Source organism: Lutjanus erythropterus, chromosome 21 (assembly GCF_056507025.1).
Source record: "Lutjanus erythropterus isolate fLutEry1 chromosome 21, fLutEry1.hap2, whole genome shotgun sequence".
NCBI classification, from domain to species: domain Eukaryota; kingdom Metazoa; phylum Chordata; class Actinopteri; order Lutjaniformes; family Lutjanidae; genus Lutjanus; species Lutjanus erythropterus.
The window spans coordinates 25,049,614-25,171,509 of NC_139337.1; the positions used below are offsets into that span (position 1 = coordinate 25,049,614).

The 121,896-nt window shown below is 38.6% G+C and overlaps 5 protein-coding genes and 1 long non-coding RNA gene across 9 annotated transcripts; 4 read left to right on the forward strand and 2 right to left on the reverse strand.

Annotated features, from left to right (window-relative positions):
- Nucleotides 1–66,489: 66,489 nt before the first annotated feature.
- On the reverse strand, nucleotides 66,490–73,077 carry LOC146307725 (inositol monophosphatase 1-like). The gene is made up of 9 exons (XM_084746767.1): nucleotides 72,933–73,077; nucleotides 70,903–71,007; nucleotides 70,604–70,743; nucleotides 70,388–70,492; nucleotides 69,324–69,369; nucleotides 69,136–69,244; nucleotides 68,625–68,733; nucleotides 66,860–67,011; nucleotides 66,490–66,687 (listed from the first exon to the last, which is right to left on the reverse strand). Exons 2-9 carry the CDS (start codon nucleotides 70,975–70,977, stop codon nucleotides 66,554–66,556), a joined length of 870 nt encoding a protein of 289 aa, XP_084602893.1. The 5' UTR covers nucleotides 70,978–71,007; nucleotides 72,933–73,077; the 3' UTR covers nucleotides 66,490–66,553.
- Nucleotides 73,078–80,415: 7,338 nt separating this feature from the next.
- On the reverse strand, nucleotides 80,416–89,873 carry impa2 (inositol monophosphatase 2). The gene is made up of 8 exons (XM_084746768.1): nucleotides 89,530–89,873; nucleotides 87,821–87,954; nucleotides 85,896–86,000; nucleotides 85,597–85,642; nucleotides 85,279–85,387; nucleotides 85,000–85,108; nucleotides 83,375–83,526; nucleotides 80,416–81,229 (listed from the first exon to the last, which is right to left on the reverse strand). Exons 1-8 carry the CDS (start codon nucleotides 89,590–89,592, stop codon nucleotides 81,111–81,113), a joined length of 837 nt encoding a protein of 278 aa, XP_084602894.1. The 5' UTR covers nucleotides 89,593–89,873; the 3' UTR covers nucleotides 80,416–81,110.
- A 573-nt stretch (nucleotides 89,874–90,446) lies between these two features.
- On the forward strand, nucleotides 90,447–92,271 carry LOC146307727 (tripartite motif-containing protein 16-like protein). Its single transcript, XM_084710402.1, has 2 exons — nucleotides 90,447–90,465; nucleotides 91,442–92,271. Exons 1-2 carry the CDS (start codon nucleotides 90,447–90,449, stop codon nucleotides 91,978–91,980), a joined length of 558 nt encoding a protein of 185 aa, XP_084566528.1. The 3' UTR covers nucleotides 91,981–92,271.
- A 5,197-nt stretch (nucleotides 92,272–97,468) lies between these two features.
- Nucleotides 97,469–114,910, forward strand: LOC146307728 (ADP-ribosyl cyclase/cyclic ADP-ribose hydrolase 1). Of its 4 annotated transcripts, XM_084747059.1 has the most exons (10): nucleotides 97,469–97,808; nucleotides 97,905–98,028; nucleotides 99,586–99,712; nucleotides 99,804–99,939; nucleotides 100,617–100,670; nucleotides 102,188–102,270; nucleotides 102,370–102,443; nucleotides 102,535–102,627; nucleotides 103,784–103,870; nucleotides 104,033–104,225. In XM_084747059.1, the coding sequence occupies exons 1-10, from the start codon at nucleotides 97,700–97,702 to the stop codon at nucleotides 104,130–104,132; spliced, it is 987 nt and encodes a 328-aa protein (XP_084603185.1). In that variant the 5' UTR covers nucleotides 97,469–97,699; the 3' UTR covers nucleotides 104,133–104,225. The 4 variants fall into 4 exon arrangements, with proteins under 4 accessions (XP_084603185.1, XP_084603186.1, XP_084603187.1 ...); XM_084747060.1 differs by lacking the exon at nucleotides 100,617–100,670 and having other exon boundaries at nucleotides 97,470–97,808; XM_084747061.1 differs by lacking the exons at nucleotides 99,586–99,712; nucleotides 99,804–99,939; nucleotides 100,617–100,670; ... (3 more) ...; nucleotides 103,784–103,870; nucleotides 104,033–104,225 and adding exons at nucleotides 109,336–109,462; nucleotides 109,576–109,711; nucleotides 110,808–110,890; ... (2 more) ...; nucleotides 114,417–114,500; nucleotides 114,579–114,910 and having other exon boundaries at nucleotides 97,525–97,808.
- Nucleotides 114,911–115,340: 430 nt separating this feature from the next.
- Nucleotides 115,341–117,016, forward strand: LOC146307729 (ADP-ribosyl cyclase/cyclic ADP-ribose hydrolase 1-like). Its single transcript, XM_084747063.1, has 5 exons — nucleotides 115,341–115,582; nucleotides 115,772–115,898; nucleotides 115,991–116,126; nucleotides 116,408–116,490; nucleotides 116,879–117,016. Exons 1-5 carry the CDS (start codon nucleotides 115,440–115,442, stop codon nucleotides 116,999–117,001), a joined length of 612 nt encoding a protein of 203 aa, XP_084603189.1. The 5' UTR covers nucleotides 115,341–115,439; the 3' UTR covers nucleotides 117,002–117,016.
- A 307-nt stretch (nucleotides 117,017–117,323) lies between these two features.
- LOC146307730 (uncharacterized) lies at nucleotides 117,324–118,703 on the forward strand. The gene is made up of 3 exons (XR_014772696.1): nucleotides 117,324–117,982; nucleotides 118,141–118,224; nucleotides 118,566–118,703. It is a non-coding gene; the product is annotated as an uncharacterized LOC146307730 (long non-coding RNA).
- Nucleotides 118,704–121,896: the final 3,193 nt, after the last annotated feature.

A 121,896-nucleotide genomic window follows, 5' to 3' on the forward strand; every position in this document is an offset into this window, starting at 1 on the left:
CAAGTAAAGTGATTCATAATACTGTGTAGTTACTAAACAGTCCATCAGGACTTTATCACTATCTTATGATTACTTACCATTTTTGTGTCCCTTCAAGTGAAGTTGGGTAAAATGCTGAGTAATTACTAAGCAGTCCCTCAGTACTTCTTCATCATTTTATGACAACCTACTAATCTTGTATCCTTTCAAGTAAAGCGATACATAACACTGAGTAGTTACTAAGTTTTCCCTCGATACTTCATCATTATCTTATGATAACTTTTCTTTTTTGGGTCTCTTCAAGTGATGTTGTGCATAATACTGAGTAGTTACTAAGCAGTCCCTCAGTATTTCATCATTATTTTATGATTACCTACTCATTTTGTGTCCCTTCAAGTAAAGTGATAAGTAATGCTGAGTAGTTACTAAGTTGTCCCTCGACACTTCATCATTATATTGTGATCACTTCCTCTTTTTGTGTCCCCTCAAGCAGAATTGTGCATAATACTGAGTCGTGACTGAATAATGCAGAGTTGTGACTGAGTCACTGCTTTATCAATGATACTAATAAAATACCCAATACCTAATAATTCATTAATATGGGGTCTCTTAGCCTGTTCTCTAGTAACTCATCTTTATCTACTATGTAGTTCTCCATTAGGGGTTATTAGGGAAGTACTTATTAACGATTCATCAATTATCAAGTCTTTCCTGAGTCATTTCTCAGTAATTTCTTCATTATTATTATACAATTTGATTAGGATTTACTTAACACTGTAACAAATGGTTCACTAGCAGTTAGTTTATCATATGTTCCTCATTTGTTTCCTGTCAGTTATACTCTTTCTACCTTATTGTGTTACCTTTTTATTATTAATTTATTATTATTATTATACATGTGACTTTTCGAGATGTCAAATGGTGGTGTATTAATAAATGTTCATTGGTGCATTATCTATTGTGCAGACTCTATTTTTTACTTTTTCCACATGTATTCAGTCCAGCATCTAGTATTTATTGCATCTGGATGAGCGTGCTTTTGTAAGCTCGCCGCCACTTCAAATTACTCACTCGCAGGTTTTTGCTCTGGAGGACAGAGATCCGATCTCAATGAGGATAACAAGAGTGCATTAACAATACCAGGTATAAATTCAAAGGTAAGATTGGATCATTTATTATCCAGATAACATATCCAGGTATAGAGCCCATTTTAATACCAGATCTGAATTAGGTGAATTTGAGCTGATTCTGTTGGTGCTATTGGTAGGCTAAAATGTCATACTGAAATACCTATAGCAGAGGAATATCAATATCAATACTGACTTGCCATGTAATCTCCAGTCTTTGAATTTCATTTTTATAAGTCATTGTGTGAGAAAATTGGGCCGTCTGCATAGATCTAGGCTACTGTACGTGATTTAATTAAGTTTTTTTTTTTTCCCCAGGAAACCAAAACAATCTTCCACTTGCAGATTTTGGTCTTCCAAAAGGAGGGACCTTCTTCATTAGCGACACACTCTTTAAACTGTTCCTGCTTTTGTCCCCCCCCCCCCTCTTCTCTTCTGCCCAGAGAATAAATAAGATAAGGGAGAGCAATGAACGCATCCATCATTCAAAGTGGAAAAGGGTAATTTAGCTTGGCCCTCCTGACAGCTTTACAACTTTGCACGCTATTCTATTTTAATTGGCAATCATGAATTAACTGAATGAAAGCCCTGTTCACTGCCGATGTCTTTCTCATTGCAGCTTTTAATTGGGTTGACTTGATGAGTTCCTGAGATAAAACCAGACAATATATTCTCATGATTGGCAACTCGTTTGTTGCCATATAATTAGGCTGCAGACAAATCAAGCACATGACTGTTTCCTCCTCAGCCAGGCCCCATCCTTTCATCAGATGGAGACATTCAGTACAGTGAAGTTTTATGAATGGATTTAGTGATGGATGTTTGGGGCAGAATTCGGACAGGTGTGTTTCTTGGGACTTTAAAGCGATAGTTCCAGTTTTTTGAAGTGGGTGTGTATGAAGTAGGGGAGACTAGGAACGGTTGCAATGTTTTCTTTTGTATGTAGCCTTCTATTTATTTTTGTAAGGTTAATTTACTTAATTGATCATAAAAGATTTTCACAATGAAGAAAACAACTCTAACATGATCCCACACAACTTAAGATATTGTCAAACTTTGTTTTTTGTAATTATTTTAACATGAGAGCCCCCTAGTGGCAGAACTTACATGTTGTGCATTTAATTGTACACTATATTGAGAATATTTTCACCTTTCGATGGGATAACCTTTCGATGGGAAACTGCCATTATATGAGCCAAATATCACTCCCTCCAAAGCCACCAGACTCCTTTATCAAAAATACAAATTTTACTTCGCAGAAACACACAAGTTGCTCGTCTACCGCTGCCCTGATTGGTTAGTTAGTTTGTTCTATTGCATGACTTTGGTGAGTCCAAACTAACCCTTTAAAAGAGGTCACAAAATAACACAAATAAACAAGAGCTGATGAGGAACTCCTGTGTTCTGTGAGGTAAAATTACTGGTTTTGTCAAAGGAGTCAAATGCATTTGCATGTCTGCATGATTCTCAGATGTAGACTGCTGCTACCGTGCCTCTACCCAGCCCTGTAAATTGAACAATGCCAAGCAGCGCAAGCTTGTGTGTTGTATTTTAACAGTTTATTTTGATGATTAGAGAGGCTGCTTTCAGTTTTGTTTACATACTTGCAATGATGTCACTGCAGTAAAAACTGTGGGACATTTAAGCAGCAAAAGTAAAAAACTGTAAAAAAAAACTTGAGGACAGAGGAAACTCTCAGGGGAAACAGAATTGATCGATCAAATAAGTTGCGCTGCGGTGCCTCATGTGTAAATGTCTCTCTTCCAGGGGAGATGCACCCTATTTCCCACCCTCACCTCTTCTCATCCCTGTGTCTATACTGCCTTTTAAAAGATTTCCCAGTAATTTCTTTTTCGTGAGTTTCACTGATGTATCATTTTTTTTTTTTTCTGCTTTCAGTTTCGTTTTCAAGAGCACAGTGATGTCACTGCAGCAAATATTGTTAATGTTTCAGCAGCAAAGCTAAAAACGATAGTTATAACCTTGACAGGGCAGAGGAAACCCTTCAGAGGAAACACAATTAAATAATCAATGAAGTTGCACTTCTGTGCCTTGTGCATAACACTCAACCCTGTTTCCCACCCCTGACCTATCTGCTATTAATTAGAATGTTCATTTTTATCATCTGGCCCCCGTGACCCGCAGATGAACAGCAGCACCCACAGCTGTAAATGCAATCCACATCACTACCTTGCAGAGAGTGATATTTGGCTTATGTAACGGCGGTTCGCTGTTGGAAAAGACTGTCTGATGGCGAGGTAAGGCTGTGAAAATATTCTAAACATAGCACACACTTAAAGTGATATTTATTTTCTTTCAGGTGGCTAAAATACATGTTGCTGCTGACCGTGTTCACAGCAGTACATTGCTTAGTTTCATACACTGGTGCGGCTGCTGCTTCTTCAAACTGGGGGCGTAAAACGCCACTTCAAAAAATCTGAACTGTCCCTCTAACCTGTCAAAGGTGTGTCAAACAATTATTGAACTTCCAGAAAGAGGTCACCTGCTCCAACTGTCACCTGTTTTCTCACCAGAATATCCCACAATTCATAATTTTTACAGAAAACAAAAAATGGAAAAAACCCAATGCTGCAATAATCTGATTTGAATAATATGTAAGTCTGCTCCAATAGAGCATTGAGCAAGTTCTTTTTTTCTCTTGCTGCTGGTTCTTAATGATTAAAACAATCCCTGAGGCTCCTCAGACTCACCCTACACTTTTACATATAAGGTCAAATGTTCAAAGCTTTCCTCCATTCTCCCTCCATTTTAAAAATAGGAAAAAAAAAAAGGAATTAAACTTTAATGGGCTGATGAATAAATATTTTGTGTCTCCAGGACTCAGCACTTTCTCCCATTCCTGCAGCTGGCTTAATTAACTCTTCCTCAAGCCTTTTGTAAATTAACACATCTCTTTCAGTGTCCTTCGACATTGTTTTTCCTTTTCTTCTTCTTCTTTTTTCTTTTTTTTTCCCGGTCAAAATTTGTTAGACAGCTTTTTTTGTGTGCAGCAATATGCCACACGGTGGGATGCATAATTATTCGACCTTAGAGTCACTATTTTAACTTACAGTGCAGATTTTTCCCTTCAGATGCAAGTCAGACCGTTTGCTTGAGGCAAAGCGCACTTGGGATGTTTTTGTGCTCGCCAAATAGTGTGTGAATCACTTCAGAATATGAGACTTTTTCCATTTTTGATATTCAGAGTACTGCAGGACGGGAACTTGGGCAGATTTTGGACAGTTCAGTATCTCGATCTGGGAGACAGACTCAGCATTCTTGTACAGAGACACAGATATCTTCCAAAAAAGAGCTCCACATATCTATTATTGAATATTCTCTCTTTTACTTTCCCCACAGACATGCAGTTAGGTGAGAGGCCAGGCCTGTTAGTGCTTTCATCCTCAGTTCTGAACCGTCAAAACAGAGATGAAAACTGTGTTATTTTAAAATGGTCTCATTTCAAATGCATTTAACCATTTGCTATGCCCCGCCCCCCTCAGTTACTGTTGCTACGCCTGTCAAGCTTCCCATTAAAGCATGACACGTAATGCAGTTTACAATAACGATGGCAGATCTACAGTACCACTTAAGATTCGTAGTAAATTGTGAAAGTGGGTCCTTGATTTCAGCAACAGGCAAATGCTGCTACCATTTTCTCTTCTTCAACCATTGATTTCGCCGGCTGAAATGACAACCGTCACTGGCGGATTTTATCAGCTGTCACTTTCCAGCTAAGTAAGGTAATGTTAGCCCCATCATTTGGTTCAAATTTCAGACTAAAGCTTTTTAATGCTTCTTAGTAAATTATGAAATGTGTCCTTGATTGCAGACTGTGGCAGCAGCTTCTCATCTCTCTTCTTCGACCGTTGATTTTGCCGACTGAAATGACAACTGTCACTGGCAGATTTTATTCTAGCTAAATAAGTTTACATAAATTTCTAAGTCTCCAGTTTACTTTTTACTGCATACTACATAAACGATTAAATATGCCATTACAAGGAAACGGTTCACACTGCAGTACACTCAAGCAATATGTCCTCATATGCATATAATATATATATAATTATTTATTACATTTCTTGCAAACACAAAATCCACTACGTGCATCTATGATGAATAATATGTTAGTATGAGATTTGGAACACAGCCCGAGGTTAAAGCTGCATGCCCTAGGCCAGTGGTGCGCCGTGAGGCAAGTCCAGGTGTGCCTTGAGATTTTGTTACACCCATACATTATTAGTGCAGCATACAACTATACAAAAAGCTATGAATTAATTTTTAATTTACTGTATTTGATATTCCTGTCTGGTTTAAATCAGTGTGTTGCTGCTTTGGTGTAACTTCCCAAAGTTTCAAATTAATTCTCGAATTATTTTGTGAAAATTTCACTAGTTTTTTTTTTTTTTTTTGTCAAATTTTATTTTGGCATGATTGAATAAAAATTCACGTTAACAGAGTCGTGACAGTGATGACATGCATTATAGAGGCTATTTTACACAGATATGAATACAAGTGTGCCTTAGCACAGAACAGAAAGGCTTTTAAGATGAAGACGATCAAAACATTAGCCGAACGTAATCCCATCCCAAAACATTGTGTTCGCTTGGATGTAAACTTCTCCAAATCCAAACAGTAGCAGAAGGGAGCCACTGAAACTGAAACTTCAAAAACTGTTGAATGAACTAGCCATGAATAGCGCTTTTTTTTTTGTTTTGTTCCATGCCTAGTTACTGTTGCTAGGCTATGATTGGACAGCTGCTGCTCGTGAGAGGACTTTAACACTTGGTCAACTGGTCAGTTATTGCTGTATCAGTAGGACAGAAAGAATTTTTTTAAAGCAGAATATAAACCAAGTCTGCACTACCTAGGTTTGACTTTTTCCCTTCAAAATGCAATTTCTCACTGTCCAGGCTAAATCTGTCTTATTTGGGGTTCCTGCAGAGGACATTTCGACACAGTCATTTTGGGGACTTTATCCTAAATTACTCCCACTGTCAGTCAGAGTGCAGCTCCCCTTTCTGGCTCATAGTGTTTGTTTTTTGCTTTGGCCTATGCGCTGGCCTCTCAGATTCTGCTCCGTCACATCTGCCGGCAAGTGATAAATGTGACGTTACTCCATCAGAGGATCATTAAATGTCAGGTCCTGCCGTGACAGCGGAACGTCATGGCAGAAAGTCAATGGCGTGGGGGGAAGGGGCTGTGCGAGCAGAGGAATCGCCTGGTGGAAGAGCCTGCTGGGAAGGATCAATGGCTCATCTAACACCCGCATGCCCACTCCTGAACCAGGCAAGCCCACTCACACCGCTCACACATTTCCCGCCTGGCAATGAGGTAGTCCAGCTGCTCAAAATGAGTGTGCACAGTCAGATGCAACCACTTGTGGTGATTTGTTGATGTATTACAAGGAAGGGTGGCGACAAAATGAGGAGAGTTGACTTTTCACTCTATACACATCGCATTCTGTGCTCTCAGATTAAAAATAGCTGCCTGGAAATGTCTTTAGCAAGTCAAAGCAGCAGATAAAAGTCAATATAACCCTTTTAGATCACATTCTTAGACATACTGTGCACCTATTTATTAATACATGCTAAAAAAAATCAATTCTGGGTCCAGACCTTCGAATCCACCCACTCCACCGTGCCACTGAGTTGTCTGTTTCTCTGAATGGAAATGAAGTTCTGATTCAGTCTGATAATAGGGTAATGTCATTTTATTTTTATATCAAAATCATGGAAGATCTATTCATTTTTTTTCCTGTAAAACAAAATATCATGACATTCACCTGTCAATCAATCTTCAACTTTTAGCGGTGCAAAAATAAGGCTAATTTATTAGTTCTCTTGTTACCTTGCATTTGCTAATGTTAGCTACATGGAGCATACGATGAGTTGGGGTCCAGGCCTCTCTAATTTATGTTTCTGTACAAAAACACAACTTAATAACTCTATTCACTGATTTGGGTGAAACTGGATCATATTTTATGGAGGAGCTTCAACTCTGGGTCAGAATTTTTGCTAACTAAATGGCAACAGAACCAGGATCAGCATCACAGTGAACACGTCTGGACCGGGAACAACAGGAAATACATCACTGAGGTTATCTCCTGACCTCCTGAGCATCCTGATAGCTTTACTTGTTGCAAAAAGTAGCTAACTGCTAACTGCCACTAGCTTGGGGCTGTGATTCTCAAATCTTGCCCGCGACCAGGTGCTGTTTGGCCCGCTGACCACTTTCTAATTCACAATGAAAATAAAGTAATTCACAGTAGGAATTTTAGTAAATGTTCAACAGAGTCCCTTGGCTGTTGGCTGAGACGTTGCATATCAGTCCACACACACTGAAAGAGCTTAAATGTGCTGAAATATTCATTCAGTCCCTGGCAGGAGCGGTTTATGTTTATGAATCATTCCAACATTTCAGTGATGCAGCACATGATGGAAGAGGCTATGGAGAGCCATGTTTAATGTTGTATAAATATAGCATTTATAACCAGAATACAGCTATTAAACGCAGCAAAGCATCTGATTTATCTGTAATATAGGCCTAGTGTCAATCCTTAGAACAACTTAATTTAGTTCATAAAGTTGAAAATAAAGAATTTACTTCTGGGACTTTGAATGTTTACTCATGTTATCTGATAAATATGATTGATCTGTGTTTGTTAACTGGTCCCTGGCCACCTGTCATGCCCTGAGGCAAAGCAGGTTGAGAAAACCACCTCTGTATTCCCTGTTGTCAAACCTCTAGCTGCATGGCTGTGAAGGCGTAGCGTTAATGCTCATTCACTGCTGTTGGCTACTGTGACAAGTTCTTCCTTGGCTGCCTGTTTTTACTGGAAACACATAAATATGTGGAAGCAAACTCAGATTTCAGTCTCATGTCGACTTTAAAGTGAAAAAATCAAGAGGAAATCACTCAACCAGAGAAAACCGGACGTATCGGCTTTATATCTTTTATTTCTCTCATCCCCCTGCCATCTTTTCATATGCTGTGTGAAGTTTAGCGCCATCATGTTGACTGTAGGTATTGAATTTATAAGTTTTTGAACACCTCTGGCTACCACATGGAGCCTCTAACACAGAGTCAGCCTTTATATGTGTGTGTGGCAGAAAGTCTCGCTCCAACACTTTATTTAAAGCGCTATTTATAACTATTTAGTTACGGAATACAAGGGTGCCAATCATGCTGTCACCATGTGAGCTGAAATGCTGTATTTATCTCAGTGAACTTGGCTCAGTTCAGCCACCAGTGGGGAAATGAACCACCTTTGTTTAGTTGAAGATGCGGCGTTATTCAAGGAAGAAAATACAGAAAGGGTGTATTCGGGCAAAGGGAAGCTACTGTAAAACAAGATGCAATCTTACTTTCCAAGCAGAATTCAAATATTAAAACTTGCGTTTGACCCTTCAACATGGATATTAAATCATTTTTATCGGTTAATGTCCTCTGCCATAAGAATCATCATCTGCTGGTTGTTTTTCTTCTCCTCCTGTCATGGTCTTGTACTCCCTACACATACAGCCTCACTACAGTAAGGTTATGGAGATAGTAAAGAAGACAACAGATAAAGAGATCCCTTAAATGAATAGTTTGAAAAAGACAAAAAGTAGGCTTATTCGGTTTCTTGCTGAGATACAGATGAGAAGATTGATACCACTCTCATGTTTGTGAAGTAAATATAAAGCTCAGGGTGCAAATTGTCGAATTCTCCATCTGTGCTTTTGATATTTCCCCCCTGTGGTCATTCATTTTTATCCTCAGTGGGGATTTGTATTATCCCTGATTCTGGTCAGACTGAATAAATTAAAGGCATTTTCATATGTCTACAAATAGATGTTGGAAGTTGATCAATAATATATTTAAAAAGAAGTTATGTAAAGCATAATAAATAAGTAGTTCCTATTCTTGTATGTCAGCCTACATGCAAATCATGCATTAGCAAAAGTTAATACTCATTTTCTGAGCTGAAAAAGCTGTTATGCTAAGACTCAGTAACCCCATCTTTAACCCTTACTGTTGGATGATATGATATCAGCCTAATTACTGTGGTAGAGACGGTTTGTTCAAGAAAAAGGTATGGGAAGTTGTTCAAGCTTACCAGAATCTAAACTAAATATCTAAATATCGAGTTTGTGGAAGAGTTCTGAAGAAAAGAGTTGTAGAAGAGTTGTCCCCCCTTGAAACGCTAACAAAAACAGAAAATACAAAGGAAGAGAGTGCACTGGAAAAATAATGACCTTCACCTGATTTTTTAATCCCGCGACATATTCTACAGATATTAAGGCATTAAATTTGTAATGAAATGTGTCCGGTTGCTGGTCTGATGTCGATATGGCAGATCATTAACACTGTCTGCCAAGAGCAGCTGGGTGTCCGCTCTAACCGTTAATACGGGCGCCAAAATAAAAGCCAACAGATTCCACAATGCACATGTCCTGCTCACACAGCCTGTGAGTTAATGTTTTGTATCCCCCAGGCTCCTATGTTCCCCAGTTCTACATACATGTTCTCACAGGGTAAGATCCTAGGTTCCTGTGTTCCACAGCTCTATATGGCACATAATGTATTAGGGTTTAGCAGGAACATGGATACACTCCTAGAGAGCAAGACTGCTGGTCCCTCTTATTATAGCTTTTTAGTTTTCATTTGTTTTTATTTTTTTATTTTGTTTTCAACTTTTGTTTCTTTTAATTGGGTTTAGTTAGTTTCCAGAACGGGTTTGTTCATTTCAGTTTAGTTTTATTGTTTAAACATTTTTAGTTTATTAATGTAGGCATTCGGTTTTTTGTGTGTGTTTGTGTCTGTTTGTTTCTTTCTAATATGGGGGGCATTTGTCAGGGGCACGATTTTATAAATTCTTAATAGCTACTGTAATACAAACAAACCCAAACACTTTCTGAAGCAGCTGACTCACAGTAATGTAGACATCTCATTGACAGTAAACATGTATGCACCAGTGCCTCTTCATACTGGTTGTGTTGACAAATTTGACCAAATTGACAAAAATTAAAGACATTTCCAATTTTTTTTTTTTCTTTTATTTTAGTTGGTTTTGCAAGCACACAATACTGTTTCAGTTTTCTTTTTCTTCTTGGTTTCATAAAGTCTATTTTTTTTATTTCAGTTTCACTAAATTCTTTATACACCATTAGATTTAAGTTTTGGTTTAATTTTAGTTAACTATAATATGTAGTTCCCAAGACTCCAGGAACAGATATAACATGTAATTTAGAGCACTTTGGAGGTGCTACTTTCAGCCGGAGCTGTTTTCTGCTGTTTCTATGCTTTATGCTCAGGTAAGCTGACAATCATCAGGCTGTATTTTTATATTTAGCATACAGACATGAGAGTGGCATCAATCTTGTCATCTCACTTTTGGCAAGAAGCCACTGAGTGTTTTTTTTCCCAAATATTAAACTATTTTTCTATAATAATGAAGGCAAACATGCCACAGAGCTCATTTCACTAGACATCTTATTTGGTTGTTGAGACCTGAAATACGGCAGCGTGTTAAATTTATAGCAATATGGTGAAAAAAAAAAAAAGATTTTAGGTTTCTGTGATTGATCTACTTATGGCACATGTAGACACAACACCTCTAAACTAATTTAACAGGCCTAAGCAGTGAAGCACTCAAGCAATCCACGTCTCATTTATCCAGCAGTGCATACTATCATTGTTACCATGGAACCGCACATAGGACAGAGAGGACAATGCTCACTGAAAATAGTGCAGTTTTTTCATGTGGTAATCGTCTAAAGGCTATTGAAACAGTAATGTTGCTCGCCTCAAGGAGTGCAAACAGGCAGACAGGCAAGGAACAATAGGGATTCATCAAGCGGCAGCCTCTAAAGCCCCGGATCGTGACAGAGTTAAATGAATTGGTCTATCAGTGCGACACCTGAGAGACAGTCTTTGGGAGTCTGTCAAGATAAACTCTTAAGGATCTTGCGGAGGGTGCATTGCAGCAAGGTCATCGTCACATTGCATCAAACAGGGCGCTGGGAGGAGAGCTTTTGTTCTCTTATGCGAAGTCCCATTTGCCAGAGGTAACAATTAAGACTCATCTGTCAGCACAGGCTAATGTGTTCATTCCTGATTCCACACTGGAAGTCTTCACTTGCTCATTTGTGGTTTCATAGCCGTCATTAAAGTCCAAGGTGTTCCGGCAAATGTTGCTCCCAGATTGCAGTGAAGACTGTCATTTAGAGCTAATTTTTAATAGCTGTAATATTGTGCAAAGCTGCTGCAAACTCAAATCCACAATGGCCTTCTAGTTTTCTCATGTACACAACAGGAAGCGTTTAAAAAGTAGGAGAAAGTAGGTTTTAGTTTTTGCACAGTTTCCTGATATTGATGTTGAAAATTATGCAATTAATTCTGCAAACCAGTCCTAAAAAAATCCACGTAACTTTTCTGTTTCAGCTTAATTTACCTCTTTGAATCTGATCCGACTAAAGTACGGGGAACTGGAGCTATGATATCGCTCCAGACTCCTTTGACAAAAAGAATAATTTTATTTTGCAGGATACATGACACACTTGATTCACAGCAGGTAATGTTAGTTTGGATACAAAATAACCTGTTAAAATACAAAAGACACCAAATAACACAAACACCAATCAGTTGAGGCAGCGGTAGACCAGCAACTCCTCTGTTCTCCGAGGTAAAATTAATCAAAGAATTCTGGTGGCTTTGAAGAGATCAGAGTTAATTTTGTCAACAAAAATTTAGTGAATAGATATTTGTTGACATCCTTTTATTTCACAACTAAATTTTTACATTGACAACAAAAATTATAACAGAATGTTCAAGTTCGTAATTCCCTAAAGCTGAGACAAAATAGTTTGCTCTGTTTGTGCGAACAACACAAGTTTTATCACAGTAATGAGCCGTCTCAAAGCACCAATAAATCTAGCAAAGAGTGTGCCTCATCTTCGCCGGCGGCGTGTCAGGTGGAAAGAAAAGTAAAGAAAGGGGAGAGACGACCTGTCTGGGAACACTTCTTATTTTCAAACCCGAAGACACACTGAGTGTGTCCCAATTAAGATGGAGCACCTTGTGGATAAAGATGTGTGGAGAAGACACAAGCGATTTGAAAAGACACCTAAAGACACAGTTCTGCAGTGTCTGCCAAGGTAAATATCAGTTATGTAAGTTGACTGATTCAATAACATCTTCGTTAATTCCTTTTAGGGTTAAATGTAATGTAATGTCATGAATGAAGCCAAACTAACAGTAAACATCAACTGCTTCTAAAAGATATTTATGAAGTCTTACCACTCATTAATAAACACTAATTCATTCATCAAACATTCAGTAAAATTTGGTATTAGTTTTATTAATTTTCTTCATGTCAAGTGAATAAATGTAATGTTTCCCTGATAATGTCGTCTGCCATTCATTCATTAATATTTATTTATTATTATTCTAAGAAAAAATGTGTCAGACATACATTCTCAGCCTACATGACTAAACACAGTTCAAAGTTGGCTTATTTCTCATTGGATTTTTTACAGCCAGCAGAAATATCCTTCAGCAAAATCCATTAACAGTATTGTTGAAACTGACCGTGAAAATTATGACTAAAACACAGACTGAAATTATGAGTAAAATGAAGTTCAACAGACTAAATCTAAAATTAATGAATTTATTAAAACTAACTTTTTGTCAAAATTAACACTTGAAAATGGCATAGATGGCATCTGATGGCAACAAAGAAGTGAAAATATTCTAAATACAGTGTGTGTGATTCTTTTCCTTTTAGGTGCTCCTTTTTTTAAACGGCTAAAATCCATTTTTCTGCTGACCCTCTCCACTGCACTACATCGCTTAGCTTCCATGCCTGAGGAGATGTCAATCAAAAGCTTTTCTCACTATTATGAGCTTTTATTTTTCCTAAGATTTTTGTGGATGCTTAATTAGAAACTCAACTATGATATCGTAAAACTTCCAAACCAAATTTTCAGAGGCTTTGAGGTAGGGGTCTGCTGCCTTTGAGGCTGTGACTCCTTTTTTTCCCCCCTCCCCATGTTGAAATGATCACCTGGCTAGAGCGGAGCGAAAGCCGCATTTCAGTATCTCAAGAGTTTGGCACCTACCAATCTCCCGGTCACCCCTCCCTGCTGTCCCTGGGTCGCCCATTCGGTTACAGTGAGCTTTATCAGATGTGACAGCTTCGGTCCAATAAAGTGGAGGTCTTTAACAAGTGTTCTTTTAGTTGAATTTGTACAGAGGACGAATGGAAGATTGTATCTCCCCATCTTGAAGCAATTTCTTTCTCGGATTCCTGTGTTGTTTGATGGTTTATCATAGCTGAAGGTCAAAGTTGGACTGTCCAGGGTTATGACAAAGTTAACTTTACAGGTGTTTTTTACTGCTACAGAAAGAAATATCATTGTGATTCAACTTGTGCAAGTGTCACACAAGCCAAGGAATGTAATAGCAATGTATGCTTGAATCCAACCATATTTCATGCAGTAATGAAGCTGCACTTGAATGAGAGGGAGCCATTTGTGACTAAGGCCTTTCCCACCAACCATCCGATGTCATTTCGCTGGTGTCTTTTGGGCTAAATGTGGCCATTATTTATCCCAAAATAAAATGTTGAAATTTGGGTTGTGTTCAGTCCATTGAATTTGGGCCAAATGTAGCCCAAAAATAGACAATGAAAATTTGGTCATGTTTGGTCCAGCTGATTTGGTCCAAATTTAGCCCAAAATTAAACGTTGAAATTTGGGTCATGTTTAGTCTGATTTGGTCCAAATTAAGCCTTAACATAGACGTTGAAATTTGTACTGTGTTTGGACCCTCCTGTTTGGCCCAAATGCAGACTAAAAATAGATGTTTTATGATTGGGCTGTGTTTAGTCCATAAAATTTGGCCCAAATGTAGCCCAAAAACAAAGAGAGTCATGTTTGGTCCAGTCGATTTGGTCCAGATTCAGCCCAAAATTAAAATTTGAAATTCTCGACTGTGTTTGGGCCATCTGATTTGGTAGCCAAAAAGAAGATGGTGAAAATTAGGTCATGTTTAGTCTGTCTGATTTGGTCCGAATTTAGCCCAAAAATAGACATTGAAAACTGGGATGTGTTCGGTCCGTCCAGTTTGGTCCAAATGCAGCCCAAAAGTAGATGTTGAAAATTTGGCTGTGCTTAGTCCGTACGATTTTGTCCAACTGTACCTTAAAAATAGACTCTGAAAATTTGGCCATGTTTAGTCTCTCTGATTAGGCCCAAATTTAGCTCAAAAATAGATGCTGAAAATTTGGCCCTGTGTGATCTGATGTAGTCCAAAAATAATAAATTGAAATTTGGGCCATGTTCGGTCCATCTGATTTCATTGAAACATGGCCCAAAAGCAGATGTTTAAATCTGGGCTGTGTTTAGTCTGTTCAAATTTAACTCTGGACATCTGTTTCAGACCATATTTATCCCTAATAGAGAGAGGCACTTTACAGCCATTTCATTGCTACAGAAAGAAATCACCTCCGTGATTCAATGGCAGCTCCGTGTAAACCAAATTATAATGCAAGTGTCACACAAGCCAAGGAGTATGATAGCAATGTATACTTGAATCCGAGCATATTTCAAGCAGTAATGAAGTTGCACTTGAATGAGAGGGAGCTGTTTGTGATTCAGGCTTTTGGGAATAACAGACTGCGAGTCAATTCCAGCAGGTCCGTTGGAGAGTGTGGCGGCGAGATAAAGGCAAGGCGACATTGTTTAAGTCTTGATCCTGATGCAGCACTCCTCTGCTGGGGGATTGCACATTTACAATGTAGAAATCAGCCTCATCCATTGTCCTCTTACCCCCACCGAGAGAATCCAAACATTTTCCCTCCATCTCAAGATTACACTTTGCTTGTTTTCTTGCCCTGCCTCTCTACCCCTCCCCCTGGCCTCTTCTCTTTGAAACTCTTTCATTTCACAAACATCTGTTGGCAAAGGGGAATCCCTAATCTCTCAAGGGCTTTCTTTCAAATTTCATTATTGAGACTGAATGCAGATTTGAGTTACTGCAGATGCTGCCGTGTTTTATAATATATTTTTTTTCATTCTTCACTCTATTTTAATGGATTCATGAAAAAAAAGAACCCAATGCCCACCATACACTAAATTACTAAGGTTTCGATTCTGCAGTCACAAACAAATTCTGATGGCTTCTTCGATAATTTCACTTGATTGTTGAGTGCTCAGGCCGCCTGTCACCCGTCATCGTTTTTTTGTGAAGAGAATGCATTTGGAGCTGGTGTGGAATAAGAACGTACAATAAGGCTTAAAGGAATAATTTGACATTTGGGAAACTATTTGCTTTCTTGGTGAGAAATGGAAGAAAAAGATCGATACCACTCTCATGTTTGTACACTAATGAAAAGCAAGAGTCAGAAGCCAATTAGCTAAGCTTAGCATTAAGACAGCCCAGCCCAGCCTGTAACCGTGATTCAAGGACTAAACAGATAATGATAAACTGTGTTTGGGTTCACAAGCTGCAGAGTAACTGGTTCGAGTACTCATACGTTTGCAATTCAAATACTCAGGTTTTCAATACTATCTTTATATATTAGGACACATCTGAATATAAATACATTATTCAGGAAAGCACAAATAATGCAATGGAAACAGATACAAAGTTGCTCATGATTATTTGTAAAAAGTTAGCTCCATTATTACCTCAGTATTGTTTTAAAAAAGGTTGCATCTACCTTATTCAATCACCAATTTAATGCACCAAGATTATTACCTTCAACTCAAGGATATTTGTATACCTTTACTGTAGAGTTTCTATTCCCAATGTAACACAAAATCTCTGATTTCTCATTTTTCAATATCATCTAGTTAAAAGGGAAGCGGTGGCGGGCTACGTACAGCTCATAAAACTTAGTTTAGCTAAAATATATAGAGAGATGATAAGTACAGTATGAGGATGTGGAAATATATTTATTACTGAACTACATGCTTATATCAAACCATTTTAATATTCCTTGAGTGCACTGTTAAGTTAGAAAATAAAACATTTACCTGATTCAACATGACTTCTAAAACAATAATTTTGTTGGATGAACAGATACAAATAATGATGCCTCTAATCTGTATCATCTTATAAAGTTGAAATGCTGAACTGAGCAAACTGTTTCCTGTTTACACCATCAGCATTTGAACTCATGTTTTTGTCCCCCTGACAAATGTAAGTCCCCGTCTTTTGGCTGTTTTTGGTCTCCACCACCTCTGCCTCTTTGGATGCTCCACTACATTCACCACCCAGTTGTTCTGAGTTATGAGCTTGTGGCTGAATCACCGAGGTTCAGGCCAATTAGAGTCTTATAAGGAACTACTTGCAGCTACGGGCCTGGTTTAGTGAGAAGCAACTGCTTGATCTAAAAACATCTTTGGCGGCTTCTAAAAAGGTTAGCATAGATGTTGCTATAGCATCAGTTTTATCAGAACTGGAAAGTAGAAAGAAGTGCAAAGAATGACACTGAAGGCTTTTCTTGTTGGTCTTCTCCCAACCGGTGTCACATGGTTCATTGATCTGACTGATTTTTTAAAGTCCCTGCCCTTTTCCAAACATGTTCCAAGGACGACTTCTCGCAGCCCAGTCTCCTAGAAATGACGTTTGTCTCCATAAACTGTCTTCATAGATATATTGTGGTGACAATGTAATTCCAGTCGCAAAGAGGTGGTTTGATTAAAAATCGTATAATTGGATAGTGCATTGCAAGACTGCCTATTTTGGTGCAAAACAAATGAAATATGTTGCACGTGAACATTTTACTGATATGTTCAGTTTCAACATTTTTGCCAGGTGCATTGATGAACAACATTTCCTCATTATGTTGATAGAAAACGTGTTTCGGTTGGTATTACTTTTCCCTCAAAATGTATTGGCTGTTGCACATCAGTTGTATAAACGTCATTTTTAGACAAGGCTGCTTTTCTGACGGTTCTGAGAAACAAACCATCTGCCATGTCAGGTTAATGCAGGCATATCTTTCATTGGGTTTTTATTGGATCTCTTAATATTAAAGGTAGAAAACTGCACAGATCAAGGACAGTTTCAGTTCCAATGAACCTTTTTAACACTGATCCCTTTAACAAGACACTCACAGTTAGTGTGGGAAGAATGAAGCCTCTGAATCGACAGTCAGTGCAAAAAAAGAAATAAAATGTATTCCAAGTTTGATTAAATGAAAACAGCTCTACTGTATTCTACACTTGTATTATTAGTTTTGAACCAAAGCAAAGCCCTTTATAATTAGATTACTGTAGTGTTTCTATTCATTTTTAGGTATCAGCAAAAGGCTTTACATCTTGATGAAAGCACTGCTTTGAGTATTTGAGTGGTTTTACAGATATATCTCTGGGAAAGGCAGCTGTGATTCGTGTTATCACACAGGACTGTCCTAGACAATGTGAAAGACATTTTAAAATAGACTTATATTCCACTAGAGTCCAAACTATCAGACTTTTTTATTAAAAAATCTGCTTTCACTGGCCGCCCTCATTGACTGTAACAAGAAAACTTGTGAAAAGAGAAAGGCAGCTTCAGCCTGTGCAGACCTCACACTCTCCCATTGGGACTGAACAAAGCTATGGCCGCCCTCCCATATCAACCGCCTCGCCTGGACCGGGAACATAATCGGGAAGCAGAATAGAGAGACTGGAAGGACTGGAAGGCAGCTATAATGGAGTCTCATGACATTTTGAGAGGAGTGACTTGATGAATTAGTACATTAAAAGAATATTTTAGCTTGTTCTTCCACTTATGCAGAACAAAATTATAGTGGATTCTCTCTTAAAGCATTTTTTATGTAAAGCATAAAAAAACCAAACCTTCATGTGCCAGGATTTATTTGCTTGAACATGCAAAATCATCTCAAACTATATCCACACACCAGAGGAAACAATTTACTGCCAGGGAACATATAAAAATATCTGAAAAATTTGCCATTTTGACATCGCACATTTTATTTCTCAAAGCTTTGATAAACATGTTGATGCTATTTATGCACTGTGGAATGATTGGAAAAAACAAGTTTCCTGTTCATTTTGTGTTGATTTGTTCATTTTCCAGCTCTGGCCGCATTTCCAATGCAATAAGCAGATTCTAAGAACACGGCCCGCTCATGCCAAGATGGTAACACTTCAAATTCTAATATCGGTCTTGAATTAATTTGCTTCTTTCATCTGTCAGGACCCATTGTGCCTTCTGTTAATGACTGACAGTGACAGCAGAAGCTCTCGCCCACACAAAAAATAATAAAAAAAAGACTAACAATAGCAGCAGCAGCAGAAAAATAGCACAACACCTTATTAGGTAAAGTCAAACATGAGGAGTTCTATTTCCAAGGTGCTTTTCAATATATTATACAGCAGCCGGTGTGTTTTTATTTAAGCACTTAAAGAGGAGGATGCCTGCAAGAAATTACAGTCAGTATGTTGCTCCCAGTGTCCCAGGACTCAGTCAGTGTCTGTGAACTTGAACCAATCTTTCTGAATTCAAAACGAAAACCCCGAGTTTGTGCAGCCACTAGAACGTAAAATCAGCTGCTTCACAGACAATGAATGGGTCGCTGACTTTGTGGAGCCATAAAATGCCAGCTTGAGGTATGAAAAGAGAAAAGCTCAACTTTCTCTCACAGAGAAAACCTTTATCACCCCTCATTTTCACCTTCTTTGCCAAGTGTGATGTGATGACCCTGTTCTGGGGTTTCCGGATTTTGCCAGTTTCGGCAAGAAAATGCCACAAGCAGAAGAATTTCCCATGTACAGTGACCAGAAATTCACTTTAAAAATCTGCAGAAAAATAAAATATTACCAAAAGTATCTATTAAAATTTTTAATTAAGACAACATCTTCTCACTTCCAACTCATCAAATACGAGGGACGGAGCTAGAGGGGTGGCGTGGGGTCACAGTTCTCACCCCTAAAAGATGCCCTACCCGCCCAGCTCCCACCCCAGTTGTGGACAGTCTAAGTTATTGGTAAATATGCGGCAATTTCCTATATCCTTTATCCTTTTCCAATGACTCGTATAAACATAATCCCTTCAAATCATCACATATCTGCAGAGAGGTTTTATGTTTGTTGTTAGCTGTAGTAGTTTATCCATCTGTTCCTTCCCTTGCTGTGCACAATTTATTGATTGATTGATTGACTAATTTAAATTATTATTTTTTTCTGTAACTGTAATGGAAGACAGTTACCTTTTTCTGTATCCAGATTATATAATCACATTATATGTAATCCATTACTCCCCAAGCCTGTACATTAGATGGGGTGGGACTCGTCAAGCCTGGCAACCAAGAAAATGGAGGATAAGCTTGTTCTGGCCGTGTCTGTCTATACTGAGATTTATGACGCCTGACAGAAACAGAGACAGAAAAGCCCATTTATAGGAGCAGATCAGCCGGAGGACTGTTGTGCTTTTATCACGTTACGTGTTTTAAGCTCGTTGCTGAAGTAGTGTAAAGTTAGCCTCCTAGCTGATATCAATCTGCTTCCTTTTACATACATGACACTTCTCTGATTGAACGCTGCCAATCAAAACGGAAATACTTGCGGCAATTTGAAGAGAGAACGGCTGAGGAGAACATGCGGGGGCAGAAGGTGGAGCAGAAAAAAAAAGTGATGGACGTTTATGAACAGCCTATTATTATTATTTTTTTTAACTGCAATGGAAACAAAACCAAAGTCACAAGCGGTTCAACCCGGCGCTCCACAGCGCACAGCCAGCACTTTTCTGCCAGAGGAAAAAAAAAAAAACACTATATGGACACAAGCCTGTAGGTAGTACTTTGTAAAATAGATTTTCCAACAGTCAAACATGTTGCTCTTGCCCAGTTAATGGCTGTAAATCACTAGTTTTACAAATTTGTAGATTATATCACTGGTACAGCATCAGTTTACAGAGTAGTGGAAATGTAAACACCTTAACATCTCAGTGTGTTTAGAGGATGTAATTAAATCATGAATATTCACTTGTTATTAGTTCAGTTGGATGTATGAGATCAATAATCAGCAGGTGTTTTCCACAGAACATGACCACACTGAAAATTGCTTTAAGATGAAACCTTGAAGCCACGAGTGGATCGCAAGTCTAAAATTCCACATTACATTTTTTAAAAAGAGTGATTATATTTGTGCTTGACCTGAAAGTCCATCTGGAGCTGGAGGCCAGCGGCAACAGCCGAAGAAGCTTCCTCAACACCAGCCTCGTTTTGGTCTCCGGTTTTCTTTGTAAGTTGCAGAGTGCAGCAGAGTTGAACAGTCAATAACTGTGTAATGTCCCATCTGTGAGTCTGGAGTAAAGAGCGGACTGACAATAAAGTTGTTGTTTCGAATATTTGTGGTGACATGCAGGTACAACCATACTGCAAAAATCCTTTATTAAAATTCTGATATACTGAGCTGTGTGTGTGCTGTGTGCTTTTGTTGTCATGTGAGTCACCAGACATGTTTTTACTGTCAGAGTAATTTCCCACAGATTATAAACAAGATAGTTCAAAGATGTTTATTCTCTTCCACTTTTTGAGGTTATATCACCTTCATTAAATATCACATGCTGTTGTTATTTTAATGATGTTTGATTTGACACATTTCTACCTCACAAGCACAATTACTTTAATATGCTGTATTTGTACATCTTTATAAGTTACAAACATGCCAATACATTGTGATAAATCCTCTTCCGCTCCAGTCCTCACTACCATAGACCATTTTTTGTCATTTTTTGGGGGGAGACAGGGGATCTTTAGTGGGAGACAGCAGGTAGAAGTGGTTAACATCATCTGAAAACTGGGAACCTCAAGATTAATTTGAGATGCAGCCAAGCACTTAAGTACCCATAATAAATTGTAATAAATTTTGTGTTTTGTTTAGGCACCTATTCAAATTACTTTATAGTGTATAAAGGTTTATAGCATTATGATTAAACTATATGATGGCTATTTCCATGCTCATAAGTCCTGACCACTCGGGAATCGCTAAAACGGTCAAAAAATCCCTCCAAAATACGAACGCCCTGGTATCAAAAACTTTTTGACATTTGGAGATCTCTGGAAAAAAATTGATTGTGGTTGTTTCATGAGGTTGTGACTATGACAGAAAAAAAGTGTCTCACATGCATGAATACAGTAAGACTCACTGAATCCACAAGAATCTCAGCTTGTCAGTCAGGCCCGGTTCATGCAATTCCAACACTGCTTGGGGACTGTGCATTACTACACTATGCAGGACTCTTCAAATTGTATGGGGGAAAAAACTCTATACCACATGAAAAAAAAAACTGTATGGGTTTTGCCCAGAACTGCACTGGAGTAACATAAGGGCCCCCACTGACACCGACTCCCACCTTCTACACGTTACATGAACATAAAGTTAAGTCACCTGACTCCATCTTGCATGTTGCAATATCCTCTTAATACTGTGAACTTGCACGTCTTGTCAATTATTATGCACTCCTGCATAAAACTCCTTCATCTATTTAAAAAACAGCCACACTTGTACATATAGTTTCTGTTTCTATAGTGTTGATTTTTCATAAGTTCCTGTCTATTTTTCGTTTTATCTGACAGTACTTGACTTAATCTTTTTTATTTTTAGTACTATGTTTGTTATGCACATGCATACCACAGCAATTTAATTGTACATGAAAATTTAGTTGTGAATAAATCTAATTCAGACTCTGATGAAGTGGACATGTCTGTAAAGGGGGGGCGGAGTTTTTCACACACACACCCCTTTTCCAACAAGCATCACATGGTTGGTTCCAACAGATGCCTTCTTAAATCTATTTAAATCTAGTTTCACGTGACTAAACTGAGCCTGCTACAGCCTCTGAACGACAGTAAAGTCGGTCGTGGATGTAGGCGTCTGTGCAGAGTTGAAGAGGTTAATTGAAAATGTCATTCTTGAGCACATGTTTGGTAAGAAGAAGGAACATGTTCATAAAAACATTTCATTGCCACAGAGTCATTCCAGTACATGATTCTTACATTTTTCATTTGCTAACAAATAACTGGTTACTTTCTACTTTCTACACATTTTTACAATGCCATATGTCTTAATTAGTGGTTAATTACTGTGGTCAGTGATCCTGTGAATCTCCTTTTATATTAGTTTATTAAAAATCGTTATTTTTGGGGATCGTATGATGCCTTCCATGTGTGCGTATGTGAGTGTGTGTGTGTGAGCTATTCTTTAAACACTAGACCCAGACTGATCAGCATAATTTTTTTTTGTGCAAATTCATGACTGTATGCTGAAGGGCGTCTATGATTCACAATTTCTGAAGAACCTCGAAAAAACTTTTTTTCAGGCTTCACGCCAGTGACAGCCATGGCCAGAGGCATTATGTTTTCAGGTCATCCCATTCTTATGAACGCCATGTCTCAAGAATCTCTCGAGGAAATGTCTTCAAACTTGGCACAGCCGTCTGTACTCCTCTGCAAAAACAGTCTCTAAGTGAAGACAGCATGTTTCTCACTGGAAATTATTTGCTAGAAATTCCTTCAAACTCTTCACTACATGCATTTTATGATTCTGGACAGACATGGAAGTAAACTAACTTGACTGGTTGGTGGACTCACGCAACAGTGAGGTGATAATTCTATTTTCTGCCTGCTCCGTTTTGAACTTCTCACTCATCTTTACTGGCTGCTAGGGGTCGCATGTGATTAACAACGGCTTCAGTCTGAAATCTTGTTTCGGCTTGGGACGCATATGTTGCAAATCTTTCCTGGTTGCACCCGACAGTTACCGGTTGATTCCACCAAGCACGGCACGTCTGCGCCACGGTTCTGATCCGTCCTCCACACGGCTTCAGCGTTTCAGAGGCATTTCAGCAGCGGAGCATTTTGCTCATCTGATTATGTTTACTTCCTCTGATTTTGTTGATTATGTTGCTCTTTGTGATTCTACCATGTATAGGCGGGCTACATAATTAAATACTTCCTTCTGTGTCTGTCTTTATGATTGTGAGTCTGCACTGGGTCTTTTATTTTGAAAATTAACCAGATTCTCCCTGCCTTTTCTGTGTCTGACTTCCTGCCAGTTCGATCTGCTCTGTGCTAATTGACACAATATCCGTTAAAAACAGACTCAGCGCATATTTGAAGTGGAGTGGAGGGGAGAAATGCCGAAGAGCTGCTGGTGGACTCACAAGCACCGTCTAGAGCCGTAACACGACACAACCGCGCCTGGTGGAATTCACCCGTTTATGGTGGCATTGCAGTGGGCGCTTCACCATTTGTTTCCTGGCGGAGATCTGCACTCTACTGAATTCACTCATCTAGCTAAAGGCATTGTTGCAATTAAAATATATCACTTGTTCATCAAGGCAATTCAGCACAAATGCCATTTTCTGCATGCAGGGTGCAAAGCAACAAACAGTGGCTCCCTAAACCAATGCACTGTTGCTGCACATGTATATTTTGATTTCAAAAAGCAAATAACAAAATTTGGTTTGATTTTCCCATTAAATATATAACTGCTGACTCGTAATTAGCCATCTTCGGGGGCAGAATGCAGCTGCTCCGCACAGGCCCAAACACAATGAAGAGGGTGTGTATTTACTGTATTCCTCAGAGCAGTGGACCATGTCTGTGCTCATTATACAGTGTCACGCTGCTGATGCCATCATTGTAACCAGGGAGAGGGAGGGTGTATCCTCCTCGTCGTGCTGCGCTAATTCCACTTGTGTGAGTCAATGTACCGGCCACATCGCATTGATTTATGCTGTGTGTATCTTATGGTCAATTGCGAGGACATTGAGGTAATTGGTGACCATTCAGAAGAAAACAACCCAGCTGGGTGGCCTATCCGGTCTGGAAAAGAGAAGGGAAAAAAAACTCATAACAAGAAGTAATTGCTTGTAGTTTAAATTGGCCCCATATAGAGTAAAGTTATCTCACTACAGATTTTCCCCCCCTGTGAAAAAAAAGAGAGGGAAAAAAAAAAACATACTTTGGTATGGAAATGAAATACAAAATTACAGTAAAAAAGGAGGCATTCATCTCCTTCGGGCAGGTTTAGATGGGCGGAGGGCTCAGGACAGGGGTGAGGCCGCCAAGCAGTTTAACCCCTCTCCAATTAGCCGTGGAAGTCCTTTGATTTTAATGCAACACTACAGACCAGCAGTACATGTCCCTCAACCCTCATTACTCCGCAGCCTAATTTTCTGACATAGCTCGCAGGATCTCCCTAGATGTAACGCTGCTGTTAATTACCGCTGCAGAGTGAAGCGGCGAGCAATGTGAAGGACGGAGGGAAGAGAGGAGAGGAGAAGCAACTGGACTCTTGTTTTATTGAATTTGTGCGATGAATCTGCGAATATAAATCGGCGTACAAATCATCCAAACACCACCAAAGGGACTCAAGCAGTGGGAGAGTATGCAAATCAGGGCTGTGTTCCCACTGAGAAGATATTTCATTTTCTACATCAGAGGTAGGAAGTAACTAAGTACAAATGCTTCATAATTTGACTTATAGATTTTTCAGGTATCTGAACTTTCCTTGAGGATTTATTTTTAATTTTGCTCCCTACATTTTACCAGATATCTGGCATCTGCTCCTTAAATTTTCAAAACAGGGTCGTTATTTTAGTTTTAATGCATTCGAGTGCAGTTATTGATTATTTTTATTTTGCATCAGTGCGTGCTGCCTTTCGACCACCAATGCTGATTTCAAACTTAAACTGATAGGATAATAAAACATAGAATAGACTTTCTCGGTGTATCTATCAGGGCATATGAAGCGTAAAATGACATCAGAAGACATCAGATATTAAATTACATAAAAGACTTAAGAAGATGAAAAAGACATAACAACACCAAAAGACTTGACAAGACAAAAAAAACAACAGAAAAGATGACAAAAATAACAGATTAAGATGAAAAATTACAAATAACAAGACTTAACATGACCTAACACACTGAAAAAGATGGAACAAGACAAAAAATCTTGTAAAAGACCAAAAAAAGACAAAAATGACCTATTAAGATAAATAAAGTAAAAAACGGAACAAGAAGAAGAATGACTCGTAACACCTAACAAGACTGAAAAAAGCCGTAACAAGACAAAACAGACGTAAGAAGTCAAAGATGACAAAACAAGACACGATGTAAAGAAGACCAAAAAAAAAGGACATAAGAGGACATAACAAGACAAAAAAATGATCAAAGACGTAACAAGACAAAAGACAGTGTAAAAGATGTAAATGACATAAAAGAATGAACCAAACTTAAAATTACATGTAAGACAACAGGACCAAAAACACGTAGGAAAATGACGTAAGACAACAACACAACACAGACACTGCTGGTAGAAATGTCTTTCAGAGGGATACTTTTAACTTTTTCACATTGAGTACATTTTATAGTCTGTTCTTTTTCACTTGTACTTGAGTAAAGAAGTCGAATGTGTACTTCTGTTGTTACGAACGTGTGTTTGTTTGTTTTTTACAGAGGTATCTGTACTTCTACTTGAGTACAGAGTGTACTTTTGCTGCCTCTGTTCTGCATTAATGGTCATTGGGGAGAGCGTCTCATCTGACTGCTGCTTTAAAGAATGAGTACCTGCAGTGTCTGGACTGAGGAGAAGCAACCGGACTCTTGTTTCATTGAATCTGTGCGATGGATCTGCAAATGTGAACCGCCGTGCAAATCATCCAAACACCACCAAAGGGACCCGTGCAGCGGGAGAGTATGCAAATCAGGGCTGTGTTCCCAAAATAAGAGCACATAACTTAGAAGATATTTCTTGTTCTACATTAACGGTCATTGGGGAGGGCATCTCATCTGACTGCTGCTTAAAAGATGAGTGCCTGCAGTGCCTCTCTGTGCACCTGAAGTCAGGAAATATACTTCTTTTTTCTTTCTGATTTGGAAGTCTTATTGTTAGCTGACACCTTACATGACATACCACATCAAAGTGCTCAAAACACAACGTGGTGCACGGTGACTAGCAGAGAAATCCTGAACTCCAGTCTTGTGATTCTATCAAGGTGACATTGCTTGAAATAATAATAATAAAAAAAATTTCCATCTTCGTCTCCGCTGTGCAGTAAAGTCCTTTGTGACAGCGACCGGTGATCCAAGCACTCTTCCTGTGCAACTATGATGTACAAGAGCACCGCTAAAAGGCAAAACACGGGAGTTTCATTATTTAAATCATAGGAATGAATAGACAAAGTAAAAGGGCAGGGCTAGGGGATGTCTAGCCTTCAGTTACTGAAAAGCTCATAAAATAAAAAACACCACGAAAAGCATTCTTTCCCACACTTCCTCTCTCTCATATCTCCACTTCATAAAAGTGCCAAGTGCAGCTATTCTAGACCCCGTCTAATAGACCATAACTCTACGCAATTAGAGCCAACTTAAATGGGAGACACTTTTCTGATAAGTGCATTGTTAAAGGGTTATTACAGGGTTTTATTTTATTATTACAACAATGTAAGTGAAGATGGTTGTGCTGGAGAAACTCAAGCAGTTATTTTGTAATTACAAAGGTCATAAAAATAGAGAGATAACCGAGGTGCAGTGTGCAAAAAGGCTGGAAGTACCAGAAACCACAATTATAACACTGAAAAAAAAAGTCATATTAAACCACTGTGTCTCAAATAAAAGCACACCTCAAAGTATTCACATCACAGCTGTAGCATCTAATAATATTCCTTAAAGCTACTACAAGGAGTTTTTAAATGGTTATCAAATAGTCTCAGTGTACTGTATTACTGATGCCTCCTTATAATATACAGACATTAACAAGACCTCCGACAAGAAGAGCGGCTGTTTCTATATATATTCCTAATGCCTGCTACCCAAGGGGGATTTTTATTTAGATAATTTTGTTATGCTTATTATATTTTGTGGTTATTATGGTGGAGTCTGCCACTTTTCTCGAAGGGGGGCTCCAAAATGAACAAAATAGTGGTGCAAATTTAAATTCACAGTCATTTAAACTTTGGCCAACAGAAGAAAAACACTGCGACAGTGAGAAAGTGTCGTCGCTCTCGTTTCCGATTGGAGGAATTGAATGTGTTGCAGTTGCCCCCTGTGTTACAATTGTCCCTGGGCTCCCCCACATAAGTGATGACCTAAAGGACATTCTGGGATCTGTAACACTGTTTTCTGTTTTGTTCAATAAATGCATAAATATGCTCTCAACAGAAAAATGAACTTATCCGTCATGATTTGTAACCATGCAAATTTAACTAAAAGTCATATTTAAATCAGCAGCATAATTCTATAACATATAACTGTATGTTTATCTTCATGGTCTGTTTCCTCTCAGTTCTCTTTACACTCTCGGATCTGTTTTCCTGCATTATGAATCTAAATGGGTATTTCTGGCATCAAACAGTTTAATTATTCCCTATTCTCGCTGGTGCATTTCTGAGTAGAATAACTTCCTAATGATATATGACAGTGTTATGGTTTGGAGAGAATATATAACCCTGCAACCATATAAAACCACTATGCATCATCATCAACACAACCAAAGGCTTCATGCAATTACTCTGTTGCTGACCCGTGATGCCGGGATCAGGCCACACAATATTTTCATGTTCTGAGATTAAGAGCACCGTGTCAGATTAGACAATCATAGTCATAAATTATTGCTGTAACGTAACTACTTATTGAATCACAACCTAATGCAGCTTGTTGTCTTTACAGAGACAGCTTTCCTGGCGACTACTCACTACATAAGTTGACATAAGTTGCAAAAAATATGCAAATAAAATCACAAAATCCTACAGTGCTCTCAGTAAAAAAAAAAGAATGTCCAAGCACGTCCCTTGTCTTCCTCCATGACTGCAATAAAAAAAAAGATTTTGGACAGTTTGTGTGTAAATGTAAAATCAGTGGAGCACCGGAGAGGATGACGTGGCTAGCTAGCTTAACTGAAAACACTGGTAGCTGCAGTGCAAGCACATTGATACAGTTGATGGGTGTAGTTTGGTAGAAAGAAAATAGTTCCTACATGAAACTGCTCACTGAGAGAGACACTGCTGTTGAGTTTCTCAAGTGTTTTTTTTTTTTTTTGGCATGTTGAGCACCACAAGCTGAGTGTCATCATGTCCAAAGAAGACAAACATCTCTATAGTCTAATCTCCAAAACTTGGCCACTCACACCAAAACAATCTAAACGGATAAATAACACAACAAGTAATGTTTTAAAGTTTTACTCTAGTTAGTTAATTTAGTCATGTTCACGACTTCCTTCCTCACACTCTGATATATCCGATGTATCCCACATTTTAGCAAAACACCTCATTACCTTGAACATATTATGGATTTCTCAGGGTTTGACCATCATTGGAAACATCTGAAATAATGCAAACACAAAATTTAACAAAATATGTAACATATGCTGAGGGATTTATAGACATTTTAAGCCCAAGCAATATTGGATTTTTGTGGCCAATGTGGATACTAATAACAATAACCTTTATTGTCCAAAATGATATATTGGTCGGGCTCTAATTTTATTGTGGAAATGTTACATACTATAACTTTAAATTACCTGTATGTTCAATTTAATGCATCCATCCATAAGAGTGTTTCTCTGCATGATGCTCGATGTGAATTTTAGTATAAATGTCCAGGGCCTTCTCCTCCTGCTAGCCTCAGTATTTCAAAACATTTTACTCTATATATCACGAGTAAGAAAAAAGTAAAAGTAGCCAAGAAAAAAATGTATTAGGAGGTGTATAAGAGAATCCATTTGAGAGTCACTCCAAGCAAGAGGTAGAAGTAAAGGAATGTCAAGTGTCTCAAAGGAATCTACCTCAAAATACGTGATTCAAGTTGAGCTTGAAAGCAGATTGATCAAATCAATCCATAGCTGTATATCTATCTATCTATCTATAAAAGCTTTTATTTTCACAAGGTGCAGAGAGTTCAAGAGGTCACTGCCTCTCCTCCAGATGAACATCAAATGAAACGTGTGTCCTTGCTTTTTCTTTAATTTTCTGGCCTCTCTGACCCGCAGCCACGGAGCCTCGCCTGATCACTCGGCCAGGCTCTGCAGCGAGTAAGGAAAACCACAGGCGACTACATAATATATTGTTTTCGCTGCCTTGTTACCGAGGCTATTAAAATTATACATTAATTTAGCCAACTGCCCATTATGGCCACCCTGCACATGTAAAGGTTTTGAAGGCGAAAATGGAGCTGAAGAAGGTAAAGCCCGTAAATGTACAGTAGGCGTGTGTGAGCAATAGAAAAGGTGAGCTCGCAGTGGCAAGGTTACCAGTTTCCAATATCTATGAGAGGCCTGTCCATTTATGTGATATTGAGTTTTCACCGCGAGGCCCATTTGCGTCCTGTTCCACTGCTCATTTTATCTGATTTACTAGGCCGTGTGTGTGCTATGGCATCTATTCATCTGTGTTTAACATCTCCAGGGCCACGGGTTCACCTGCCTCGCCACGTTCCCACTGGAGCTTATTAACCGTTGTCGCTAACGGGAGCACTCCTAGTTAATTACATAAATGGATATGTACACGCCAAAATGTAGCACATCCTGGTTTTATCTCCTAAATCATTTCACATAAATCTGACTCAATGTCCCCCAAGCAACGGCTCCCAACGATGATTGCAGAGTTCACTCCTTCTTCTTTCGGGTTATTTTCTCAGATTGGACTCCTTTTCTAAGCCCACATGCTGCGTGGACCATTATAAGGAGCCCTGAAACATTTTCAGACACGTCCAAATTACAGGTGAATACATGAATATAAATCAATACTTTCCTTTTAACCCACAAGTTGGTGAAAAGGAGATTAGCCACCAATCAGTTGATAAAATAAATCAAATGTTATGTTATTTTACTCCTCAATTCATCTTTCTCTCACTCTTTTTACGTTGGAACTGGTTTTGTTTTTTAGCTCCCAGTCGGCACTCAAAATGACTGATTAACGTTAATTGTCTTTCTGTCTCTTACCAGACCTCAGACAAATTATTTTTAAAGTCGGTAACGTGTTCCAAGCGCATGGCAGTAAGTGTTTTGTTACGTTACATTGCGAGCTTGATTACAACCAGGTTGTTTTACTTCCAATGTTAAAAAGATGGTTCACCCCAAAAAGAAAATTCAATCATTATCTACTCACCCTCATGCTGATTGAAAGAAGGGTTTGGGTTTTAAGTCTGCAAAACACTGCTCAAGTTTAACAAGAAAACAGGTTTTAGGTTTTTACTTATTTTTGTTTTCTGACTGTGCAATTCTGTTTTCATAATTTTTGGGTGAACTATCCCTTGAAATAAATGTGTGCGTTGAATTAATTTCTTCCTTTCCTGTTGCATCATGTATCAAACTTATTTTGCAATAACCGTTAATAAAGATGAGTCAGTTTTGTTATGGTTATACAACCTGAAACACAGCAGTGCAACAATATCTTTTTGCGCATTTTAGCTTCTCAACCTGAGTGTGACATCACAGTGAATCTTCTACGTGACCAGCACCAGAGACATCCTGTAAGTCATCAGTCATTAGCATTTAGTAGCTTAATTATATTTTTTAAAAAAATCTCCAGGGAGCATACCCCTGGAACATGTTTTTGTTTTTCTCTGCTCACACATTCCTTTTTCTCTTTTCACCCCTGAGGCTGGAGACACACTTGTTTTTAAATACGCCTTCACATACACATCCGTTCACATCACGGCTGCCTCGCATATCCTGCGTCCATTTTGCGAACGCCCTCAGAAATTAAGTGCAAACACGAGGCTAAACAGCACATATATCTCCACCCGAACATGTCTGCATGTCTAATGTTGGTGACGGACAATCCATGAAAAGTTCTGCCTTAACCTTGTTACGCGCCGCGCCTCAGCCCGTCTGAACAGCGTTGGCGGAACCGAAGATGAAAAGTTAGCGACATCGGTGTCAACTGTGTGAGCTGTCCGCCCTGGTTAAGCAGTTGAGAGGACTACATCACAAGCAAGCGTGACTGAAACCACAGTGAACATCAGACTTTTTAGCTAGCTACCTTGCTGAAGCTAACGTTTGTCATAAAAACACATAAGGATGAAACAGTTACTAGTTTCATGATAAAATTCCCAACAATTAGTATTACTGTTTAAGTTTTAATTACCATTAAAACTATGGTTGATTGTTGTACAATAACAAACTCATAGTAAACACAGTCTAGCATCAACCAGAAGTCAGCAACAGTCTCGCAAATGCAGGCGCTTCAGCAACATGGGTTTGTTTTGTGTCAGTAAAACACTGACGTCACATCACAAAGGACAATGCCATTTTAAATCATTCAGAGGTATTCAGTATAAAATTTAGTGAAATGATTTCAGTGTCACTATCAGTACTTTATGAACATTTTCAACACTTTTGAACAAAAAAACATGATTATTTTGGTCACTATAATCGTGTACTGTTTCATCTCTAAAACAGCACCAGTAAATACATTTTATGTTAATCATCTTTATACCCCGTGCTCCTGTAGCATCGCTATAAACATAACGGTGTAACAGTGGCTAAAGTACTTTAACCAGAAAGCTAACGCATGCACACAGACCTTGTAGCCAATTAGTTTTGAAAATGCTCAGGCATTATTAGTATTAGTATTATTATCATTATTGCTGAAATTATTATACAGTTACTGCAAATTTTATTCAATTCAGGAGGAGATGCTGGTGAAAGTTAAAGAGCTCTGAGGTCAAGAATAAAGCTTTCCTTTTTACACTCCATTTTAATTATGTACAGTAACCACCAGCATGTGTTTAGTCATATTTTCGACCCTTTACTACATTATGTATTTACGGTACTGATTAAAATACAGATGAAACAGTACAGTCTGAGGTGGATTTATGTGAGGTACTTTTAAGTATTAAGATACGCTGATCCAACAGTAGTGTTGTCATTTAAACTGCCAGGTGCATTTCCCTCTGTTGGCTCTACAGGACTCTGGTAAATGGAAGGGCTTAGATAAAACCAACATTTCATAGACGGGAGCTTGATTGCTTTCTTGAGCTGCCTGACGCAACCTGCTTTACCGTGCAAACAAGGAAGGGGTGAAGAGACGGATGGGCGGACTCACACGAGCACACCGAGCTGGCTGCGTTTGCTACAGCCGTGAATCATCGCTTTTAGAAGCCGATCCATCACAGAAAATGAAAACTTAGGGTAAAAAGCCTCCTCACCTGGAGCACTCTCCACTTAATGCAGTAAATTCTGTTAGAATATATGTGAGTTTATCTGCTTACCACTGCATTTAGCTTAGATATCCGAAGAGACTTTATTTAAAGCCCATAACAGCATGCAAAGTGACCAACAGTGAGACAGTTATTAATATTTTCTTTTATGTGCAAGACAAGAAAACTCTCTCTTCCCTTTTACCCTCATATAATGAAATGCACAACCCAATGAAATAATCAAAATTATTATAAATATGCTGACAAAAGCCTTTGATGCTTAATAATATATGTTGCTGAAAAGTATAAACAGAAGTCACAGGAGATGGCATTGTGAAGCAACTTCTCTAATTTCACTAAAAGTCGCAGTTGCTTTCGAGGTAAGAGACGGAGAGGCAGCTAAAAATATCTGCATTTGATGTTAATGCCAAAGGAAATATGTGCAGTTTTTAAGAAAAATACTTTTTAGGATTGTGTAAACACATTTCCTGTGAGCTTAAGATGATCAGACAAAGAGACAGAAGGTTGAATGTGAGGGATTTTGTTTAACATACTGTCTTTGCTTGATGAAACCTAACAATTTTTCAGGCAACAGCAAACAAATAGAGAGGTTCTTTCACGCTTTTTATAAACCAAACTGTTAATTGGCCTACTGCTGGGCCTGTGTAGGTTTTCAAAGTTCACTCTTGCTAACCTTGTTGGCAAAAATCAATTATTTCCTTTCAGCCCTGAGGTGCTTAACACGTCCTACACCTCCCCACAATCAGCAGCTGCATCGGACTGCTTTTCTTAACCAAAAAAAAAGTCCAAGTAAATTGAGCGAACCCTGTGCACTTGACAAGTAGCCAAGGTTGAGACCCAAAGCACCAAGGGCCGAGTGTGTGGGAGGGGGGGGGGTGAAGATGGAAAACAAACACAGCTGTTTGTGACCAAGGATTCATCATAGAAGTTGTGGTAGAACTCATTTGGGAAAGAATTGGTTATAGTGGGTGTTCATGGTCCTTTTTCTTACTTAGCAAGACAAAAAGAAATCATGCATGAATATGAGGAACAGTGGTGGCCTCAGGCTGTCTGAGGGACAGGAGTGGACAAAAAAATAAAAAGGGCATCAGCTGTACGCCAAAAAATAATACCCTGGCTCAACTTAAAAAAATTAAGATAACAATTTGCATGGATTGGGATGTGGATACAGTTACAAGTATAAGTAGTTCTAAGTATAATACTCCTACTAGGGTGCAGAGAAGCCCAGTTAGCTTATTAATTTGCTATACTATTCGATGTGAGTATTAACTCCCATTATCACCCTATAGCCCTCACTTTCAACCATGAATCACATTTACACCACATTAGTTACATCATTATCAAATGTGAATCAATGTCAAAACACAGATTCATTGCAAAAATAATAGAAAGATATTTGTTTACATAATCCAATACAATGAAAATGAAATAAAAATATATGCCTGAGGTTTTCATTAACTCAGTTTATGGTGGTATGTACGTTGGAGGTCATATGTAATCCTCAGAAAGGTTGTGTCTGTACTCACTGTTCCTTGTAAACGTAGGAAGAGTTGTTAGTAACAGTCTGTTCAAACCCTCCATCCAGCGGCCTGCTGAGCGATGAAGAAAACCCGTCCTGAAGCTCCATGTGCAAAAAGCAAGTTTCTCTGCAGTGGCAAACCCTGAACACCTCTACAGCAGCATGCGGCGCAGTCTCCCGAAACACACTATCCAAAAGTAAAAAAAAAATAATAAAAGATGAATATCATGTCTGTTAACCATAAATATCCATATCATGTCCATATAAAAGTTCATACTAACTCAGATGTTCGGTGCATGAAACCGTGTTTCCCACACGCTCGCTCTCATCCGTCCTCCTCCTGACAAGCGAGAGCGAAAATTAGCTAGTTAGCTAACAACCGTCCACAAGTGCTACAGCATATATGCTAACTTAGCAAAGTTACTCATTGAACACTCGCTCTAAAGTCATCTTATTCCTCTGTTCACACGGGGTACAAACTCTCATAAAAGCCCCCGGCTTTTAACTTAAGCAGAGACAGTAACTTAACAACATAACATGAACTAATCAACCGCTCACCATGTCTTTATTTCTCCGCCGTGTCGCTGTAGCTCCGTCTGCCGCTCGCACAGAGATTTAGTCCCGCCCCTAAAGGAATACGGTAGGTTACAGCGTTCATCTGAACTCGAACAATGATTGGCTGATAACAACAAATTGACACCTGGCTACCCAATACACACTTGATGAGTTCAAGGTCCACTCAAACCGAGGGAAATTTCAAAGTGAAAGTAAACATTTCTTCATCGTAATGCCCAAACAAGTCTGGGCAAATTCAAATCCTTCTACTCTTTTTTAAGTTTGCTCACTACATATTAAAGTTGCTCCAACTTAATTCTTTCTGTTGCTGAATAAAGGCAGAAATGTTTGTTGAAAACCAAGATACTATTGAGTTAAGACAGCTTTCTTTGTGTTTGACCAACTTCATAAAATAAGTTATCAACTCATTAAATGTGTGCATGTAACAAACTTAATTTTTTAAGCTGAAAAAGCTCTTGATTTTAAGCTATAGTTACTAACCCCATTAATCATTTCTTAGAGCGTGTATGTGCACCAAAAGTCCTGATGTGTCTATAGTGAAACAATGCCAATCCCCGGGTTACAAAATTGTTTTATTATGTGATTTAAAGTACAACAAATACTGCACATCTGTAATAAAAAAAAACTAATTTTCTATTAATGGCATCACATTTTGTCCACTAGTAGGCCACCATAAAGGGTGCCCGATCACATTTTATCCACTGGAAGGGCATCCTAGAGGTAAATTTATCACATTGTCTTTAACACTGGGCCACAAAAGAGGGCACTTTTTACAGGAAGGGCATTTTGCCATGTTTTGTCCACTGGAGGACACCCTTGAGAGCACCTCACCCCGTTTTCTACACCGTGAAGGCACCTTTGAGGTCACTTCATCACATTTTGTCCACTAGAAGTGTACCCTAAAGGGTCCTGCATCACACAAAGCACTACAGAGGTGTGTTATCTACAAGGGGGACAGTTTTGCTTTGTCTTTTCAAACACTGGGGCACCAGGGGAAAATCAACCCTCTGACACCCCCCCACTCTGAACCCACCAGTCACCAGGAAGATGTTATTAGATAGTCTTCCAACTGGGCGAGACGACCAGCTGATGTTCATCACCCCGCTCTGTTTCACCCGTTATGTCAGACTGCAGGGTTACTCATGCAGAAGACCTGGCTGCCTTAGTCACTTAAGGCCTCACCGGTTCAACCATTAATATAATATAATATTAATTTAACATTAATATTAAAACCCACAATAAACTGTATCAGCCTGGGTGTCATATCGCCCCCGTGGTGGTTGGATTAAAGCACCTCCTGCTCATCCTGCATTCCTCTCACATTCGCCGCCACATACAAAAACACCGCCGTCGTTCACCACGTCAAACGCGGTTTGCGAACGTTCAAGCTAAGAGTTTTACTGAAGGCTGGAAGGAGACGGGTTCAGAGAGCAGAGTTAAATACAGTTCATGGTGACGAGAACAAAGAGTGTCGAGGAGCGCGTTTCAATGCAACACGCATGCACACAGAAAAAGGTAAGCAGAAAATAGCTGCCTCCTCGCAGAGCTGTTATTCAATATTCAGAGTTACTTGATGCTTTCCACCTCAAAGAACGCATCTATTTATTTTTTATATGCACACAGGAGGGTAAATTGAACCCACGGATGCCTGTGTCCAACCTCAGAACAATATAACCACAAGATTTTCTTGTCCAGGTGTTTTCTGTGAGGTATAAATTCAGCACAGAATCAAACCTTTTCTTTTGTTTCTGTTTTTTTAATCCATCCTCAATAGCCCCCAAAGGGACAACTGAGACATCTAAATCCTTGATATATAGATTTGTATCATGTCACAGACTTAATGTCTTTCTTTGTAATAGCAAGTTGTTTCCAAAGGAAAGCAGTGATCCACTTAAGCCCTGGAGATTTTCTGTATAATTCTGTCAACTGTTTATGAGCCTGGCTCTCAGTGTGAGGGGATTGTCGGAAATAAAATAATAATAAAGACAATGAGTGAAAGAACTGCAGTCCCTCACTCGTTCTCACAAATGTTTCTATGTGTACAGATCAATGACATTATATGAAAGTCACTTCCACAGGTTCTCTTCCCAAATGTCACCTGGATTGTCTTGTTCGTGGAGGTGGCAGATTTTTGTACATCTGCTGGAAGGAAAAGCCTCCAAATCCTCATCTGATCAAGGCTTCATGAGCCTCGTGAATCCATATATAGGAGATTTTACTCCCTATGCGGCGACTGGCCTCTTTGCAGTCTGCCGTCTCCACCGCCGGTGCGTTCTGGGAGGCTTGGCATTTGCAGTTAACACCTGAAGGAATCTAATTAACAAGGGACCGGAGTATTTAATCACGTCTTACGAGTTCACAGTGCACCCTGTACTTCATTTATTAAAAATATTATGATTTTAAATAAAGCCATCATTCACTGTCATGGCTCGGGCATTTTGTGCACACTGAAGGTCTAATCTTATAGTGTGAAGAGTTTCCTCAGCAAGCATGTGGAAGTGTTTAAACTTTGAGCTGTTGGGAAATCACATCTGATGTCCAGAGCTCTGTAAAACTAAAGAACTGTGGCACTGGTGGAAGAATACTTCAGTTCTGTTGGCCTACTTAAGTACTATTTTGAGGTACAAGTGCTTTACTTAAATATTTATTTTTTATCCTACTCTATACACTTGTACTCCACAACATTTTAGAGAAAAATATTGCACTTTTCACTCCACTATTGTTACCTAACAGCTGCAGTTATATGTCATTTTTTTGGATTAAGATATTGCATTAAAGGAGAAACTTGAGAAGTGAGAGATCAAGTTCAGGGTGGTAACAACTTTACTTGTTTGCCTGATTCGTTTTTATTAGTGTTAAAAATTAATGCTGAATGTTTGCTGCATGAGTAGGTGTCTGTTTAATCATCGTAAGAAATCATTCATAATCTCGTCGAAGTATTAGATGTCTATAACTGTTAAATTGAGCAAAATCTTAATGTTGTCTGGCAGGCAGTGAGACAGGCAGCCACTGAAATAACACTCCAGAGTGTGTATTATCAGAGTGGTGGGCTTTTGTTTACAGGATAACAGGCTTAACTCGACATTGACAGACAATTGACACTTAGAAACATCTAATCGACTTACAGTGGAGGACTCATGGTCGCTCGTTATTGTCAGCAATGTTGCACGTGTCCTGGGCTCCTGCAGCCGGCCCAGGCGTCCCTGACTCCGGGGAAGAATTTGCCTCAACCGCAGACTGTTTATTAAACAGGATTTCAACCTGTCTAATATACCGTCCATTGCTCCTACTCACTATTTGGACTGCAGTACTCATTTTTTGACGTGCAATTACTACAAATTGGTCATTTTTGCACATGCAATTGCAAAATATTGCTCTGTTAACAAGGATACAATAAAACTCAGAAAACAGAGCACATTATGAAGGATTAAACAACAGGCTCCCAAACTTTGTGGCTTGTGACCGCTTGCAAAAAAAGCTGTCTAACTGGAGCCTTTTGTTTATTTTATCAAATTTTAAGAAAATCAGCAAAAGAGTGGATGTTGATGTTTCCATCCACAATAGGGCTTTCACTGTATCAAATTTTCTGTGAAAGATTATCCTGAAAAAGAGTTCACAACAATGACATAAGATTCTCTTAAGTCAGTCTCTGCTCAATAGAGGCTGATCTCCCAGCTTTCAGTGCATTGTTTTCAGTAAGGTGTGTTGTTGAAAAAATGTTTGGGGTGCAGGTTGGGGTCAGTCTTATATTGTCATATAACAAACAATATAACAAGATCATGGCAAAAAATCTTGTGTGTTTTAATAAAATATGAGTGTAGGGAGATGGAGGAAATGTGTAAGCATAACTGTACAAAACTACAAAATGTAAAATCATACTTAAATATGACATACATTGTTAATATTGATGCATTAAATTGTAAGTAGCATTTTACTGTCATCGCTGGTTGAGATGAAGCTAGTCTTACAGTTATTTTGGGTTTAGTCGAGATTGGGGTCGAAGAATTAATCTGCAGGGTCGTGAGACCCGAGAACAAAGCTCTGCTTGCATTAATTTTTTGGGATCATTTCTGTCAACTTTACTTTTTTGTGAAATATTGGACACTTTAACGTCGTTGAACTTCGAGTACTTATTTAAATGAAGCCGTCGAGAGGTCCAGAGGGGCGACCACTTGGCTTGGAAGTGGTATAAATTAATACACAAAAACAAAAATGAAAACATACTTCTATCACCTTTTCCACAGTGTTTTCCATAATTTGAGGTTTGACTGATGGACTTTTAATAACATCATCTTGTCACACCCTTTCCTCTGCGGTTTAGCGGCATCTGATTGGAGAATTGGAGCCACCAGCTGCTACACTTGGTTCTAAACAGGTGTGGCTTTGGGGCGTCGCATTATACCTGCATTGATGACAACTGTGATATTAAAATGAAATATTGGCGTCATGTTAATAATACACACATCATGTAAATAATCCAGCACCTCTTAAACCTACTGTTTGCTCTCAGAACATTTATATTTTGCTTTGTGAATGAGAACTTAAACCAAGTCCAGTTGCCTTAACTTCAGGGGGAGTTTTAATGCAGAGCGGTACAAGGACAGTTCATCCCAAAATTAAAAATATATCTTTTACCCCTGACCTGTAGTGCTGTTTATCCATCTAGAGTTGCTGAGTTTTGGAGAGATCGGCCGTAGAGATGTCTGCCTTCTTTCAAATATAATGGGACTAAATGGTGCTCGGCTTGTGGTGCTCAAAGCAAAAAAAAAAAAAAAAAAAAAAACACATTTGAAAAATTCAAAACTAGTGTCTCTTTCCAAAAACCATGACCCAGTTTTTCAAGGTAATACCCAGACCTTATTGTGAGCAGTTTAATGAACTACTGTCTTTGTCTGAATAGTTTTATATTGTGGCTTCTTACCTTTAAAGTAAAGGATCTGAGTATTTATTTATCTTGACAGTCTGACAGATTTTCTGTAGCATGACTGCTACATGTGTGTATGAAGCACGTTGTTTATAATTGCAATATGTAGTGATCACTACTCGTAGCAGATAGAGGTAGATATACAGTATGTTACATGCAGTGTCCATTAATTATATCCAGTAGGCTGGTTGTGTGATTAAATCTGATTAGTCAGAGTGGCTCCTGATTTATTCTGTCCCGTCCTCGCACCAGATGTCTAATCGCAGTTACAAAGTTGTAGTGATACAACCAACACCCGTGCACATGTTTTCTGCTATGAGATGTGCTGCCCAGATGCATGACTCACTTCAGGAATTAGTTTAATCAGTGATGCATCTGAATTAAATGTGGCACATAGCTGCTGAAAACTATGTGGATTTCTACTGATATATAGGCTGCTTCTCAGCGCGTAAACATATAGGTTTAACTTGTCGGGATTGCTCGCTAAATGCATCAAAATAGCATTTAATGGGTGTTGCAGATGCTGTTTGCATTATTCTGGTAAAGAGGATCTGTAAGAATGAAACAAAGGTGGATTTCTGCTCATTTCTTCCTGGTTTTCTTGCCAGATGTGCACAGACTGTAGTTAGATGTGCTCAGTATGTCATACACAGGATACCATTCGGTGGATTATATGATCCTTTTATGTAAGAGGTGCTCGTACATGAGGAAAGAGACAAAAGCAGAAAAACAGAGATGCTTATTGTAGAGACTTGATCCCTTGAGTGGCAGCAGAGTTTTTGTTTTGCATATGTACAGTAGATGCACACCACTGAGGAATAAATGAACGAAAGCATACGCTGAAAGAAATGTTTATCTTAATTTGCTGAACTCAAACTGTGCAAATTTGTGGCAGAACAAACAAAGCGAATTTCTTGCAAATACAGCTGGATGTTCTGCTTCAAAGTTGCTTCAAAAGAAAAAAAAAAATAGAAAGACAAAAACTAATCAAAATAAATGCCATGCATTAGTTACAAGTGCCCAGGCCTTGGCGAGCGTGCAGGATGTTACAGCCCAATGACTTCCTCATTTAAATTATGACCGGGCAGAACAACAACAACAAGACAGGGCCACAACCAAGACGCATCAGGCCATAATCCAAGGCAAAACAGTTCACAGAATTTCAAAATATGCTGCTTTAGCTCTCCCTAACTACAGAAGTGGTGTTTTCTTGTTAACATGACTAATATCACTGCATATTTGATGCTTTGATTCATCCAGAATTCATAGTGTTTCATGGGGAGTTATAGATTTTAGCCCATAAGGTGGTCTTATACAATTACCCCAAGCCACCATGAATGTTGCATAAAATGAGTGTGTGTGCATAAGTGGCTGCAGGAAATAGCCACAGTTAAAAAAAAAAAAACAGACGTGAAGCGAAGCACTGCAATTCTGAGGGTAAGCGATTTAGTGACTTTCAGCCCGTCTTACTTTAATCACTTTAAAAATGAAGCTGATTAACAGTGGTGGTAGGAGGCACATAGTGCAGCATATTTCTCTCCCCGCACAGCCTATTCTTTGATGTTGTTGTTTTTGTTTGTTGCACCGCCCCATCATTTGAATATCACACAGAGAGGGGGCTCCTACTCGGCCACTTGCTGCGCCTTTGTTGCCGTGATTAAAGCAGGTGTCGCGCAGGGTTGTGTTTGTTAATGACAGTTTGCATTTAAATAGCTGTCACTCGTCTGTCAAGGGGAGGGGAGGAGGGGAAAATGTTTGTTTCCGGGCCTCCAACGTACTCAGAATGCATCTCTTTTACATAAGCTTAACCTAGCTTTGCAAATGAGGGGGGAAAGTTTTGCAGGAGTGTACCTGTAAAGACTCTCCGCTGATGTCGGCAAGTGATGAAAGTCCAAACTTTAAAGGGAGGCAAAGTGCAGGCTAACCCAGTTGAAAGTATTTGTTTACAGCATGAAGATCTGAATATATTTTAATGCACATTTCAGTTGCACAACAGAGTTAATAAGAGCAATCTGAGATAACGGAGAAAGAGAAGAGCCTCATAATTGAAAAGGACCGCCAGGTTTGGATTCCTACATGAGTCTCTGCACTCTTTAACACCTACACATCATGTGCATTAAGTTGTCCAAACTAAAAAGCAAAATGTGACGAAATTTCAAAACGAACCATTTTTGTGTTTTTGATCATTCTACATTGTTCGTCTGTGCCTTCCAAAATGACCACAAACGGCTAATACAAAAATTATCTATGACTCTTTTCTGATCTGCAAATTCATTAAGGTCTGGAAAGGCTGTGGCACAAAAACTGTTAGCTTAGGTCAGGTCAGGTTAGGTCAGGGTAAGATCATTAGCATGGTTGCATCAGGAGGACTGGGGTCAGGTACATGCAAAACCACTGGCATACTCAAAGGAATTATAGTTGAAATGAGTGCTTGATTAAATTGTTAAACTATGATCAACTTTTTCTCACTGTTCTCTGACAAAATGATCAATCTGAAAGAATCTGCAAAATAACTTTTTTTTTTCTTGTGATGGCACGGATAATTTTGTAGCAAACTCTAAATGCTTGCCACTCCAAGGAAATCAGTCTCAGAATCCATTGGCTGCTGTCTGATGATGAATTTATCTGAATTCATATGCTGATATTTGTCCATAGAGGTGAACCTCAAACTACACTGTAATGTTTCAAGTTGCTAATCAGACTGTAAACAATGACTGGTGCATAGAAGAGGAAGTCTTGGCCTGGATGTCTGTTATCCAGATTTCCGCTGACGACACCAGAAGCCCCAAAAAACTGGCCATCGCTCCCAGAGGCCAAATCACTGACACACAATAGCCGATGGGTTCTGAGATTGCATGCATTTGACCCAACAAATGTAAATCCAGTAATCACTCTTGTTTTAGCTCAGTTTTGGTCTGTTTCTTTTGCTGTGTTTACTGTGTCTACCTGCTTTTTGTTTTTTTTAACCAAAACAGTAAAACAAACAAACAAACAAAAGCTGAAAGACGATGAGAAGATAGGACTAAGGAAACTAAAGGTGCTAATTCTCTGTGGGATTATTACTACGAGTGACACATTTGACCCATTGCTGACAAGTGCAGCATTAAGAAACATATTAGACATGACTCTTATGATTTAAGGTATTTTGCATCTAATCCTAATTCAGTATGCAAGGATATTGCAGGTTCTGGTGTTGTAATGCTGTGATTTTACAGCTAAGCCTAAAACTTCTTTGGTTGCATCTATCACTAAGACACTGAGTAGAGAAGTTTTGTATTTGGAACTGCCACACGCTGTACAATGAATCTGGAAGCCAAAAAGTCTGAGATTTAATGTGCTGCAGTATGTGTCATGTTTCCTAAAGTTTTCCTGCATTTTAATACAATGTCTGAAAACAGGACTTGGCCCACAGAGACTGCATCATGGCACAGTGTAGCATCCTTTCAGAGGCAAGTGACAACCGGGAGGCAAACATGACATCTTCTCTACACTAAAGCAGGTGATGTTCCTCGGTTTGTATACAAAGCGTGTTTTACAGGACACTGGGAAGACTCTGGTGTCAGGAAACAAATTCAAAATGGCAACTGAAAATCAAAAGAGAGGTATTTAACGCTAATCAAGACGCGAATTGTGTAGGACCCATATGTCAAGAACAATTGTGTCGTCCTTGAACAGCAAATTCCTCTTTACAATAATGGCCCTGCAATTGCGCTGTTTGATTGTTTGGCTGCCCTTGATGGGTCAGCAACAAACACTCAGTCACTCATTCATGAGCCCCTTTCATCATAACAAAGTTGGTAAAACAAAGTCGAGGAGGGGGGGGGGGGAATTGCCTTCTGGAAGTAATTAGCCATAATCATGCTGTTGCTGGAGCTATTGGTGGCATTAGCTTACCTTCGCTCTTAATCACTGTTTGTTTATAAGCACCCAAGGGTCTTAAAAATTTAAATATAAGCACAGGACTGAAACTTCAATGGTGGCTTTGTGGATATGTATGGAACATTTTAAAGCAACAGAACACAGGGTCCTGAAATGACTTTTGGCAGGAAATTGGTGAACTTTTACTGACATTTGCGTTGCCACTAGCTAAAAACGGCAAACTTATTTTTGTGCTACTGACAAAAACACTGTTTCCTTTTGTTAATTAAAACAGAATGCAATGATTTGCAAAAACTTTTGAACCTATATTCAGTTGAATTAAGTACAAAGATGGGATATTTCAGGTTAAAAATGATTAACTTTCTTGTTTTTTTTGTGCGTGTAAATATACACTCACTCTAAATTTGATGCGTGCAACACATTCCAAATAAGATTAGCTAAGTTTTGAAGTGAAATTCTTTCTCATTCTTGCTTCGTATATGACTTCAGGTCAGTCCGTGGTCTCTGTTGTCGTATTTTGTGCTTCATAATGCGCCACACACACACTCTAGTACCCAAAGTCTTTTACTACGAAGCCACACTGTTGTAACACGTGCAAAATGTGTCTTGGTGTTGTCTTGCTGAAACAAGCAGGGGCATCTCTGAAAAAGAAAATTATCTGGATGTCAGCATATGTTGCTCCAAAACCTGCATGTACCTTTCAGCATCAATGGGGCCTTCACAGATGGGCACTAAAACACCCCCCGTACCATCACAGATACTGGCTTCTGAAGTCAGCACTGGCATAAATCTTGATGGTCACAGAGGTCATGAGTTCCCAAAAACAATCTGGGCTCATATTCAATTGAATTCAGTTCAAAAAAGTAAAGCAACAAAGGTGTTTGCAAATCATTGCATTCTCTTTTTGTTTATGTTTCACACAATGCGCCAACTTTATTGGAACTGGGATTGTGAAATAAAAAAGAAATATCTGAGATCTGCACCTCAAATCCTCCCTCCATTGTTTTCTAAATATGTAGGCCCATCCAGTCCAAATCTAATTCTATTTATTAGCATCGAGAAACCAGGTTGCTCATTACACTCACCTATTGATCGCTGCATCCCGACAGAAGGGAGATTAGCGGTCAACTTTCAACACCTCAATCAATAATCATCTCCCTAATTGGGTATTAGCAACAAGAAAGTGGACTCACTTGTCACACAAACAAGGAAGGAAAGGCTAAAATTCACCATTTGGAGGCAGCTGGGTGCGAGCCGTTATTCATCCGAATCTTGCACTTGCCCCTTTAATTTGAAATTAGGGGTGCTATTCCTGTTAAGGAGGTGGCGTTCTTGCTGTCTGTAAAATATAATAATCCAGGACTTACTGAATAATGCTATAAATCCCACAGGACTGAGGCGCATGTTCTCATTAATTTTCAGACTTTCTTCTATGGAGTTCTGTTTGGGAAATGCTTGGGTCTGGAAGGATTTCAGACCAATTCTGGAACACAAAAATCGACTGAAGCAGAGAAAAACCCTACACCGAGTGAATGATTTTAGGGTGTCAACAATTTAAAAACAAAAGGTGCTTGATATTTTATCATATTTCCTCTTCACAAGGCTGCTGACACTCAAGCTGCGCCTCTTCGATTGACTCCAAAACCACTGAAAAGCCTTTGCATTCTTTTGGTGCACATGGCATTTATCTGCGATTGATTTGTCTCAAGCCACTGTGAATGCCATACAACATGAGCACATTCGTTGACTTTCTCTCCCTCCTCTTTCTCTCTGTCTGCCGTGCTTCCCATCTGGCTTCCCGTTCAATCAGACAAAGATTCAAAGAAAGCACAGAGTTGCACAGCTTCTCGCTCTATCTAGATAATTGAAACAAATGCCCGTTTGAAAGCAAGAGTGTCTGCTTAATTTACAGATAATGTGATTCTGAAGCATTTTTGGAGGCAACAACTCTCCATCAGTATGTCCCATTCATAAACACTAACAATGTAGCTGCACTCAAAGCCGGATCTGAAGCGAGAAAAGAGCATAATGTAACAGATGAAGATTTTCTCGCTTTCTGAGAAGCTGACAAATAAACAGAAAACAGTGATCAGAATACATTAGTTTTAATTGGAGTCTGGTCTACCTCAATTTTGTGAAATGAGCACATTGTCTCAAAATTAAAATACACGCTTTGTGCCTCAAAAAGTGAAGGAAAATACATTTTTCCACTAAAGCTTGAGATAGAAACAAGCTGTAGCGTGACACTGATAGAGGAAGCCTTGTTGTGATGACAGTGGTCGGTCTACTGTGGTGAGAACAGTCTTGAGGTACTAGATATTACCTCAACTTCACTACATTTTGGAGGCAAAATTATACTTTTCTCTCTGTAAATTTTGGACAGCTTTAGTCACTAGTTGTTCTGCAGGTTATGATTATTAATACATTGTACATAATATAATCAGCTAATGAATTTTGATGCATTGTTACGGATTAGGCATCCGGCAGTATATAAAGTATTAAAAATTAATCCCGCCTTTAGCTACAACATTAGTGATGTTTACTCTGTAATGCGTCCATCGTTATGATCTAATGGTATAATATATTATTCTGATATGGGCCATTCTGCATAATAAATACTTATTAAAAAACATGTTTATGCTAATATGTGTGTATTTTATGTATATCTACTTATGTGTTTCATCGAAATCCCTCACTTCACATTCCAGTGCATACAAATGTATTTCTGTCAGGTGATACATTTCAGCAAAAAAACAGCAATTTAAAAGATAAAAGTATCAAATGTGGGTTATTAGGATGAGGAGTTATTAAATCTATGATTTCTACTGGTAATGATTTATATTTCTTGTTAATGTTTAGGTTATTTAACTGTGACAAAAAATCTTGCAAATTGTAGACATTGACAAAAAGCTTAAATTTTGCGTCATTTTCTTGAAACTTGTCACATTAGCCATGCAGCTAATGTGCAAAACAGAAATCTAACCCATCACTTAACATCACTCTGGTTCCCTCCACAAAAAACAATGGGATTTTTCCATTGGATTTTGGATTAGTGCAGAAAATAAAATCGGTGAACAGGAGCAGGGAAATAGATTTCATGAATAAACTGTGTGATTTCCTGTCATAGCATCTGAACCACCTTCGAACACTGTATTAAATGTTCTATACAAACAGTTGTGCTTAACTTTCACTTGTTGCTGATTGCAAAGAAAAAGCTCTGTTTTTCTTAAGCCTTGACACCGACAAAGAAATACAGTCTTCACATAATTCATGTCTGCAGTTCCATCTTCGATGAGCGGTACAGGATTTATTGTTTTCTTGCATTTTTTGCTTGAATCACCTAACATGAACTCAGAAGAATTTCAAGTTTATCTTGAGGCTAAAGCCTGACCAGACACTGCAGGAGACTGTTACAACACACCACGCTGTGAGCTCACACCGAAGGTAGGGGAGTAAATCTACATAATCTTTAGCATGAAGTTCAGTTTAGGTGATTTTTGACACAGATATTTGTGTTGTTGACCAATAAAAAACTGTCCTGACACGCTCCGAAATGGAAAAAGCTATTGTTTCTTATTAGCTGTGTTGCACCACCTGGAGTAAACTGCTTTAGGCTCAACTACAGACACACTGAGCCTCATGCAAGAAGAAGCACTCATACTTTATGAGTGATTAAGAAGAATTTGTCACATGCACCAATTTTCTAATATTTTGAGACAAACGCAATTTAGGAGCGGTCCAGACCTGCTGTAGGAGTGATGTGCAGTTAGTTTGCTGTCATCCAAACCAAAGATTTTCACTAATTATTATATTTTACTAGTTTGAAGACATTTTGAGTTTGAGAAATAAATTACATTAATTAAGTTGACAGTATCCTGTTTGACTGCATTTCAAGTTATACTATAATTATACACTTACACATAAAGCCTATCATCATTAATTTAATGATGTATTATTACCAACTGTCAGGTGTATTTGCTGTGTATCTTAACGTGCAGGTTTCTGCAGCCACTGTCCATGGGAACGTAATCACTTATTCTGTCCTCCATCTCTGTGATGGAAACTTCCCCTGACCTCCTCCTGTTGCAATCATTGATCGCCACATGCTGAGGAGAGGGTTTTTTTTTCTTCTTCTTCTTCTTCTTCTTTGAAGACATTTTCATATCAAGACATTTCTTCTTTATTTCAGTAACAGTGTGACCCTCAGATGACACGGCATTAACACCACTTGTTTTCTCCCTTTCTTTGCTTTAGCAGGTCTTTTAATTCCACCGTTGACGCTGTTAAAATGAAATGATTTTCCTTTATGGATGTCTGAAAGCACTTGACTTGACTTGAAACTCTGAAGTCGAAAAGGTCCTCTTTCTTTTCTCTTTGATGCCACTTTCATGAATGAACACTCCCTGACATATAGTGTAGGAAGCGTAGCCTTACATAGTTTTATTGGGGTTAATTATGCTAATTTACAAGTCTCATGCACTTGCACTCAAATACACAGAATAATAAAAATGTTCTTATCTAATGTTTATACACAGTTATGAGACAGGAGTAGATAAATACATTTCAAATAAACCATGAAGGATTTGTTTTCCTGTTAGTGATTGAGCTACAAGCTAACTTGCTTGGAGCACTATTGATTGATTGATTAGCAGTATACGGTGTTTTCTTTTAAATGTTTTTAATGTATTATTTAAATCTCTTTAGATGCTTTTGTGTATGAAATGTGTTACAAATAATTGTGTTTGCCTTTTACTGATTCCAGTTGTCATCAAGCCTCAATGTCAGTTGTATGTTTTTTGCTCTTATACACATGTCATTTTGTAAAACAATTTATCACGTAGAAAGAAATGCAATTTATAATTCATGTCTGCAGTCAGTGATTTAGGCTTTTTTGTTTGTTTGTTTGTTTTCTTGCATTTCCTGGTATTGCCTTGCTCATGTCACCAAACATGAACTCAGAATTTTGTTGGTGGTCCATGTCATAGTTGCTATGAAAGGTATCTGCATAATCTTTAGCATAAAGATCAGCTTGGGTGACACTAAAATTTATGCTGCCGACCGACATCAAACTCTCTTGATAAGCTCCAAAATGGAGGAAGCTATCATTGCCTGTTTGCTGTGTTGCACCATCAACTTTTAAAGCCCTCTGCCTGAGTAAACTGCTTTGCAGAATTTGTTTTCCTACAAGCTAACTAGCTCGGAGCGCTATTGACTGACTAGGAACTGTTTTAATTGTTTTCTGTTAAATGTTTTATGTAAAGTTCTTTAAAGGCTTTTGTGTATTAAATGTGCTTTCCAAATAAATGTGCTTGGCTTTTAGTTATTGATTCCAGCTGCCTGTTTTCCTCAAGCCTTGATGCCAGTTGGGCTCTTCTCCATGCTAACATAACATCGAGGACTCTCACCTAAACTTCACATAATACATATCTGCAGTCTGTCAGGGTTGTTATTGTTTCTTTAATATATATAATTTCTTGGTACTAGGTTGTTCAAGTCACCTAACATGAACTAAGAAGGATTTCTAATTTAATTTATGGCTAAAGCTTAGGGGGTCCTGACAAGACACTGTGGGAGGCAGTTATAAGGACTAGTGGTCCGCCTTAGCTGAAGGGCAGGGAACAAATCTGCATTAATCTTTAGCATTGAGTTCAACTTTGGTTGGTTTGACACACAAAGTTGTGTTGTTGACCATTAACAAACTGTTTTGAAAACCTCTGGCTCCAAATGGAGCACCATGAACATTAGCATCAGGCTAAAAAGGCTACTAATGTTCAGTAGCTGCTGCTTTACAGTAGAGGCATTATTTGTAGACAGTTAACCACAAGGGACTTAATTTCCTGTCAGCAACTGAGCTATAAGCTAACTAGCTGGGAGAGCAATCGACTGACTGGCTTCATGGGCTACTGTATTTTCTGTTAAATATTTTAATCTCTCTTTAAGCTCTTTGGATGGCTTTGTGCATGAAATGTGCTCAACAAATAAATATGCTTGCCTTTTAGTTCTTATTGATTCCAAAGAAATAGCTGCTTGTTTTCCTCAAGCCTTGATGCCAATTGTATGTTTCTGTGCTCTTATAACACTACTACCTTGAGGAAAAAATGCAATCCTCACATAATTCATGTCTGCAGTCTGCAATCAGGGGTTCAGAGTTTTTCAGTTTTCTTACATTTCTTGGTGCTGTGTTGCTGGAGTCACCTAGCATGAACTCAGAAGAATTTCTAGTTTATCTTAAGGCTAAAGCCTGGTTCTGACCAGACGCTGCGGGGGACAGTTAGAAGGAGTAGCGGTCCATGCCGTGAGCCGGCGCTCATGGTAGGGGAGCCGCAGCACCCCTTCCCCTCTACCGGTTCATCCAGCTCCCCGAGGACCGCTGGTAAACACTGCACGTCAACCCCGAGGCCAATTAGCCTGCAAGATCAGCGTAGTGAGAGGCCTGCTGGAAAGAGGAGGGGGACTTAATTCAAAGAGCAGACTCTGTGAGAGTTCAGCTATCCTAATCGCTAAAAGAGCTCAAGTCCCAGGGGCACCATTCAGGCTTTCAGGAAATATAAAGGAGTTTTATTGTGTGCAAAAAAAGTGAAATAATTCACCATGGTGATTTCATATAATCATGTGGTGTTATAATATGAAAAATAACAAGCAAGCAAGAGGTATCTACAGAGAGGTTGTTAGTCCATGACCCTAAAAGACAGATCCACCCACAAACTGAGCTTTTATCCTCAAGACAATGCACGTTCAGTTTTTTCTTTTTTTTTGTTACAATTTAGGCAATGATTTGAGAAATTGAATATTATCTTTAGTTTAGCATCCATCACCACACCGAATGAGGCTCATAAACTGTAATAGCGTAGCAAGTGTGGGAAACGGGAGGTTAACAGGAGAGCATGTGAATCACAAAACTGTTAATTAGAACCACACAGTATCCAAGCAACAGTAACACGGCACCAAGCAAAATTAGCTATTTAGTGGGGCGCCATCCTGCTCCTGTTGGCTCCTAACTGACCTCTGCCCCAGACACTTACTCTGCACCCATCATGTTTTACTGCCAGATACTGAAAGCGTGATTCCTCAGCTACACTTTCGCACTATTATTTAATTATTTTCTTTCTCAGTAACTTTATTTTTTTTTTTCCCCCAGCGGATGAACTGGCTAAACACATCAGGGCCAAACAGCAACGCTCCAAAAAATAAATAATTAAATAAATAAAAATACAGAACCAAGGATTTAAAAATACTGCAAAATTGTCACATGCAGTTACTTGAACTTGAGATCAGATCAGAGATTCAAGCAGAAAGGGAAACAGAAATCATGCAATTATGTGGTTAACCATATTTATTCTCAAGAACTGCTAATAGCCATAATGACAAACACACATCATCTTTTTCACATATAGAATTTTATTTATTTGCATCTATGTTAGTATTATTTGAACATAGCTAAAGTAAATTTGTAGTTCTGTTACACTGTATGTCCAAAGCTATGTACAAGAGTACAGAGTGCATGTAATCAGACTCAAGTAATCAGATTACAAAAAATAAGCACTGATAATCAGACAAGATTACATTTGAAAAAGTGTGTATTTAGATTACAGGTACATTTTCTTGACCAGCGTCAGCTGTGATAGGCTCCAGACCCCCAGGCGACCCTTCAATCAATCAATGTAATCTGACCTACCATAAAAGTACATTACTTATATCTTGTCATACGACGGTACGATTAATTTCACGTGCTGATCAGAGCTGTGATTAAAGGTTTGGGTGGGCTGCAGAAGATTTTCAGATTTCACAGTGGGTTGTGGCATTCGCAAGTTTGTGTATGACTGTTTTAGACCAAAGCGTGCTTCAAAGTTTGCAGCAACAGTTTGGAGAAGTTGTGTTCACCAACTTAGGCCTATAAAACTTTTTTTTTTTTTCAGTTTGGTGTGGAGGAACTTGACTGGCCTGCACAGAGGCCTGACCTGGGATGAACTGGACCGGCAACTGCGCGCCAGGCCTCACCACCCCCCTTCGACCTCTGTGGTCAAACTCACTATTACTCTTGAATGGGAGCAACTCCCTGCAGCCAGGTTGCAAAAATAATCATGCTGTTATAGCTGCAGATTAATGATTTGGAACAAGATGTTCAACAGTCTTACTTGGTTATCCACATACTACTTGACTTGTATTTTAAAACTGTTTTTCTGGTCATTTAGTCAAACCATACACACCAGCCCGTCCACTGCACTCTGCTACTGCCAAAAAACTTTCTGCTTCCGCACCACGAGGAGGGACCAGCTACCGCCAAACAAAAGCCAGACTGTTTGCTGGTTTGACTCCACAATGGTGCAATGAACCCTTCACTGCTTTCACGACAGCAAAAACTCTTTAATCGCAGGCTGAAAACTCATCTGTTCAGACTGAACCTTGGGCCATGAATAAAAAAGAAAAAAATATTTCTCAATCTCAATCTTTTAGTGTTTCTAAATGTAGCGCTTGAAGTAGTTCAGCTTGTTTGATGAAGTTAATGAACTTGCATGATTCTTGCAGCTTTTTACTACTACTACCAGAAGAAAGAACATCATGTAGGCGATAGTAAAGTATTTTTTTGTTTTAAGTGACAAATAGTATGTGGATCTTGACAAAACTTTCAACTTTGTTTTGTTTAAAATTAGAAGAAATTTGCAACCGAATCAAAGAACATTTGAACTGTTGACCGGCCTCTGCCTCAGTCTTTGAATTTTCAGAGCATTGGGCACACAAATGAAAGAGGAGATGATGATGAGCAAAAAGCCTCAAATGTCTCTTATATGCCCATTAAAACGGAAGATAACTTCAAGCATTTTTTCCATCAAAGCAAAACACTTTGGTGTTGATTTGGTCGTGAAAAAATTCAAAGTACGGGATCAGTAAATGAAGCCCTTCCAGGCACCGTGTGTGTTCAGAAAGTAAAGATATGCACCCACGCCATTTAGTTGTTATGCCGGAGTTACCATGGAAGTCGCATCGCTTGCCTGACCTGCTGTCCGTGTTGCTGGAATGAAACTGAACATCAAGAAACATCATAGCATATTTTGTTTGACATTTTACTTGGGAGGTTTTTCATTTTTGATGTTAGCCAGCAGTAACTTAACAGTCCTGGAAAGGCAGCAGGGTTCCCCTTCAGCACGGATTAAAAACCTACAGGTCTGTGCCGGGCAAAAACACACTGGAACAATTTACAAGAAAACTAACCGTTGTCTTTGTTAACCTTACAATATGGAAATGGGATCATGATGAGTTGTTGTATGTGGGTGTTGGCAGGCAGCTGCTGTCTTCTCTTCCTGTTATTGTGTACCATCACTGAATCTTTTAGTGGTACAGAGTAGAGGTGCATGGAGATGTCTTTATTTGTATCAGTAACTGTATCTATTTAACAAACAAAATTATTTGTGTCTGTGTATGTATTCAGATGAAAGACCAGACCAGAATTCACGTTAAATTGCTCAACTAAATATTGTGAACGTGATATCTCAAGAACGCCTTGACAGGATTTCTTCAAACTTGACACAAATGATCAGTAGGCAGTTTTATATAATCATTGGCAGCTGACTTCTCACTCTTCTGAACCAGCTGCTAGTTGCCACATGTGATCAACACCCGCTTCAGTTTGAAGTCAGCTAGTGACAACATGGTTGCATGGGGCAGCTGTGATAACACTGCAGTAGGTGCTTCACCATCTGTTGCCTGGCAGAGATCTGCACTCTACTGAGTGACCTCCTCTAGCATCAGGTTGATTTAATTTTGGCATAAAACATCTTTCCACGTGTTCTTACTTTACTTTTCATCTGTCTCTCACATTCTCTTTTATTTTTTATTTTTAATGAAAGTTAAAGTTTTAGTTTTATGAACTGAACCCCACCACCACCTACTTTTAAACTGTAAATCTAAATATATTATATATTATATACAAGTTGTGTTTTTCAGTGGAAATAATAACTCTTTTCAGTAAAGATATGAAAAATATCCTTCAGTTGAGGGGAATAATCTTAATGCTGTGTTTATTTTCCTTGTTGTTACTGTAGTTCACAGAACTAGAATATTATATGCATCTAAAAAATAAAATTAAAAAATAGTACTCATGATATGATTTATTTGTGCTTTGTTGAATAACACGTCTATTCTGGTGCATCCCTAGAAGATGACAATGGGTGAAATTTGGGACAGGGAATTAGGGATGGGAATGGTCACACTTAGGGCCGGGTATCACTTAAAAACTGACGACAACAGTACCCATACCAGAACCCTTAAAGGTATACTGATACCACTGACGTACTTCATCTGATACCTTCTTTGAAAGTTCTTTATGAAGGATGCTCACGCTGACTGCAAACAAAACCACATAAATCGTTGTTTTTTCTAGAACTGGCTACCGAAAAAATTGAATGCAGGTGTCGTTTGACTAGAGACATTTCAATACAACTTGGTACTGGATTATTTCAATTCATCTCATAAAGGCACTGAGTCACGATACCCAGCACTAGTTACATGGCCGTGGTTTCTAGTATAAATAAAAATACATTAATATAAAATCTCAATGCTTAAAAGTATTATTTTTTTTTTACTCAAGTCAGCTCTCTGTCCGTCTGACTTGGAATGAGAAACTCAACAGGCAACAATGTGTAAATGATAAATATATTATTAATTTCATTAGTGTGGTGCCAATCGTGACTGTCTTTGCAGGGATATGACATACAGGAAAGCTCTTGTTGATATTATATATTTTTCTACTTTTTTTTTTTTTTGTGGACAAACACTACAGGATTCAGGACAACTGCTTGTAATTCAGGACTGAATTTTTCAGGATGTTTGGTCACCGTGGTACTGGCCACATGGGTGAATGCACTTATTGTAAGTAGCTTTGGATAAAAGCACCAGCTAAATAAATGTGATGTTGTAGTTGTGCTCTTTTGTTGTATATTGTAATTGTTTTTATCTGTATCACTTTCTACTTCTGTCTATTCTCTTAATGCGACACCTAATGCACACAGGGAGTTTCTCGTTATCTAAGGATGGAGGGTTTTCTATTTGCAAAGCCCTCCGGGATCCACTTTTGATTTTGTGCTATAAAAATAAACTTGACTAGACTGGAATTGATTTGACAACCCGCAGAGTCAAGTGAAAATTCGGAGGCCGGGCTCTCATTCCCACCTCCAGCACCATCCTGATGCTTTGCCCGATGTCATTATACAAAAGTTTTGGGAAGCTCTTCAAACACCACTCAAACGTTGCTGAGAGGATCCATCCAGTGGAACATTTTTTTTGTTATCCTCTGTGTCATGATGGTTGATTGTGGACTTTCTGCTCGACACAGGCCATAAACCTTCACAGACACAAGCAGCCTAACAAGACTTAAGCATGTCTGCTTCAAGACAGCGAAGCAGCGGCTCCTCTCTCCCTCTGTCTGTCTCTCTGCTTCAGAAAATGAGAGGAGCATCTCAAAAAATGTGACTCTATAACAGTAGCCTGTGTGTCCCCGAGGATACTGAGCTAGCACGGTCTGCCAGTCTATCACACAGGAGCACACTGCTTTTGTGACAAACTGGCAGACTAACATCTTTCATTCCTGTAGCTCCTCTGTGCTCTTCTCCTTCTTCCTAGACAATCCTCACAATAACCTCGCTGGTGAGTGCATGACTACACAGTGTTCCCCGTTGCTTTCTGTTGATTCAGTGCAGCGCACCGGTGGATATCAGCGCTGGAACACTCCGCGTTCATTTAAAAAAACGTGTTGAATACACAGCAGAGAGCCGTCAAAACATCACAAAAGGTCAGAGGATACAGATTTAATTACTTTTTATTGTGCACCACACATGTGTACAACATTGAATAACAACAAATATCCGCGCTACAATCCTTGGAGTAAAGGGTCCAAAAAGGTTTTTCCTAAAGGGCTGAGACCAGAAACATTTGCTTCAGAAGAACCCTTCAGGGTTCATCAGGGGTTCTTTGATAGACCAAAGGTTCCGTTCAAAACCCCCTTCATCCAAAAAAAAATCTTTAGAAAGAAAGAGTTCTTCAAGGATTGTTGAAATATTTCGTCAAGGGTTTTTTGTATCAGAGGATTCCAGGTAGAAACACCTGGCTGGGTTCTGGGGAGAACTTCCTGAATGGGTTTCAGATAAAACCTGTGGAATATACAAGGGCTCTTGGTAGAACCTCCTGGGTGTGTTCTAGAAAAAACCTTTGGAATATAAAAAGGTTCTTGGGAGAACTTCCTGAATGGGTTCTTTATAAAACCTGTGGGACGTAAAATGGTTTTTGGTAGAACCATTTTGTGTTATCTCCATATTAAACTATTTAACTTCTGTTATCACTAAACTGAGATTAGTTTTTAGATGCGCAACACATTTTTAAATCTTAATTTACTCATTTTAATCCTAGTTAGTTCAACTTGGATTAGAACTAATCTTAGATTAAATTAGTATTTGTTGGTACCACCCAGCCTAAGAGTGTAACAAGCCACATCATTTGCTCGCAGCAGAAAAGTCATGCTTTGTCAAAGTTTGCCAGAGGATAGACTCACATACGAGCTCTATTTTAACAGGTGAGCAGCCCGGCCATCCTTAAATCCTTCAGAGGCTGTATCCATTACAGGATCCATGAGAGGTGGGTAAGAGGCAGAGAGCATGGAGGGGCTGCTTCACTGCACACCACACAACCTCTCTTTACACTCTAACTGGCAATTGTTAAATTCACACTCGTGTCAGTCTTCTTCACAATTTAGAGCCCTGTCAGGTATCTCCTTGTGGACAAAACTTCCCGGCAGTCACTGATGTCTCTGAATGAAACAGAAAAGTAATTCCGCAGTCTGATGGCGTCGCTTTCTGTGTTTTTTTTTTTTCTTTTTTCTTATTACACAGCGGCCTTAAAGATTCATGAGGGAACTTGCATTCAAACAAGCTTAATATCCGTCCTGTTTCATACTAGTAACAACACAGTCTGGCAGAAGGGAGTGAATCATAGTGCCCCAGTGACTTGGAAGTGCCCAGATATGCAAATGTGTGAGTCGGTGCAATAGATTATTCAAATGCATAGATGCTTTGCCTTTGGGGTCGCCCCGCTGCCGGGCCGTGGTCACTCGCCGTGCGTAATAGCCCCCTTGTGATGTGTTTCCTCTCCACAGTCGGGGGTGGGGGAGCGGTGACTGTTTTCAGACACACAGGTGACACAAGGTGACGCGGTCTAGCCGGTGGCCTCACGGGCCACCCACACAAGAGCTGAATGGATGAGTGGCTGCTTGACGTCCCTTTTTTAGAATTTCACAAGACGTGGAGCTTATTGGAAATAAAAAATGTGCAAACTCATTTTGGCATAAAATAAGCTGCATGTGTGTGTGGTGGTTTGCAGGAACAGAAAAGGCAAAATTTATGAAGCTGTTTTAAAAGTAAAGTTAAAATAATTTGTTGACCCTGCAGATATGTTGTCGTTTTGCTCATTTTTCCCAAGACTAATAATCCAAAACATCTCAGCGTGACAGTCTCCAGTTTTTGAAATTGGAAGAAAGATTTCTTGAAGAGAAACTCAAAACTCTTGATTGTAAAAAAAACAAGAGGATTGATAATACTCCCAAAAGACAAAAAAAAAGCTCACTAATTAATGTCTAATCAATATAAACAGCAATTCATGCCAGGCTATTTCTTGACCAGGATTTAGAGTTTGGCAATTACAGATGCACCAAAAACACTATTTTTCAGACCAAGTACAACTATAAGTACTTATATTTGGTTACTTGCTGATTCCAGGTACCAGTATGAGTACTTAATAGTGCCATTATATTTCTTACACTGATGTTAAAAACCATGTTTTATGACTTTCTAAATGTAAGAAGTTGTTGTTGCTGCTTTATCCTAAATATTCATGCACTTTCAGTCACAGCATGTCATCCTCAGGTGTTACAGCTGACCCAATATGTAAAATCAAATTATCAATGTTAGTTGTAAAATGTCTACTTGTTTTTTCAAATTAGTTGAGCTGCTGTTCAGTGTGTATAACCCCTGGCTAAAGCAGAAGTGCCCTTAGTAAGGAATCACTATAATTTGGCAGGGTACAGGATCGACTTCAAATAAACTACAGTTTCCGTGTTCATGATAATGAAGCAACGTGTCGCTGTAGCGCTCTGCTGTGGCTCATTAATGTGTTTTTAATAGTTTTTTAACAACAACGGAGCCCTATGAAGAATGGAATAAGCTATATCAGGTTTCAGCTACACACATAATTCATTGTAGATTTTGGTGTTTTCATGCAATGTGTTGTTCATAATGAGAAAAATAACTCTTTAACTTTCCCGAGATCTACCACTCCTGTCGATTAAAAGTGCAAGGTGAGGCTGGTACACTTTGCATGGTTATTTGTCAAATTAGCGACTAATAGGAAACCCTCCCTTACTGCAGTTTGATCCATATGCCACCGGTCTGAGGCTGTAACTGCTAATTGCAAACGCCTACACAAGCACCAGGCAGGGATATTGATTCCTCATCCTCACACTGCAAACATCTTGAATGACACCGAGAAACCAGTGGTGATGGACCCGCGCATTACGGGACATCATGGCACTGGAGGAGCTTAATTCACCGGGACCATGTACACACATGCATATAGGCTACTGCTGCGCTCGCACTTGAAAACTCCTGAGACTGTAACACATGAGGACAGGTGACAAGTGGTTGGTGAGGAAGGCGAGTGCAAGAGATGTGCTCACTTGGAAGAAAAGTACAGCATCAGCAAATGTAATTAAATCTTCAGTATTAAAAAGCAAAGATTAAGTGTGTTTAATGGATCAATAATGATGGACAGACAAGACAAAGAAGATTAATCAAAGTGCTTAGAAAATAGAGCACTTAGGCAAGCAATTAATATGTCAAGGAAACCTCGCAGGGACAAAAAATCCGTTAAAATAAATGTAAGAACGGCTTCAAGGGCTATTACTTAGGATTATCACCATTGATTTTGTCTATATCTGTGTGTGAGCGCGATGTTAATATTCCTATTGATTCACCACTTTTGAGCAGCTTTTGATAGACACTGCTCACGCGCCGCCTCTCATAAACTTTCAGTTTTAGATTTCATTACAATGTCCCGACCGTTCCCTCATTTCCTCAAGGAGGGTTATGAATATCGATCTAGATAGGAAGCATAAGTTCAGCACATGCTTTGATGAAATGTGTCTCCACTTCTTTTTTTATTTTTTTTTATTAGTGTAATAGTGCATCAAAAACAACTGGGACTGGGAGCCCCCAAGTCAATATGGCTGCCGGCCAGGACAAGCTAATTTCTTTGGCTTTGCTTCAGATGTTTTGCATAACATGAGTGAAACTGACTGACAGAAAGTAAAAGGGAGAGAAAGCAGAAATGGAAGTAGAGCTTACTGTGTGTAATAATCCCTGCAAATCACCAAAAAGACTGCACTGGTGGACCCAAAGGGGTGGAAGGGGCAATTGCCCCACATGATGAACATGATAAAGTGTCATCTAGGGCGTCTTTCAAGTGGAGAAAACATGGCAAAATGCCCTCTTTAGTGGCCCAATGTCTAAGTCAACTTGATAAATTTCCATGTAGGGTGCCTTTCTGGTGGACAAAACACGGTGAGTGCCTTCAATGTTGGCTTACAGTGGAGAAAACATGACAAAGTTTCCTCTAGGGTGCTTTTCCGGTGTAGAAAACATGGTGACAACCCTCTAGGGTGCCTTCCAGTGGAGGAAATTTGAGCCAGGGCGTTTTGGGTGTCCTTCCAGTGGAGAAAACGTGGTTAAGTGCCCTCCTTGGTGGCCCGATGTCCAGGACCACTTGATAAATTCCCCTCTAGGTTGTCTTTCTCATGGACAAAGCATGGTGAATTGTCATATAAGGTGCCTTCCAGTGGAGAAAACATGCAAAAGTTCCTTCTTGGGTGCCTTCCAGTGGAAAAAAAGCAGCCTAGATGTTTAAATTGTTAATAGTTCCCTGTGTGTTTATGTAGCATTTGTTGTCACATATGAAAACCATTGCAGTCTAAACCTGTCACTCGAACTATATGTCACTATGAATAAATAAAGACTTGCACTGCACTGGTGCCCCACCTCGTGCAGCTCCCCTGCCCCTCAGATAGTCTGAGTCTGCCACTGCTGCACTGTATATTTCTAGGTGCTCAGCGCTGTATTATTGCCGTGCATTTATAGCAACCACAGGCCTCTATTACCTAATGGTGACAGCTAATGGTAACAAGTACAAATTAAAGGTTCCTGCCTTTTCCATTCTGATTATGGTTATTGTTGTTTACCGTGGTTTTATATGCTGGACCCACAGGATCTGCAGACTCAATCTCCTGCAGCCTGCTTTGTTTCTGGCTCTATTGAACCAGAAAAGATGGACTCTTAGTGGATATCTGGGGGCTTTTCTGCTTGTGATGGTGTCCTTTTTTTTCCCTCTTTCTTTGTGTGTTCAATTTCATTACACTTACTGACACACTTCTAGACATTAACTGTGTGAAATTAGGAAATCAAGCAGCAATGCCATCGCAGACCATTGCTTTGCTCTCTTAAACTCCCCACACTATTGATTGCAGGGTATAATGTACAGTGCACTATTGATTGCTGAATACATACATTATAATCTAACTGTTACATCATTTGTAATTTCAACAGATTGGATGATTGCTTCCTCCTTTGCATGAACAAGACAGGAAAGTTATTTGAATAATTTTATTCTTCAGATCTGGAGCCTACAATCACTGCTGCACTTACCTGAAAACGGCTCTGATTGTCACACTTTCTGGTCTTGTGATGTAAATGACAGACATGTTGTCATTTCCAGGTTTCAGCCTTCTAAGTTGTGACAGTATCTTCTTGGTCTTGCTTCAGTCACTACCCCCTTTACCTTCACTGTTTCACCATTTCCCCAAATAAACCTGTCTTCACACAGCTCCCTTTCTAAATGGCATGTTACCACTTTAACAAAAAAATGATGGAGGATCTGTCAGCCAGGTCTCTCTTTACTTGTCACGATGATGCATGCAGTGGCAACTGCAACACTGCTGCTTTTAAAATGCTAGGTCGATTAATCAAGCAGTCAATCGACAGAAAATTATTCAGCCGCTATTTAAATAATCAATATAATCTATTTAAAGGATAATTTCTGTATTTTTCAACCTTCGACCCAACTTTCAGCCCCATTTATCCATGTTTTTTTGTGTAAGTGACTATATGGGGATAACAGTGTTTGAAATTAGGCAGGTATTGAATTAATCTATATGGGCAATTGTGAATGGTCAACGTACATCTAGTAAAAGTGCTTGTTTTTGCCACCGATTTTGGAAAGGATCCCTACAGAGATGAACCTTTTGTAACCCAAAGAGGAAGAGCTTTTTTGTTTGATCAGAATGTCCAGCCAATGTATCACAGACAGCATTCACAGAAATAGTAATTTTATCCTCGTAAAACACACTTCATTCCATCTTCCCTGATCTCTGATGACAAGTCATGGTCATTTTATGATTTATTCTCTCCTTTGATTCTCCGAGTTGGATGGCAAAACAAGCAGACGCACTTTTGCAATTGCCCCTAAGGATTACACCTGCAGCAGTCTCGCTCAATACTGGACCAATTTCAAAAGCTGCTGTTCCCATTAAAATACCCCAGAATCTGGAAATGGTTTTGCCTGGATATTTCAAACTATGACCTATATATCCATGTTGGGTACTTGCCGATCACGGTATTGTAAGATTTAAACTCTGGAGCTCCAGACCGGAGCTTTTTTCAAGCAACACTGCCAAACTTTTGATTGTTCCAGCCTCTAAAATGTTAGAACCTACTTTCCCTTACCTTAAAATGAAATATCTTTGGATTTTGGACAAAACAAGACATGAAAATACAACCTTTCCTCCTAGAAATTCCTGTATTCATATACAACTTCATTTATTTGCCAAAGCAAATAAGCATTGAAGGACATGTAATGGCAGCTGGATTATGTTCTCTATTTACATAGTATTGTTAATTAATGTTTCATGCAAGGTGCAAAAACGTTGATATGGAACATATCAGTAAAATATTCACTGACGACATTTCATTTGTTTTCCACCAAAATATCCAATCTTGCAGTAAAATACGAGTTCGTAGCGACTCCAGCATTATTAAACTCTTTATGGTTTCATTGTGCACCACTGGCAGCACTTAGAAACATCAGGGAAAGATCAGTTTCAAATGTTACAAATGTCTTCATTTGTCTTGTTTTTAAACTGGATGTTATTTGATGCAGTTAAGTGATGGTCTAATTTGTACCACACTGTGCAATGTTTTCACTCAGGTGCAACCCTTCCTAACTGTGCAACGTCTCTGTTTCAAAACTATGTGCAATGAAGTTAACTCAACTGCTGAGTCTCTTTCTTGTTTATATCATTGTTAATGATTTATTCTCTCTTGTTAACATCTTACTTGTTTCTTATTCATTTTCTTATTTATGTTTTACTGTTTACTTGAAGTGATAGTTCAACTAAAAACCACTCACCTTCATGCCAACTGAAGGTCGGGTTTAGATTAGAGTTTCACAGGAAAATAGCGTTGGAGAATCTCCCAAAAAATTTATGGGACTGAAAGTTTGAAACACCATTTCCTTACCCTTTTTTTCTGCAATGCTGATGATCTTATCTTATCTTATCTTATCTTATCTTATCTTATCTTATCTTATCTTATCTTATCTTATTGTACATGTGAACTGTCAGTGTTTAAGTGGTTTAGTGAAGTTTGCTTTCTCTACCACTTTGAGTTGAGTTGGACATTTCATTTCATTTATACACTTCTTTTAGCTATTTCAAGTATTTATTCAATGCATTTATGTCACTTGGTATATATATGACATAAAAGACATATGTCATAAAAACCACAAACATAAAAGGTCATGGCGTCTGCACTCAGTAAAGAAAAAGTCTGCAGTGGTTTGACACACAGCATGTGTCTTGACATCTAACCGAAATCACGATCTTTCCCTAACCTTAACCAAAGTGCTTTTGTAGCCTGAACATAATCACAGACAAGATTCAAACTCTAAAATCTTTAGTGCTTCATTGTATCAAAAATACGTTGCCTCTGAAAATAACTCAGCCAGCAATTACGTTTGTCATCATAACATAATTTGGAAAACAAATCAGTGCCATTTAAACATAATTTCTACGAGGCAGGGTTTGAAAATGTCACCTTGGGCTCTATTTTTAATTTCTTATGTGCATTTTACTTTCTGGTGTCTCACAGGCCAAACAGTTGCACCATCCTGAAAACTTCAGGAACCAAATCCGTCTAAATATTATCAGGTCCACGCTATCACCTCACGTACACCTCTGTTCTTTGCCTGCTCCAGCTGAAGCTGCTACAGGCCCGGGGTAGGTGTGAGACTGTGATTGAATCCGACAGGACCTGAAAGAACCTGAAAGGACCTGAAAATCACCTGATAGCATGAGCCACACACACTGCATCTTCAGTCAGGCAATCAAAACACCACCAGATTACTCCTCACTTGGCTTAATCCTGGTAGAGATTGTACCTGTTACAGTATTCGGGCCGAGGCACAGCCACGGCGACTATTGATTTTATTTATTTATTTGTTTGTTTGTTTGTTTATGGTGAGTTTGGCAGTCACAGTAGCCCATTAATGACATGTGCCAGAGAGGAAAGTTCCCATAAGTGAGAGAATTCCTGAAATAATGAAGCAAACTTGACAATTGGGGTTTTGGATGAGACCGTTAAGAACCAATTTGTTGTTAATCACAGCTCCCTTCAGCTGGCTCTGAGCTGGAAAGGGTCACAGACACAAACTCTCTGCATGGGCTGAATTTTTTATTTTTTTTCACTTTGTCTGACATGTGGAAGGTTTTTGGTCCCATTTAAGGTCTACTTTTCTATTAAGTGTGTTCAGGTTTTTATATTTAAAGAGTCTTGGCTTTGTGTTAGTCGGTCCTTCGGGTCAGGCGCTCATTTCCACCACTCTTGAGTTGCCTTTTACCTGCTGTTTTATTTCTGTGCTAATGCTGCTCTCAATTAACCATTGGAAACCTGATGTTCTGCAAACACAAATAATTAATCTCACAACACATGTAAATGCTGTTAAGACAATTTGAATGTTTTGCACAGCCATAAAGGTCGATTAGAGCATGATTACTATGATGTTTTCATATTTACTCTTTAAATGGTATCTATTTATCCCTACATGCTATGTGCCACTTTATTACTGCAGATAATAGCCCACATTATACTGTATAATGAGGCTGACTGGCCCTTGCATTCATCTAATTTTTATTTATATGTATTATATATTTTTATATCTCCTCCTTTGTACCGTAACCACTGTAAATAAAAAACTTCCTCAGTGAATCCTCCGTAAGTTAATTAAGGATAAATCATAGGCCTGTTTAATGATGATTGATTACACATGAACTGAGCCTCACAGTGTGTTATTAAAAGTTTAACTGCTTCTAAATGTGTTTATTACATGGTTTTGTTAAGTACTTGATTCTGATTGGTCCATTGCAGCATTAAGGTCTGTTATTTCTGTATGGCAGACCGTTGCTATGGACACAGTTCTGGTCATATACCCTGGAGGAGCAATAAAATCGTTTTAAGTCAATAAAATAATTTTTAAATTTATGTTTTGTGTCAAATTATTGATTTTTTTTAGTAAGTGGCCATGTAGTAAGTGGGGTAATGTACAGTGAGCGGGTCATTATTGCGAAATAAACCTTCATTACCATCTCAGAGTTTATGTCACATGATGACATTTTGCACTTTACCTCAAGAATCACTTGAAGAATCACAGTGAATGAGGTTTGCTCAGTTGTCATAAGAAGTAAAAAAAAGAAAAAATGTATGTTTTGGATATTCTGTGATGACATGGTGCAAATATTTTTAATAAATGTCTAATATATTTCTATACATTTCTCTTGTGCTGTTCTTTACATAACAAATAGATCATATTATTCCAAAGGGCAAACATCAGTGGGTCCTTGGTGTAAAACCTGCAAATATTTAAATCTTTTCTATAACATATGCTTTGGTGTGATATAAAATCATCTGTTTCATTCTAAGAAGCTGTTTAATTGCTGTATTCCTTCACAATAAAACTAATACTTGAGTCACCCTATGGCTGAGAGCTAATACCGCTAGTGTAACTGCTGCACGTTTCAAAATAACACACGGGCATTTTTGCAAGATTTAGCACAAGGAAAACACTGATAGTTTCAGCTAAATATGGTAAATTGACTTTTATGAACTTGCGTGTGGCTCTCTGACCTCTGTGGCATTTACTGTTTTGTCCTACAAGGCAAATTCCAGCCATCTGGTACTTCGGGCAAGTTCAAGCAAATGTTAAGATGCACTGTATTTGCAACTATTATCTGGCCCGCGTCTCCTGCTGCTGCTGCTGCAACAGCACATAATTCCTCCCTCCCATGCATGATAAAAGACAAAAAAAGAGCCACATATTACACATGTGATGCTCAAAGTGCTGCGTGGAATTACATTTTTACCATTTGAAAGACGGACAAACAACAGAACATCACACGCTACAGCAGTGGCAGATGTATAGTAGCATAATTATACAAAGAAATTGCGGTTATTTATGTTTCAAAGGCGCCAGTTCAAACACGTTCATAGACTCCTCACCCCCTCCCACCTCCAACCAACCCCCCTGCTGTTATTGCTGCTGCTGCTGCTGTTGCCATTGTTGTTCCTGCTGTTTGTGTTGCTGCTGCTCCGATCGTCGTTGCTGTTCGTCGACTTCTTGCTCCTCCGCCTTTGAATCCTGCATCCTACTGACAGATCTCAGAGCCGGATGTTAATTTACAGATCATGATAAAGTCTAAGTGAGCAGAAAATAATTGAAAAATGACCTCATCTCTTGGGTGGGGTCATTTTTTTTCTCATTGTGATGCTAGAAAAGGTGGTGATCAAACATAAAGGGACTGTACCGTGATACAAACTTATAATACTTCTAAAATAAAATAAAAAATACTGCATGTTCAACCACCAAAGTGACATGAGAGCATGTAATTGCTGATGCATTACTGGCCTCTAGTGGCGAACGGTATAATATGAGTGTAATGAATTGTGTAAACTGCAATAATGCTGAAATAGAGGCTCTCAGGCAATATGGTGATGTTAACTGTAAGTAAATTATATGACACTTGACAGGGCCAGTGTTTATAGTCACTTCAGCATTGACTTAACTCAGCGCTAAGGACTGTTGCCTCTAATGAGGGTAATCATTAGGGGCAGAATTTGATTCATTTCCATCAGATAATTACGCATTAGAGTCACATGAGACGGGCGGAGAGATAAATCCAGTGACAGAAAATCCAGTCAAAATAACCATCAGTCTCAGACAAGAGGACAGCTTCTCCTGCAATCTGTTGCGGCAGTGAGGGTGGAGCAGAGTTGACAACAGATATCTGTCACACTTCATTTTACAGCACACTAATAAGACGTAACAAGCTGTACAAACTAGACGAAAAAATTTAAGTAATATATTCTTTATTAAACAGTAGTTACACCCTAATTAGACACTATACACCAAACTTAACCCTCCATTACATTCACTTTTTACAATGCATTCATTATGTGCATTATAGTAAGACATTTTTTAATATAAATTGATTGAATATTGAATACTTTAACATATTTTACTATCTGTAATGTTTTTATATGAAAAAAAAACTTTAAACTTTTGTTGCACTAATGAAAAAATCTAATGCTTGTTAAGGTACACTTGGGCAGAGAGAGAGAGAAAAACCCTGAAAAGTTGCTAAATGTGGTGCCAAGAAGACCATTTTATCACAAAGGAAAAAAATGCAACTGTATTCCTTTGTGTGCCTGTTAAAAGGATGAATTGCCCCCTAAGAAAATCTAATAAAGGTCTAACTGTGGGAAATAATACACTTTAGTTTTGAGCACATTTCTATTGTAATGTGTCCCTGATTAGGGTCTAATTCTGTGTAAAAAAAGAACATATAATTCATAGTTTTTGTCTAATTTGATGCAAAGTTCAGCCAGTTGTGAGTGTGCATCTACAAACTGAATAACCCATGTTTGGTGTAAGATCATGGACACACATGGACAGATGCGCATCAAAGACGTATGTGCAAATTATAATATACTGGTATACCAAAATGCTGAGTGTAAAATTACAGCTGTTACCCACTTCAATCAATGTTTTTGATTGACAAATCAGAGGAGCACAATCAATCGTAACCTGGAGGTCACTTCAGTCGGTGGCTGGATTAAAATTATGTGCAGCGAAGCCAACGAAACACACCCGGTAGGCAAATGAAGACAATCAGCGTTGATCACAGCACAGCAACTTTATTCACGACACACAGATATGATAGAGCGGACCTGAAATGCATTTATTTATTCTTTTTTCTTCTGGACCGGAGCGTCGTCCCTCTCCGCTGGGAATATTTCAATTTCCTTGATGATCCGGTTAGCAATGATGTCGTTGTTTGCTGAAACCATCCTCCGAGACATCAAATCGAATGGTCCCCCTGAGTTGCCAAATAAAGCTTTTATCAAGAAGGGTTTCACCGAAACAAAAAAATCCTGCTCACAGGCACAGTTTTCACTTATAACGCTCTCATTCATTAACTTTAGTCTCTAAGACATTCAGTGCTGCTTAAACACTTGATGATCTGATTAGAGATTTGAAAGCATACACACCATCAACATCCATTAGTATTCCTCCGGCTTCTTTGACTATAACCGCTCCGGCGGCAATGTCCCAGCAGTGGATCCCGATCTCAAAGAAGGCCTCCACCGCTCCGCATGCCACCAAACACATGTTAGTGGCAGCTGTCCCGGACCCACGCAGCCTGTCAGGAGAGATCAGAGATGAATGAATACAAGTAGGACACAGCGCCCTGCGAAGGCAGCAAAAGGTTACTGTAGACGTAGTAAAGTAGAGAGAAAAAAGGGTTTAAAAATTTCCGTCTGGGAGGCAAACTGCACACACAGAGAGGCTGCAGTGCCTTAACTTCTTGCTTTTTTTTTTTTTAAGGCTGATTCTTTTGTAAACATACATAATTGTCAGTATAATCTACATAATGCCTAAAAATACAGATAGGCTTATTTCATCGTCCCTTTTTAATCAGTTTATTATTTCATTTTGATTATTTACGGTGTGTGGCTGTTTTGCTAGTCGAATATCCCTATTCAAAACAATATAATGAAATGATTTATACTTAAACGCATCTAAATATTGATTGATATGAATTCATGGTAGCTTAAAACCAAATGGCATGAATTCCACTGATGTCAAAAGCTGCCGTACTCAGCTAAGCCAGTCAACTTTAGTTTAGCTAGCCGGGTTTCTTCACTGAGTGGTCAGGCCTCATTTAGTTATGTGGAAAAAAACAAACTGAATGACCAAAAAGTCAATTTAAACTACTTTGTTTAAGAGAATAAACTTTATTTTGATAAGACTATTAACAGGTCAGAAGAATGAGTCCTAAAACCAGCAAATGAGTCAGCTATTAGCACTTCAAGTTCCCTTGTCTCAAAGTTAATGGGTTTTTTGAAAGGGTTAGATGACTGAAATAAGGTCTGTGGTTCACAAATGCTTAAGAGATTTTCACATTTTGTTCTACAACATAAAAAATGTTAGTGGATACCCCATTATACCCCATTAACGTCTTAAAAAAGGCACTAACATGTGGCTAAATGAGACCATATGGTTGTCACGGACATCAAACATCATTACATTATTGATTATAGACTACCGTTACCTTTTAACTTCATTTAATCATCAACATCATTAACGTGGTGTTCATTTATTCTAAGTTATGTGACTTAGTATCGTAAACGTTTGCGCACTACAGAACTTATTTTCTGCACTAATCCAAAATCTAATTTATAATTCCCATCAGTGTTTTGTGGTAAGAACCAGAGCGATGCAAACTTCTAGGTTGGCCCACAAAAATATTATATCTGCAGAAATAAATACTAGGTACCTCTGTCTATCTTATATTAATATTGAAATGAATATAATGAACTAATTCATAATTTTATATACATAGTAGTTAATTACATGGGTTTTTTTCTCTAAATTGATTGCATGTAGTCTTCTTTAGTAATTTGGGATGACAAACTGAATTACCAAGAAGTAAGCTTATTAAAATGGGTATTCTTCAATAACAGATAATAGCAAGGAACAAACCAATGAATATATTAAGTTTCAGCTTCAGCTAAGGTTTCGCCGCGGCTATCTCAATTGTTAGCTTTCACTTGAAAGGTGTCTTGCTTTCTCTGTGTAGTTTGCAGTTTCTCTGTGATTGCAGTACGTGCAACAGTGGCTTTTAAACCAAGAGATGACCAGATCAGTTACTGTCCTCCCTTAACTTTGACAAAAAAAATACAAGGAAGATAAAGTGGTTTATCTGTTTTGGCTCCATGGGGCAGCTCACTGTATAATAATCATACCACTTACCCATGCACAGGGATGCAGAGGATCTTCTGCATGGTGGAGAAGATCTTTTTTACTTTTTCCGGGCTCCTGTCAGTTCCGTGCTCGGAGATGATGATGGACTTTTTGATTTCTGCAATGACAGCATGCCAAAGGCATCCCTATTATGTAATTACAGACGTGACAGTCGACTGTAAAGCAGCACATTCACACATACAGGACCAGTCATTAATGTAAATGTGTGTAACCTTTTTGATCTAGAGGATTCTGCTTGAATGCTTTAAGTAATATGTTCTTAGAAAGACAACCTTGAGGTCTTTGATGTGAAAGTAATGATCATGTATATGGACATGTTTCCAGATATACTATTTCAATTTCAAAAGCAAGGCCAATGATGGTACAAGTTTGTGGTCACTGAAGGTTCAGTTTGTGATACTGCCAGGTTTTCGTGTCTTTGTTTCCCTTTTCAAATGTGCAATATATGATTTCCAAAGTTGCGACTGGAGCTGCACAGACAGAAATATGACTGTATTACCTTGTACATCAGACACCTGAATGCGCTCATCATCACAGAAAGCTCCCTGCCCCCTCCTTGCTTTATACATCTTGTCCTCCAAGCAGCTGTACACCACACCAAACTCCAACTGAAAACAAACATCATTCTGTCAGCTTTCAAATACAGATAAACTACTTTTATTGACTCTCTTGTATGATTTGGCATACCTCCTTGTTGACAGCAAAGGCAATAGACACGGCCACGAACGGGAATCTGTGAATGAGAGGTGTCATGTACATAAAATATTATTACATAGCCCCCAAAAATGTACGTTAAACATGAAGAAATATGAAGCTGGAGGTGACAGTTAGCTTAGCTTAGCATAAAGACCAGAAGTGGGGGCAGGGGGCTCACAAAATCTGCTCAAAGTAACATCAGCTCAAAGTAAACGCAAAGACGAAGGGATAGTTCACCCCCAAATCAAAAATAACCCTGTAGGACATATTTTCTTTACCAAACTACACCCACCAACCAGGAAGGGGAATTAGTGTCAGTGGCTGGTAGATATCAGGGTCAGTGGGTCAATGTATGCTGTCAACTGTATCACCATGCTAGCTAGCTCAATAGTGCTAACATTACAGCTCAGTCAAGGAGGACACCATTAATGTTTACATCCCATGCTGTCACGTGCACAAGCCTCTCATCCATGAGTAGATGCACACCTCCTTCTGCACTGTGATAAAGTTGACAGAGTGTATCTGCATGTTTGGGATGTCTTGGTAGTTCAGTTGGTAAATCCTGCACCCCATGTGCATAAATTTGATTCTATCCTGTGGTCCTTACTGCATCCTGCGCCCCTCTCTTCCCCTTTTCCTGTCTATCTTCAGCTGTCCTATCAAATTAAGGCAATAAAAAAAACAGCATCTTCATATTTGTTCAGGTTTTGAAAATTTGTAAAAAATGTGCCTAAATGATCCATTTCTGTGATATGATCCCTTTTATGTGGCTCTGTTGGTATCAAGGAGAGATGCAACAGCACAGATGGAACTCTGCTTAGGTCAAAGACAACTATCCTGAAAATCCTGAATTTCATGTCCTAAAATTTTACTGGGTGGGAAGTGTTTCTGACCCCCATAAATATTAAAGGGCCGACATATAAATATAACTGTATATTACTGTTCAGTGATTTAAATGTACTGATCAACAATAAGCCATGCAGAAACTGTGAATATTTTAGGCCATGTAGCAATAAAAACCTATGTCGTTATATAATTTGTCACTGACATCTTACCCATGTACGAAGTTTGTGGTGCCGTCCACGGGGTCTATGATCCACGTAGGCTTGTCCGTTAAGATGCACGCCTCTCCTTTGGCGACAGACTCCTCTCCGATGAAACTGCATCACAGAGGAACAGATGGACCAATATCACAACATGACAGAGCCATTTTGTGCCAAACATACTGACATCCATGTATACAGGTTTATATGTGTGTGTGCATGCCTCACCAGTGTGTGCCTTCTCCAAATTCTTCTTTGAGGGCCGTAATGATGATTTTCTCCACCCTCTCATCAGTCTTAGTGACGAGGTCTACAGTGGAGCTCTTTGTCATGACCCTTATTTCGCTCTCTCCAGCTTTCCTAATTTCCTGAACAAATGGTATATTATTGGCACATGTTTAGGATCTTTGGGTTAAAATAGGGATATTTTGAACATCACAAAATCTCCCTGAATTCTCAAGTTGTACCCAGTGTTGCACCAGAGAAGATATGCATTTAACACCCTGTTACAAAAGGCTCTTACTTACAGCTCCAGCTTTTCTTGCCACTGCAACAGCAATGTCGTATGCCCTCTGCCATGGATCATCCACTGTGTTTGCCATTGTGTGTATGAGGGGGTTACTGAAGAGAGCCTGTAATATGAAAAAAGGTCGTAAAAGTGCAACAGTGACTCATAAATGCATAAAAGTGCATCTTAAATAAAAGACGAAAGTAATTTAAGGCTAATCTGTATTATTGGTCACACTTCTGTCGTGGGAAAGTGTTAACGCCCTGTCTCTGAGGCCCACAGGCACAATACTTCTAAACCTGCATGCTTGGCACACTTCTAGTACAAAAGAATGAGTTACGTAACACTTCCGCAGCTGTCTGTCTGTTCTGCATTATCCTAAATCACTACCACAGGCCAGAGGTTTTAAAAGACTTCATAATCATTGCACTTAAGAAACAGCCGTTAGCAGGGTTGCAGGTTTGGTTTCATAGTGGGGACAGGACAGAGGTAGTCAGAAGTTCTCCAATATGTAAACACTAATTAAAATATGTGAATGCTATTTCCTGCATTATTTTGAAATTTGAAGTGGTCTCACTTATCGATAATTAGCGTATTACCTCGTAGTTGTTTGGAGAAGCAGAAAGAAGTACCAGCACGGAAGGTGAAGCTCAGAAAGTATTTAGAACATAGTGTACATTTAAACTAATATAGATTATTTTATGTGCTATGATGCATGGTACTCCTGCTGCTTCTCATCTCTACACCCCACTTCAAGTAATCTGAACTAAACTTTCAGTAAAAGTACAGCATCACAATATCCTTGAAGTAAAAGTACTGTGCAGAATCGCCCACACTGGATTATAATTATTGTTGCATTAATGTGTAAATCACTAATGTTGCAGCTGATGAAGGTGGGGCTAACTTTAACTACTCAGCAGACGCTGTAACATCTTTATACAGCAGACTGTCTGGAGGCTGAACTCTCTCCTCTGTACCTCCAAAAAGTCTGACCTTTAACTTGCCCATCCTACACAGCGCCGGCTATAAGAACTTTTAAGTACAAGCGCATATGCACACACACGCCTACGCTGAGCACCGGCCACTTTGTACAGAGCCCTCCAAAAACTGCTGCTAATTACTCATCCTGTGGATGCCATGTTAAACTCGCACATCTGTTCATCCCTGTTTGCACTATATTTGTCCTGTTTGCAATATAATTGTTCATTAGTTAATTACCGTTTTTGTTCATCTGTGCCTTGTTATTTGCTCCTTTCCAACCCACAGCTTATTTTGTACTTATATAACTTTGTAGTACTTTTTGAAAAAAAAGTTTTTTATTCTAGTATTTTAACCCTTGTCGATTTGTTTTAGTTCTTGTGTATACCTGCACTATGGTCTAAGAAAAACGCCAATTTGATCCTCTACTTTCATGACATGATTGTTGTGGACAAAAGAATTTATGATAATATTATCACTATATATATTTCTTTTAAAAACTGCATAGGTTCATACAAAACTAATAATAAATATAGTCCCTCTCTCATCATCCATGAACCTCCATCTGCAAAGGTCACACCCTCCCCTTGTATCTTCTTATTTTATCCTTATTTTGCTCAAAATTCAACATATTGTTCCTTTAACTTTGCGTATTGTGCGTTATGTCTCATTTTTAGGAATAAATCACACTCACAAAACAAGTATAAGAAGGTGAAGAGTCTAACTATAACTGTAACTGTTTTAAAAACATTAAAAGCCATTTAACTGAAGTTATCAAATAAATGTAGTGGAGTAAAAAGTACAATATTGGCTGGAAATACTCAAGTAAAGTACAAGTACCTCAAAATTGTACCTAAGGACAGTAGTTGAGAGCATTCCACCACTCTGTGTCAGAGCAGAGGCTGTTTTATGAAGAATCCACACACATAAAGAGTTTTTGGAGATGAAAAGTTACACAATAATGACAAACAAGGAGTTTTTAGGTAATTATTCATCCTCTGTGACGATAAACACACACCTGGATGCACACATGTATCATCCATGTGCGTCTAAAATGAAAGGAAACCTTACCTTGTGGAGTCAGGTGGGGCTGTCAAAGGTATAGCTCTGAGATACGAGTGCACCTTCTTTTGAAAAACTTTAAGTTGCCTCACCGGAGAGATGAGGCAACTAAAGCTGGCATGACAGAGTGGGAAAAGTACTAGCACCGCCCCTTTGTGTTTCTTCATAGCAGCCCGTGCAAAAAGAAAAAAACATTCTGTACTCGTGAAGGCAGACTTGCAACAACATGATGCCACAGTCTCTGTACATTTAGTGCATATAAGTGGAAAATTTCTGGGTGTCTTTGCACAGTAATTCTCCTGAGCCACCCTCTCTAAACAACGTGGAGGTGTCATAGGAAGACACACCCGGCTGTGTAGGCTACATTTCTGTCATATATGCGCATGCAACAGCTTACATGACTAGTAATTAGTCCTGTATAGAAAATGTTCTACTCTTATATCAGCTCATAAATATTTCACACATAATCCAAGCTTGCTGAGGCGAAAATCTTTAATTTTCTTAAGTGTACATTCCAGGTCCTGACTAGTTTTAACATGGGATTTGGCACGACAAAACAAAGCTCCTGTCAGTTTTATATTTCCTGACAGCTTCACAGGTATTGAGCTTTCCCTTTATGTCCTTTTATTGTGTTCCACTAGTGGAAAATACTTTGAGAGGTCCCCTGGTGAGTCAGCGCAGATAATGTGTGCATACATGCCCGTTTCTCACTGTGGCTGCTGAAAGTGTCAACAGTATCCTCATGAACTAAATGAAAGCACAAGCTGATGCACAGATCTACATATACTGTACATTTATATGTCTAAACGTTTTAACTATCGTAACTGTTCATTCCCTTCCAACAGTTGTTGTCCTGACTTGTGAAAGCGTGCATTTCTCTCAGTGTAAGGTGAGGTCACTGGTGCAGATCTCTGCCAGGCAGCCCAAAAAGAAGTTCTGGATGCGATCACCAACATTGTGATTAGTAACTATAAATTAATGACATACTTTTTGTAATTTACTGTATTTACATGTAACTAAATGCATGCAAGTACTTACTCTCCAGCACTGCTACTATCCTATTTCTTTTATGTGAAATCTTGTTATAATTAGTTTATGAATACTTTTGTGGGGGATGATGTTACAGTCACCTTTGACCTTTAGCCACCAAAATCATATTAGTTCATCCTTGAGTCCCACTGGTCATTTGTTTCAAGTTTGAAGAAATTCCTTCAAGGCGTTCTTGAAAAATTGAATGGAGCGGATGGGCGGATGACCTGAAAACATAATGCCTCCAGCCATTAAAAAGAGGTTTTTCAAAAAATGTGAATCACAAATGTGCTTCGGTGTACAGTCATAAATGTGCACCAAAAAAAAAAAAAAAATTTGCCTGATCGATCCTGTAGATCAGCTGACAACAAGCTCCAGGTCTGCCAGTCATGCACACACACGTGATTGCTTGCTATGATAACCGCTAAACCCACTAGATGTGTGTGGCAGCGCCTGCATCCGCAGAGATTCTGCACTCCACCCATACCTTTTTATTTTCCCATCATTTTGCTGTGTTCAGGCTTTACCAAACCAAAACTTTGATAGTTGACGTCCTGGGAGTGAGACTCGGCAATCAACTGTCTTTCTTACAAACAGCAACTCACAAATCCTTCTCATGCTCATTCATATACATGCTGCACTTAATTTAGGATTATAAAATACTACTCTCTGAATCTTCAGGCTACTTCTCTTAAAACACCAGACAGTTGTCTCGCAGGAAGTCATACCTTGCTGCAAGACGGATTGTTCAATTAGTGGCAAACGCTGCATGTCTCAAGAAAATTACATTATGGCTCTTACAACCTGAAACGTGACGATGATGGTGATACATGTATGTGGCTCATTTAACTGTTTGAAAAGCGGGTAGCATATGTAAAGGCAGGAGCGCATGGCTGTGGTTTCTGTGTTACTGAAGAGATATTTTAAGACATCAGATTACAAATAGACAAAAATGTACATTAGGTTCTGCATTGTCTGATACCCTTGTCTGCATTAATAAAAAAAAAAGCAGAAATTGTCTGAGTTTTTTTGCCGAGGCTTGCCCAGACACGATGTTCATCACCACCACACCTTACATAACTCAAGTTTCTGTGTGATGAAATACCCTAAACCTGTTTTGGCTGTTTGCTCTCGCACAGCATGAGTGCTAAAGCAAAGGAAGAAGATATGAACCCCTTCAAACAAGTCAGTGATCTGATGTTGATCATCACATAAGAGTGTCATGACAAACCTGACAGAAAACTCTGTCATCCTACTATACAAGTTACTTAATTCACAAGCTGCACAGCTAAAATAAACAGACCTCTGCTGAACTTCACACATCAGTATGGGGTATCATCATGAAGAGAGGGTTTGTTGAAAGTTTTGTTTGACCGGGAGCAGCAGGAGAGCAGTTGTCACCCTGTCGTCCCTGTTGTGCACTAAATATAAGACGTTCTCTAAAATGTTGAGAGACAGGCAGAGGGAAGTGATAGGACAAGCAAAACAAATACATCAGTCCTGCCATCTCCCTGGCAGGCCTGTTATGAATAATTTATCCAGGATGACGGATGTTTTGGATGTTTGGTTCCCTGGAATCACAGCTGTAACTGAGGCCTGCCATGATCTCTGAAGTTGCTGAAGGTCAATGGTGCACCATGAAAGATGATCAGGAGCTTCAGACAGGCTGTTTCCTGTCTACAGTCCTTTACAATCTTGCCATCAACGCCTTTTAGAGTTTTGAGCCTAAATCCATGCTAGTGAGGCTGTGCATGGGCACATTGGTGTTTTGAGCTCAGCATGCTCACAATATTAACACACAGATGTCCAGCAGGTCATGTTTAGCGCATTAGTGACAATTGCTAATTAGCACTGAACACAATCTTTGGGGGATGATCACTGTATAGATGAAAATGTAAGCCTTGATGTTGGATGACTTCTTTTAAACTGTCAGCTTCACCCTGCGTTAGATTTGTTAATGACTTGCTGCTGATGAGACGAAAATACAATAAGCAATGAATTAAGTACTTGGAAATTTGGATAGAAGTCAAGATTCATCTTCATAAGATGATTAGAATTTTTTGGCCTGTAGAGAGGCTGCCTCCAATTTCCCTTGAGGGCAGAGTCATGCTATACAGTATAGCAAGCAGGAATTCTTCCTGAGGAAGGGCTGTGTTTTTTAACAACCTTTTACTGCTCCTACAGAGATCTTGCCTTACAGGTACTATCATACAAATATGCAACTGAAACAATGCAACTGAAAGTGCTTCACATACTAAAACCTTATCACCCTAACAGAACAAGACTGAGTTTTTGTGGTCCGTGATGAACAGATTATGCTTTGACCCAACAGTCTCAGATGAGCACAGTGTGTCGTTCCCTTTCAGCAACAGTTTGCTTTATGAGTCAGAATGGCATCAATGATGTGTTGATAAATCCACAGCTTCTGAAAAGTGCTGCGCTACAGTGCAGTGCATGTTACACACATCTGTTTACTGTGCTTACCTTCATTAAATCACCTGAAAACAACACCAGGCTGCTTCAGTATAACAATATAGACCTGTACACATATCAGACTGGTCATTTATGACTCCATATTCTGACGTCTAATACCCAGGGCTCATCATAGCCTTTTCTCCAACTTTCTTTTCAGCAAAAGTTACTTGTGTTTAATCATTAAAACACATTGAAAATACTCTTGCTTTGGCACAGCTTCTTTATTTTTATTTTTATCATTATTACCTGATGCTAAGTCATATTCCATCTGTCTCTGAGTGCAGATTTGGTTGTGTGTATTCATGTCATGACGTCCTGAACCATCCAGACATTTCCTGAGGTAAGGCTCTCTGTTTGCTCGTTATCACATTTAACTGTGATTGGCTCAGCTGTTTCAGAGCTATGAGACCAGTTATTTGCCTGGCTCAGACAGTATTTGATAATTACAGCATCCACTGATCTATATTCACCCTCACACAGCCCTTTTGCATGTTGCGCAGCTGCACATCCAGAAGCTGCACATGGAGACGCACAGTCCATGTGAACATGCCCCAAATGGACGCATACATGGGCAACTGCAGACATCACGGATGCATGACATACCACCTTACACTATGCACCTATTATTTAGATTTTAACTTAAAAAAATATTAAACTGAGGGTGCAATACATGCTTTTGCACCCTTGTAAAATGGGGCCTGACCTGCTGGTGGCGCTATATGAAAAGTCAGGCAATTACCAAAGTCAGTAGGGTTCTGTTCTATAATTTTTGGGGCATTTCATCAAAAACAAAATGTCAACTTACTTGTGGCACTAAAAGGCATAAAATAACCAGTCAGTAGGTTTCACAACAAACTATCTAATAGGTTTTAAGATATTTCAATTTGGACTATTTACTATAAAGATCGCCCCCTTGTGGCTGGCTGCAGCATAGGTCAAAATCCACCCCCTCCATGTTAGCAGAGGTAGTTCTTAATAAATTTTTCCAAGATATTAGGTAGTTCTTATCATGCCGATGGTTGTTCAAGGGTTCATTTTTTTATAAGTTTAGGACCTGGGTACTGTGGCTCCAACCCAGATCAGCACTGCACAGACTCTGGCACCAAATGTGGTCACCAGCGCAGGATGTCAGTGCTCATATCCAAGATATTTTGGCCTTATTTTCGTGCAGTGGGAGGAAGTGGAGAGGTGTTGACCATCTTCATGTACGGTCAACTGCTCTGTTCTAATGGTATTGGTATTATCGCACTGCTAGTGTGAATAAAATAAACAAAATGCATGATAATATGATGGCAAGTGAAGCCAATGCCTGAGCACAAAAACAATGAAACAAAACTGTAGAAGTAATTGAAACAAATGAAAAACCAGACACTCATCAACTTTTACAGAACCTCACTTTCCAGTCTCCAGGGGCACATTTTTGGGACGTAGCAGGAAAATAGCCTTGCCAGTTTTACAAAGAACAATAGTTGGCACTTCCTTTAACAGCAAGCAGGACGTACAGTAGAAGCGCAAGAACTCGGTTGATTGTGCCATTATGACTGTAAACGAGCAAAAAACAGACAGAGCTTCAACAAGACTTGTTGAGCAGCTGCTGGTGTAAAGGTGGAGTTGACAGAGAAGGCCTTCAGCTCTCTGACTCTGGAAATCGTTCCCAACACTGGTGATTACGTCTGAACCCCCTGCTGCAGACTAACATGGACCATTGATTTCTGTGGAGGGGGGCGGCAGCAGTTTAAGACCTGGGTTTGCTCAAGTAAAGTGTTTTAAAACCATTTGTTAGTCATCAGCAAACACAGGCTGAAAAAGCAGAGACAACGGTCCATGGAGAGCAAAACTCGAGGCTATTTCATAGAGCACATCAGCCCAGGGGGCAGTCCACCGCTCTGCATGTGCAGCATCTGCAGCAGTGAATGAAAGGGCAGGGGAAATGCAGCAGAGAATTTTTACATGCTGTAATGGCTGTGAAAGCTTTTATCTCTCTACTAAATCACAACGGTAGCAGTCAGTCACTGTGTTTTTTTCTCGTGTTTTATGGAGTTTGAGAGGCCTGTTTTCTGTTTATTTGGTTTCCTCTTTGCCGCAAGAGATGGGTTTTCTTTCTTCAGATTTTCACTTTATAGGTTTTATAAAGGGAAAAGACAGTTTATCATTTTTCTAGGTCACAGCAAATATGGACATTTATTTATGTCCTGAGCACACGGCTGATTCAGGCCACCGATTCAGGTAGAATGTCATCTAGGTGTTTAAGAGCCTTGCTGGAGATTGAAGATGTAGTTCTAAATCTATGCATTGACATTCTGCAGGAATCTTACAATGATATAATGTGGGAGCAGTGCAGATTATATTGAACATTGTTCTCTTAATTTTGCGAATGGCTTACGCCGTACATACTTCAGTGAGAACAAGTCATGACACTGAACTCTCATATTTAATTAAAGAAATTCAAACTGATATGTCAGCACTTTTCTGCACAAACGCTCACACTCAGTCTCTCCCTTCTGTTGCTAGTTACTGTCTTCAGTTTATGAGTACAACCAAGCATGTGGATGCAGGCTGACACCAGTCTCAGCAGGTCTTGAAGAGAGGCTGGGCATGAGCAGGATCTATTCACTTTGGTTTTTTATTTGCTGTCTTCTTTACATCCTTACAAAACTTGATTGTATTATTAAACACTTATTAAAGCCCTGTTATGCAAAAATGTGTAGTTTCTGCAACTTGGCAACCAGTGCAGTTGACTTTTAGATCAGTGTCATAAATACAAAATCCCACTTGAACACTAACATAACAGAAATAATGACAGAAAGTTTAAGATTTGCTGGAATACTATTCTGTGTGTTTTCAGGCCGTACACATGGTTTGCTAAGCGTTTGAATTAGAAGCTGACCTTTTGTTCGTGAATCCCACAGGATGGGAGTTAATTTCATTACAGGACTGGGACGGGACAGGAAATAAAAAGGGGAGCGGGCTGTAACTGAAATCATGATAACAACATATTTTATTATATATAAATATGCAGTTCTAATATGAATAAACACTATGTTGTTTATTTTAAACATAATGCTAGCTGCTGTGTTGTCTTTTTTTAATCTTTTTGCAGCCATCTGACCAGTGCATGATGTGTGTAGATGTGTGGGACCGGGATGGGATGGAAGTCAGTCGTCCAGAATTCAGATGGGACAGGGATTTTTATTTAATTGTCATGGGATTGGGGCAGAAGTATTTTTGTTTGAGTGAGAGTGGACTTCAGTATTCCCCTCTACTTTGTATGTGGATTGTGTGTGTAATCGAATAAAATGTAGGGGTGGAAGATACCACAAAATTTGGTTTCAATCCAAAACCACATCAGTACTTTTATTGATAAAAGCAGCCCATGTATAATCATGTAAGAGAGGGAAATATGTCATATTTTCCTGCTATTCTACCTCTGAATATTTAAACAGCAGAGCAGAGATGCAAATGTTGCAGCACTAAAAATGTTCATGTGATGGATTGATGGTATCAATCCTATTGATGCTACAAACAATACTCAAATCAAGACTTCCTATTGGTAGCATCAATACTTTGGGGACTAATACGCCCACTTTTAACAAAATGTTGTTGGCTAAATTGCACATTTTATACAATGGACTGTGTAATTTACTACAAACTAGCTGAGACAGAGTTGCAAATGTTATTTGGCACAACATTGACAAAGACTGACCAAACCTTTTGGTGCAAGATGAATTTATTTATATGCATGTTATCCTGAGACAGAACTGAGCTTAGACAATTTTTAGCATCTGGAAAATGACAGAACCCAGTAATGTTACAGCCTGCGTCGCAATCTTTCATATAGAACGTGTTCATACTGGTTCATACTGGCACCATAGACCAGGGCCATTTCCCCCCATCACATGTCACTGCACCATCAAAATGACTTTAAAGCTGTTGTTATAATGTAAAATATGCACGTTGTGTTGCTTTAAAACACTTTAAACAAACTGCATCAATTTTTAAGAACACTGTCAGTTTATTTAAGTCTGGTCTTCATAAAGAAGAAGTTATACGCTACAGTAGTTACATGTACACAGTGTTTGGTGTACATATTCCTGCATTAACTATAGTGCAAACTTGTGATAGGTTGAAATTAATTTTCTTACCATATAAACAAATCTATTTTTAAAACAAATTTAGCTACAATAAACTAAGAATCAAGCCCACAAGTCCTATATGAAAAAGCAATATTTTTGATCAAAACCTGAACACATTCATACGAACATCACTGTACTGTAGTGATGATAGGAGGTATTTTACCAGTGAGATTCATTTTACTCTGACTGCACTGCGTACATAAATACACATACAATTAAAAACTGGCAATACCGTAAAAACCAGTGTATTAAAACACACCTGTACGACTTAATTCCTCTATCATTAATCACATAATTGCTATTCAAATAAGTAACAAGAGTGCTGAAAGTCTGAATATGTGAATGTCTCAGTGCAGAAATACAACAGTAAGCAGAAAGATGGCTGAAAGTCAAAGCGCTGAATATCTAACAGACCCACTCAGCTGTTCTTCAGAGGTAAGTTCATCGTTTTGGTTCTTAAGGCAAGGATTGATCTGTGACCTCTCAAATCCTAAACAGTCGCATGTTGAAATAACTGCTCGGTTTTGTCTGAAGAGTCGATGGGTGTTTATTAGCCATCTGTGTCGTCCCTGCCCACGTGAAACTCTGTTATCTGTTTGGCGATGCGTTCTGCTATCGCCCTGCTGCTGGCGACGATCAGCCTCCGAGACATCAGATCAAACGGTCCACCTGGGTGAAGAGAGAAAATAATAAGAACATGACACAACTGGAGTTGAACATCACTTTTTTCTTGATGCATGCAGTAACGTTTTCTTAAAGACTGTAAAACCAGCTGACAGTCCCCAAGTTATTGCTGCACATTTGGCGGCTTTTCAGTACTGAAAGATCCTTATTTCTCTAAAAATGTTTTTCCTCACTGAACCATTTTGCTGACTTATGGAGATTTTTCTACAAATTTTTTTTGTTTCCTGATAAAAATAAACTTTCAATTTTCTTAGTATTGCACTGTTTAATTTGGGATTTTACACACAGTTTGCATCACATATCAATGTAAGCAGGCTTTAATGTGAATAATCCACACATTCTCAAAGTTTAACTAACAGCAAATATGATGAAGCATCTAATGTTGCATTTTGAAAGTGGTTTCACCTTGCTGACTAAGCAGGTAATCTAATGGCAAATATATGATTTAGTGTGAAGTCAAAGAGCTCCTGCACTCTGGAGTAATAATATTTTATTTATTTAAATCAATGCATTCATTTTGAGATGTTCGTGTGTATCAGAAGAATTGCTAAGTGCCAAGGGGGGGAAACAGTTACATGCTCTGTACACAAATACATGGTGAATGCATGGGGACGAATTTCCAAGAGCATGATATCTCAGTCATTTAGTAAGGCTGCTCCCTGAGAGTCAAAAATTTGAATAATCAGTCGGAGGCCCCTCAGTCGACTGGGATTCTTCATCTTGTGTGGTTTTTGTCGGTCAGTGTGCAGTGTAGCCTAGAACAGGGGACAAGAAGGAGCTGCTTCTCTGGGATTAAATCATCCCACTCCGTAAAGTGGTCCTGTCTGTTCGGTGAAGACATTTAAAGGCAGCTGTGAAACCGGACCCAGGGAGAGTCTGAAGTAGAACCAGACAGATAAAATAATAATTTAGCCCACATGACCCCTTTATGAAGGAAGTGCCCTGAAAGTCAATGCTATCTATGCTATCTACGTTTGCTCCACCACAAACATGCACTCCTTCACTGTACATGTAGAAAATGAAGAAAGAGGATGTTCGCTCTTTTAACACCACTGTCTTTGCCGTCAGTGGTGGTTTCACTCGACAAACAGCATCCTTAGCATCTTAAATCCCAGGCCAGCTGTTATGTCAGTGGCATTGTTGCCCAAACTTTAGATCAAATTTCTCAAACCCTTCTGCTTCCTCATTCAAATGCAAAACCGCTAGCTGCCCTGCTCCTCTGTCTTTGACTGTTTCACACGCGTTTGTGAGCAGAAAGAGGATAAAAACCAATAACATCGAGAATTACTTACAATAAATAATTCATAAACATTAACCCTGTGCTGCTTACCGTTGCCCTCGGGCAACAGAAAACCTTTCTTGCTCCCTCACTCCTCCCTTAGCATTTCTTTATTCCTACACATGACAGTGTGTTATAATATATCTGGAAACAATCCAGTGGAGCTCCTTTCAGGATGATAAGTGAAGTCTGAGTGGATGGCGAGATAAATGTCACTCTTTGCATTTTTAAATAGCGATAACTTGACAATAAAAATATGTATATGAGCCTCTAAAGAAGCATTTTTCATAGGTTTTTATTCATAATGTATATAATAACGTTTTTTTCCACTGCTTCAGGGCAAAGTTAGGCTACACATCAGAGTAGCAGTGTCATTCTATGGGCAAAAGAAGCTTAACTGATCCATACATTGACTACTGCAATATACTTTAAACGTTCTGAACAAATACTATATAAAAAATTAAAAGAGTGCTCATTTCTAATGTATTTTACTTTAAAAATATTCTGAAATTGTCAGATTTTCCTTGATGTTTTTCTGCCCTGAAGCAACACTGAATTCCTTACTGGGGGGGTAAGAGCCTCAATTTTCCAAAAAATAAGAGGAATTATATTTTTTATGAAAAATCATAATGTGCAGTAGAGGGTTAATAACTTCAGTTATGTTTGCACTGAAAGAACAGCGGCTCGCTCTCACTGCTTTGCTCTGTGAAGCAATCTCCTTCGGCAATCCTGCAGTTCCTCCACAAGTCAATCACCCTGTTGCCCGCTTCCCTCATTTCATCCGGTGACTCAGCGAAGCAGCATCCGAAAAGTTTGGCGTCTGAAGAGCTCACGTTTTCTCAGTGACTCACCCGAAATGTCCATGATGACTCCTCCGGCTTCAGTGACAATCGCCGCCCCTCCAGCCATGTCCCAGCAGTGGATGCCCATGTGGTAGTAGGCGTCAGCCGATCCGCACGCTACCAGACACATGTTGACAGCTGCGCTGCCCGGGGAGCGGATACTGTGGATGCAAATAGGATATCTGCTCTGTACTGGACTGCACGTGACACACTGTTAACTCCCAGACACTTTATTTAAAGTTTAGCGTGTTTGTGAATGTTTAAAGTTGTAATCCAGTAATGAAAACATAGTTCAGAATATTATATTCCATTATTAGATTTCATTCAAAATTTTTGCCCTCATTAGATGGTGTCCATAGAGATGTGGACGAGAAACATGGGGGAGACAGAGAGGAATTGTGTGTTATGTGGCTTCACCATTAGACTACCAAGGTGCTCATCTATATACAAGGTGTTCACTGGGACCAAACTGTCCTCCCACACAAAGGATCCTCAGGAAAGATGAATGCACGTATTCCAGAGTAGCTATTTAAATTTTTACCTCATTGATATCAGTCTCACTGTTTACTGTTCGCTCTCTTACAGCTGAAACAGAGGTAGAGCTGCATGGATTAGTCAATCAAAAGAAAAATTAATTGCCAACTATTTCAATAATTGAGTCATAGTTTCATTTTTCAAGTACAAACGTTGCCTGTTGCTGCTTTTCTTTGTCATTTATGAGAGTAAATGCAATTTGAAGACTTTGGGAAATTGTGATGAACATTTTTCATGTTTTTTTTCTGACATTTTATAAACTAAGCAGTTAATTGATTGATCACAAAAATAATCAGCAGATTAATGGGTAATGAAAATAATCATTCCTTGGAGCCGTAATCAGAGCTGTATAATACCAAATCAAATGTTACACAGGGTGGCTTTGATCATGAAGCAGACAGAAAACTGGTCACTGAGGTTACCGTTGACTACAATCATTCATTACACGTCTCTACAAACATGTCCCTGGACATTTTCAGCATTTTTCATTGCTGGATAATTTCAAACTCTTTAAAAGGGAGTGATGGAAGAGTAACAGAGACTTCAACAGACAGCAAACCTCAAACTTACAGTGAGCCGCTTCTGTCTGGAAACACTGCACGCATAAAATCATATTTAGGTTGCAATTATTTTTGACAGACTCATTTATTATGACAACACGACTTTGTTTTGCAGATATACAAGCTGCTAATGCGGTGCACTTCCGTCAAGTAGCTGCTCAAGGAGTGTTTGTTCAAGTATTAACGAGAAAATTCACCAATTTTTATGTGGATGTCAACTGAAGCAATAAATTCACGCGTGTGTTCTGTATTGGCCAAGAAATTTTGTTCTCCTGCCTAAATGTACCAAGACACACCGTGCACAAGCTTGTGCATTAGGTTTCAGAAACACTCATCCAGCATGCCTCCTTACTACCCAGAGGTGGAGACTAGATATCAAAGCTGACATCACTGGATGCAGGAAGAACAGCTTCAATTGACCACAATTACCAACACTTACTGGACATCCACATAAGAAGTGGTAAATTGTCCCTTTAACCACAGGAGACACCAGATTAAATAGGACTGGTCATTGCAATTTGGTCATTAGTGTATATTTACCCATGTACAGGGATGGTGAGGATGGTCTTGATGTTGGCCAACATTGTTTTGAAATGCTCAGGATCCTTTTTGAAGCCCATTTCTGTCAGCACCAGAGACTGGCTGATATCTAAAACACAAAATTAATAATTATCACGTCTGAAAACAACTTCTATACCTGGTGTTTCGCTATGCAGAGCTGGTCGGTACAAGCGGAGAATCTTGCTGTTACGTTGCCTCCACCTGGTGGATGTGTTAAAAACTGCAACACTGCAGCCTGATGTGATTATCAATATTCACCTTCTTGGCCAGACACTTTTATCGGGACTCCGTTGCAGAATGATCCTTTGCCTTTCCGCGCTGTGTACATTTTGTCCTCGATGCAGCTGTAGACGATCCCGAACTCTATCTGAGACCGAGGAGCAGCACAGAAAACAGCAGGCATTAATGTGGAGTGGGTGGAGGCTAAAAATAGAACAAGAGCCTTGCAGAAAAGAGGGAACTACAGCGCTCCACATCAGAAATTCACTGGGTTATTGGGGCAATTACTATGTTGATTTTCTTATAATTAAGATGTTGCCGTGTCAAAAATATGTGATTCACAACAATAAAACCTACCTCTTTCTTCACAGTGAAGCCAATTGATACAGACACAAATGGGAACCTGCATAAAAGACACATAAAACAATATAAAACATTCATTTAATGAACTCCCTCTAGGTTTAAGCTCGGAGGAATCAATTTCTATTATCAGTTCAGTTTCATCTACATTGTCTAATTATCCCTGACAGAGAGGACAATCCAAGAGAGAACCTAATTAAAAGATAAAAATAGTTAAGGAGCGACAGAGATAAAATGGATCCAGTGCCGTATCGGGGCTCTCGATGGTTCTTACAGTGTTTCAGCGCAGGCGGTACCTGTGAACGAAGTTGGTGGTTCCATCGATAGGGTCGATGATCCAAGTGGGATTGTCTGTTAGAACACTGGCAGCGCCCGCCGCTACTGACTCCTCACCGATGAAGCTTCAAGATCACACACAGACAAACAGATCATAAACAAATTGGACTGTAAAATGAAGGATACTGTTGCACTCGATGCCGTCAACCTGTTTACTTTCACTTTTCTACTAGAGTCCATAATGTCATATTAAGCACAGTTTCCTGACACCTGAGGTTGTGTCCTCAGGACATTTTCTTCAATTTCAGGTAGGGATGCACCAATATTGGATTTTTTTTTTGCACATATGCTAATATTTTCAAACTTGTTTAGGCCCATTGCTGATGTAGATATATGCACATATATTTTTACATCTAATTGCAGAGTACATCAAGTCTTTCCTGTATTTCCATTAAAGGGATAGTTCATCCAAAAGTGAAAATTCAGTCATTATCTACTCACTCTCATGCCGACTGAAGTTTCACAGGAAAACAGCACTGCATCTCCCAACAACGTACGTGAACGGTGACCATTTTCAAACAAGAAAGAAAGACAACAGGGAAAAAAACAACAGGAGATGCCTCCACACTGCTCGTCTGGCATAAACCAAGTCTCCTAAAGCCCCGACGTGCCATTCACTTGCACACATACACAGGTCAGATAGTGTGCGTGGCTCCAAGTGAAGGATCTACAGCCATGATTTAGGCGGCTTTAGGAGACTTGGATTACACTAGACAAGCATTGTTTTTCTTTGTTTGAAAACTGGTCACCATTCAGCCAGCTTTATCTTACAAACATCAAGGGAAACCCCAGTATAAAATGTGTTATTAGGTACAGTTTTCCTGCCCCTGAGGTCACATCCTCAGGACATTTCTTTAATTTCACATGGGGAAGCACAATATTGATTTTGCAGACATTCGATATGTCAGTACTTTCCAACTCATTTTGGACAATTGCTGATGCAAATATATGCACATTTTTTTCACCTAATTGCAGAGAACATCAAGTCTCTCCTGTAGTGGAATTAATTTACGATTATACCGACTGTGAGGTTTACAATTATTTTCAAAATGAAAAAAATTCACTGGTCAAAATCAGAAAAAGGCAGCTGACATTTTTTTCTCTGATGCATTTTTCTTTGTTCTTCACAAATTAATTGTAATGATCAGGATGATGACTATGGGCGATTAAATCTGTAGCACTGGCTGAATGTGATTTAGCTCCATCTCGCAAGTTAAACACTGAGCAATTACTGCAAGTAGCAACTTTGCTAACCATTTCGGACACCTTAAAAACAAACCTCCACACCTGACTCACGTCACATGATTGACACGAGTTTAATTTCATTGTTCATTAATCATCTAATGCCCTAATTTCAGGCACTTTAGCATCATGGACGACATTTACATTCTACAATTATACTTGGTGGATATCTGACAACCTGATTCCAGTATTTAAGACTGAGTCCATTTACTTTTGACTACTTTGAGTCCAACAGAAATAAATCAACAAACAAATCAAGTATTCAGTATTTCCCCACCAGAATGTACTTCAGGTCATGTAGAGAAGGCTTTGCAACAGCATTAAGATATTTATATTTACAGTTAATTGAATAAATGCAAAATATTATCACATTTCTATGCTTTACTTTTGGTTTCTACTTGTTTTTTGTGTTTTGTGGCTCATGACATCTATATTTCTAAATTCTTGGCTACAGCAAAGCCAGGAATAGCAATAAGAAAAAACATGCATGATAATACATGTAAATTATTGAAAACTATCAAAATATGAAGCATTAAATATCACAAAACAGTTCTGAGATATTTGAGAGACTGAAAAAAATAGTCTAATAAAATATTAGCAGTTCATATAAAACCTCTCATCTCCCCATTTGCTTGCAGAGTACCTGTGAGTGGGGTACTTCTCCTTGATGGAGGATATAATGAGCTGCTCCACTTTCTGGTCCGTCTCAGTCACCAGGTCAACCGGTGAGCTCTTCTGCATGACGGCGATGTCCTTCTGGAGCGCCTCGCGTATCATCTGGCAGAAAGACAACGATGACAAACTCAGCGTGGGGATTTTGTGGATGACTAACCACATCTGCTCCGTTAATTAGCCTCACATGTTGTGTGTTATGATAACATACTGTCAGCAATGACGGGTCAGAGATGATTAGGGTACAGCTCCAGAACGCAGTTATCCTTATGTGTCATCGTAATCATGTTTATTACACATTACTGTAACTTTCTCCTGAAATTATACCTATTTTTTAGAGGATGGATAACATTAATCTTAAAACCATAAATGGATGTGAATTAGTAAATACTAATACCTTGGAATAAAATAGGATGACAATTTAACTTTCCATGCTCGCAACATAAAAAAGAAACTTACTGTAAACCCAATGTAGGTTGTTATTTTTGTTTTATGAAATGATATTTTTCTGTTGTCCTCTGTGCAGAAAGAAAAACTCTTTATATCTATGTATTTTGGATATTGATTACAAATCAGGCAGTACATGATTCTGTTTTTCCTTTAGTAAATCAGAAGCAAGGTGCTATTATAATAAACCCATCATTCAGGTTTGTGCTCTCTAGCTGACACGCCTTCAAGTACATATTCCTCAGTTCTAAGGCACTTTTAAATCATGATGTTACAGTGGTAGAGGGCTCAGTGAATGACGGCTATCAGGAATTGCCCACCTCTTTGTCCTGTCCACCTCCTGTTTCTGACAATACAAGACCCAATCATCAAAACGGATTGTCATCCATGTTGCCAGTCTGTTTTCAACTTTGCAAAACTTAATTTTTTGTACATCACACCCTGAGCACAGAATAACTAATAATAATAATTAAGGACAAACTTCAGTGGAAACTTTGCTTATATTCAGGCATTCAAACTAGTGATAGAGTAGATAATTGGCTGACCAATTAATTGGGCAAATTATCTGCCACTGTTAGACAGACTGCGCTCACAAGGGCAATAAACAAAAAAACATCTGCAGACACATCTGCCAGCAGTTTTGTCAGTTTGAATGCTGAGGGATGACATTAGCTGCGCCCCTTGTGAGTTTTGGGACAATGGTGAAAAAGTTTGTCTCCAGCCCTGCATTACTGCCATGTTGCTCCCATTCTAAATGACAGAAAATCTAATCTAGGACTGTTACTGGCCTCCAGTAAATACATAACATGTTATAACGTTTAGAATAATGAAATTGAATGAATGAATGATGTCACTTCTGACATACTGTACCCTGCTCTCCCTTAAAAACCAATCATGTTTTGAAATCTACAGCTGAGCCCAGTGTATTTTTCTATTTTATTAACTAATAAAAACTCAAACTAAAACAATACATCACTGGCAAAGATAACCATGTACATTAGGTAGAACAGCAACGATTAAGGGAGTAATTGAAACTTAATTGCTTATTAAATTAAAAAACAACATATTAATTAATGTTGGAAATAAATACCTGTATCACTGTTGTTATACAGCCATAAAGTAAATGCAAAATATAATTTTGTAATTACTGCGTTTCAATCCAAAATAAAGCGATTTCAAGACCATAGCATTAAAAAAGCATGTCACCGTCAGTACAGTGGTTTATTTCCTCACCTTCCCGGCCTGTCTGGTGACCTCCACACAGTGATCCATACACTCTTGCCAGGCATCACTCATGTTGATAGGTAGGAGAGGCACTGACACGGATTACAACGTTAGGTTCCTGTTGGAGGTAAAAGCGACACTCACTTACAGGTTCATTCACATGTACTGGACCTTCCTCTTGGCGTTTCAATAGTCATGATACAGATTCAATCGGTGAGCTGCTGGGTGGAAAAACTAGGCTAGATAACTGAGAAGAGAGTCAATCTGATGGCGAACGTTTCCTCTGTAGCTAAATTAGCTCTCTATGCTAGTTAGCTTTCACACTAATAAACGGCTGCTGAGCATGATGACAAGCACAGCTACAAACACAAAATTCTGCAGTTTTGCCGGGCTGCAATGTAACGGCAGTTTTATTAAACTACAGCACAAAGACAGTTTCAATGAGCTAAAGCGTATTCTACCCACCTGCAGGAGGGGGACTGACTTCTCAATGTTGACTTTTACTATCGTGTTTAGAAAGGAACCCTCGATTTGGGAACCTCTCGCGAGATTTGCACTCTTTTCCTTAATTGTGCCCCGTCTTGTACCTCGTGTCATGTTTATGATGTGGCAACGTTATGGTTAAAATCTGAGGAGGTTTTATGACACAAGGCTTCGGGAAAGATCATGGTTTGGGTTGAACCGATCACTCTCGCGAGATCTTTCGCGGATCTGGGATTCCCTTCTACACACGACCGACTCTCCTAGCAATGAAGGGTGGGACCAAAAGCAAGTCTCACTATCATTGGTCAATAAATGTCACCGGACGTGAACTCGCCGCTCTCATTGGCTAGAACGCTGTCATTTCTCCGTAGAGGAAACTGCTAACTTACTGCATAAAGTCGTATTTCTTCCTGGCGTGCTTTCCCTTGTAAGAGGAGGCAACAATGGATGATTTTCGCATCTGTGAGTTTTTATATGTCGTTTGACTTAATGGTACCCATAAACATTGGATTTTTAAAGCTGTAGGTACATACCAGGTATTACAGACTTTTTTACAAAGTAAAAAAAAAACTGTTTTAAATGACATTCAAGTTCAGTTGACAGTGTCTTTTTCTTTTTAACACAAACACAGCAAGACATTAAGTGAATATAAATGCATTGGTAGCAATACAAAAACAATTCTATTCTATTCTGTTCTATTTCAGTAGTGTCAGCATGTGCTGTAAATGTTATGGAAGAAGTAGGGAACATGATTTATTCAGCACAATTTAGAGTAAGTGTCTGGGTACAGTATGGAAGCCCATTTCCACCAATGTGATGTAAAAACTGTCATAAGTCATTATAATTAGAACTTTCTATGATAATGTGATAATAATAAGTTACTGTCTCAAAATAATGATATAGCATCTGAAAATAATGACTTAATAGCTCAAAATAATGAAAAACCTTGTCTAAATGACTTTGTTTCTCAAAATAATTACTTCATATTTCAAAAAATGATGTGGTATCTCTAAATAATTATCACAAACTTTCTCAAAATAATGAGAAACTTTCTCAAAGTAACGACTTAAATTCTAAAAATAATGAGAAAGAAAATAATAACATCTCAAAATAATGAGAGATTTATCTCAAAATAAGTCATTTTAAGAAATTTTCTCATTTTGATATTCTAACTCATTATTTTTGAAATATTTTTAACATTATTTTGAGCTTTTAGCTTAGGTTATTATTTCGAGTTTCCCATTATAATGACTTACAGAATGTTTTTTGTCTTTTTTTATAATATTGGTGGAAATCCATAATGGATGGAGTAATATTCATCTGAAATATGAAAAAAAAGTAAAAAAAAAAAAAAAAAAAAAGGGTGTTCTCAAGAGGAAAGTTTCCCTTTTCTTCAGTGAAGCAGTGTTTTATTTTATGTTTATGTTTTATTCTTCAGACTGGAAAGACCTCACTCTGGATCCAGACACAGCCCACCCCGAGCTCGGCCTCTCTGGGGACTGCACTGAAGCCACATACCTCCAGCACCCTACGCCAGTCCCCGACCACCCAGACAGATTCGACTACTGGGAGGAGGTGCTGTGCAGCCAGGGCCTGGAAGGACGATGTTACTGGGAGTTGGAGTGGAAAGGGGAGCAGGTTTGTGCAGCGGTCTCCTACAAAGGTGTAGGCAGGAAAGGAGGGGGCAACGACAGCCGGTTCGGAATGAATCAGCTCTCCTGGAGTTTGGACTGCTCTGACTTTAGTTTCAGTTTCTGGCACAACAATGAACGTACTGACATAAAAGCACCGCCTTCTTCGAGGATAGGAGTATTTCTGGACCACGCAGCAGGGACTCTGTCCTTTTACAGCATCTCTGACTCAGCAGCTCTCATCCACAGAGTCCAAACCACCTTCACAGAGCCTCTGTATCCAGGATTTGAGTTTTATTATTATGGAGACCTTGTTAGACTTTGTCATCTGAAAAATCTGAAATGATGAACAGCTCCAGTGCAGGTTTCATGGACAGAACTGGTACATCAAAACTTTAAAGGGTAACGTTGGTATTTTTAAACCTGGACCTTATTTTCCCATGTTTATGATTCTAAATGACGAATGAGGACATTGAAAAGACCATGCAGCTGTCAGCTGTGAAACAGGCTGCAAACCATCAAAACACGTGAAGTAAAAGTGCTCATTTTGCCACTGACAAACTCTTTATTTTGCCTTTTAGATGTATTGCTCTCCCCGGTGCCACCATACTTTATAGAAACAGTCATTTTAACATCATAAAACTCGAGAGAAACAAAACAAAACTCACCAAAACCATCCTGGTTCATCTTTCCTCTGTTCCAGCAGTCACCAGTTCTAGTTTGGAGGAAATAAACCCTTCATTTACTTTATTAGATGTGAAAATATTCTGGCTGTACACGTCGTTTCTCCCTGCTGCTTCTCTGATGTCTGACTTCCTTCTTGTTCCTCTCCTGATATTTTCACACCCACTGTAGTGAATTAAGGGTCCAGTTCAGCCAAAGCACCGGAGTTTGGGAGTGTTGGAACAGCTGAAAGACGAGCCAAGATATTTTAGGTGAGTTTTATTTTGTTTCCGTCTGGTAGCTTTTGTGAGAGCAGTAATACGGCTGCTAATGGTTAAACAAAACGGCCTGTCTCTGCGGGGATCTTTTCCATAATATTATCAGACACTTAAAATAAAATTCTGAGCATGTCACTGGAAAAAAAAGCCCTTTTAGTGTCTAAAATCTGACAGGGCCAAATTATCTGCAGAGGTTACATTTTGTGGCTGCAGCAGTCTCGATAAATCCTGGACCATTTTCAAAAACTGTTGCTTCTGTTAGTCACAAGTCCAGGTTGAAACATACCACAGTTACACTTCAGCTAGTTTGTGCAGGTCGGTGATTCCCAAGGTATGGTGCCTTAAATGAGGAGCCGAAGGAGACACTTAATTTTATTTCTGATCTTTTTTAATGTTTAACGTTTCACCCCATTAGAGAAAAACATGCTACTCTATTTTTTTTTCTCATGTTTTGAAACATCAAAACCGCATAAATAAGAAATAAACGCTGAAATCAGTATATTAATAACCCTGTTAAATATGTGATTATGCTGCAGCTGAGATCAGTGACAGATGTCAGATCACGGTCGCTGGTTGTCATAGTAACACACTTTCCAGCAGGTGACCTCTTTGTTTACCGCTGTCAGAAATATCAACCGTGGAAAGATTTCTCTCTGTAAATAGAGCTCAAAGAAATTAATACATCTCAAAGATCAGTTTGCCTTTAAAGTCATACTAATGACTTTTTATCTCAAAATTGATTTTTATATCTAATAATTTACCTTTTTTTAATCAGAATTATGACTTTTTATCTTTGTTGTGTCTGCATGTTTTATGAGAAACTATGGGTGCCTTGTAAAAAAAATCACTGAGTGGATTCACAGTAAAAAAGACACAAACACGTACCTTATTTAAGCCACAAGGTGGCAGCAGCAACACTGTGTTATATGATACTGTGTGTACATGATGTGCAAAAGATTATAGTGCTGCAGGCAACTTTGGGTATTGTTGTAAAATTGAGTTGACATTTAAGGATATACATGCCAAAACCTGTCCCCGTCCCATTGACCTACTGAGCAAAGACCTGACATATCATTTCAGAACAACAAACGTGCTCTTTTCATTTTAGTCAAGTGAAATACAAAACATTCGCTGCACTGTAACAAGAATGCTGTCAAATTTTCAGTAACTTACCAGCAGCAGGTAGCTGGTCAGTTTCTGTAAATACATTTCACAGTATGATCACTGTAATTCTAATCACAGTACTACAGTACTTTAATTGTTGTTACAGTAATAATCAGCATGCTGTATTTTTCATCACAGCACTAATTCAACTACTGTGAAAGGCATCACTGTATTAATTTTAACATTTAACATTAATAATTACAAACTGTAAAATGAAGGCACTTTAATCAGAAAGAAATAATTTACTTCATCAATTCATTGAACTTTTAAATACTTTAACATGTCTTAAAAGACATTTAAAAGGTTTGGCTGTTTCACATTAATCAGAGATCAAATTAATGTTGGATGTTCTCTGAATGAGTACGTGTCTGTTCAGCTGTGTATACTCATGGCTGCTTTTTTTCTGTCAAGATAGTACTTTTTTCAAAGTTTTCAAAGTTTCAAGCAGAGATTTTTGAGCATGCAAACTCATCCTCCCTCTTTCATTCGCTGAATCACTTCCTTGAAAAGCATTGCGATATTTGTGCATGTCACAAATATCGCAATTTGATGTTTAAAATAATGTTTGAAAGTAGGTGTGTTTCTCCCTCCGATCACGACTGTGACGTTTTCTTCTGTGCACGTATCTCTACTCTCGTCCTGCAAACTGTTTGCTGTTTGGTCTGTTTAGAGCACAGAGCAGGAGAGCTTGTGTCACAAACTCCCATAAACACCCCAACTGAGACACGTATTCTGGATTTGCTATTTGCATGCCAAAAGAATGCTTATAAAACCAGAATAATACCAGCATATGCCACGTCTTTATCAGAATAATGGTAAAATGCAGCTTACTTTCACATACAGTCGGTCTCAGATCATCCTTAAAGTTGCAATTTATTTGTCTTTGAAATAACACAAATTATATTTAAGAGAATAAGAATGATTTTTCTGTTATGCAGATCACACCACCATTTATTTATAATGTATTTTGCAATTTATTACAAGACAAATAACTTTTCTGTCTAACTTAATGCAACTCAACTGTTAGGGAATTCTCCAATTTTAGGATCATACAGAGGCTTGGAGTGATTGAGAGGCCTGTTCTAACTTTTAACAGACATACTGTCTCTCTTCTGGACAGTACATGCTGCTGTCTTCTCCTTTCGGATAAACAAGGGAACAATTTGATAGAGTTGCTATGGCAGCTAAGGCTGGCGAGGTGTTTATCTTGTCTCTCTGAATGGATAAGACGTAACTGTAATCTGGTTTGGATGAGACTGAGCTATGGAGCTAAGGGTCTGATTTGTTTTTTTCAATAGAAATTCAAACAAACATTAAAGCTGCAAGCAGCATTGTATGGGCCCTCGCACCGTCGCCGTCGGGGTCTGCTGCGCCCGCGACCACGTCACAGTTGATAAGAGGTCTGGCAACAGTTGGAATGCATTAAATCTAATTCCTCCAACCTAAACGGCCATGTTTTTTGTCTGTCAATAGATAACTGTTGATTTAAGATTGTCTGAGACGACAGTCTGACTCTGCTGTACTGTAACGCTGTGACTGAGCTCCAGCAGCCTCACGCTCAAGCTAACGTTAGCTCGCTATCAGCGGTAACAGTTAGTTTTGGGGTTCTTTCCTTTCCAGGAAGGATGGGGAACCAGAGACCGTGATGGATTTGATTGTTTATTCGATTTACATCATATGAAACCGATTGATGTAGATTAGCTACCTAGTTAGTTAGCGTTTTAGCTAAGTTAAGGTGTGACTATATATGCCTATATGTCGTTTTCGCAGGTCCTCGAGCAGCATCCTCAAAATTTGTGTTTCTTTTTAAAATTAGAGCCCAGTGCATAATGAAAACAGGAAAAGAGAAAGCTGACCGAGGCTCTGCCGTGTACCAAACTCGCACAAGTGTTATTGAAGAACTGAGCAACAGGGGGCGAGACGTAGAAAGGGTTACTTTAAAGTCCTGCATTCACAGAACAAATAATGACAGTATAAAATTACGTGCACTAATTTGTGTTTAAGAAACTGAACTAAAAATACCAACAAAGATTCCATCATTCAAGGGTTTTTGCTAGTGTGTCTTTTAAAAAGGGGAAGATGGACAATCTTTTATCAAAATACAGTACACGTATCTGTCACACGGGTTGACAGATCAGTCGGATATCATGCTATCTACTATCTTCAATATGATACTGATTTTTAGACATGCATATTGTCCTGTGTCCATGGTACCATGTCCCAGAGAACAGCGCACGCTCTATGTGTGGACATTCTTAATGGCACCATAATGGGAGTCATGCGGATCTACTTTTTGCGAGAGGAGACTGGAAAAAAGACGTCTCATCCCTCCTTTAAGAATCTCTCTGTGGGTTGGGAAGGAGCTGTGTTTGTTGACCTATGAAGACAAGCCCTGCAGGCATGACAACCATTAGTCCTTCGAGGAGGTCACACATCAGATCACACCACAGTGGGACTCGATTTGGGCAGAAATCTGACTGGAGCAAAGTATTTAACATCAACGCCATGGAGCAGCACAACTTTCAGCATTAAAAATGGTGAGCATGCATTTATCACAGACTTACAAAACTAGGCATGTGCACCGGTTTACTCACATGATATTTTATAATTAGATGTGCTAACTACTGTAATTTAAAAGAAATGTGGGTTGCACTTTATTTTACTGTGCACTAATAAGACAGAACAAGTCGTGCTTTATATCAAATCAGACAAAAGCTAGAAATAATGTGTTCTTTATTAGTCAGTGGTTATACCCTGATTAGACACTTTGCACCTAACGGTACACTAAAAAGACTTAACAAGCCAGACTTTGTATCAAATTACACAAAAACTAGAAATATGTTATTTATCAGACAGCATTAAACCTTTTATTAGATCTTTATTAGACTTAGAGGAGTAATTAGCAACCTATAAACAAAATATTCTTTTACTTCTATGAAGATCAAGTTCACACATAGGGGAAGCAGCACATAGGTGATTTCACTTTAGTTTACTGTTCTATTGTAATGTGTCCCTGATGTTTTTCTAAGAATGTCTAATACACGTCTAATGGTGAGAAACATTGCAGTTTAGTCCACAGTACAGATCTGTTGCAATGTGCCCCGAATCTCCCTCAAATAAAGGTCTATCAGTGGGAAATAATGCACTTTAGTTTACAGTACAGTTCTGTTATAATGTATCCTAAAGTGTGCTCTAAGAAACTCTAATAAAGTAGGAAATAATACACTTTAGTTAACAGCACAGTTCTGTTGTAATGTGCTCAAAATTACCCTCTAATAAGAGTCTAACCATGAGAAATAATACACTTTAGTTTACAGTACAGTTCTATTGTAAAGTACCCTAAAGTACCCTCTAGTAAGGGTCTATCAGTGGGAAATAATACATTTTAGTTTGTCGTACAGTTCTGTTGTCATGTGTCCCAAATTACAGTATAATAAAGTCTAATAAGGGTCTCATACTGTCTAACAAAAACTGTATTATTTCTAGTTTTTGTCTGATTTTATTCAAAGGATACCGTGTTATGTCTTGTCGGTGTACCGTTGGGTGTACAGTGTATTGTTGTTTTTGTTTAATATCTCAGAAAGAACATGTTACTTCTAGTTTTTGTCTAATCTGATACAAAATCAAGCTTGCTACGTCTTATTTGTGTATTTTAAGTGTAAGTGTGAGCGATATCTGTTGTGCGCCTCCTTGAAATGCTAAAACATGTATTTTCTTCTGAAGGCTGTAAAATCTCCTGCAGGGTGTTTGAAAAGCAGCCAGTTTTGACAGCTTCTGCAGAAAATAAAAAAAATAAACGTGGGAGGAAGTTTTGAACGTGCCACAAGAAAACTACATTCCAGTCGGTTACTCAGTAGCAAACGCACGAGTTCCCATGATGATACCTGTTGGCCTGGAATCAAATCCAGATCTGATAGACAGTGTTTTTTGCTATTGATCTGCAGCGAGGAGGATCGAGGCATGTGCAAACACGCATCTTTTCTGAGGTGCGATGAAGCGGTCCAGGGTCTCACGGTCATGAGCTCCCCTAAAACATCTGCGTCCTTTGTAATGATCGGCGTGACAGTATGTAAGTCACATTTCCACAGCTCTTTCTTTTTCTTTCTTTTGATGTGCCCTTCCCAAATGTGAAAGATAATGTGTCCTTTCTTCTGTTCTTTCAAAGGGTTTATTATTCTCCTGCTCTGCCCTGGTCAACTGAGGGCACAGCTTGGAACTACCCCCAACATTAAACACATTGTGATTGGAAGGTGTTACAGTTATATCACACTAGTTAACCCCAGCTTGAGGTAATAAACTTTACGGCGATGTTTACTCATCCAGTCCCGAGTGGGACTCACTGAACAGCGGTGACTTGAGCCTAAAAACCCGAAATAATTGATTTTCTCAGAAAGCCCAAAGCTGTAAATGTTTGTTTGGCCCCAGCAGCATATTAAAGAACCGCGGAAATTATCAAGCCAGTGTCACAACACTTGTTTGATGTGATGCTGAATGAGTTTTATTTGTTTTCTGTGCTTCCGTGGAAAAAAGACACAGGAAGAAAGAAGGTTACTGTGGAACAAGGGCTTGTACTGATATGCTTTGTGTGAGAAGATGATGGAAATTCTAGTTTGTAGTTACACAACTTAACTCATTATCTAGTCATATTTGTTTAAGTTTCTTTTGAAATAGGGCTGGGCAGTATTAATCAAGTTTATTACCATGTGCTGCAGAACAAGAACCTGCTGTAAACCAGTTTTTAACTGAGTCAGGCCCGATTAATTGTAACTGATTTTTATTATGTTGCTTTTAATATTTTCCTGTGTAATAAACAAAATAAATAAATAAATAAAATATGAGAGCAGATATCATCCTAGATTTTTAATATCGTTATATCATAATATGGCATAAGTGTTTTGTTTTCCTACGTTTAAATGCTGCATTACAGTAAAGTGATATAATTTTCTGAATTTACCAGACTGTTATAGCTGCTGCATTAATTGCCTTCATCCGCTGAGCCAGAAATTTCCAATTTAGTAGCCCTTATATACACCAAACTTTCCTGCTTTATTCCTCTCTATACTCTGAAGATTTTTACAAAGGCGTTTTATTCCTAAAAACACAGCAATGTTTTTTTTTTATGGCTGTTGAAAGTATTTTCTGATATCTGTAGTACAGGTTATCCAAAATTCCCTCTGCAGAAACACTTGACTCTGATATGGCACAAAAATGTATTTATCATTAAAGTAAATTTTCAGGCACACAAGTTTTAAACCTCTCCAATATGGAGATTTCTGGTAACATTTTAGTTGAAAGTGTGTAAATAAGACTGTCATTACACTGCCATAACACCTGGCATGAACATGAAGGGGTCTTTATGAATGTTTATGATTGTCCGTTATGTCATTTCTAATGTAAAGTTTACATTGTTTGAGATGTGTTGACATTAACCAAGACAAATATGTCGAACCAATTTCTTTAAGTCTGATTATGTCAAGTCATAACAAAGACATCTCAAACAATGTAAACTTTACATTAGAAATGACATAACTGACCGGCTGAAACATGCAAGACCCCTACATGTTTGTGACAGGTGTCATGACATTATTGTGACAGTGTAATGACAGTTTCATGAACACTCCAAATAAAGTGTTACCAGATTCCTGTTTTTCTCTTTTTCTTGTTGTATTAAATTGTGTATCTTTGGGTTTTGGACTGACAAAACAAGACATTTAAAGACATCACCTTGGACTGTTGTGGACACAAGCGCTAATGAAAGTAATTGTTAATTGCAGCCTTATGAATGATTGTTTGACTAATCTCTGCAGCCATAAAACCATAAATATATATTTCATCTTCTCCTGCAGGTATGACTGTGAGGACATTTGGAGACAGTTTGAGGAGGCGGTTGTCCGTCAGTCCTCTTGTAATGTCACGGTGGAGGATTATCATCAGATGTTTTATGCGATGCCACAAACCTGGCCTTGTGATAGGGTGAGCAACAACTTTGGAAATTAGATAACATTCATAATTTTTCACCGAAATCTCATCAGATGGAGAATCTCTTCCCTCCTCTTCTGTTTAGTTCCTCTTCTGGAGTAAAACCAGGACACTGATGCACAGCTACGCAGCTGTCGCACGTCACTTCTGGACACTGGAGGACACGCTGGTCGGCTACATGTTCAACGACCTCATCTGGTGTGGACAAGAGGAAGACTCAGGTAGATCTTTCAACAATACAGAAACAACTAAAACAGAATGCTTGTTGAGGAGAGCAGCGGGAAACACAGGAGAACCCAGTGGTTCACAAACTTTCTGCCTTTTGATGTCTTAAAAAAAAAGCAGCAGAACAACAATTTTCTTCTTCCCTGTATAATAGATGAGCACGCAAACCTTTCAATTTATCTTACGAACCATTTAAGGGGTCCTGACCCCCAGGTTGGGAAACGCGGCAGTAACTCAATCATGATATAACATTAGCTGTAACTGAATTTGTTTCCTGTGACACGGTGTACCAAAAGGGACTCAATCGAGTTTACTTATTTAGATGAAACACATAAACAAAACGTAAGTACAATGTAATAAAACTGTGATCATTTACTAACTAAGTTATATGTTATTTTGGCTCATTTGAGGTATCGCTAATAGAGCCCACTAACAGTAACCCTGTCATATATATTTTCATGCATTTAATGTTAGAATTAGCTTCGATCAACATTAGTGAGTCACAGTGCTGCTGGTTACTGTGTATTATCATTATATATGAATACCACAAACAAAGACAATACAATGCAATACAAACTATATATTAAAGTATATATTTAAAGCTGTTACAGTCAATATTTTTATGGTAATGATGGATCATGAGAATCTGCAATGTCCTTTCATTATTTACCAGATCATATCAAGATAAAATGCAGAGTGCACAATAAATGGAAGGCACCGGGAAAAAGTAAGATACATATATGTTCCTTAAAGCTGCACAAATCAATATGTTTACACTGATAACGGGTTAAATGACCAACTGTGCTGTAATATGAAATGGGTCTCTTATAATGATGTTTGTTTTTTCAGGTGATTACAGCAGGCAGCAGACAGACAGTTAGTTAGTTAGGAGCATTTAGCAGCTAAAGATCCAAATATTTCCTTCAGGAGTTGCTAGAGACCAAAAAAAAAGAGCTAAAAGAGATTGAATATTGGACTTATTTTGTCAGGTGGCCAGATATAAAACAATTACAGGCAATTATAATGCAGATTATTGACTCTCCTGCAACAATTCATAAGCCTCCAAGAGAGAATCGCTATGTATCTAAGAGTCACTTTTTCAACAAGTTCCCCATATATCAAGTTATTATTAGGGGTTCTCAAAGTTTTGATGACTGAGGGCTGCACAAGAAAACCCATGAGCCTGTCGCAGGATTTGTGATTGCTCTCATAATGACGTTTAATATTTCATTCGATTTGACCAGTCCCTCCAGGAATTCGCAGGCCTGTTTTTGGGATTGTTGCAGCCTAAAATGATTTCACGGCAGCTTTTCTAAAAAATCGTATGTTGAGATGATTTTAGGCATTTTTTTTGCTATGAAATTGCAGGACCAAATGGAAATTTCAAAGGAACATTGCACCTTTTTTGTATAATTCACTAAAAATTGTAGACAACTCTGAGTGTTCAAACTAACCTTTCCAAAAATCTTTTTGGAGCTTGAACCATCAAAACAGCAAAAATTATTTAAAAAAAGTGCATCTAACATTCACAGAATAATAGCAATGACAAATGCTTTTCAGTGCCTGTAAAAAATAGTGAATAATAAAACAAAACATTAAGTCGGTTCACTGAGATGTACATGTGTAATGTTAGCGCGGGGGGGCTGCTGTTTGGTGGTGCAGAACAGAGTGGAAGCACAGAGGATTGGTCAAATTTGGGGGAAAGCTGCAGAATTTGGACAAAACTGCAAGGTTGCGATCGCAACTTCCTGGAGGGACTGAGTTTGACACAGTAGAAAGTAGTGTATTAAATGTAGGATATTGAAAGTTAAAGTACTAAAATGGTTGAAATATGATGCACGCATATCATGTCACTTTCAGGGACTACAAAACATCTTTCTGAGAGCCACTATTGAGAATCCCTGACTTAAAAGTTCATCAATATTGTGTTTTCATTTCTACCCGCTGGCTAAAAAATCTGTTAATGCATCGTTAAGTGACTCAAATAAAACCTATAATAACAAGGGATTTGAATGAAACATTGCTCAGGCAGCTGCAGCTGTGCTCCCAAATGTTTTGTCACACCCTTAGGATTTTGTTTTGTTTAGTTTTTTTTGGAGTTGTAGTCCTCATTGATTAACCTGCCAACTGCATGTCAACACCTGAACAGGTTTTTTCTCACTACTAACTCCTGTCTCGTTTGAATGTCATGAAGGTGACGATGCTCTCCGTCCTTTAACTGATAGCTGTGAATTTGACACACAGGTTTTGATTTCAGTTCTTGTCCGGAGTGGTCAGCATGTAGAAATCATCCCGTGTATTCCCTGTGGAGGCAGGCCTCACAAAATGTGAGTGTCTACAGTTGTTTATCATTTATATGCAACATACTGTTCCAAAACCAGCAGTGGAATATAACTCTCATGTGATTTTCTCCACCCATTTGTTAGTTTGCAGAAATGGCATGCGGCAACATCACTGTATTACTGAATGGGTCTATTGTCAATGCGTTCAATAGAAAAAGGTAAAAACAAATTAATTAAGCAAATGTTTTAGCAATGGTGCTTGCTGAGTACATATTAAATATATAGATATTTCTTTTTTTAATCCCACAGCATGTTTGGAAGTGTTGAACTGGACGGTCTGAACCCACGCAGGGTGGATTATGTCAACATCAAGGTGGTGACCAACCTAGAGGGACCCTACATGTGAGGACTGAAACAGTTAATACTTTGTGAAATGTTACAGTCACGCAAAACTTAAGTCACCTTTTATAAAGAGCTTTTAAAGCTGCCTCGACATGGCGTGACCGCTTATTGCTTCCGTGATTCCTGTAAAAACAACCACAGGGGCTTGTCCCTGAATGCCATTGCTTTTTCTATCAGTTCTAAATAGTGAATAAGAACAAATAATGGGTTGCCAGGTTATGAAAAAATCATCTGCTATGTTCCTTGGCTGGAAAACTTGTCTCACCAACATTTATGACTTTAACCAGCTTGAAATGACAAGGCTATGTTTTGTTTTATGCGTGTATTATGAAAATGAAGCTGAATTAACACCAAATAGAAAGGATGAACATCTGCCAGAGGGATTTTTCACAACCTGGCAACCATGGAACTTATTAATCAACCTTGATATTGCAATTAGTTACAGCTTATATATGGTGACTTATCAGGAAGTGGTACAAGTTTGCATCCACAAATCAAGTACCATGTTTTTCTCTATAAAACTTTATTTTACAGGCTCTACATTTTAATGGTAAAGAGGTAACAATTTGCAAATAACTTGATATGTACCTTCAGTAGGGTTTTTTTGTTTTTATTTTCTATACAGTTGTAATCAGTGTCCTGTTCCTTTAGTCAGACTGATTCCTATAGCTGCTCCACATATCAGTAGTTTAAGATGAAATATCATTTACATAACATACAGACCTCATTTGACCTCATGCAACCGTAAAACAAACTTCCTAAAACTATTTTTTTTATTATTGTAAGCCATCATAAATTAATTACCACACACATCCAAGTTTACAATCAAGAATCAAGTTATAATATAATATGTGTAAAAAAAAAAAAAAAAAGTCTTATTTGCTTTCTTTCAGGCTGTTCAGCAACAGTTAGACAGAAACTACTTGTAAGTTAAGCTGGTATGATCAGCAGAAGTTAAACAGAAACTAGTTGGGAAAAAGTTACATTAAATATGTTGAAGAAATAATTATTTTTATGTGCTTATTGGGAAATAATGGAATGAGTGAATTCAGGGGTAAATGATGGGTTTATATGGTGGTCATTATGTGCTAATTAGCACCTGTTTAGCATGAAATTTGACCCCTTAAATGAACTGTTACCTTTTTCTCTTCTACAGAGAATCATGTAGTCGAGGATCCATTGTAGACCTGATCCAAATCCTCCAGTCCAGAGGTTTCCGCTGGACTTGCACAGACAACGACCAGTAAGTGGCGTCCAGCAAATCCTACAAATTGAACGTTAAGGAAGAAGCACTTTCAGACCTGACAGGGTCAGATAGACGTATGAGACAGATGGTGTTCATGCTTTAATGCTGAACTTCCTGATGAAAGTACCCTGGGGTAACAGATATAATATTTGTCCACAGGACCCTGATGATCCTTCAGTGCATCCAGAACCCCAAACAGTCCTCCTGCCAAACATGTGCTAACAGCCTGTTACACAGAAGGAGCCTCACATTTGACTGAATCACCCACAGATTTATCGTGTTTTCCGATGTTGTTATTTTGTAGTCTTGTGCTCATTCATGGTGCATTAAATGAAACTGGCTGCTCAAAAGATTCCTTGAATGTTTTATTTACGCCTCATACTTTATTGATCCCATTTCATTAGCAGATCAGGTCTGAATAGCTCTTGGAAATGTATGTTTTCTGAAGCCCAAGCTCCTACTTGACTACCAGCTGCATGCTAATGTAAAGATATTTTTGTTGAGGGGCTGCACCACTAAAGCAGAATATCAGCTGACATGATAAAGACCTCAAGATGGGTCATTTGTCCCCAGTATAAAAGCAGCGTATGTCAGAATCTGAAAATCCGCCACCATTATCACTGTAAGTGTGGCGCATGTGCAGCACGAGAATGGAAAGCCTGACAGGTGTAGCAACAGTAGCTCAGGAGGGCGGGGCTTAGTCCAGCATGTTATTTTTTGCCCCTGGACCTCATAACAGCTATATCTGGCCATGCCTCTCTCACTGACAGTGTTTACGGGACTAAAGGTCACAGTAGAAACTCTGCAGGCCCTGATCAAGAACAGATAAGAGTTTCAATAAACTGAAATATTACTTCATATTTTAATAGGCTGACATAACTGATTATGTTTTTGTTTGCTTTTTCACTCATGAATTATTGACATTTTGGTTCCTTGATAAGTTTTGTTTGGTGTGTTCACATTTCATGAGCATCAACCCTCAGGCTGTAACACACCCACACGGATACAGTGCGCCACTTGACCTGTTTGCTTTTCTTTGTTTCACAAAAGGTAGTTCCCAGGAATATCAGAGCCTCGGCCTGATTTGAACTCGGAACCGCAACATTCTTAACACTGAACTTGTCATTTATTATGGTACAAGAGAATTAGAGCAGGACACATCCGCCAAATTATACACATGTATTAGTGGATCACTAAGTCATTACACCTCTTGCAAAACAGAGATGAAGAACCTGTTTACTGGAATAGTTAACCTTTAGTTTTGATCTTCCAGCATTTCTCAACATGCACACGACTGTCTTTTGCATGACCCTTTACTTATAGCTCACAACCATCCGTCAGTAACTGATGAAACTGCATTAATTTCACTCAGCTACTGTAACAGCTCCTGTAATTAAATCACTTACTTGCCTGATACAAAAAGGTAAAAGCAGCCAGCTTTTAAAAAGATCAGAGTCTGAATGAAATGAAGGAAAGAAAGGACGGGCTTTAAACTTGTTTATGTCTGAACCACAAGTATATTTTTCTGCTTCTTGAATGACACTGAACAGAAGAGGACAACTACAGTAATGATAATTTTTAGATGTTACACAAATATAAATGTAAATAATATAAATTTGACTAATCAGGGTCAGCACAAAACAAACAATTCAGTATTTCTAACTGAAATTATATACCTGCCTGTTCCCATGGGAGAACCCTTTTCAGTTCCTGGCAGACCCTGTTATTAACCCTTTCAGAGTTCTACATAGAACCAAACATAAAGGGTTACACCTAGAACCATCAGTGAAAGGTTTCACCCAGAACTGTATGAGAGGTTCTGCAGAGAACCCTCCTATGGTGTAATGGTTCCACCCCGAACCCTGCTCCTCTTTTCACCTTCTAAGGGGGCGAGCAAGAACCCACTCAGGGGGTTCTATCCAGAACCTTTTTTATATTCCACGTTTTATCTAGAATACACTCAAGGGGTTCTATCGAGAATCTTTTTATATTCCAAGGGCTTTATCTAGAACACATTCAGGGGGTTCTACCGAGAACCTTTTTATACTCCAAGGGTTTTTATCTAGAACCCACTGAAGAGGTTCTACGAAGTACCATGTTATATTATGGTTCAAAGAACAAAAGAGTGCTTTCAGGATTTCAACAATCCTCAAAGAACTCTTTCTTCCAAAAATGGTGCTTTGGATGGAAAGGGTTCTTAATGCAAACCCTGTCCTCAAAAAAGGGTTCTTCAGAAGCAAACAAATCCAGGTAGAACCTCAGCTCTTCAGGAAGAACCCGTTTGCAACCCTTATTGCAGAACTTTGGTTTTGTTGTCACAATACACCCCTTCTCTCCTGCTCTGTTGTCTGCACAAATAATAATAAATAATATAATTCAACACACTTACATATTAAGGTTTAATTTTATAAATAGTGCTGCATGGTTTAACTTTTATGTTTGAAAAACATGGATGTTATTCTCAGGTTACAGTTGACATACGCTGCATGTCAAGAGCAAAATTACTTCAGAACAGTGAGACCTGGAACTGATCTTTTAGATTTTTTTTCAGATAGTGCCCTCTGGTGTTGGACACAGGACCAGTGTGACAACTTACCTGTGTGACAAGATGCCTCACTCTCCCTTACTTTACTTTACTTTACTTTACTTTACTTTACTTTACTACTTACTTCCTGAACTATATTTTGATGTATTTAGCTTTTATACTTCAGCTTGGTAAAATCTCTGCACTGTTGTGCTCTTGCTGTTCCACACGGTTTGAGTTGTTGTTCCACTTCAGGAACTTCACCGACAGATACGGATCCTGATAGGACCACATGCAGCGCACGTGTGCACGTGCGCGCGCTCCTCCGTAAATAAACGTGAGAGCGCGAGCGACGTCTCCGTGACAAGTTGACAACAAACAAGGTGACAGTTTGACTGTAAGCAAGAGTTTGGCTTTAGTTTTTATTGTTTTAAGAGGGTCAGAAATGGAGAGGGGAACGTTTCGTCCTCGCAACAAGGAAAAGATAAAACGCTGGGTGATTTTTATTGTCCTCGCCCTGCTGCTCCTCATTTTCATCCTGGCTCTGGTGTTGGGACTGACGCTCAGAAAGACAACCGACACCTATACAAGTTTTAGTACTTCAGAGACTCAGCATTTCAAAGTGTAAGAGATTTTATTTTATTATATTTTAAGAATATCGTTTATTGCCAAACTGCTTTCTCACACAGCTTGGAGACTGAAAATAATTAAATCTGGAATATATGTTTAATATATAGTCACAGTTTTATTTGGTATATCTTGCTAAAACTAATGCAGTCGAGCATTGACGGAATCACATTTACCTAAATAAAAATACAAGGTGTTTGTTACTTTTCTTGAAAATGACTGGATAAATCAATGGATTAACTTATTTAAAAATATATATCTATTTAATGTCTATAGATGAATTATACATAACATATTAGGTCTGAAAAAATGGTACTGGAGATTTTCAAGCCAGCTTTTGCAAAAAAATATATATTTCTTTAATTGTTTTTTTTTTTAAATAATATGTTATTTTATTTTACTTTACTTTGATTAAACTGAAAGTTTTGCTCACTGACCTCTAATCTGTGTCAGGAGGTGAAGTCAGGTCAACAGCAGACTCAACAACTCAGCCGAGTGTCTTCATTTTATGTGACTTTACTCCATTACATCTTAGAGGCAATATTGATCTTCTTACTCTATACTACATTCCTCTGACAGCTCCAGTTACTTTTCAGATTTAATTTTTTCCCCCCCTAATTTTCTTGTATGGTGAAAACCGTATGTCTAAGTTTGATTTGTTTTTTTTAATAATCCTTTATGGATTGAGAAAATTCTCCTATTTCTGAAGCTAAAACAACCTTGGATTATCTGGAAAATGTGCTGTCAAAAAGATGAAAGCAGGACTGTTTTTCTGACTTTTAGTTTCCACAGGACAGCAACACTACACATATGATAATCTTATAGAATATGATGAATTGATGATTAATCTACCCAACAAGAGTCGATCAATTATCAGCCTGGCTGATTATCAGCTCCAGTATTCAGTACTTTAACAGTTATTGGAATCATTTAAAAAAAAATCAGATTGTGATAAATTAAATTAGTTTAAAAGCGCACTAATTTGGCTGTTGGGTAGCTTAATGTATAATAACACATCATAATTGTTCATTATAGTTTGGTTATATTTTGTACTAAAAATATGAATTTGCAAAGTGAAATTATTAAATAAATATAGAGGAAAAAAAGTACAATCTTTCACTAAGAAATTCAATAGAGTGGAAGCATAAAGTAGCAGAAAATTCTGAATATTGACAGTAAGATTTTCTTGTTGTTGCAAATGTCTAAATACAGCCGCCGATACAAATGAGTTAAAATTAGCACGGCGTTAAACATCTCCAGCAGTAAAATGCAATGTGCACATTAATGCAGCAGTGATTTTCTTCTGCTCAGGGTGATAACAGCAGCCGGCGACATCAAGACAACTTTTATTTCAAGATGTGAGAAGTTCAAAGGGTAAGAGATTTTATTTTATTATATTTTATGTTTATGTAAAGAATATTGTTTATTGCCAAACTGTTTTCTCACACAGCTTGGAGACTGAAAATAATAAAATTTGGAATATAATGATATGTTTAATATATATTCACAATTTTGATCAGCTCCAATATTTAGTACTTTTACAATTATGATTAAGTGCATAAAAAGTGTTTTTACTTTTGCCACTTTATACATTTTACTGATATTACTCACATAAATTTGTTTAAGAAAAGGATTTAAATACAGGTTTATGTTCAACTTTTATTCAAGTTCCTGGTCATTTTGAAAGAGGATGTAACTTGTGGTGCTGTTAAATTGTAGTGCGTCATGCTGACGGGCGTTTCTGTTGGTTTCTCCATTCGGTTCATATTAACGAGGGAAGTCTAAATCACAGAAACACCTCTGTATCATGCAGCACAGTTCAGCAGCCTGGAAAATAATCATAACGTCAAAACAGTTGAATTAGGTTTAGATTAACTGCATGACCGTCCCATTAGTTTTAGCTGAGTGTACTTTGAATGACAATTTCCATGGAAATGCAGAAGTTGTGGTTTTATGAACTGGAATGTGCGAGTGTGTGCCAGCAAGTTTTAGCAACCTTGGCAAGTACCAGTGACTCACATTTGTGTTAATAATTTGGGAGAGGTGTAATAACAATAAGTGCTTCTACCTTGGAAGAGTACTGTTAAGAAAATTCAATTGAAAGTTGGAGTTTAGCCCAAGGTTTGGTCGGCGTGCCACTTTTCATCAATCATTAAAGGACTGGCCTTCTGTCTGCACTCTCTGTTTGTACACTGTGTCTCCACTGTGCATGCAATGTAATGAACAAGCTGTTTCTAAATGATCTTTTTTCTGTATTATATTTGATAATTAATAACTAATTATTGCACATCTACTGTCATCTATTTTTCAGATATGACTGTCAGAAGGTATGGGCTGAATTTCAAAAAGCCTACGTCGGACGGGACCCTTGTAAAGTTCCCATGCAAGCCTACGACCCCTTCATTGCTGCAGCCCCCTTCAAACCTGCATGCAACAGAGTAAAGATCACTCACCACAACACTTTCTGTGTGCACATTATCCACTCCAGACTTCTTTTATAATGCTGAATAACACATTTAACAATGCAATATGAACTTTTTTTTTTGTTTAGATGATGTTCTGGAGCAAAACAAAGGATGTGGTCCATGAATTCACTGAGAAGAAAGATTGTTTTGTCACTTTGGAGGACACTGTGTTGGGATCTGTGGCGAATGATCTGACCTGGTGTGGAAAGGAGGGCAGCAGCGGTAAGACTTTTAAGGAAAAAGACAGCCTCATAATTGGGTTAAATTTGGTGCAGCTTAGTTAACTTTTTGTAACTGTATGTAAATTTGTGTTATCTGACATCTAAAAACATGTTTTCAATGATCTGTGGCAGCAACCTGAAATGTGTTTGTCACCATTTAAGCACCTTGCATGTGCTCATGTGTTGCATACCTTTTCGACATCAGAGGGATGATGTAAAATGCCAGACGTGTTATTTGGGAGGCCAAGGGTTCCTGTTCTCTTAAAGCATGTCAAGTCATGTCAAGTTTTGTTAAGCCCATAACTAACAGTTCCTAATCTGACCTTAACAAGAAAAGAGATAAAAAACTTGGCACATAAAAAGTTCACATATTACATGAAGCTGTTCTCACCTCGCTGTAAGTGTGCGGTAAGACGACACCCCAGCTGTAGAAACACCATCAAAAATCATCTGCCACCCCTTGCTAAATCCCCTGGCTGCAAGAAAAAAAAGATTTCTCTCTCCCTGCCAAACATCTTTTCAACTTCCTGCCTTTTTTAAAGAAAGACTAAAAAGTATTAGTGCAGCTAGGTTCTGTAACAGAACTTTTCCAGAGGCTATTCTTAAAGGAACAGTTTGATATTCTGGGAATTACACATTTGCTTTCTCATTTGTGTATCTTGTATATGACATATTTATTAGTGAGCTTTAAAGGTGCCGGTAAAATATTTTGTTACCTTTGTTGTGACCAGGCTCGCTTTCTACCTGTCTTTATGCTAAGCTAGGCTAACCAGCTGCAGGCTGTAGGTTCACATTTAAAGACCAGACATGAGAGTGGTATTGATCATCTCAACTAAATATCATATTCTCCTTAATCTTGGTAAGAAAGCAAATGCAAGTGCATTTCCCAAAATGTTGAACAATTTCTTTAACTCCCAAAACATGTTTTTATGATTCTATGATTTTATGCATTAAGGTTGATCAGTTTTATGTCTTGTTGCTGGTATGTGATGTCCTGATGTTTCTGTTTTTGTTTCCTGCTAACAGTCACGAAAACATCACCAACTACACTGAAATGGCAAAAAGAAAAAGTGTTGCATGTTTTTGTGTCGTTCTAGAAACACTCACGTCCGGCTGCCCAGGATGGGCAGACTGTGAGAACAACCCCGTTCGCTCTTTTTGGAACAGAGTCTCAGTTGCTGTAAGTTAACAACAAGAATTCACTAGTTTTCTACTACTGCATCAAGCAGTGGTTAAAATAACACACATCTGGAGCATAAGGTGAGGCAAATCTCTCCTGAATATAAGTGATCATGATGGGGAGCAGAGAAGAAAAAGGCCACTCTGCCGGGCTCTTCATCAATGAGGCTTTGTGCTGGTCTCCATGGAGCCACATTGCGTAGCTCTCTCCTCAGCGAGCAGTGGCAACCCACACATTCAGAGGAGCCCCGCTTTGGTTTGTCTGGGTGCAGAAACACAAAATGACTAAAATAAAACAGCTCAGAACAGCATGTAAAATAAGCAAAGTGTTAGACATAAAACTAAAAAACACTTAAAGTTAAAATATATTAAAGTTAAAAGTTAAATATATAAACTTTGCAAAGGAGCAAACAGTATTCAGTAGTGTATTTTCCTCCAGAAAACCTCAAATTATATTAAGGTGGGATAAAGGTAAAGGAGGATTGCTAACCAATCTGCCACCTGCTACCAGAAAGATGCAGCAACAGGACTAAATGCATATTGTCCTCCTCCTCATCGATACGAAATCTACATTTTTTTTGGGTCTGCCTTTTTTTAACTGGCTAAAATATGTGTTGCTGCTGACCCTGTCCACAGCAGTGCATAGCTTTTCTTCCTACACCACTACACCTGCTGCTTCTCCAATTTGAGATCAAACTAACCTCCATCTTCTGCACACTGACCATGGATAAGTACCTCATACAACCTAAACCCAAAAGATCCAAACTATCCCTTTAATGCACAGATTCACATTAACTGCTGACAACTTCGAAAGCTGCAGAGTTGGTGTGATATGAGGCAAACTTCACATCATCTTTGAAGGTTTAGACAAATTGTCAAATCTTCGTTAAGAACAGAGGAGAATTACTTCTCCAATCTGCAGCTTTACTGGGCTTCGTAGTGAATTTCAGCTCATTGTTTAGCTGTTCATAGCTGAAAAAGCTCTTTAAACCCACTGTGCACTACCTGCTCAGAACCAAACAGCAGAAAGAGATTAAACAGAGTAAATATTAGACTTACATTCACCGGGAGGCCAGAAACACGACTCCAAGTGACAACTGCAGGGTGTGAAATGAGCTACTGTTTGCTTAAAAGGTGCTGACATGTCAATACTGTGTCCTTAACTTTTTCTATATTTTTAATGCATGCTAAGAATGATATGCAGCACTCAATAAACACAAAATAGACATGATTACTGACTTACAGGTGATTTATCTTAAAAATACTACTGTTTAAGTGGCACAGAATTAAAAAAAGCTGCGTGCATGTGTGTATTTTCAGTGAAACTGATATGTGTTTAAGATTAAATTCAAGTTGAAAAGCATTGTTTCAGTGAGTTTGTCAGTTGCACCTGTAACTAAACCTGACAGTGATGTCAGGGAGCATCAGCGTTGCCAGATTTATGATAATTATCATATTTGTACCGTAATTTTCCAGAAAAAAAAAAGGCAGAAGGTAATTTTGACATTTAAAAAAATGGCATAAAACCACAACTGCAGCCGGTAGAGCAGTGACACAGTCTGGGGCTTTTATTTTGACGGGATAATTTTGTTAAAATATGATCATTTTTAAAGTCACAGCATGATATTGCTTAATTTTCCATCTGGCAACACTGGGGAGCACGTTTCTTCAGCATGACAACTTCAACCACTAGAGGGCGTGCTGAGAATACTGCAGTGCCGCAAAGTTAGAGAAAGATGCATAAAAATATATCCAGTACAGGAAAAGATGTTTTGCAAATGTAATACTATTACAGATCAGTTGTTGCTGGATAAAATTATATCATCGAATATTGCTGCACACAACTTCAACCAGTGTTGCTACTTGTGAACTCATCAGTGAGTTGTTGTTATGTTTGGAATGTGTTGCTGCTCACCCTCTTATTATCTCCTCGGTGTAATATTTCCTTGTGTGGGAAGCTCCTCTAAACAACCTGATTGTTTTCCAACCTTTATCAGAGAGTAAATCAGTGTGAGGGCAGCAGTTGAAAGGACTTTGTCTTGTTTTGTGGCTGGAAATGTTTGTTTGCTCGCAGATTTAACAAGTATAGTGCACCTCAGGGTGGATCAAAGCAAATTAAAAGACAGATTTTCACTGAATTCTTATAGCTGCATTGAAAAAGTGATCCCTAAAATGATGGCAAGATTGTCAGTAAAACCAAAAGATACAGTCCAATAGTTAGGTTGTGTCTTTCAGGAAGCTGAAGTCTGTCTGTAATCTAATTCCTAAGTATATATTGTCTTTAACACCATCTTCATGTCTGTAGTTTTCAGAGGCTGCCTGTGGTGACGTCACAGCGATGCTAAACGGATCCATCGCCACACCATTCAGTCCTGCGAGGTAAGCTGCCCTGCACTTTGTTTATGGCTTTAATCAGAACATTGAGAGAAGAAATATCCATTTTCTAATATCATTTCATGAAACCAAACATTTCGACAGCGATACTAAAGATAAAAATTGATACTCTTCCTATGCATCTTGTTCTTTTGCCATGTCTGTGTTGTGGTTTGTTAAGAAACAGCACAAGAAAGCCACACCATTGTCTTTTCATTGTTACCTATTTATAAAAAAAAAATAATGAGGTCCTGTTGTTCAGTTATTTTTAAAGTGATCCTGAAAGCTTTGGTTAGACTTTGTGCAGGGAAAATGTTCTAGACATGATGGTTGCTGTCTCTGTCTCTGTCTCTGTCTTTGCTGCAAGTCAAACGGTGAAGTTTGCCACCTACTGGACATCATGTCCACAAACTTTGCAGTGTAGGAATGCAACTTGTTCTCAGTTAATCTCCAGATTATTTTCTCCATTAATTTATCCTTGAGTCAATAAAGTGTTATTTCATTTTCTGTTGTAAGACTAATTATTTCAGTTCAAGTAAGTCTCATGATATTTACAGTATCTTCTCACTAAGGAAGATGATTGTTGAATCACAGCTCTGAGTTCGTTTTCATTGCTATAAGACTGTTTTTGTGGATTACATTAAATATGATATCAATTATTTTCTAAAACTGAGTGAATTTTTGAGCAAACTGCAGCCTTAAATCATCACGTTTCTTCTCTGACTCATTTAGATATCTGCTGATTCTTTCGGGATTTAATTCTGTGATCAATTTCCCTTTGAAAATACAAGTGGAAAAAATATTAAGATGCTCTGTAGCTCTGTACTTACTGCATTTAAGTGAATGTTTTGTCCTTCACAGTTTTCTATCTCTCTTTTCTTGTCCTTGTCAGTATTTTTGGGAGCATCGAGGTGAAGAGATTTAAGTCCGCCAGCGTGAAGAACCTGAATGTTGTTCTGGTCACACAGAAGAGCTCTGTGTAAGACTTCTGCAACACTGCTGTCCTTTTTTGTTGTTAAATTTCAGTCTGATAAGCACATAAATGTTCTTTCACGGTAGTTAATTTTTCAGGTACAACACACAAATATACAGAAATGGAAAACTTATAACAGAAAAATTGATGCTAAAGGTGTGTTTTTCGGTGCCCTCTTCAGCTCAAACTGCAAAACTGCATCTCTGAAGGATTTACAGAAAGAGCTGGATAAAGGGATTAAATACAACTGCAAGGAAGTGGCCGAGTGAGTACAGCGTGTTTGCATGTTTGTTTCTGTCCTCACACAGTTTGTTGACTGCATGTTGTTTGTGTCTCTCTGCAGAGCTCAGATCAAGGCCTGCAGCTCTGATCCAAAGAAACCCTGCGGCGCCTGCTGGTGACGACATGTGAACTAAATCTGACGAGATCAGACACAACAATAACCAGCCATACAGAAGATATCTGTCTGATGTTGTGAATGAAATGATGTCTTATTTTACAGTTTATTGCAAATGTAATTATTTTTGTACCTGAGACCAGTTTCACTTAAAATGTGTCTTTTTATATAAATGTCATTGATATATTTTTACAGTAAGATAATGCATTTTTGTATCTTTTATTGAAAGGTTTATGGGTGTTATGGGGAAGCGTTTTATCGAGTGTAAAAGAGCTGTAGTAGATAAAAAAAAAGTCATGTACTGTAGGGTAAAATACCAGCGCTGCTTTCTAACTACTGACCATCTCACTCCTACATGGTGACAGAATGTGTTTTTTAAATAAACTATTTTTGGATTCGAAAGTGTGGTAATGACTGCCTGTGTGAAATCATTTTGATTTAAAATATTTTATGAGATAACGAAACACATTTTACAGGAACCACCCAAAAGAAAAAGACAAATCTAAGTACATTTGAGCCAGCAGACAACTGCAGAGGAAAACCTTCAAAAGCTAATCAGTGGAATTTTGACCATATATTACTTTTGTTATATAATTGATTAAATATTTATTGACTAGATAAGCAGCTCTCTCACAATTTAAGTTGTGTAATACTTTTCTTTTACAACCAGATTTAGTAGAACGGACCTTGTACCTTGCACTTTGGCGGCCACACTGTGTAAAACAGCTCTGGATTAATAACAACGAACCACACGCAGGTCTGAGATCTTCCTCAGACCTTTTGGATGAAGAGAGCTGCACTCTTAACATGGCAAAGCTGTTGTATGTAGGGATAGCTGTAGGCATTGGAGTGATTTTAGTGATAATTATCGCGGTTCCACTGGCAGTGCTGCTCCCTGGAGAATCATTCGAAGACATTTTCATGGACAGATGCGAGAGGTTCAAGAAAACGTGAGACTGCAGATCCTCATATACTTTGGAAACTTTTTAAGTTTGGTATATTAAGTTTAATAGTACAGCAGTGACTGAACAAACTAATGTGTGCTTGGTACCAATGACCTGTTGCTTTTAATATATAGGAAATGAGACATTTTAGACATATGACAGTTTAGATAATGTGTGCTTTTGTTTATTTTTCAGAGATGAATGTCAAAAAATATTCACTGCATTTAAAAAAGCCTACGTTGGGAAGCCACCCTGTAGCGTTCATGTGGAAGACTATAAGGAATTAATGGCCCTGGTCCCCTTCGAACATCCATGCAACAAAGTAAACATCAACAATCACATCCTCTTGCACATTAATCAGAGCAATCTAGAATTAATATATCAAACAATGTGATATCAACTGTTTCTTGTCAGACGATGCTCTGGAGCAAGACAAAAGGTCTGGTCCACGAGTACACAAGTGAAAATAAGGATTGTTTCACCCTGGAGAACACTCTGCTGGGATACACCCTGGATGACCTGAGCTGGTGTGGAAAAACAGGAAGTGACGGTAAGACACTTCAGATGCTGGATGATAAAAAAGTTTAATATTTAGCAGTTTAGTTTGTTTAATATGACAGAAGAAAAGCAACGTGACACGTGTGAATATACTTTTTAAAAAACAGTAGCTGCAAGACAATCCTGCAGATAAGTGAATGAAGAAACTTACTTTACACAAACAAAACTGATGTTTCTGAATATGGTCACTGCGTAAAAAGTGTTATATTCTGGAAACGTTCACAGCCGACCGCCCAGGGTCCGAAAGCCACTGAATCTGTGTTGTTGTTCTAGAAACGTACACCACCAACTGCCCAGGATTCAATGACTGTGAGAACAACCCTGTTGGCTCATTCTGGGACAAAGCCTCGGCTGAAGTAAGCGCCCGACAAGAAAAATCAGCAGGGTTAGGGTTAGGATAAGGAGAGAAAGAGGAGCAAAATAACCAGGCCACAGAAACACATGACAGGAAGCATGAGATGTGCTGATTTTGTGAGTATTTAACCAAAATCACAGGCTCTCCCAAACTTAAAGAAAGCATTTAAAGATGGCTGAACTGAAGAACTTAACCATAAAAATGTTAAAATGTAAGGAAGATATAAAATAAGTCAGCAGCGAACACTGTGTTGCCTCATCAGTGCACAAAGACAAATTGTCAGAATCTTACTTAGTGTTTTTTTGTTTTTCTCTTCAGTGAGCTGTGTTGGACCTGTAGTCCAGAAATAATGTGTACATGTCTTAACCCTAATGTCTTCATGTCTCTAGTTTGCAGAATATGCCTGTGGAGAAGTCGCAGTCATGCTGGACGGATCACTACAAAACCCATTTTATCCCAACAGGTTAGCACGTCGAAGTTTTTCTGAACACTTTACAAACATTTATTTATGATAAGAAGAAATTTAATTTTCTCTACCGGTGTGTTATTTTAATAAACCTAAACATTTTGACAGTCTCGCTTAGGACACATAACATGCATAACGCAGCTCTACAAATAAAATGCTGAGGCAGTGTTTTATCAGATCCTGACCAATCCTGTCTGTGTGTACAGGGAGACACGTCGCCCTTTTTCACCCACTTGTAACCCATCTGCCATTAATCAGAACGTTAATTTTTATGACCTGCGGATTAACTGCAGTGCCCTAGAAGAAAAATGTGCACACACCTTGTAAACCTGTCTAGGGCCGCACCTGAATCTGAATACGTTATTCTGGAAAGCACAAATAATGAGAGACACGTATTTATTTTATCTGACATTATTTGGAAAAAGTCAGCTCCATAATTACCGCTGCATAGTAAAAAAAAAAAAAGGATGCATCTACCTCAATCAATCACTGATTTAATGCACCAAGATTATTACCTTCTACTGGATATTCATCACATATTGGACATATCATCACTGTCTGGTGAAATCGATCATCCAGAACAGGTTAATATTTTGTGCTAAACAGTTTGTTCTTTTAACACCAGACTGTGACGACGTGTACCTGCACACAACAATAAGCTTAAAAGAAAATGCTTCTTAAATAGCTCATAATGAAGTAGATTAGTAAAACGTGGTTATTGATCATGGATCTGGATTCACATAGTGATACCAGAATATTGATTTTTAGTGTTTTATAGAGTTCCAGATGGTCTAAGAGCAGATCTTCCCAGCTCAATAAAAAATATCCAGTGGGTTGCTGAGTTAGTTACTCGAATGCTGCTTTGTGTAAGAGCTACATTTTAAAATGAACTAATATAATCTTTCTAAGTTCTGTCCTTTTGTTTTGTTTGTTTTTTTGCTGGTAGCACATTTGGAAGTGTTGAGCTGAAGAGACTCACGTCCCCTAAAGTGACACACCTGAATGCAATTCTGGTCAACGGACCCAAGTATGTTTTACCTTTTTTTTTTTGTTTTACATCAAGTTTTTTCCACATTACTTTTTTTTTTTTACTCTTTCTAAATTTTGTATGCGCAGTGGTTGTTTTGGCAGCAATTCAAGCAAATTAACATTAAAGCTTTCTTTTCCTGTATTTCTCTGACTTAGGTCAAATTGCACCTCTCAGAATTTACAGACTTTAAAGAACAGCGTCAATCCAGGAGTTGGTTTTACTTGCAAGGATGTACCAGAGTAAGTACAGCATGTGTGTGAGAGTAGAGACGGTCCTCAAGCACTGGTCATTCATTCAGACTCTTACAGCGACCTTTGCTTATCTCTTTGTTAGTAAATTATATAGCTGATAAAATGGATGTCAGAGTGGATGATTAGGATAACAGAGCACGTGACTTTGACTCAGAGCAGCAGACGTCCATCAGTAAACTTTAACCATGACGGCAAACATATCTCAACTTTGACCACGACCACAATGTATATCTATAAGCATAACTGAGCAGTCGTAGAAAATTCCCATGTATACATTTACTGCATGTTTGTGACACAGTAGATTAACTTCTTCTTATTTTGTCTCTCAGATCTCGGATCAAGGAGTGTGCCTCGTATACAAATATGGGCTGCGGAGCTTGTTTGTTGAAGATGACTGACTAAAATGTCAGATTACGTGAGACGACCACTCTCTTCACTTGGTTTTGACTTCTTTTCAGCAAATTCATTACAGACTTATTACATGTGGTGTAAATTAAATTATTGTTGTGCTCATAGTTCTGTTTGACCTGAAGAGTCTGCATTGTCTGTTTATATACATTCACCATATGACAACTAAACAAAAGGGTCTGGATCAAATTTTCATGTCTTAAAAGAATAAATAAATCTTGGTTTCTGGACTAATATAATGTCCTGCAGGCTAAAATATCAGTCCTGCTGTCAGATTATGTTCAACTGAAGATCTAACTTCTAACTTTGTGATGACAAAAAGGCTTTGAATGTTGTAACCATTCAATATTGGACCCAAAAAACGAGCACAGCCTGGAGACAGAGAGAGGTTTAGACAGTTTATCATGTGTTGCTTTTTGAAGGTTGTCCGAAGGCTTGGCTGAGACAAACAGGGTTCAGGCTGCAGAGGGCTGAGCAGGGCAGGCAAAGGAGCTGGAGGCAGAGGACGAAGACAAGGCTGACACTAACAAAACCTTTAGCAGGCAAGAGCCTAGATGTCTGTACCACAAAGGAGACTGAACGATGTGGCAGAGTCTGGACGTCTGAGCTGAGGTATATGCTGCAGTGTCTTGATTAGGAGATTGGGTGCAGGTGAGCAGGAGAGCAGCTGCAGAAGATCTGATGGATGAGCAGGAAGGAGGGAACCAAGAGTCCACGCCCAGCAACACAGACAGAGACAAACATGAGACACTGGGGGGAGGGGAAACATGAAACACAAGGAAAGGGAGAGACAAGGCCCAAACATTGAAACTGCATTTGGACCTTGTTTTCAGGCAGAAACATTACTGAACATTTAACTGAATATGTAAAACATTCAATTCCATTTTAGACTTTATTTTTATGTTTTACTACACTGGGGGACAGTGTTTTTTTATTTATTCATATTTAATTTATATTAATGTACTTTTTTACATACTGGCAAAACTCTAAAAAAGTTGTCAGTCGCTTGGTCTGAGGCTTAAAATGGATTCTTCAGGAGATTTTGGCGCCTTTCTTCAGTGAGGGTTGCTTTTTGCCACAGCCAGCTGCTGAGGGTAAATCCATCGGATGCTGCAGCGTCTCAGCCAGATGTGTTTTGGATAAAAATATGAATCCAGTGTTCTTTACAGTTTGGGCTTTTCACCTGGAATTTTGTCTGATGTTTCAAATGTCGCAGCAAACCTCTGTCCAGCGAAGTCCATTAGAAAAGAAGTTTTGTTTTATGTTATTTTGACATCTGACATAGCTTTTGTATTTTTAAAATAAAACTGTTCTGGCTCTGACTCCCATTTCTCTTTTTTTTCTTCATTTCTGATCATATAATATCAGTCTTGCTATAAGATCATGTTCGACGGATGATCTAACTTAATATTTGGTGGCAAAACCCAAATTATGTTTTAAGTAAGATGCTAAAATATGTTTTGTAAAATGTGATATTGCTCGTGTGAAATGACTTTTGATGTGCATAAGAACAAATCATGCAGGTGTTTGACAGTTTTGAAAAGTGTAAAAATTGAGTGTACTTGTAAAATAAAGCGAGCAAAGATTAAAACATAATCATTTGGTTTGTCTGGTTTCATTTAAGAGAGAAAACAAGCACATATGTAATATGTTTCTCTGAATCTGAAATAATAAATTCATCTTTAGTGTTATTTTCTATCCAGTAATTTGGTGTGATTTGTGGACTCCCTCAAACCAGACAGAAACACTTTAATTCTGAGAAATACATTTATCATTTAATGTGTACACTATAGCAAACATGTGCTTAGGTAATTAAAACTAAAAATACCATTTTTACTTTCTTTTTTGTTTCATGTGAAACTGATACCTGCTCTCTCAGGTTGAACTTAGGTGTATGCAAATATACAAAACCACCAAACCACTGAACAGAATAGAAAGTGATCATTTTTTTAACAAAATCACACTTGCTTTTGGTTCTATATTCGTAGGTGTAGGCCACAAAATGTCTTAAATCTGAGGCGTGCGTACGGTGACACACACAGGAACTTTAAAAATGTGAGTGTGTGTGTGTGAACTTTTCAGAGCGAGATTGTTGTGGCAGGAAGGAGGAGGCTTGTCAAGCAGAGTAATATCCTCCTCTTTCCTTTCTAGAGACATGCTGCTGTGTCACACGTACCGTAAACAGGCTGTGTCGGTGCTGGGAAGAGACGTGTGGGGTTCTCTGTGCACAGGTGCGACATGAAGAAGGCCCCCCTCTGAAAAAAACCACAACATGGGATAACTGTGACAGTACAGTACTGTCGGTAAACATCGTCACGGTTTTAGTCACTGCCGCTGCCACTAACACCACGCCACTAATAATAATCTTTATGTAGCACCTCTAAGAACAAAGTGTTGACGTGGTTTCAGCTCATTTTTTTACACTATGTAGTCATTTTTTTTGGCATTTTCACATACTTGTCTACCGTGGGCTTTGAATTAAAGTGAATTTAATCCATTACCTGGCTTCTGAATACAAGAAGAAGTGCAAATAGCCTAACTTTTTAGCTGGACAGCAGAAAGTTTAGGTATCATCTTGGTTATGGGACTGTAAAAACTAATGTTAAGTATCTAAGATACCAGTTTTGGTTAACTAGAATCAGAAGATTTGGTCAAGCCTAGATGGAGCTGACAAGCTGGGCGACCTGTCAATCAAACAAAGGAGTTCCAGTTATGTTCTGGGCTTAAAACACTGAATAAAGACCCAAAAAAGTGGGCTATGTGGACCGTTCACCTGACTGAAAGGAACAGTTTGATATTCTGGTCACAGCACTCATTCCATACTGGACAACGCAAGTCCACTGCAACAGCATTTTTATTATAATTACAAAATAATCTGCCCCTCTGGCATGGACTCCCTTAAATCTATTCATCTGTTTTCTTTCATGCATCTGTTTTCAGCTTGTGCCTAAAGGAAAATCGACGCAGCAGATTTGATAAGATGCGTGCTGTTTCTTGATGAAACAGGAATTATTATTTCCAGGAAGTCTGGTTTTGTGTTGCTGTATTGTTGTGGTATTGGAGTCATATGGGTCATGAACTCTGCACAGCGCCAGAAACTGGTTGTGATGATGAAAAAGAAAAAAAAAGATGAGGAAATTTGTCATAAATTGGAAGAAATTTAAAAAATTAAGAAAAATTAAGAATTAAGAAGAATTGTGATCCTAGGAACAAATAATAGGGTTGTGAAAAACAAGAGTCTCCTTGGAAAAT

Coding starts and splice junctions, on each gene's coding strand:
- LOC146307725 (XM_084746767.1), bottom strand. CDS start 70,977: ATGGCAAACACAGTGGATGATCCATGGCAGAGGGCATACGACATTGCT. Junction 70,744..70,902: donor TGGCAAGAAAAGCTGGAGCT/GTAAGTAAGAGC, acceptor CCATTTGTTCAG/GAAATTAGGAAAGCTGGAGA. Junction 70,493..70,603: donor TTTGGAGAAGGCACACACTG/GTGAGGCATGCA, acceptor TCTGTGATGCAG/TTTCATCGGAGAGGAGTCTG.
- impa2 (XM_084746768.1), bottom strand. CDS start 89,592: ATGAGTGATGCCTGGCAAGAGTGTATGGATCACTGTGTGGAGGTCACC. Junction 85,388..85,596: donor GCTTCACTGTGAAGAAAGAG/GTAGGTTTTATT, acceptor CCTCGGTCTCAG/ATAGAGTTCGGGATCGTCTA. Junction 83,527..84,999: donor CTCACCATCCCTGTACATGG/GTAAATATACAC, acceptor TTGCATCCACAG/TATCCGCTCCCCGGGCAGCG.
- LOC146307728 (XM_084747059.1), top strand. CDS start 97,700: ATGTGCAAACACGCATCTTTTCTGAGGTGCGATGAAGCGGTCCAGGGT. Junction 97,809..97,904: donor AATGATCGGCGTGACAGTAT/GTAAGTCACATT, acceptor GTTCTTTCAAAG/GGTTTATTATTCTCCTGCTC. Junction 102,271..102,369: donor GGAGGCAGGCCTCACAAAAT/GTGAGTGTCTAC, acceptor CCCATTTGTTAG/TTTGCAGAAATGGCATGCGG.
- LOC146307729 (XM_084747063.1), top strand. CDS start 115,440: ATGGCAAAGCTGTTGTATGTAGGGATAGCTGTAGGCATTGGAGTGATT. Junction 115,899..115,990: donor TCGAACATCCATGCAACAAA/GTAAACATCAAC, acceptor GTTTCTTGTCAG/ACGATGCTCTGGAGCAAGAC. Junction 116,491..116,878: donor GGGACAAAGCCTCGGCTGAA/GTAAGCGCCCGA, acceptor TCATGTCTCTAG/TTTGCAGAATATGCCTGTGG.